General features: G+C 45.0%; 1 protein-coding gene across 1 annotated transcript; it reads right to left on the bottom strand.

Moving 5' to 3' along the window:
• Positions 1–2,605: 2,605 nt before the first annotated feature.
• Positions 2,606–113,265, bottom strand: LOC118400669 (WD repeat-containing protein 18-like). Its single transcript, XM_052475243.1, has 10 exons — positions 113,149–113,265; positions 112,429–112,539; positions 107,550–107,683; positions 100,814–100,955; positions 77,956–78,099; positions 68,825–68,889; positions 62,527–62,651; positions 15,555–15,637; positions 7,749–7,817; positions 2,606–3,816 (listed from the first exon to the last, which is right to left on the bottom strand). Exons 1-7 carry the CDS (start codon positions 113,242–113,244, stop codon positions 62,552–62,554), a joined length of 792 nt encoding a protein of 263 aa, XP_052331203.1. The 5' UTR covers positions 113,245–113,265; the 3' UTR covers positions 2,606–3,816; positions 7,749–7,817; positions 15,555–15,637; positions 62,527–62,551.
• Positions 113,266–121,896: the final 8,631 nt, after the last annotated feature.

Raw genomic sequence — 121,896 nt, 5'->3', positions numbered from 1 at the left:
AAACAACATTAGAGGCAGACATGAACTTTCAAGAAATTAACATTACATTCTCTGGCAACAACTCTGGTGTCAACATGCCAATTGTATGCTCCCTCAAAACTTGAGACGTCTGCGCATTGTGTTGTGTGACCAAACTGCACATTTTAGCGTGGCCTTTTATTGTCCCCAGCACAAGCTGCACTTGTGTAATAATTATGCTGTTTAATCAGCATATTTATCTGCCTCACCTTTCAAGTGGATGGCTTTCCACTAGTCGTTTAAGGTAATATGTACATGTAGGTACAGTTATTAAAGTGACTATGCATAGATATGACTAGGGTGGCTGGAGTATTTGATAACCCTAACAGTAGCAACAGCATGTGATTAATAAAAAAATAAAGTAAAATAATTACTCACAGTTCTACTAATAAAATACAAAAATTGAAAAACCTGGAGAAAGTATTATTCCTCCTACAAAATGAATTAATGAGGAGACAGCAAAGCAGACAATCGAGAGGGAGAAGATGGGAAATTAGACATTCGCAGGTGGGGACAGTTACAGCAGATAGATTGGAATTCCTGTCCCATGTGCAACATGAACGCAGCTGGTTCCATACACCACTGCACTAATGAAAAGGTTTGATCTTATGCCTGGCTTATTTATTGTTGTGTGCCTGCAGAATTGGAATCTTCCCAAATTAACAGTTATGGGAAAAGTGATACCAGTCAAAATCCAAGGGAAAAAAACAACAAATAATTGGAGATGGTTGTGGCAGAGTGGGCCATTCTAATGAAGTACCTAAAGTACCAGGCAAAGGAAGCTAGCTCATCAAATTCCAGTGTAGCACTAACCACTGTGATTATCACCAGCACAAGCACAAGCAGCATCCAGCTGGGAGGTCACAGCAATCAGCCTCATTTCACATCCCCAAAGCCCCTCTTTGATTCAAATGGAAGTGTCACACATAAATCACACAGAAATGGCAGCTCACACACAATGCTCATCTCCACACTCAGTGGGGGAAGTCACCCTACATGTTGCACAATTTCAACAATTGTCCCGACTTGCCTCAAGTGGTTTGACCTGTGAATTAATAATATATGCCATTTAGCTGAGACTTTTACCCAAAGTGACTTAGTCATGCATACATTTTAACATATGGGTGGCCCCAGCAGGAATCGACCACACAACCCTTGGCATTACAAGCACCATGCTCTACCAATTGAGCCGCAAAGGACGTGCACATATATAAGAAACAGTCTCATCTCTAATCTTGAGGTCATTCGTTTAGCGGTCTCACTGACTTTCTTCACGGGTGCGTTAAGGGTCCATGTTCCACTGAGTGTTATGTACGTACTCCTAACCTTCTGAAGCTCGCTGATAGAATGGGGGGGGGGGAAACTTCATTTGCAAGAGGAAGGATAAAATACTTGTTGCTTTCTTGAAATGTGGTTCTTTCTTCATTAACTTCTTATGGCTGGGGGCAGTATTGAGTAGCTTGGATGAATAAGGTGCCCAGAGTAAACTGGCTGCTACTCAGTCCCAGTTGCTAATATATGCATATTATTAGTATATTTGGATAGAAAACACTCTGAAGTTTCTAAAACTGTTTGAATGATGTCTGTGAGTATAACATAACTCATATGGCAGGCAAAAACCTGAGCAAAAATCCACCAGGAAGTGGGAAATCTGAGGTTGGTCATTTTTTGACTCATTCCCTATTGAAGATACAGTGCGATATTGGTCATGTTGCACTTTCTAAGGCTTCCACTAGATGTCAACAGTCTTTAGAACGTTGTTTGAGGCTTCTACTGTAAAGGATAGGTTCATAAGGGCTCTTTGAGTCAGTGGTCTGGCAGAATGCCACAAGCTCATGACGCTCATTCACGTGAGAGTTGGCTCGCGTTCCATTGCATTTCTGAAGACAAAGGAATTCTCCGGTTGGAACATTATTGAAGATTTATGTTAAAAACATCCTAAAGATTGATTCTATACATCGTTTGACATGTTTCTACGGACTGTAACAGAACTTTTGGACTTTTCGTCTAGACCTAGTGCTCGCGCCTCATGAAAATGGATTACTGGGCTGAACGCGCTAACAACAAGGAGGAATTTGGACATAAATTATGAACTTTATGGAACAAATCAAACATTTATTGTGGAACTGGGATTCCTGGGACTGCATTCTGATGAAGATCATCAAAGGGTAGTGAATACTTATAAATGCTATTTCTGACTAATGTTGACTCCACAACATGGTTTGGTCTCTGAGTGCCGTACTCAGATTATTGCATGGTGTGCTTTTTCCGTAAAGTTTTTTTGAAATCTGACACAGCGGTTGCAATTTTACATAAATATTCACTTAATCGAACAAAACATACATGTATTGTGTAACATGAATTCCAATGAGTGTCATCTGATGAAGATCATCAAAGGTTAGTGATTAATTTTATCTCCATTTCTGATTTTTGGCTGGAAAAATGGCTGTTTTTTTCTGTGACTTGGCTCTGACCTAACATAATCGTTTGTGGTGCTTTTGCCGTAAAGCCTATTTGAAATCGGACACTGTGGTGGGATTAACAAGAAGTGTATCTTTAAAATAGTGTGAAATACTTCTATGTTTGAGGAATTTTAATTATGGGATTTCTGATGTTTTGAATTTGGCGCCCAGCACTTTCACTGGCTGTTGTCATATCGATCCCGTTAACGGGATCTCAGCCCTCAGAAGTTAAGACAATTTCACATAAGATTTCCTATGCATGTGGACAAAAGTGTAAATATATTACATTTCGATGAAAATAAATAATATCCAATGCTTTCATTCTAGCTCAATACTATTTCAATACTTGCATTATTGTATTAAGCATCCAGGAAGTACACTTTTCTAATCTTTAACAGTGGATCAATTGCCAAAAGTGGGCCAAGAAGCAACAATGCACAGATTGAGTTTATGTTTTTATTTCCCATGTTCTCAGAAAGATACAAAAACACTTATTGTGGAGAATACACAACAACAACAACAAAACAGTACAAATCCAGTTGGTATTGTTGTCTTCATTACTGGAACACGTAATCCCCCCACTGAACACTCTTCACTGTAAACCCTTGGACTCTCCGATTAATCTGTGATCAAGGTCCTCAATAGCTCCATCTCACTGACCTGATCCCCCACTCCCAACAGTGAGTTAATAGGAGTCAACGTTGAGGTGTGTGTAAGTCATCTCTCTCCTTGGTGAACAGGGGCTGAAGTTCTAAAGCCATGGCTTTCTCTACACAGGAGGGCTGCTGTTCTTAGCAGTTCCCTCTCTACCAAAGAGGCAAATACAGGACCCCTTTTGATTTTTTATTTCATTTATTTTTTATTTTTTAGATCTCATCAAAGCAGAGAAAAAGAGGATAAAATCAACAGCTGTTTCTATGTGGCTGCCTCTAACGTAGTGCCCTCAGTGGAGAATTAGCAGTGATGAGAGGAAGGGCGATTTCAGAACTCAAACTCTTCCCTTTTTGACAGCAGTTTAATTGTGCGTTTCTTTTTGAAGGATTGTGAAAAGAAAACCATTCTGCAGTTGTACACTGCCCAGCAGCTCTACACAACCAAATCCATGTTTTCTACAGGTAGTGTAAGCTGAAAAACAAAACTCACAGAATTCTGGCTAGTGCCACAGGGTAAATCAAACACTCCACTTTTCCCTATTTAACACCACCATTTTCTTTCTATTTTAATGAGAGGTTTAAAGTTCTGCTTGAGAGATAGCGTGAAGGATACCTACCAACCATGGCGATCATACTGTACCCATTTTGTGACAGAAATGAAGATTCTCGTCGATGCTAAACACCTGGGGGCACAACAGGTAATTGTCACACAAATCCATCCAATCTATTAGCTGTAGTAGAAATTTAAGAGCACAATGAAAAACATTTCAGATATTAAAGCTAGAATCCTACATTTTTCTGGGCACACTGGTGCTCATAAATACAAATTCCAGGTCGCACAGCAACATATTTAGGCGCAGTAAAATGGTCGCACTGTAGAGCCCTAACCTTAACCTTAAGTTTGGGATTCTTACTGGGTTAGCCGGATGACAGAGGACAAAAAGTCAGAGGGCCTTAACTGGATCCTGTTATACCCGTTTTTGGCTGATGGAATTTTGGGGCAGTGGTGATGAGTGTGAAGGAACAGGGCTGTACATTGAGGTTGTCAAGGGACTGGAGCTTCTATTTAAGTCAATATAGGGCTAAGATCAATTATGCTGCTGAGTCTGGCTGCACTACACAACTTTGATTATCCTGTGGCTAACACTGAACATGTGTAGCACTAAAAAAGGTGAACATGTTTTCTTCATGTCAATTTAAATGAAATCCTTTATCCAAAATATGGTGAGGGATCATGACAAAGGCAATATGGTCCATGGTACAACTTTTGCACCCCAGGTCCTGTTGAATGTACGCTCTCCCTTACAAAACAAACTATATGAATGACACATACTAACATCTTTCCCTAGCCTACCGGTCTGTGGTGAAGGGGGCTTGCAGTGTCATCCCCCCAGTAGAGTCCCTGCTGCTCACAAACACACACTGTGGGTTTAACAGAAGACGGAGAGAAAGAAGAATAAGAGGGGAGGGAGAGAGGGAGAGTGTAAAGAGGGAAAGATCCATATGGAGGTTAAGCAACTACATATTTGTAGACACAGAACATTTCAATCTAACACCTCAGGTATCAAGTCCCAGTGGATTCTAAAACAGCAGCTCTTTGATAGACCAACTGTCTGCAAATCGACAAAAGGATGAAACCTCTCCAATATTTATGGTAATGTAGTGTGTTTGGAGTCAAAGGCTCGATTGTGTGCAAATGAGCGGGGGAATTAAGTTTCAGTGGGAGTACAATCTGGCAAAGAATAAATCCGCTCCTGACGGAAAGCCACTGCCGGTGTTGAGAGTCTGAATCCAGGGCGGTGAGTGGAAGGCTTGGGTTGAGGGATATGAAATCCCAATGGAAAAAACCTCAATAATCTCACCGAGGCAAATATTGACATTTACCATTGTGACCGATTCCGCAGTGCAGGCAGCTGTTGGATGACAGCGGTGCACATAAACTTCCCAGATTAAAGAGCAGAGGGGAGAGGAGAACTCTATTGCCTGTCTTAATTGTATTTATTTGTTGGAATGCCTTATTTGGTGAAGACGTGCCTGGCTGGGGGCTTTGGGATTGCCTGTGGGAGCGAGCGAGGGCTGCTCTCCCTTTTTGGAAGGAGTGTGACTAATCTACTTAAGGGCAATTGGGACTCGGGGAGGCCGAGTAGTGGAGTCGTAAGCGGCTTGCTGAGCCCAGGGATAAGGTGCTTCTGGTGGTGACCTCGTCTAGTTAGCTGACAAATCCCTCCACGAAAAACACCAACACACTCCTAACTGGCACACACAATTACGCACACGCATGACCGCACACTGCATCCGGGTGCTGGTCAAGAGTGAGCAAGAGACATCTCATGACAGATGTGCTGTGCCAATTCAACAATAGACTCAATAAGAGTAGTATTGATGGGTTGCAGTAATATAGCGCCTTTCAATAGGTTCCAAAGTACGTTACATTGTTCAGGGGTGAATCTCCCTATCCACTGACAAAGTGTAAAACCCATTTGTGTGATGCATGGAAAACATTTTGCGCCAGAATGCTCTCCAAACATTGGCAAAAATGACATGGCCATAATAGTGAGGGGGGAGTTTTGAATCCTATACATTTTGGGTCATCCATGTTTAAAAAATTAAAATAAAAAGCTTTACAACTGCATTGGACCTCCCAGTGTGGGATCTGGTATGGAGGCTTATGGGGTCAGAATCAATTCCAGAAGAGAAACAGGCAAGCAATCCACCATCACCAGCCACAGACCCATGAAGTGAAGGGCCGTGTTGGTGAGGGTCAGAGAGGAATGCTAGAGAGCCCAAGGTGGAGCAGGGGGTCCAGAAGGGAGCAGCTGGATAGTGCCCATGATTGGACAGGGAGAGCTGCTGCTGTCACTGTTGCCCCCAGGACAAGGATGTACTAAGATACAGTCCCAGAAAAGCAGACCCTGGCTTTAAAAGCACAATCTGTCACAATCTGCCACTCAAAAGTGCTACTCCTGCACTTAGTTGTTGATCTCCAGATATCTAAGGAGAGGATGATTTCCTAAGAAAGGATATGAGAAGGATGGACATACCAAGTCCCCAGATAGCAAAGGACAATATTACAATATTATGTTCTGACACGATAGCCGGTAGGGCAGTGACAATACCAGTATTGCAATATTTTTTTCCCACAGCAAAATTATAAACACAAAGCAGATCAAAGTCACTGGTCCTGTAAAAACCTGCTTTATGTAAAATATTGTGTTATATAGCTGGGAAAATAAATAAATGTGACTCTGGATGACAACATAATGATGTTTGTTTCCAACATTAGGGCTGTTTTCACAAAGAAGCTAAATCCGCTTTGTGTTTTGTCTCCTTGCCACGATAACAAGTATTACAATACTGGTATCGTCCTGGCCCTAATAGCCGGTAAGGCGTCTCTTCTCTTGTAGTCAGTACGTTGACGCACAGTGGTGTAAGTATATATGTGCTGGCATCGGGTCACTGTATAAGTTTAAGATTACTTTATTCATCAATTGTACACAAGGTCTAACTGAAATGTGACTTATTTTTTATCCCAACCCTTCTGAAAGACACATACAGGTAGGAGCAGAGGGCTGCCACACTGGTGGAGCAGTTGTTGTGGGGGTTTAAGTGCCTTGCTCAAGGGCACAACGGCAGACAATGGCATCTAGAATTCGATAACAGCAACCCAACGGTTGCCAGCTCACTTCCAGACAGATTTTTTTCCCACCAGACTTGGGATTCTAACTGGCAACCCCTGTCTAACCGATAGACTAATCACAGTTGTATTTTCTTCTCGTGGCCTTTGGAGAGGTCGGTGAGTAAAGAGCAAGCAATGCTGTGAGGAGTTCAAGGGTCAAAATGAAGATCCTTCAGCTGAGCCTGTGGAAAGGTGACCCTCAGAAACTTGAACAGATGCACAATTGAGAGCATTCTGTCGGGCTGTGTCACTGCCTGGTACAGCAACTGCACCACCTGCAACCGCAGGGCTCTCCAGAGGGTAGTACAGTCTGCCAAAAGCATCACCAATGGCACACTGCATGCCCTCCAGGACCCCTACAGCACCCGATGCTGCCCTATATACATAGACATGGAATTACTGGCCACTTTAATAATTCAATGCTAGTCACTTTAATAATGTTTACACACAGTATACTCATATGAGATGAGAAAAGCATTTTTTATTCTACTGTATTTAGTCAATGACACTCCGACATTGTTTGTCCTAATATTTATATATTTCTTAATTACATTCTTTTAGATTTGTGTATTGTTGTTAATTGTTAGATACTACTGCACTGTTGGAGCTAGGAACACAAGCATTTCGCTACACCCGCAATAACATCTGCTAAATATGGGTATGTGACCAAAACAATTTGATTTGAGAATGTTAACCTCCAGTGACTACGCATACGGAACATTTACACAGCAGTTATATTACATCTTTAACACCCTTAGAACATGACATGCTCTATAATCGCAAGTCACATGACCCCCTGCGGTGATGTTGACCTGCTCACTAATATTAATAGGGAACTCCTAAATATGTTGACCAATGCACAGATAACATTTTGAAATAACATCTAAGGGGCACTGTATTGTTTAATGGCGTACGTTCTGCATCCACCTGCCCACTTACCTTGTCTGTTACGGCAGTCATTAGGGAGTAGAGTTTGTCTGCTTTCTCCAAATAGGTCTCATTTAGGGCCTAAGGAGAGAGAAAACATACAGTCAAAGAAGGTGCACAGGCCATGTCCAGAAGTGGTTGAATGACAAGTCTCTCTGTGTGTGTGTGTGAGCGCATCAGTATTGATTCTGATAGTAATCTAAGCAACCCTGGGCCCATGAGTTTGCTTGCTTACACCTGCTATTTAATCCTCATCATAATACAACTAGTCTGATATTGATGATCAATATCATGATATTGAAGTATGTGCATGTGCACACCCCCAGACGGGTATATGCTTTTATGCACCTCAAGTATCCGGTTCTACAGGGTCAATGTTGATCATGGCCTGCTCATGTCTCTTCCCCTACCACATACACTGATTAGCAATGAAGCTATTATTTGGCCTATCCTGTAGAAAGTGGCGTGATCGGGCTCCCCTGATTTACAGAGAGTGCCGGAGCAGATCCCTCTGCAATTTACTGCCCCGCCCACTGACACCTCACCTAACTGTGTTCCTTTATTTTACAGCGCGGGTTGATAAAGCTGATACGGATGGACAATACAGTGAAACGGAGGAGGGAAGGGTTCAGGTGCGAAGGTGGGACGCCCACGAGTTATGCACGGTGATGTAGAGCAGTAGTTTCCAAGCGTTGCAACAGCTAACAGGGATCCTAATAAAATCATAAAAAAATATATATATATATTTCACCTTTATTTAATTATTGGGGCTAGGGGGCAGAGTTTTCACATTTGGATAAATAGCGTGACCAATTTCAACTTCCTGCTACTCATGCCAAAACTATAAGATATGCATATTATTCATAGATTTTGATAGAAAACACTCTGAAGTTTCTAAAACTGTTTGAATCATGTCTGTGAGTATAACAGAACTTATGTAGCAGGCAAAACCCAGAGGACTAACTGTTCAGATGTTTTTTCTTCTTTCCCCTCACTGTTCCCCGAGTGTCTTTGCCAAGGGATATTTCATAGGAACCTGTTTTCAGTTCCTACCGCTTCTAGTGGATGTCACCAGTCTTTGGAATTTGGTTGAGGTTATTCCTTTGTGCAATGAAGAAGTAGGCCAAATAGGAACTGGGGACACTTTTGTGAGTTGCGCAAGACGTGAAAAGCAGCGCTGGTTTGTTTTCTTTCCTGTATTGAATACAGATGGCCCCGTCTACAATTTGATCGATTATTAAAGTTTAAAAATACCTAAAGTTGTATTACAAAAGTAGTTTGAAATATTTTGGCAAACTTTGCGTTTTTTGTAAGCTGTTTTTTTTCTGGATCAAACACGCTTTATAAATGGACATTTTGGATATATATGGACAGAATTAATCGAACAAAAGGACCAATTGTGATGTTTATGGGACACATTGGAGTGCCAACAAAATAAGCTCGTCAAAGGTATTGCATGTTTTATATTTTATTTCACAGTTTTGTGTAGCGCCTGCAGGGTTGAAATATGCTAACTCCTTTGTTTACTGCTGGTGCAGATGGTGCAGGCTATCAGATAATAGCTTCTTATGCTTTCGCCGAAAATAAATTTTAAAATCTGAACTGTTGGCTGGATACACAACGAGTATAGCTTTAATTGAGTATCTTACATGCATGATTTAATGAAAGTTTGAATTTATAGTATTTTATTTGTATCTGGCGCTCTGCATTTTCCTTGGCAATTGGCCAGTTGAGACATTTGCTTCCCGCCTATCCCTAAGAGGCAGGTAGGCTAGTTGAGAAATAGTTTTCATTTACAACTGCAACCTGGCCAAGATAAAGCAAAGCAGTGTGACAAACAACAACACAGAGTTACACATGGAATAAACAAACATACAGTCAATAACACAATAGAAAAAGTCTACATACAGTGTGTACAAAAGAGGTAAGGCAGATAAGGCAATAAATAGGCCATAGTGGCGAAATAATTACAATATAGCAATTAAACACTGGAGTGATAGATGAGCAGAACATGAGTGTGCAAGTAGAGATACTGAGGTGCAAAGGAGCAAAATAAATAAAATAAATAACAGTATGGGGGTGAGGTAGTTGGGTGGGCTACTTACGGGTGGGCTATTTACAGATGGGCTATGTACAGGTGCAGTGATCTGTGAGCTGCTCAGACAGCTGGTGCTTAAAGTTAGTGAGGGAGATATGAGTCTCCAGCTTCAGTGATTTTTGCAGTTAGTTCCAGTCATTGGCAGCAGAGAACTGGAAGGAAAGGCGGCCGAAGGAGGAATTGGCTTTGGGGGTGACCAGTGAAATATACCTGCTGGAGAGTGTGCTACTGGTGGGTGCTGCTATGGTGACCAGTGAGCTGAGATAAGGTGGGGCTTGTAGATGACCTGGAGCAAGTGGGTTTGGCGACAAATATGAAGTGAGGGCCACCCAACGAGAGCATACAGGTCGCAGTGGTGGGTAGTATATGGGGCTTTGGTGGCAGAACGGATGGCCCTGTGTCACGGCTCCTCTGCAGTGCAGGGGCAGTTCCTCCTGCAGGCAGAGGAGGGTCGTTCGTGATTGGAGTCACCTGGGCTCAGGGTATATAAACTGCTTCACTAATCACTCTTGTCTCTCTCTCTCTCTCTCTCTGCTCCTCCAGGTATGATCCTGTTTTGTTTGTTTGTAGTTTTGTATAGTTTTCACTTAGTCATTCACACACACAGATTCACGCATCCATGCACTTTACATACACCTTACATTGTGATACTTTCACACCTCATTCCCTTTTCTTTGTTTAAAGTTAATTGTTTTGGTTTACAATAAAGAACCTTTTTGATTGGCCTATACCTGTTGTTCGTGTCCCCTCATTCTTGCCACAGGCTATGAGCCGGCCTGTGACACCTGTGATAGACTGCATCCACTTTGCTGAGTAGAGTGTTGGAGGCTATTTTGTAAATGACATCGCCGAAGTCAAGGATCGGTAGTCATTTTTAAGAGGGTATGTTTGGCAGCATGAGTGAAGGATGCTTTGTTGAGAAAGGAAGCCGATTCTAGATTGGAGATGCTTACTGTGAGTCTGGAAGGAGAGTTTACAGTCTAGCCAGACACCTAGGTATTTGTAGTTGTCCACATATTCTAAGTCAGAACCGTCCAGAGTAGTGATGCTGGACGGGTGGAAAGGTGGGGGCAGCGATCGGTTGAAGAGCATGCATTTAGGAGGAGAGTTGGAGAGAGTCGGAAGGAGAGTTGTATGGCATTGAAGCTCGTCTGGAGGTTGGTTAACACAGTGTCCAAAGAAGGGCCAGAAGTATACAGAATGGTGTCGTCTGCGTAGAAGTGGATCAGAGAATCACAAGCAGCAAGAGCTACATCATTGATGTATACAGCGAAAAGAGTTGGCCCGAAAATTGAACCATGTGGCACCCTCATAGAGACTGCCAGAGGTCCGGACAACAGGCCCTCTGATTTGACACACTGTATTCTGTCTGAGAAGTAGTAGGTGAACCAGGCGAGACAGTCATTAGAGAAACCAAGAATGTTGAGTCTGCCGATAAGAATGTGGTGATTGACAGAGTCGAAAGCCTTGGCCAGGTCGATGAATACGGCTGCACAGTAATGTCTCTTATCGACGGCGGTTATGATATCGTTTAGGACCTTGAGCGTGGCCGAGGTGCACCCATGGCCAGCTCAGAAACCAGATTGCATAGCGGAGAAGGTACGGTGGGATTCAAAATGATTGGTGATCAGTTTGTTAACTTGGCTTTCGAAGACCTTAGAAAGGCAGGGTAGGATTGATATAGGTCTGTAGCAGTTTGGGTCTAGAGTGTTTCCCCCTTTGAAGAGGGGGATGACCGCGGCAGCTTTCCAATCTGTGGAGATCTCAGACAATATGAAAGAAAGGTTGAACAGGCTAGTAATAGGGTTTGCAACTATTTCAGCTGATAATTTTAGAAAGAGAGGGTCCAGATTGTCTAGCCCAGCTGATTTGTAGGGGTCCAGATTTTGCATCTCTCTCAGAACATCAGCTATCTGGATTTGGGTGAAGGAGAAATGGGGGAGGCTTGGGCAAGTTGCTGTGGGGGGTGCAGAGCTGTTGATCAGGCTCGGTGTAGCCAGGTGGAAAGCATGGGCAGCCGTAGAAAAATGCTTATTGAAATTCTCAATTATCGTGGATTTATCGGTGGTGACAGTGTTTCCTAGCCTCAGTGCTGTGGGCAGCTGCGAGGAGGTGCTCTTATTCTAAATGGATTTCACAGTGTCTCGAACATTTTGGAGTTTGTGCTACAGGATGCAAATTTCTGTTTGAAAAAGCTAGTCTTTGCTTTCCTAACTGCCTGCTCCTAACTTCCCTGAAAAGTTGCATATCGCGGGGGCTATTCGATGCTAATGCAGTACGCCACAGGATGTTTTTGTGCTGGTCAAGGGCAGTCTGGTCTGGAGTGAATCAAGGGCTATATCTGTTCCTGGTTCTACATTTTTTGAATGGGGCATGCTTATTTAAGATGGTGAGGAAAGCACTTTTAAAGAATAACCAGGCATCCTCTACTGACGGAATGAGGTCAATATCCTTCCAGGGTACCAGGGCCAGGTCGATTAGAAAGGCCTGCTCGATGAAGTGTTTTAGGGAGGGTCCTAAATCCTAAGACAAAACTAGAGGGAGTGCAGGCTATCTCCAGGGGAAGTCTTCTGAGGTAGCTATCTATTTATCATAAAAAACACAGCTTCGTAAAAATCAAGGTGGGAGAATGGGGGGAAAAAACAGGCCAGAATACAACAATTAAAAACTATAATTGAAAATAATCAGGTTATTTTAAAAGAGTAACACAAACCGAAAGCTAGTCACTGAATATTCTCTGCATTAGTCTTTAAAAAGTGCTGGGGGTGTTACACAGGCCAAATGACCTTCTATTGAACTCCAATAACCCAAACAGTGATGTTGCATGAATTTAGACCAGACATACATACCCTGTCCTCCAGCTGCTATTATCTAAAGTCCTTTATGAAATGTAGAGTAACCTGTCCTGTATAAGTCCTAGAACACATGACGTGCCATAAGAGCTGGACCATGTTACAAGGGCAGGGCTGAATGCCACGGCAGCAAATCAGCCAAATGAATTGTGGTGCAGGACTGCAGTTGACATACAGAGTATTTTTAAAATGTATTTAACCTTTTTTAACTAGGCAAGTCATTGAAGAACAAATTCTTATTTACAATGACGGCCTACACAGGCCAAACCCGGGCAACGCTGGGCCAATTAGCAAACTCGGACAACGCCTCTAGCACTGAGATGCAGTGCCTTAGAACGCTGTGCCACTCGGGAGTCTCTCGGGAGTATCCCAAACATTAGGAACACCTTACTAATATTGAGGTGTCTGGACTCTACAAGGTGTTGAAAGCATTCCACAGGGATGCTGGCCCATGCTGACCACAATGCTTCCCACAGTTGTGTTAAGTTGGCTAGATGTCCTTGGGTGGTGGACCATTCTTTATACACACGGGAAACTGTTGAGTGTGAATAACCCAGCAGTGTTGCAATTCTTGACACAAACCGGTGCGCCTGGCACCTACTAACATACCCCGTTCAAAGGCACAAATATTTCATCTTGCCCATTCACCCTCAATGACACAAACACAATTGTCTCAATGCTTAAAAATCATTCTTTAACCTGTCTCCTCCCCTTCATCTACACTGATTGAAGTGGATTTAACAAGTGACCTCAATAAGGGATCATAGCTTTCACCTGGATTCACCTAGTCAGTCTATGCCATGGAAATAGCAGGTGTTCTTAATGTTTTGTATACTCAGTGTACACCACACTCCTAACACTTTCATTGAGTTCACAGAAGTATTGCCACCTTGTGACAGGATGAATTTTGGTTGGAACAATGGAAAACACACAGGATGTTAACCATTCTTGATCGATTCAAATGTATAACTTGTATAATTTAAGTGTCAAAGCAAATTAACCATATAAAATGAATAACAGAAACAGTCTCAGCCTTGAACTGAACTCATTTATACAGAATCTGGATAAATAATGAGAGATTTTCAAACATGAAATCCCATTTATATTGCCTTTTGTTTCTTCAGGTGCACTGCTCAACTGAATGAATGTTAGTTTTTTCTCTATTATTTTTAACATTTGTAATTCCAGCCTGCTTTAGATTGATTTATTAATCCAGTATTTTAAATTGTGGCCATAATTTTTTTTTGCAATGTTTAGGCGTTTCATAAAGGTTATGTAATTAATTGACATTTCAAATAGGCCATGCTTTTTAAAACTAACATTTAATATAAAACATTTAGTGATACTGAAAAACTGCCCTTGGTCCAATATACAGTAACAGGCAAACGTTTGGACACTTACTCACATGTGTTATTTAATCGTTTTGATGTCTTCACTATTATTGACGAACAGTACCAGTCAAAAGTTTGGACACACCTACTCATTCAAGGATTGTCTTTATTTTATTATTTTCTACACTATAGAATAATAGTGAAGACATCAAAACTATGTTAAACAAAATGTTCTTAAATTCTTCAAAGTAACCACCCTTTGCCTTGATGACAGCTTTGCACATTCTTGGCATTTTCTCAACCAGCTTCACCTGGAATGATTTTCAATCCATCTTGAAGGAGTTCCCACATATGCTGTGCACTTGTTGGCTGCTTTTCCTTCACTCTGCGGTCCATTTCATGCCAAACCATCTCAATTGTGTTGTGGTCGGGAGATTGTGGATACCAGGTCATTTGATGGAGCACTCCATCACTCTCCTTATTGGTCAAATAGCCCTTACACAGCCTGGAGGTGTGTTGGGTCATTGTCATGTTGAAAAACAAATGATAGTGGGACTAAGTGCAAACCAGATGGGATGGCGTATCGCTGCAGAATGCTGTGGTAGCCATGCTAGTTAAGTGTGCCTTGAATTCTAAATAAATCCCAGACACTGCCACCAGCATAGCACCCCCACACCATCACACCTCTTCCTCCATGCTTCACTGTGGGAACCACACTTGCGGAGATCATCCGTTCACCTACTCTGCATTTCACAAAGACATGGTGGTAGGAACCAAAAATCCCAAAATCTCAAATATGGACTCTTCTTATTGGTGACCTTTAGTAGTGGGTTCTTTGCAGCAATACGACCATGAAGGCCTGAATCACACGGTCTCCTCTGAACAGTTGATGATGAGATATGTCTGTTACTTGAACTCTGTGAAGCATTTATTTGGGCTGCAATTTGAGGCTGGTAACTCTAATGAACTTATCCTCTGCAGCAGAGGTAACTCTGGGATCATCCTTTCCTGTGGCGGTCCTTCTGAGAGCCAGTTTATTCATAGCGCTTGATGGTTTTTGCAACTGCACTTGAATAAACTTTCACCGTTCTTTAAATTTTCCAGATTGACTGTCCTTCATGTCTTAAAGTAATGATGGACTGTCATTTCCCTTTGCTTATTTGAGTTGTTCTTGCCATAATATGGACTTTCATTCCAGGTGACTACCTCATGAAGCTGGTTGAGAGAATGCAAAGAGTGTGGAAAGCTACCATCAAGGCAAAGGGTGGCTACTTTAAAGTATCTCAAATATAAAATATATTTAGATTCATTTAACACTTTTTTGGTTACTGCATAATTGCATATGTGTTATTTCATAATTTAGAAAATAGGAAAAATAAAGAAAAACCCTTGAATGAATAGGTGTCTCCAAACTTTTGACTGGTACTGTATATTGACTGCTTTTCATATTTTATGAGTTTCATGTCTCAAGTCGATGATGCTCAGTTGTCTTCAGCCACCTCTAACACAGAGCAGAGTTTAAGGTAGATAGTGTTACCTTTTTTGATGTCAGTGTTCCAGTGTCTTGCCATCTTCAAGCTGCCTACCCATGTAGATCAGCCTCTGTTTGTCCACAGGGACCTGAGGGGTATACTACAAGTTAGCCAGTTAACTTTGATAAATATATACAGAAATAACTGTCAATTTTCTGTTTCATTATGAAAGCTCCACCTAGATGTGTTTTTTGCTGTTGGGTCAATTCAACCATACCCATTTCAAGCTCATCTTTCAAAAAAATAACAAGTGATTTTATAATATTTAGACAAGTTAGCTGGCTAACTTCTTGATCTTGTTTTGTAGTATACCCCTGTCATGATGTTGGCCTGGGGGTAGGTTTATGACAGTCATAAATATCTCTTTCCCCCCTTTTCCTCTCTCTACCCTACTGAGGTTACATTTGCAAAACCCTTGGTTATCATAGAGATTCTGGGAACATCAGAAGGTGGGGGGAAATTAACTTTATTCTGGTAATCCGACCAATGGAACATATGCGGTGGTACTTAATGAATATGATGTCAGTTCGGTTGTCATCTGAGACATTCTCATCAATGATAAGATTACATAAACTCTACAGTGGAAAGTCTACACATCAAAAGTTATCGGATTCACCTGGAACTGTTGTTCAATTTAAATGTTTGAATATGAAATTATTTGTGATGGGATGAAATGTGATTTTAGCTTCTAAAATGTGAGATTTGGGATTTCATAAGATAGGGCTCTGCCAAAGATACGACACCCCTCTGCTCCACATGGTAGACCTCCATTTTGAACTGGGACACAGTCTCACCCAGCATCAAACTCGTAGATTATATCCTGGCTTGTTAAATTTCGAAAGAATATCTGGAATGTCAATGCTGAATGCAGGCCAAAGTAGCTCAAATGTTTCTAATTATCACTGATATCCTGCCCATTGTTACTTTTCAGCTTCTGTCTGTCTGGCAGTCGGCAAAAATACTTAACTTTTTGTTTATATTGTCAAACAAGACAAGTATGTTGTTTTTGGCTTTTCTGTTTCAAAACTAACCTTTTGGAAGGGTTTTCTTTCTCTCATTAAGGAGAAGCTGAGGTAAGCTGTCGGGGGGCGACACCCCCGATACTCAACACTGTCTGCACAGAATGAGGCTGAAGTCAGTCAATGTGTGAGGACTCGCAGGTCAATACCATGCTCGCTGACAAAACACTCCCCCCGACAGCTTACCTCAGCTTCTCCTTAATGAGAGAAAGAAAACCCTTCCTATCGCTATTTGCGTTATCTATCCATTTGCTTAATCTATCCATTTGCTTAATATTCCCTTGAACCAAGTACTGTGCCCCTACTCCAGAGGAACTGTCCAATTATCCTTACATGGAGATACCCCAACCCTACCAGTGGAGCCCAAGGGAACCACCCCAGCCCCTAGGGCTCTCCATCTCCCCTGCCTCCCCCTGACCCTTCACCCCAGACAGCCAACTCGCTAATGGGCTTTCTTTCTCTCTTCCCTGGGCCAAACCGGCCCTGGTTCATCTGAGGGCAAGCCACCGCCGCCAAACACAGTGTCTGCCAGTGGAATGACTTCTCCACTCTCTGCAGTGTAGCAGCACATTCGGCACTCACACAGACCCAGGCATGCATATTCCAGAAGAAAGAAAATAAACAAAGACAACTAAAAAGTTATCCTTCTCTGAGTCATTTGCACACAGCACAGCGCCTGATCAGAAAGAGTATTTTTGTGATGTTGGCCATGCCCCGGGGGTACGAGGGAATTATTGTTTTTTGGAATTCCTATTAATATATGTTTTGTAATCATTCTCTGTGTTTCTTTGGCTTTTGGAGCACAGAGGAAAAGCTCATTTCTCGACAGCGACAGTTATATTCCCAGCAGCTCCGAGATTAGCCATTATGGAAATAAGCGACCTCAGAGAGAGAAAGCGAGGGAAGGGGAGAGCGATAGGAGGGAAAAAAACTATGCCAGCACAGTGGTACGCGAAGGGTAGAAACTGAGTGAGCAGGTGGTAGGTAACTCTGAGACCGCTCCATTACCATTTCATTTAGCCCTGTGTAATTGATTTTGACACTGCTAGGATTACGTGCGGCACAAACAGCTGTCTCGTCACCATACTGCAGCCGTTCATTTAGAGTGGGTGGTTACGGGGAGAAGGAAAGTTACCTACAGTAAGCATATACAGATTCTTACTATACATATGCTTACAATTCTAATCCCCTTAAGGCATGGATTGATTGACACCTTGTATGTAAATAAACTGCTTATCATCATCCTGTGATATCAGTGATGGGACAGCTGCTTATTAATAACAACCAACCAACTACAGATTAGATACCTTACCTTTTCATTACTGTACCTTTCAATGCCATCTTAGTTGTTAACAGAGCAAAAGCCTATCATGATGCTAATTAGCAAACCTGAGTCAAGGACGAGCCTTGGGTGTTGTGGGGGTGTGACTAACCTGGGTTGTATACATGGGTACCTATGGGGCTGTGACTAACCTGGGTTGTATACATGGGTACCTATGGGGCTGTGACTAACCTGGGTTGTGTACATGGGTACCTACGGGGCTGTGACTAACCTGGGTTGTGTACATGGGTACCTATGGGGCTGTGACTAACCTGGGTTGTGAACATTGGTACCTATGAGGCTGTGACTAACCTGGGTTGTGTACATGGGTACCTACGGGGCTGTGACAAACCTGGGTTGTGTAGATGGGTACCTATGGGGCTGTGACTAACCTGGGTTGTGTACATGGTACCTATGGGGCTGTGACTAACCTGTGTTGTGAACATTGGTACCTATGGGGCTGTGACTAACCTGGGTGGTGAACATGGGTACCTATGGGGCTGTGACTAACCTGGGTTGTGAACATTGGTACCTATGGGGCTGTGACTAACCTGGGTTGTGTACATGGGTACCTATGGGGCTGTGACTAACCTGTGTGGTGTACATGGGTACCTATGGGGCTGTGACTAACCTGGGTTGTGTACATGGGTACCTATGGGGCTGTGACTAACCTGGGTTGTGAACATTGGTACCTATGGGGCTGTGACTAACCTGGGTTGTGTACATGGGTACCTATGGGGCTGTGACTAACCTGGGTTGTGTACATGGTACCTATGGGGCTGTGACTAACCTGTGTTGTGAACATTGGTACCTATGGGGCTGTGACTAACCTGGGTGGTGAACATGGGTACCTATGGGGCTGTGACTAACCTGGGTTGTGTACATGGGTACCTATGGGGCTGTGACTAACCTGGGTTGTGTACATGGTACCTATGGGGCTGTGACTAACCTGTGTTGTGTACATGGTACCTATGGGGCTGTGACTAACCTGGGTTGTGTACATGGGTACCTATGGGGCTGTGACTAACCTGGGTTGTGAACATTGGTACCTATGGGGCTGTGACTAACCTGTGTTGTGTACATGGTACCTATGGGGCTGTGACTAACCTGGGTGGTGAACATTGGTACCTATGGGGCTGTGACTAACCTGGGTGGTGTACATGGTACCTATGGGGCTGTGACTAACCTGGGTTGTGTACATGGTACCTATGGGGCTGTGACTAACCTGTGTTGTGAACATGGGTACCTATAGGGCTGTGACTAACCTGGGTTGTGTACATGGGTACCTATGGGGCTGTGACTAACCTGGGTTGTGTACATGGGTACCTATGGGGCTGTGACTAACCTGGGTTGTGAACATTGGTACCTATGGGGCTGTGACTAACCTGGGTTGTGTACATGGGTACCTATGGGGCTGTGACTAACCTGGGTGGTGTACATGGGTACCTATGGGGCTGTGACTAACCTGGGTTGTGTACATGGGTACCTATGGGGCTGTGACTAACCTGGGTTGTGTACATGGGTACCTATGGGGCTGTGACTAACCTGGGTTGTGTACATGGGTACCTATGGGGCTGTGACTAACCTGGGTTGTGTACATGGGTACCTATGGGGCTGTGACTAACCTGGGTTGTGTACATGGGTACCTATGGGGCTGTGACTAACCTGGGTTGTGTACATGGTACCTATGGGGCTGTGACTAACCTGTGTTGTGAACATTGGTACCTATGGGGCTGTGACTAACCTGGGTGGTGAACATTGGTACCTATGGGGCTGTGACTAACCTGTGTTGTGTACATGCTACCTATGGGGCTGTGACTAACCTGGGTTGTGTACATGGGTACCTATGGGGCTGTGACTAACCTGGGTTGTGAACATTGGTACCTATGGGGCTGTGACTAACCTGGGTGGTGTACATGGTACCTATGGGGCTGTGACTAACCTGGGTTGTGTACATGGTACCTATGGGGCTGTGACTAACCTGTGTTGTGAACATGGGTACCTATGGGGCTGTGACTAACCTGGGTTGTGTACATGGGTACCTATGGGGCTGTGACTAACCTGGGTTGTGTACATGGGTACCTATGGGGCTGTGACTAACCTGTGTTGTGTACATGGTACCTATGGGGCTGTGACTAACCTGGGTGGTGAACATTGGTACCTATGGGGCTGTGACTAACCTGGGTGGTGTACATGGTACCTATGGGGCTGTGACTAACCTGGGTTGTGTACATGGTACCTATGGGGCTGTGACTAACCTGTGTTGTGAACATGGGTACCTATGGGGCTGTGACTAACCTGGGTTGTGTACATGGGTACCTATGGGGCTGTGACTAACCTGGGTTGTGTACATGGGTACCTATGGGGCTGTGACTAACCTGGGTTGTGAACATTGGTACCTATGGGGCTGTGACTAACCTGGGTTGTGTACATGGGTACCTATGGGGCTGTGACTAACCTGGGTGGTGTACATGGGTACCTATGGGGCTGTGACTAACCTGGGTTGTGTACATGGGTACCTATGGGGCTGTGACTAACCTGGGTTGTGTACATGGGTACCTATGGGGCTGTGACTAACCTGGGTTGTGTACATGGGGCTACCTATGGGGCTGTGACTAACCTGGGTTGTGTACATGGGTACCTATGGGGCTGTGACTAACCTGGGTTGTGTACATGGGTACCTATGGGGCTGTGACTAACCTGGGTTGTGTACATGGTACCTATGGGGCTGTGACTAACCTGTGTTGTGAACATTGGTACCTATGGGGCTGTGACTAACCTGGGTGGTGAACATTGGTACCTATGGGGCTGTGACTAACCTGTGTTGTGTACATGCTACCTATGGGGCTGTGACTAACCTGGGTTGTGTACATGGGTACCTATGGGGCTGTGACTAACCTGGGTTGTGAACATTGGTACCTATGGGGCTGTGACTAACCTGGGTGGTGTACATGGTACCTATGGGGCTGTGACTAACCTGGGTTGTGTACATGGTACCTATGGGGCTGTGACTAACCTGTGTTGTGAACATGGGTACCTATGGGGCTGTGACTAACCTGGGTTGTGTACATGGTACCTATGGGGCTGTGACTAACCTGGGTTGTGAACATGGGTGTGACCTATGGGGCTGTGACTAACCTGGGGCTTGTGTACATGGGTACCTATGGGGCTGTGACTAACCTGGGTTGTGTAACATTGGTACCTATGGGGCTGTGACTAACCTGGGTTGTGTACATGGGTACCTATGGGGCTGTGACTAACCTGGGTTGTGTACATGGGTACCTATGGGGCTGTGACTAACCTGGGTTGTGTACATGGGTACCTATGGGGCTGTGACTAACCTGGGTTGTGTACATGGTTGTGTACATGGGGGGCTACCTATGGGGCTGTGACTAACCTGGGTTGTGTACATGCTGTGACTAACCTGTACATGGGTACCTATGGGGCTGTGACTAACCTGGGTTGTGTACATGGGTACCTATGGGGCTGTGACTAACCTGGGTTGTGTACATGGGTACCTATGGGGCTGTGACTAACCTGGGTTGTGTACATGGGTACCTATGGGGCTGTGACTAACCTGGGTTGTGTACATGGTACCTATGGGGCTGTGACTAACCTGTGTTGTGAACATTGGTACCTATGGGGCTGTGACTAACCTGGGTGGTGAACATTGGTACCTATGGGGCTGTGACTAACCTGTGTTGTGTACATGGTACCTATGGGGCTGTGACTAACCTGGGTTGTGTACATGGGTACCTATGGGGCTGTGACTAACCTGGGTTGTGAACATTGGTACCTATGGGGCTGTGACTAACCTGTGTTGTGTACATGGTACCTATGGGGCTGTGACTAACCTGGGTGGTGAACATTGGTACCTATGGGGCTGTGACTAACCTGGGTGGTGTACATGGTACCTATGGGGCTGTGACTAACCTGGGTGGTGTACATGGTACCTATGGGGCTGTGACTAACCTGTGTTGTGAACATGGGTACCTATGGGGCTGTGACTAACCTGGGTTGTGTACATGGGTACCTATGGGGCTGTGACTAACCTGGGTTGTGTACATGGGTACCTATGGGGCTGAGACTAACCTGGGTTGTGAACATTGGTACCTATGGGGCTGTGACTAACCTGGGTTGTGTACATGGGTACCTATGGGGCTGTGACTAACCTGGGTGGTGTACATGGGTACCTATGGGGCTGTGACTAACCTGGGTTGTGTACATGGGTACCTATGGGGCTGTGACTAACCTGGGTTGTGTACATGGGTACCCTTGGGGCTGTGACTAACCTGGGTTGTGTACATGGGTACCTATGGGGCTGTGACTAACCTGGGTTGTGTACATGGGTACCTATGGGGCTGTGACTAACCTGGGTTGTGTACATGGTACCTATGGGGCTGTGACTAACCTGTGTTGTGTACATGGTACCTATGGGGCTGTGACTAACCTGGGTTGTGTACATGGGTACCTATGGGGCTGTGACTAACCTGGGTGGTGAACATTGGTACCTATGGGGCTGTGACTAACCTGGGTTGTGAACATTGGTACCTATGGGGCTGTGACTAACCTGTGTTGTGTACATGGTACCTATGGGGCTGTGACTAACCTGGGTGGTGAACATTGGTACCTATGGGGCTGTGACTAACCTGGGTGGTGTACATGGTACCTATGGGGCTGTGACTAACCTGGGTTGTGTACATGGTACCTATGGGGCTGTGACTAACCTGTGTTGTGAACATGGGTACCTATGGGGCTGTGACTAACCTGGGTTGTGTACATGGGTACCTATGGGGCTGTGACTAACCTGGGTTGTGTACATGGGTACCTATGGGGCTGTGACTAACCTGGGTTGTGAACATTGGTACCTATGGGGCTGTGACTAACCTGGGTTGTGTACATGGGTACCTATGGGGCTGTGACTAACCTGGGTGGTGTACATGGGTACCTATGGGGCTGTGACTAACCTGGGTTGTGTACATGGGTACCTATGGGGCTGTGACTAACCTGGGTTGTGTACATGGGTACCTATGGGGCTGTGACTAACCTGGGTTGTGTACATGGGTACCTATGGGGCTGTGACTAACCTGGGTTGTGTACATGGGTACCTATGGGGCTGTGACTAACCTGGGTTGTGTACATGGTACCTATGGGGCTGTGACTAACCTGTGTTGTGAACATTGGTACCTATGGGGCTGTGACTAACCTGGGTGGTGAACATTGGTACCTATGGGGCTGTGACTAACCTGTGTTGTGTACATGGTACCTATGGGGCTGTGACTAACCTGGGTGGTGAACATTGGTACCTATGGGGCTGTGACTAACCTGGGTTGTGTACATGGGTACCTATGTGGCTGTGACTAACCTGGGTTGTGTACATGGGTACCTATGGGGCTGTGACTAACCTGGGTTGTGTACATGGTACCTATGGGGCTGTGACTAACCTGGGTGGTGTCCATGGTACCTATGGGGCTGTGACTAACCTGGGTTGTGTACATGGTACCTATGGGGCTGTGACTAACCTGTGTTGTGAACATGGGTACCTATGGGGCTGTGACTAACCTGGGTTGTGTACATGGGTACCTATGGGGCTGTGACTAACCTGGGTTGTGAACATTGGTACCTATGGGGCTGTGACTAACCTGGGTTGTGTACATGGGTACCTATGGGGCTGTGACTAACCTGGGTGGTGTACATGGGTACCTACGGGGCTGTGACTAACCTGTGTGGTGTACATGGGTACCTATGGGGCTGTGACTAACCTGGGTTGTGTACATGGGTACCTATGGGGCTGTGACTAACCTGGGTTGTGTACATGGTACCTATGGGGCTGTGACTAATCTGTGTTGTGAACATTGGTACCTATGGGGCTGTGACTAACCTGGGTTGTGTACATGGGTACCTATGGGGCTGTGACTAACCTGGGTTGTGAACATTGGTACCTATGGGGCTGTGACTAACCTGGGTGGTGAACATTGGTACCTATGGGGCTGTGACTAACCTGTGTTGTGTACATGGGTACCTATGGGGCTGTGACTAACCTGGGTGGTGAACATTGGTACCTATGGGGCTGTGACTAACCTGGGTGGTGTACATGGTACCTATGGGGCTGTGACTAACCTGGGTTGTGAACATTGGTACCTATGGGGCTGTGACTAACCTGTGTTGTGAACATGGGTACCTATGGGGCTGTGACTAACCTGGGTTGTGTACATGGGTACCTATGGGGCTGTGACTAACCTGGGTTGTGTACATGGGTACCTATGGGGCTGTGACTAACCTGGGTTGTGTACATGGGTACCTATGGGGCTGTAACTAACCTGGGTTGTGAACATTGGTACCTATGGGGCTGTGACTAACCTGGGTTGTGTACATGGGTACCTATGGGGCTGTGACTAACCTGGGTTGTGTACATGGGTACCTATGGGGCTGTGACTAACCTGGGTTGTGTACATGGGTACCTATGGGGCTGTGACTAACCTGGGTTGTGTACATGGGTACCTATGGGGCTGTGACTAACCTGGGTTGTGTACATGGGTACCTATGGGGCTGTGACTAACCTGGGTTGTGAACATTGGTACCTATGGGGCTGTGACTAACCTGTGTTGTGTACATGGGTACCTACGGGGCTGTGACAAACCTGGGTGGTGTACATGGGTACCTATGGGGCTGTGACTAACCTGGGTTGTGTACATGGGTACCTATGGGGCTGTGACTAACCTGGGTGGTGTACATGGTACCTATGGGGCTGTGACTAACCTGGGTTGTGTACATGGTACCTATGGGGCTGTGACTAACCTGTGTTGTGTACATGGGTACCTATGGGGCTGTGACTAACCTGGGTTGTGAACATTGGTACCTATGGGGCTGTGACTAACCTGGGTTGTGAACATTGGTACCTATGGGGCTGTGACTAACCTGGGTTGTGTACATGGGTACCTATGGGGCTGTGACTAACCTGGGTTGTGAACATTGGTACCTATGGGGCTGTGACTAACCTGGGTTGTGAACATTGGTACCTATGGGGCTGTGACTAACCTGTGTTGTGTACATGGGTACCTATGGGGCTGTGACTAACCTGGGTGTTGAACTGGGGCTGTGACTAACCTGGGTTGTGTACATGGGTACCTATGGGGCTGTGACTAACCTGGGTTGTGAACATGGGTACCTATGGGGCTGTGACTAACCTGGGTTGTGTACATGGGTACCTATGGGGCTGTGACTAACCTGGGTTGTGTACATGGGTACCTATGGGGCTGTGACTAACCTGGGTTGTGTACATGGTACCTATGGGGCTGTGACTAACCTGTGTTGTGTACATGGGGCTACCTATGGGGCTGTGACTAACCTGGGTTGTGAACATTGGTACCTATGGGGCTGTGACTAACCTGGGTTGTGAACATTGGTACCTATGGGGCTGTGACTAACCTGGGTTGTGTACATGGGTACCTATGGGGCTGTGACTAACCTGGGTTGTGAACATTGGTACCTATGGGGCTGTGACTAACCTGGGTTGTGAACATTGGTACCTATGGGGCTGTGACTAACCTGTGTTGTGTACATGGGTACCTATGGGGCTGTGACTAACCTGGGTGTTGAACATTGGTACCTATGGGGCTGTGGCTAACCTGGGTTGTGTACATGGGTACCTATGGGGCTGTGACTAACCTGGGTGGTGAACATTGGTACCTATGGGGCTGTGACTAACCTGGGTGGTGTACATGGTACCTATGGGGCTGTGACAAACCTGGGTTGTGTACATGGGTACCTATGGGGCTGTGACTAACCTGGGTTGTGAACATTGGTACCTATGGGGCTGTGACTAACCTGGGTTGTGTACATGGGTACCTATGGGGCTGTGACTAACCTGGGTGGTGTACATGGGTACCTATGGGGCTGTGACTAACCTGGGTTGTGTACATGGGTACCTATGGGGCTGTGACTAACCTGGGTTGTGTACATGGGTACCTATGGGGCTGTGACTAACCTGGGTTGTGTACATGGGTACCTATGGGGCTGTGACTAACCTGGGTTGTGTACATGGGTACCTATGGGGCTGTGACTAACCTGGGTTGTGTACATGGTACCTATGGGGCTGTGACTAACCTGTGTTGTGAACATTGGTACCTATGGGGCTGTGACTAACCTGGGTGGTGAACATTGGTACCTATGGGGCTGTGACTAACCTGTGTTGTGTACATGGTACCTATGGGGCTGTGACTAACCTGGGTGGTGAACATTGGTACCTATGGGGCTGTGACTAACCTGGGTTGTGTACATGGGTACCTATGGGGCTGTGACTAACCTGGGTTGTGTACATGGGTACCTATGGGGCTGTGACTAACCTGGGTTGTGTACATGGTACCTATGGGGCTGTGACTAACCTGGGTGGTGTCCATGGTACCTATGGGGCTGTGACTAACCTGGGTTGTGTACATGGTACCTATGGGGCTGTGACTAACCTGTGTTGTGAACATGGGTACCTATGGGGCTGTGACTAACCTGGGTTGTGTACATGGGTACCTATGGGGCTGTGACTAACCTGGGTTGTGAACATTGGTACCTATGGGGCTGTGACTAACCTGGGTTGTGTACATGGGTACCTATGGGGCTGTGACTAACCTGGGTGGTGTACATGGGTACCTATGGGGCTGTGACTAACCTGGGGTGTACATGGGTACCTATGGGGCTGTGACTAACCTGGGTTGTGTACATGGGTACCTATGGGGCTGTGACTAACCTGGGTTGTGTACATGGTACCTATGGGGCTGTGACTAACCTGTGTTGTGAACATTGGTACCTATGGGGCTGTGACTAACCTGGGTTGTGTACATGGGTACCTATGGGGCTGTGACTAACCTGGGTTGTGAACATTGGTACCTATGGGGCTGTGACTAACCTGGGTGGTGAACATTGGTACCTATGGGGCTGTGACTAACCTGTGTTGTGTACATGGGTACCTATGGGGCTGTGACTAACCTGGGTGGTGAACATTGGTACCTATGGGGCTGTGACTAACCTGGGTGGTGTACATGGTACCTATGGGGCTGTGACTAACCTGGGTTGTGAACATTGGGGCTACCTATGGGGCTGTGACTAACCTGTGTTGTGAACATGGGTACCTATGGGGCTGTGACTAACCTGGGTTGTGTACATGGGTACCTATGGGGCTGTGACTAACCTGGGTTGTGTACATGGGTACCTATGGGGCTGTGACTAACCTGGGTTGTGTACATGGGTACCTATGGGGCTGTGACTAACCTGGGTTGTGAACATTGGTACCTATGGGGCTGTGACTAACCTGGGTTGTGTACATGGGTACCTATGGGGCTGTGACTAACCTGGGTTGTGTACATGGGTACCTATGGGGCTGTGACTAACCTGGGTTGTGTACATGGGTACCTATGGGGCTGTGACTAACCTGGGTTGTGTACATGGAACATTGTACCTATGGGGCTGTGACTAACCTGGGTTGTGTACATGGGTACCTATGGGGCTGTGACTAACCTGGGTTGTGAACATTGGTACCTATGGGGCTGTGACTAACCTGGTTGTGTACATGGGTACCTATGGGGCTGTGACAAACCTGGGTGGTGTACATGGGTACCTATGGGGCTGTGACTAACCTGGGTTGTGTACATGGGTACCTATGGGGCTGTGACTAACCTGGGTTGTGTACATGGTACCTATGGGGCTGTGACTAACCTGGGTTGTGTACATGGGTACCTATGGGGCTGTGACTAACCTGTGTTGTGTACATGGGTACCTATGGGGCTGTGACTAACCTGGGTTGTGAACATTGGTACCTATGGGGCTGTGACTAACCTGGGTTGTGAACATTGGTACCTATGGGGCTGTGACTAACCTGGGTTGTGTACATGGGTACCTATGGGGCTGTGACTAACCTGGGTTGTGAACATTGGTACCTATGGGGCTGTGACTAACCTGGGTTGTGAACATTGGTACCTATGGGGCTGTGACTAACCTGTGTTGTGTACATGGGTACCTATGGGGCTGTGACTAACCTGGGTGTTGAACATTGGTACCTATGGGGCTGTGACTAACCTGGGTTGTGTACATGGGTACCTATGGGGCTGTGACCAACCTGGGTTGTGAACATTGGTACCTATGGGGCTGTGACTAACCTGGGTTGTGTACATGGGTACCTATGGGGCTGTGACTAACCTGGGTTGTGTACATGGGTACCTATGGGGCTGTGACTAACCTGGGTTGTGTACATGGTACCTATGGGGCTGTGACTAACCTGTGTTGTGTACATGGGTACCTATGGGGCTGTGACTAACCTGGGTTGTGAACATTGGTACCTATGGGGCTGTGACTAACCTGGGTTGTGAACATTGGTACCTATGGGGCTGTGACTAACCTGGGTTGTGTACATGGGTACCTATGGGGCTGTGACTAACCTGGGTTGTGAACATTGGTACCTATGGGGCTGTGACTAACCTGGGTTGTGAACATTGGTACCTATGGGGCTGTGACTAACCTGGGGTACCTATGGGGCTGTGACTAACCTGGGTGTTGAACATTGGTACCTATGGGGCTGTGACTAACCTGGGTTGTGTACATGGGTACCTATGGGGCTGTGACTAACCTGGGTTGTGTACATGGGTACCTATGGGGCTGTGACTAACCTGGGTTGTGAACATTGGTACCTATGGGGCTGTGACTAACCTGGGTTGTGTACATGGGTACCTATGGGGCTGTGACTAACCTGGGTTGTGTACATGGGTACCTATGGGGCTGTGACTAACCTGGGTTGTGTACATGGGTACCTATGGGGCTGTGACTAACCTGGGTTGTGTACATGGGTACCTATGGGGACTGTGACTAACCTGGGTTGTGATACATACATGGGTACCTATGGGGCTGTGACTAACCTGGGTTGTGAACATTGGTACCTATGGGGCTGTGACTAACCTGTGTTGTGTACATGGGTACCTATGGGGCTGTGACTAACCTGGGTTGTGTACATGGGTACCTATGGGGCTGTGACTAACCTGGGTTGTGTACATGGGTACCTATGGGGCTGTGACTAACCTGGGTGGTGTACATGGTACCTATGGGGCTGTGACTAACCTGGGTTGTGTACATGGTACCTATGGGGCTGTGACTAACCTGGGTTGTGTACATGGGTACCTATGGGGCTGTGACTAACCTGGGTTGTGAACATTGGTACCTATGGGGCTGTGACTAACCTGGGTTGTGAACATTGGTACCTATGGGGCTGTGACTAACCTGGGTTGTGTACATGGGTACCTATGGGGCTGTGACTAACCTGGGTTGTGAACATTGGTACCTATGGGGCTGTGACTAACCTGGGTTGTGAACATTGGTACCTATGGGGCTGTGACTAACCTGTGTTGTGTACATGGGTACCTATGGGGCTGTGACTAACCTGGGTGTTGAACATTGGTACCTATGGGGCTGTGACTAACCTGGGTTGTGTACATGGGTACCTATGGGGCTGTGACTAACCTGGGTTGTGAACATTGGTACCTATGGGGCTGTGACTAACCTGGGTTGTGTACATGGGTACCTATGGGGCTGTGACTAACCTGGGTTGTGTACATGGGTACCTATGGGGCTGTGACTAACCTGGGTTGTGTACATGGTACCTATGGGGCTGTGACTAACCTGTGTTGTGTACATGGGTACCTATGGGGCTGTGACTAACCTGGGTTGTGAACATTGGTACCTATGGGGCTGTGACTAACCTGGGTTGTGAACATTGGTACCTATGGGGCTGTGACTAACCTGGGTTGTGTACATGGGTACCTATGGGGCTGTGACTAACCTGGGTTGTGAACATTGGTACCTATGGGGCTGTGACTAACCTGGGTTGTGAACATTGGTACCTATGGGGCTGTGACTAACCTGTGTTGTGTACATGGGTACCTATGGGGCTGTGACTAACCTGGGTGTGTGAACATTGGTACCTATGGGGCTGTGACTAACCTGGGTTGTGTACATGGGTACCTATGGGGCTGTGACTAACCTGGGTTGTGGTACCTATGGGGCTGTGACCCTGGGTGGGGGTACCTGGGGCTGACTAACCTGTGTTGTGAACATTGGTACCTATGGGGCTGTGACTAACCTGGGTGGTGAACATTGGTACCTATGGGGCTGTGACTAACCTGGGTTGTGAACATTGGTACCTATGGGGCTGTGACTAACCTGTGTTGTGTACATGGTACCTATGGGGCTGTGACTAACCTGGGTGGTGAACATTGGTACCTATGGGGCTGTGACTAACCTGGGTGGTGTACATGGTACCTATGGGGCTGTGACTAACCTGGGTTGTGTACATGGTACCTATGGGGCTGTGACTAACCTGGGTTGTGAACATTGGTACCTATGGGGCTGTGACTAACCTGGGTTGTGTACATGGTACCTATGGGGCTGTGACTAACCTGGGTTGTGAACATGGGTACCTATGGGGCTGTGACTAACCTGTGTTGTGTACATGGGTACCTATGGGGCTGTGACTAACCTGTGTTGTGTACATGGGTACCTATGGGGCTGTGACTAACCTGGGTTGTGTACATGGTACCTATGGGGCTGTGACTAACCTGTGTTGTGAACATGGGTACCTATGGGGCTGTGACTAACCTGGGTTGTGTACATGGGTACCTATGGGGCTGTGACTAACCTGGGTTGTGTACATGTGTACCTATGGGGCTGTGACTAACCTGGGTTGTGTACATGGGTACCTATGGGGCTGTGACTAACCTGGGTTGTGTACATGGGTACCTATGGGGCTGTGACTAACCTGGGTTGTGTACATGGGTACCTATGGGGCTGTGACTAACCTGGGTTGTGAACATTGGTACCTATGGGGCTGTGACTAACCTGTGTTGTGTACATGGGTACCTACGGGGCTGTGACAAACCTGGGTTGTGTACATGGGTACCTATGGGGCTGTGACTAACCTGGGTTGTGAACATTGGTACCTATGGGGCTGTGACTAACCTGTGTTGTGTACATGGGTACCTATGGGGCTGTGACTAACCTGGGTTGTGTACATGGGTACCTATGGGGCTGTGACTAACCTGGGTTGTGAACATTGGTACCTATGGGGCTGTGACTAACCTGGGTTGTGAACATGGTACCTATGGGGCTGTGACTAACCTGGGTTGTGAACATGGGTACCTATGGGGCTGTGACTAACCTGTGTTGTGTACATGGGTACCTATGGGGCTGTGACTAACCTGGGTTGTGTACATGGTACCTATGGGGCTGTGACTAACCTGTGTTGTGAACATGGGTACCTATGGGGCTGTGACTAACCTGGGTTGTGTACATGGGTACCTATGGGGCTGTGACTAACCTGGGTTGTGTACATGGGTACCTATGGGGCTGTGACTAACCTGGGTTGTGTACATGGGAACCTATGGGGCTGTGACTAACCTGGGTTGTGTACATGGGTACCTATGGGGCTGTGACTAACCTGTGTTGTGTACATGGGTACCTACGGGGCTGTGACTAACCTGGGTTGTGTACATGGGTACCTATGGGGCTGTGACTAACCTGGGTTGTGTACATGGTACCTATGGGGCTGTGACTAACCTGTGTTGTGTACATGGGTACCTATGGGGCTGTGACTAACCTGGGTTGTGTACATGGGTACCTATGGGGCTGTGACTAACCTGTGTTGTGAACATTGGTACCTATGGGGCTGTGACTAACCTGGGTGGTGAACATTGGTACCTATGGGGCTGTGACTAACCTGGGTTGTGAACATTGGTACCTATGGGGCTGTGACTAACCTGTGTTGTGTACATGGTACCTATGGGGCTGTGACTAACCTGGGTGGTGAACATTGGTACCTATGGGGCTGTGACTAACCTGGGTGGTGTACATGGTACCTATGGGGCTGTGACTAACCTGGGTTGTGTACATGGTACCTATGGGGCTGTGACTAACCTGGGTTGTGAACATTGGTACCTATGGGGCTGTGACTAACCTGGGTTGTGTACATGGTACCTATGGGGCTGTGACTAACCTGGGTTGTGAACATGGGTACCTATGGGGCTGTGACTAACCTGTGTTGTGTACATGGGTACCTATGGGGCTGTGACTAACCTGTGTTGTGTACATGGGTACCTATGGGGCTGTGACTAACCTGGGTTGTGTACATGGTACCTATGGGGCTGTGACTAACCTGTGTTGTGAACATGGGTACCTATGGGGCTGTGACTAACCTGGGTTGTGTACATGGGTACCTATGGGGCTGTGACTAACCTGGGTTGTGTACATGTGTACCTATGGGGCTGTGACTAACCTGGGTTGTGTACATGGGTACCTATGGGGCTGTGACTAACCTGGGTTGTGTACATGGGTACCTATGGGGCTGTGACTAACCTGGGTTGTGTACATGGGTACCTATGGGGCTGTGACTAACCTGGGTTGTGAACATTGGTACCTATGGGGCTGTGACTAACCTGTGTTGTGTACATGGGTACCTATGGGGCTGTGACAAACCTGGGTTGTGTACATGGGTACCTATGGGGCTGTGACTAACCTGGGTTGTGAACATTGGTACCTATGGGGCTGTGACTAACCTGTGTTGTGTACATGGGTACCTATGGGGCTGTGACTAACCTGGGTTGTGTACATGGGTACCTATGGGGCTGTGACTAACCTGGGTTGTGAACATTGGTACCTATGGGGCTGTGACTAACCTGGGTTGTGTACATGGTACCTATGGGGCTGTGACTAACCTGGGTTGTGAACATGGGTACCTATGGGGCTGTGACTAACCTGTGTTGTGTACATGGGTACCTATGGGGCTGTGACTAACCTGGGTTGTGTACATGGTACCTATGGGGCTGTGACTAACCTGTGTTGTGAACATGGGTACCTATGGGGCTGTGAACCTGGGTTGGTACCTATGGGGCTGTGACTAACCTGGGTTGTGTACATGGGTACCTATGGGGCTGTGACTAACCTGGGTTGTGTACATGGGTACCTATGGGGCTGTGACTAACCTGGGTTGTGTACATGGGAACCTATGGGGCTGTGACTAACCTGGGTTGTGTACATGGTACCTATGGGGCTGTGACTAACCTGTGTTGTGTACATGGGTACCTATGGGGCTGTGACTAACCTGGGTTGTGAACATTGGTACCTATGGGGCTGTGACTAACCTGGGTGTGAACATTGGTACCTATGGGGCTGTGACTAACCTGTGTTGTGTACATGGTACCTATGGGGCTGTGACTAACCTGGGTTGTGAACATGGTACCTATGGGGCTGTGACTAACCTGGGTTGTGTACATGGTACCTATGGGGCTGTGACTAACCTGGGTTGTGTACATGGTACCTATGGGGCTGTGACTAACCTGGGTTGTGAACATTGGTACCTATGGGGCTGTGACTAACCTGGGTTGTGTACATGGTACCTATGGGGCTGTGACTAACCTGGGTTGTGAACATGGGTACCTATGGGGCTGTGACTAACCTGTGTTGTGTACATGGGTACCTATGGGGCTGTGACTAACCTGTGTTGTGTACATGGGTACCTATGGGGCTGTGACTAACCTGGGTTGTGTACATGGTACCTATGGGGCTGTGACTAACCTGTGTTGTGTACATGGGTACCTATGGGGCTGTGACTAACCTGGGTTGTGTACATGGGTACCTATGGGGCTGTGACTAACCTGGGTTGTGTACATGGGTACCTATGGGGCTGTGACTAACCTGGGTTGTGTACATGGGTACCTATGGGGCTGTGACTAACCTGGGTTGTGTACATGGGTACCTATGGGGCTGTGACTAACCTGGGTTGTGTACATGGGTACCTATGGGGCTGTGACTAACCTGGGTTGTGAACATTGGTACCTATGGGGCTGTGACTAACCTGTGTTGTGTACATGGGTACCTATGGGGCTGTGACAAACCTGGGTTGTGTACATGGGTACCTGGGTTGTGGGTTGTGAACATTGGTACCTATGGGGCTGTGACTAACCTGGGTTGTGTACATGGGTACCTATGGGGCTGTGACTAACCTGGGTGTACATGGGTACCTATGGGGCTGTGACTAACCTGGGTTGTGAACATGGGTACCTATGGGGCTGTGACTAACCTGGGTTGTGAACATTGGTACCTATGGGGCTGTGACTAACCTGGGTTGTGTACATGGTACCTATGGGGCTGTGACTAACCTGGGTTGTGAACATGGGTACCTATGGGGCTGTGACTAACCTGGGTTGTGTACATGGGTACCTATGGGGCTGTGACTAACCTGGGTTGTGTACATGGTACCTATGGGGCTGTGACTAACCTGGGTTGTGAACATGGGTACCTATGGGGCTGTGACTAACCTGGGTTGTGTACATGGGTACCTATGGGGCTGTGACTAACCTGGGTTGTGTACATGGGGCTGTGACTAACCTGGGTTGTGTACATGGGTACCTATGGGGCTGTGACTAACCTGGGTTGTGTACATGGGTACCTATGGGGCTGTGACTAACCTGGGTTGTGTACATGGGTACCTATGGGGCTGTGACTAACCTGTGTTGTGTACATGGGTACCTATGGGGCTGTGACTAACCTGGGTTGTGTACATGGGTACCTATGGGGCTGTGACTAACCTGGGTGTGTACATGGGTACCTATGGGGCTGTGACTAACCTGGGTTGTGTACATGGGTACCTATGGGGCTGTGACTAACCTGGGTTGTGTACATGGGTACCTATGGGGCTGTGACTAACCTGGGTTGTGTACATGGGTACCTATGGGGCTGTGACTAACCTGGGTTGTGAACATGGGTACCTATGGGGCTGTGACTAACCTGGGTTGTGTACATGGGTGGGTACCTATGGGGCTGTGACTAACCTGGTTGTTGTGTAACATGGGTACCTATGGGGCTGTGACTAACCTGGGTTGTGACTAACCTGGGTACATGGGTACCTATGGGGCTGTGACTAACCTGGGTTGTGTACATGGGTACCTATGGGGCTGTGACTAACCTGGGTTGTGTACATGGGTACCTACGGGGCTGTGACTAACCTGGGTTGTGTACATGGTACCTATGGGGCTGTGACTAACCTGTGTTGTGAACATTGGTACCTATGGGGCTGTGACTAACCTGGGTTGTGTACATGGGTACCTATGGGGCTGTGACTAACCTGGGTTGTGAACATTGGTACCTATGGGGCTGTGACTAACCTGGGTGGTGTACATGGTACCTATGGGGCTGTGACTAACCTGGGTTGTGAACATTGGTACCTATGGGGCTGTGACTAACCTGTGTTGTGAACATGGGTACCTATGGGGCTGTGACTAACCTGGGTTGTGTACATGGGTACCTATGGGGCTGTGACTAACCTGGGTTGTGTACATGGGTACCTATGGGGCTGTGACTAACCTGGGTTGTGTACATGGGTACCCTATGGGGCTGTAACTAACCTGGGTTGTGAACATTGGTACCTATGGGGCTGTGACTAACCTGGGTTGTGTACATGGGTACCTATGGGGCTGTGACTAACCTGGGTTGTGTACATGGGTACCTATGGGGCTGTGACTAACCTGGGTTGTGTACATGGGTACCTATGGGGCTGTGACTAACCTGGGTTGTGTACATGGGTACCTATGGGGCTGTGACTAACCTGGGTTGTGTACATGGGTACCTATGGGGCTGTGACTAACCTGGGTTGTGAACATTGGTACCTATGGGGCTGTGACTAACCTGTGTTGTGTACATGGGTACCTACGGGGCTGTGACAAACATGGGTGGTGTACATGGGTACCTATGGGGCTGTGACTAACCTGGGTTGTGTACATGGGTACCTATGGGGCTGTGACTAACCTGGGTGGTGTACATGGTACCTATGGGGCTGTGACTAACCTGGGTTGTGTACATGGTACCTATGGGGCTGTGACTAACCTGTGTTGTGTACATGGGTACCTATGGGGCTGTGACTAACCTGGGTTGTGAACATTGGTACCTATGGGGCTGTGACTAACCTGGGTTGTGAACATTGGTACCTATGGGGCTGTGACTAACCTGGGTTGTGTACATGGGTACCTATGGGGCTGTGACTAACCTGGGTTGTGAACATTGGTACCTATGGGGCTGTGACTAACCTGGGTGTTGAACATTGGTACCTATGGGGCTGTGACTAACCTGTGTTGTGTACATGGGTACCTATGGGGCTGTGACTAACCTGGGTGTTGAACATTGGTACCTATGGGGCTGTGACTAACCTGGGTTGTGTACATGGGTACCTATGGGGCTGTGACCAACCTGGGTTGTGAACATTGGTACCTATGGGGCTGTGACTAACCTGGGTTGTGTACATGGGTACCTATGGGGCTGTGACTAACCTGTGTTGTGAACATGGTACCTATGGGGCTGTGACTAACCTGGGTTGTGTACATGGTACCTATGGGGCTGTGACTAACCTGTGTTGTGTACCTGGGTTGTGTATGGGTACCTATGGGGCTGTGACTAACCTGGGTTGTGAACATTGGTACCTATGGGGCTGTGACTAACCTGGGTTGTGAACATTGGTACCTATGGGGCTGTGACTAACCTGGGTTGTGTACATGGGTACCTATGGGGCTGTGACTAACCTGGGTTGTGAACATTGGTACCTATGGGGCTGTGACTAACCTGGGTTGTGAACATTGGTACCTATGGGGCTGTGACTAACCTGTGTTGTGTACATGGGTACCTATGGGGCTGTGACTAACCTGGGTGTTGAACATTGGTACCTATGGGGCTGTGACTAACCTGGGTTGTGTACATGGGTACCTATGGGGCTGTGACCAACCTGGGTTGTGAACATTGGTACCTATGGGGCTGTGACTAACCTGGGTTGTGTACATGGGTACCTATGGGGCTGTGACTAACCTGTGTTGTGAACATTGGTACCTATGGGGCTGTGACTAACCTGGGTGGTGAACATTGGTACCTATGGGGCTGTGACTAACCTGGGTTGTGAACATTGGTACCTATGGGGCTGTGACTAACCTGTGTTGTGTACATGGTACCTATGGGGCTGTGACTAACCTGGGTGGTGAACATTGGTACCTATGGGGCTGTGACTAACCTGGGTGGTGTACATGGTACCTATGGGGCTGTGACTAACCTGGGTTGTGTACATGGTACCTATGGGGCTGTGACTAACCTGGGTTGTGAACATTGGTACCTATGGGGCTGTGACTAACCTGGGTTGTGTACATGGTACCTATGGGGCTGTGACTAACCTGGGTTGTGAACATGGGTACCTATGGGGCTGTGACTAACCTGTGTTGTGTACATGGGTACCTATGGGGCTGTGACTAACCTGTGTTGTGTACATGGGTACCTATGGGGCTGTGACTAACCTGGGTTGTGTACATGGTACCTATGGGGTGTGACTAACCTGTGTTGTGAACATGGGTACCTATGGGGCTGTGACTAACCTGGGTTGTGTACATGGGTACCTATGGGGCTGTGACTAACCTGTGTTGTGTACATGGGTACCTATGGGGCTGTGACTAACCTGGGTTGTGTACATGGGTACCTATGGGGCTGTGACTAACCTGGGTTGTGAACATTGGTACCTATGGGGCTGTGACTAACCTGTGTTTGTACATGGGTACCTATGGGGCTGTGACAATCCTGGGTTGTGAACATTGGTACCTATGGGGCTGTGACTAACCTGACATGGGTAATGGGGCTGTGACTAACCTGGGTTGTGTACATGGGTACCTATGGGGCTGTGACTAACCTGGGTTGTGAACATTGGTACCTATGGGGCTGTGACTAACCTGTGTTGTGTACATGGGTACCTATGGGGCTGTGACTAACCTGGGTTGTGTACATGGGTACCTATGGGGCTGTGACTAACCTGGGTTGTGAACATTGGTACCTATGGGGCTGTGACTAACCTGGGTTGTGTACATGGTACCTATGGGGCTGTGACTAACCTGGGTTGTGAACATGGGTACCTATGGGGCTGTGACTAACCTGTGTTGTGTACATGGGTACCTATGGGGCTGTGACTAACCTGGGTTGTGTACATGGTACCTATGGGGCTGTGACTAACCTGTGTTGTGAACATGGGTACCTATGGGGCTGTGACTAACCTGGGTTGTGTACATGGGTACCTATGGGGCTGTGACTAACCTGGGTTGTGTACATGGGTACCTATGGGGCTGTGACTAACCTGGGTTGTGTACATGGGTACCTATGGGGCTGTGACTAACCTGGGTTGTGTACATGGGTACCTATGGGGCTGTGACTAACCTGTGTTGTGTACATGGGTACCTACGGGGCTGTGACAAACCTGGGTTGTGTACATGGGTACCTATGGGGCTGTGACTAACCTGGGTTGTGAACATTGGTACCTATGGGGCTGTGACTAACCTGTGTTGTGTACATGGGTACCTATGGGGCTGTGACTAACCTGGGTTGTGTACATGGGTACCTATGGGGCTGTGACTAACCTGGGTTGTGAACATTGGTACCTATGGGGCTGTGACTAACCTGGGTTGTGAACATTGGTACCTATGGGGCTGTGACTAACCTGTGTTGTGTACATGGGTACCTATGGGGCTGTGACTAACCTGGGTGGTGTACACGGGTACCTATGGGGCTGTGACTAACCTGGGTGGTGAACATTGGTACCTATGGGGCTGTGACTAACCTGGGTGGTGAACATTGGTACCTACGGGGCTGTGACTAACCTGGGTTGTGAACATTGGTACCTACGGGGCTGTGACTAACCTGGGTTGTGAACATTGGTACCTATGGGGCTGTGACTAACCTGGGTGGTGTACATGGTACCTATGGGAGCATGGTCCGAGTTTTACAACTTTAAACAGTATCATTGAGGAGATACCTGGAAAACATGGGAGAGAACACTCCCGGTCTTCGCAACGACAAAAAACGCACCACGGTCGAGAATCACCTTGAGAACCATCTTGTTACAGGAACTGGGGTGACAGAGATTCAACATCCTGTACTTCCTTTTGATGGGTTTGTGCTGTCACACACTTTAGAAAGCAAGCTGGAGCTGTAGTTTTATTTCACGTCCATACAAACAGCAATCCAGCTACATCATGAACTATGACATGAAAGTTGAAGTCTGTCTAAGGAACCTCAGTGGCACTCCGCTGACCTGCACAACTCTCCTGCCTGAAGAGAGGAAAGACAAGTGGAGAGAGGGGAACACGGACTTGAACTAGCAATCTCTACTCGGCCTATAACCCTTTGACCGGCCTTCTTTGCTTATTAATTCATGGGCAACAAAGAGCACTGCTTTTTAAAATGGAAAGAATAACGTTCTGTCTAAGCCTACTGCTTTTTAATCTTTTTTTATGATGCCAACACTTACATGAGCTTTAGTGCTCTTCAACTCGACGGACAATCTTTTATTTACCCATTACTGTCAGTCTTCCACAAGCGGCCTTCAAATCATCCGAATTGCCCATCTGTCCGCCAGGATAAAAACATATTTCCCAGGGTATTGGCAGCTGAAAAGGGGGGTTCAGCAGGGGGCAACAAGGCATCTTCTACATGCCCCGAATCGAGCTCTATTACACAAGAAACTAATGGAGGGAATCAAAATCTGATGGAGGGTCTGACAGACTTATTCCAACTGATGGTCTTAGCTACATGGTGATGGCTTTTTCACAAGACCAAAAGAGAAAAAGGGATCAGAGATGCAGTACACCAGAATGGACCAGATGCATGATATACCTAGACTGGGTTTATTTATGACAGTCAATCATTCATTATTATCATCATAGAACACCAAGTAACCTCCCTAAAATGATTGTGCTCTCCTAAAATGCAGAAGCATCATGCACACATTAGTTTTCAGGTATACTAATCTAGGAAATATGATATGGCAGACTTGCTCTCTTGTTGTAACCTTAACAAATGTTTTATAATAGTGTAAAATACATGTGAATTTGATATTGAGGAGAACTTTAAAATCCCAGGTTGAAAAGGAAAAACAACTCTGAGTTTCGGTATATACACACACTACAGTGAGTAGTGCGGTAGGCTATATCACTCATAGCTATAGATGTGCAATCTACTTGACTGGTCCCCTTGGTTCTGGGTTGCCGAGATGAATGATTTCACCTACGCCTGTTTTCATTAAGTCATTAACATCTATTTTGAGCTTCCCCTTTCCTCACTATTTGGTTGCCATTAGTCAGCTCTGTATATCACAGTGGAGTACGCTCTACGGTGTAACCACACGTCTATTTCTCCGGTTTAGGGTAAGAGAAGACTTATCTAAACGGTCTGTCAAGATGAAGCCTAGGCGATGGTTGAACGTGAACAAGTCCTGGGGTGTTGTAGCCCAGGAGTAATCATGCTTGAATGAAAACGGCTGGAAAATTGTCAGCCATTCTAACTTTATGAAAACTTTTTGGCAGCATTAAATCCTTCCTACATCATATCATAATTTCATTCCCCGAGGTTAGAGGTGGAGAAAGAGAAGCAATGAGAGAGTCAGATATAGAAAATAAACAAATGGAATCATTCAACTGGGATGTATGAATACAGCATGTTGCATGAAACGTCAGAGCATATTGAAATGTTAATTCACTTCCTGTCTCTTAAGTCCCTAAACACGCGGCCAAAAAAATATCTATTGGAACAAATTGCCTTCCATGTGTTGGCGTAGTTGGCTGAGCTCCACTGTTAAGTTATCGCAGTCAAGTAGACAAAGCATTTATGGCCAAATAGCCTAACTCAATAAAAACTAAAGGTTCCCTCAGTGTGCCCATGCGGACTAATTAATTGGATCCCGCATAATTAGCATCATAGACTGAAAAATAAACACCAGTAGAGATGATAAATTATTTATGAGTAGAATATGGAGATTTTGTTGAGGGAGCGTGTACTGTACACAAGCTGACGCTCATAATTCTAATCTTTGGAGGGCAGATAAAACACCGTATGGAAAGCGCTCCAGGATTTATGCTATTCCTTAAGCCCTTTCATAAGTGTAGTTTCTGAATCTCAAGTTCTTCAGGCCTGTCAAAACAATGCCACAATTTATAACAACCCTGACCGGCTCCTTATGGTTGAAATGGCAATTATGAGTGTGTGTGGAGAAGCAAAGAAATATTTGAGGTCCAAACACTTACATAAATGTGCTCAAATTCAATTGAATTGGATGAAAATATGGCATTTTGAGACATATTATGTAATTAGAGCTGTTACACAATATTGATATGATAACAAAACAGTAATCATTGTAGATGTAACTGACAGTTAGACTTACAGGTTATGTCGTTGTCTTTTGTTTGAATTGTTTATGTGTCCGCTGTGCGGGGGAAATGATAATACAAGCGGAACTACGTAGCTAATACTGTTGTAACGGGGATCCTTATTGTAGCAACACACCTTTGGAGGGAAGGCAATCCTGCGCTGCGTTAGCTAAGTTTTCATGTCATCTGGTGTAGTTCATAAAGGTTGAAGAGTGTATGTTAGGATGAAGTGTGAATTCATGCCAGGAATAATAAGTGTGAAGTTTGATTTCCTCCCTTCTGTAATAAGCAGCCAATGAGGTATTTGTTCCTTTATTCATGTGTTAATCTGAACCTGTTATAACGCCGGTTAAACTGTTATGTATGTAAGCACTTCAGAGTTATACCAAGCTAATAAGTCACTCGTAAGATAAGGTTGTAAGAGTGTACGTAACTGTATTTTCATTTATTTTATAGTTCTCATGGAAGGTGATAATTCTGACTAAAACTATAGAATAAAACCGCCAGTTAAAATCAAGTAACGGTTGTGCTCGTGGTTACTGGAGGGAGCTACAGTGAGAACTCAATGCTCTTCACAAGCAAGAGAGAAAGAAGAATCTCACCCAGCTGTAAAACGTCTACAAGATTCCCAAATCCTGGTAGACCCTGTCATCTGCCAGATAAGAGTTTTGCACCTACCTGCAACCTAAGAAGAAAATCTCCACATAAGGAAGTGTGGTGAAGCAGCATGAGGTCAAAGCTAACAGGAAGGTCAGACAAGCAAGTACAAGTCAAGGTGTTTGAAGGTGATCCTATCCTTGTGAACTGCTAATAAGAGGCTAAGATTACAATTCGTAAGGACTGGAGATAGTTGTCTATTTCATAAAGACTCTGGTATTATGCATTTGCTCTTTCTATCTTAATGTATCACTGGTATGTGTATTACTGAAAAATATTATTTGATACTTACCAAAAATATATATATAGTCACAAACATTAAGGGTCAGCGTACACCTATTAATTATATATTCACCTGTAAGTTAATAGTGTAATTGTTTGGTAAGGTGTTTGTTCAAGCCTTTGTTACAAGCATTATACATGTTTATACCACATACTGAGTTTTAAATTACAGTGAATTAGAGTATAAATTACCTACTCACTTATCCAAACCTTAGCTAGAATTGATTTGACTTGATTTAGAATGTCAGAAAGAGGTAGTTTCACTAAAGGTGATAGAGATGGGGTGGGTCAAGTTGAGCAGCTGCAGCAACACCTCGCAAACTTCGAGCCTTCATCAGAACAAACAGAACAGCAGGAAGAGGCCCAGACTGGTGTGGAGTCACTTCGGCCAGTGAATGATGATACAGAGGCTGCTAATGAGATAGCACAACAAGAGCCACGAAAAGGTGAGAGGGTCCGCAGGTTAACTGAAAAGGGCAGAGAACTGCGAGACGAAAGGTGGAGACAGCTCGAACATCGTTTCAGGGTCAGCTATGAGAAGTGGAAGGCTCTGGTAAAGGAAGCAAAACTGTCACTGACAGGCTGTTGCTCTGAAGACCTACTAGAAGACCTCTTAAACAAGATTAGCCATGCCTCTACAGAGCTAAACCTTGTCTATGTAAATTTGCGTCAAATCGACATTCCCGACAACGATATACGACGCAGAGTTGATACTTGTGAAGAAGTTACAATGTCTATTATCAAGACTGTAAGGTGTCATTTAAAAGGCAGGGAAGCAACTGAGAAGATATATTACTTGAGAAAATATATTGGTGGGCCTGCCAAGAAAGCCATCGAAAGTAAGTTACTTTATGTTAGGAACAGAGTCAGCCTACTATGCTGCATGGACCATTCTTGAAGAAAGGTACGGAAACAAATTCCTCATCGCCAAGTCCTTCAGAGATAAGCTCAATGCATGGCCTAAGATAGGATCCAAGGACAGTCTTGAACTTAGAGACCTTGTAGACTTTCTTCGCAGCTGTGAGGCTGCTATGTCTCAGAATAAGGGCCTGGAGGTGCTTAATGACTGTAATGAAAACCAAAAGATCCTCGCTAAACTTCCAGATTGGCTAACTTCAAGATGGAATAGAAAGGTCATAGACATCTTAGAAGAAACTGAGATCTTTCCAAGCTTCAGTCAGTTTGTGAAGTTTCTCACGAGAGAAGCAAAGATCGCTTGCAATCCTGTGACATCCCTTCATGCTTTGAAACCAAGCGAAGATGGAAAACCTAAGACGCCAAGGATTCAAAGCCCCGGAGCAAGGGTATTAGCAACTAACTCTGATGAGAAAGATACTGTTACTAGTTGTGTCTTCTGTGAGAAGTCAGGTCACAGTCTCCACAAATGCTGGAAGTTCATGGATAAGCCCACCGCAGAGCGACAGAAGTTTGTTCAAGAGAATAAATTGTGCTTTGGCTGTTTAAGGCCTGGGCATCGCTCAAAAGATTGTGATAACAGGAACACCTGCGACACGTGTCAGAGGAGGCATCCATCCTGCCTGCACGAAGATCGTACTAAAGAAAGGTTATGGGATAGGAAGACCTCACAAGATAAGGGGACAAGAGCGTCAAGTGAGGCCATATCTAACAGAGTCGTAAGGGACATTAACAACACTCACACCTCCACAATCATTCCAGTATGGGTGTCAACCACAAGTGAGCCAGATTGTGAAGTTCTTGTGTATGCACTTCTTGACACCCAGAGCGACACCACTTTTATCCTTGAAGAGACAACAAAGGCTCTCAATACAAGGAAGGAGCCAATCCAACTGAAACTCTCTACAATGGCTTCAAGGAATACCATTGTGTCCTGCCAGAAGCTGTCTGGTTTGCAGGTTAGAGGGCTTTACTTGGAGAAGAAAATCCCTCTGCCAACGACCTACTCGAGAGAGTTTATTCCTGCAAACAGAGATCATATTCCTACTCCAGAGACTGCAAGAGCATGGTCTCATCTTGAACACATTGCAGAGGAGATTGCTCCTCAACAGAGCTGTGATGTCGGTCTCTTAATTGGCTACAACTGCTCCCAGGCTCTCCTACCAAGAGAAATTGTGTCTGGTAAGGGAAATCAGCCTTTGCTCAGAGAACAGATCTTAGCTGGAGCATAGTCGGCTATGGAAATCCATGTATCGACTATGGCGACCCTATTGGAGTGAGTCATCGGGTTATCGTTAGACAGGTGATGCCAAGCCTTCAATCTTCTTCCAACCTCACAAATCAAGTACATTATGTTTGTAGAACACGTGTAAGAGAGGTAATCACAACACTGGACATTATCAAGACGCTTGAATCTGACTTCAACGAGAGAGCTGCAGAAGAGGACCTCATATCTCAAGAGGATATCCGGTTCCTGAAGAAAATGAAAGAGGGCATCAGACGTAAGGACAATGGACATTATGAGATGCCGCTGCCGTTTAAGGAAGAAAGACCCAATCTGCCGAACAATAAAACATGTGCAGTTCACCGACTCAAGTGCCTGGAAAGGAGGCTAAGGAGAGACAAGCAGTACTATAAGGACTACACAGCATTCATGGAAGAGACTATAGCTTGTGGAGATGCTGAGAAGGTCTCTAAAGAGGAAATGAACAAGCATCCAGCATGGTACATCCCGCACCATGGGGTTTATCACCCACAAAAGCCTGGGAAGATACGAGTCGTCTTTGACTGCTCAGCTAAGTTTCGAGAGACGTCCTTGAATGATCATCTCCTTACCGGCCCAGAGTTGACAAACACATTGCTGGGCGTCCTTTGTCGTTTTCGTAAGGGGCCAGTTGCAATCATGTGTGACGTAGAGCGCATGTTCCACCAGTTTCATGTGAAAGCAGAAGACCAAGATTATCTACGGTTCCTTTGGTGGGAGAATGGAGATCTAGAGTCTCAACCCGCAGTGTATCGTATGAAGGTCCACTTGTTCGGCGCAGCTTCATCTCCTGGTTGCGCCAACTATGGTCTCAAACATCTTGCTGCCGAAGGACGAGGAAGCTTCAGCGAGAAGTCTATCCAGTTCATAGAAAGGAACTTTTATGTCGATGATGGGTTGACGAGCGTATCGTCTGAAGCTGAAGCGGCCCAGCTGGTGAAAGAAGCAAGAGAGCTTTGCAGCATCGGCAAACTTCGGTTGCACAAGTTTATCTCTAACAGCAAGGAAGTTATAGCCACAAATCCCAAGGAAGAACGTGCCAAGGGTGCCAAAGACCTGGATATGGCTCTGGGTGAACCACACATGGAGAGAGCGCTTGGTGTACTGTGGTGTGTCGCATCAGACGAGTTCCAGTTTAGAGTAGTTGTCAAGGAACGCCCACTCACAAGAAGAGGAGTGTTGTCTACAGTAGCCTCTGTATATGATCCGCTTGGGTTTGTGGCACCCTTTGTCCTGGCGGGGATGCAGATCTTGCAGCGGATGTGTCGTGACAAAATCGACTGGGATGACCCCCTTCCAGATGACCTACGTTCCCAGTGGGAATTCTGGCTCCAAGGTCTACAAAACTTGTCTGAGGTAAGGATCCAACGAAGCTACTTGCCATCAAGTTTCAAGGAGGTGCAGAGTTATGAGCTCCATCACTTCTCTGACGCTAGTACCTCAGGTTATGGAGAGTGCTCATACCTCAGAACAATCAGCACCGCAGGAGAAGTTCATTGCTCCCTAGTTATGGGGAAGTCGAGAGTCGCCCTCCAAGGTTACGACCATACCACGACTGGAACTTTCAGCAGCGGTGGTAGCTGTTCGAACAAGTGACATGCTCAAAAAGGAGCTAGAGATACAAGGTCTACAGGAATACTTCTGGACCGACTCGAAGGTAGTTCTTGGCTACATCAACAATGAAGCCAGAAGATTCCACGTCTTTGTAGCTAACCGTATTCAACGCATTAAGCAAAGCACAGATCCCGAACAATGGAGATATGTGACCTCTGAAGAGAATCCTGCGGATCATGCTTCCAGAGGTCTCAAATCAGAACAGCTCATGGCTTCCAACTGGTTCACAGGTCCAGACTTTCTTTGGCATGAAGAACTTCCCAAAGGACAAGTCAAGGGGGAAGAGTTCTCAGACAATGATCCAGAGCTGAAATCCCTGGTCCATGATACCCAAGCAAAGGAAGAAAGATCATTACTAGATCACCTTCATAAGTTCTCAGACTGGGCAAGAGTGGTAAAAGCTATTGCCAGGCTCAAACGACATGTCAAGGAAGCCATAGGCTTAAAATTGAGGTCCAGTGAAGCTACAAGCATAGAAGAAAGGAGAGAGGCAGAGCTCACCATTATAAAGATGGTTCAAGAAGCAGCTTTCTCCCATGAGATACACAACCTCAGGCACCAGAAAGACATCAAGACCAAAGATAAAGCAAGCAAGTTGCATAAATTGAGTCCATTTCTGGATGAGCAAGGTATCCTCAGGGTGGGAGGTCGCTTGGCTCATGCAACTCTTCATTCCCATGTGAAGCATCCCGCAATCCTGCCAAGAGATAGCCACTTGTCAGTGCTGCTCGTCAAGCACTATCATGAAAGAGTACGACACCAAGGACGTGGAATGACGATCAATGAGCTGCGATCCAACGGTATATGGATCCTAGGATGCAGCAATGCAGTTTCCTCTCACATCTACAAATGTGTGAAATGCAGGAAATTCAGAAGATGTACAGAAGGGCAAAGGATGGCAGATCTTCCGAAGGAACGCATGGAGACCGCGCCTCCCTTCACATACTGCGGGATGGACTGCTTTGGACCTTTCTATGCCAAGGACGGAAGAAGAGAGTTAAAGCGTTATGGGCTCCTATTCACTTGCATGGGCTCCCGAGCAGTTCACGTTGAAATGCTTGACGACTTAACCACCGACGCTTTTATCAATTCCCTGCGTTCATTCATTGCCATACGCGGTAATGTTCGTCAAATCAGATGTGATCAAGGCAGCAACTTCATTGGCGCAAGACGCGAGTTTGTGGACGCCCTGAAAGAAATGGATCAAACACGACTGAAGGAACTTGGATGCGAGTTTATCATGAACACCCCATCTTCAAGTCACATGGGTGGTGTTTGGGAAAGGCAAATCCGCACGATACGAAGTGTCTTAACATCCACTCTTGATCAGTCAGACGGAAGACTCGACACCGCTTCTCTGCGTACCTTTCTCTATGAAGTCATGGCGATTTTAAATAGTAGGCCCCTAACTACGGAATATCTGAATGATCCATTAGGTCCAGAACCTCTCACACCAAATCACATCTTAACAATGAAGTCCACAGTTATCTTACCGCCACCTGGACAGTTCATCAAGGAAGATCTTTATCTCCGCAAGAGATGGCGCAGAGTACAATTTTTAGCCAATGAATTATGGACAAGGTGGAAGAAAGAGTACCTCCTAAACCTCCAACACAGACAGAAATGGAGTAAAGACAGAAGAAACGCAAGGATTAATGACATTGTCATTTTGCAAGATGATACTGCACCACGCAACCAGTGGAAATTGGCAAAGGTTACAGAAGTGTACCCGGGACAGGATGGCCGGGTGAGAAGATTCAAGTTACTGATCAGCGACTCAACCCTAGATGAGAGAGGTAAACGCATCACCAAACCCACCTATCTGGAGAGGCCCATCCATAAGACAGTCACCCTCCTGGAAGCCGATCAAGAAACCTGCAGACCCCTTTCACAGAAATCACTGGTGATTGGTGGGAGTGTAACTGACAGTTAGACTTACAGGTTATGTCGTTGTCTTTTGTTTGAATTGTTTATGTGTCCGCTGTGCGGGGGAAATGATAATACAAGCGGAACTACGTAGCTAATACTGTTGTAACGGGGATCCTTATTGTAGCAACACACCTTTGGAGGGAAGGCAATCCTGCGCTGCGTTAGCTAAGTTTTAATGTCATCGGGTGTAGTTCATAAAGGTTGAAGAGTGTATGTTAGGATGAAGTGTGAATTCATGCCAGGAATAATAAGTGTGAAGTTTGATTTCCTCCCTTCTGTAATAAGCAGCCAATGAGGTATTTGTTCCTTTATTCATGTGTTAATCTGAACCTGTTATAACGCCGGTTAAACTGTTATGTATGTAAGCACTTCAGAGTTATACCAAGCTAATAAGTCACTCGTAAGATAAGGTTGTAAGAGTGTGCTTAACTGTATTTTTCATTTACTTTATAGTTCTCACGGAAGGTGATAATTCTGACTAAAACTACAGAATAAAGCCGCCAGTTAAAATCAAGGAACGGTTGTGCTCGTGGTTACTGAAGGGAGCTACAGTAGAGATAAGTCACTATTGTTTTATCTCTGTGGTAATCACACTTTATCTACATATCTGATGCTGAGTAGGGCACTTACTCAGCATCAGTACTAGAGGGAATCTATACCAATTAAAAAATAAGTACATGTAACATCAGGTGTGACACTTTTCAGAGGAACTGGACCAGGAGACAACGAGTCAGATGGCTGTCTGTACCATGCATTTATCAAAGTGACATCGAGGAACAACGGAAAAGAAAGAGTATATCCGGTTGATGCAGGTCAGCGTTTTTCCCTCATGAATCTAGTTCTGGAGGCAGCTCTGCAGTGGTCACTATTTGCCACAGCCACAAAGTCATAACATTTTACATTTAGATTTTAAACCTAACCATACTGCTAACCCTAATGCCTAACCCTAAACCTTAAATTAAGACCGAAAAGCACATTTTTGTCGTCATTTTTTCAATAGACAATTTTTACTTCACAGTTGGACTATCTAAGGGGAAATCGCTCCGTTCTGCCTCCAGGACAAGACTCATGGCAACAAACGTTAACCTGCTCGGTTGATTGTATTCGGCGACTGCTAGAAGGAGCATCCAACTCAGACTGTCAGTAGTGGATCAAGCCGGGGTCGTCCTCACCTTTTACATGAATTAAACTCCCCACTGATGCCTCGTCCGACTCGGAGGCTTCGATCAAGCTACTCCTCCTGTACTGATGCTTATCATGCCGCCATGGTTTTGGGCCAGACGGATATTTCAGATCACAGAGTCTCCTCAGAGAAGATGCATTTATTTCCCCTCAGCTCTTCTGCTGTTTCCTGTGTGCTAGCTCCCAACATATCTCATGACCAATATTCATCAGTCACAATCATGATCAGTTAGCTGAGGAACAGTGGGAGGAGGCCTAAAAAACAGCTTCGGGAATTCTATGTATGTGACAATAAATCTCCAGAGTCTGGGGGGGGTTACAAAGTGGGTGCGCTCCCTCCCACAGTCCCGTTTAACTGCAGTAATGTGCGCGCACACACACACGCTTATGACAATGTGAGTCAGACATTGGCACAGATCTATATTGTGCTACAGGGCTTGGCTGGTGTAAATTCCAGTATGCCCAATGCTTTCCCATTCAACAGCCATTTTTGCGATTGTGCTGCTGCCATCAATGCTTTGGGTCCCAAAGTGCGTCCCTCTCAGATCGTTAAGCATTACACCTGTTCCACATACTATACCGGAATTCCACCTCACAAAGTTTGCATTTCAATACCTTCTCAAAGTAAAGCCATACAGGACTTTGATGCTTTCGCTTGCTTTTCATGACTGTAAGTCGCTTTGGATAAAAGCGTCTGCTAAATGGCATATATTATTATTATTTTCTCTGCCATTTTCCAACTGCTAACGATGACGACATAGTGGTAGAGAGTAGACTGCTAAATAATGTATTCTTCGACTCCTTGCACGTCGACTGCCGGTGTCGACTCCAATTCCTGAGTGTCAAGATTCCGATTCTGCTAGAAATCGACTCCTAAGATTCTGTATTTTTGGAACGGAGGAAAATTATTAGTTGCCATACTTTGTAGAACACAAATACTCACGTTACATTGCAATCAACTGGGGGACAGAGAGAGGGGAGGGGCACAGTGTAGGGAAGTCGGCCACCAGGCAGACAGAATCAGAACCGTGCACTTGGCATATCTATTGGTAATCAAAGCTGTATTACGCAATGGAATATCTAACAATGTCTCAACCAGTAAAGCAGAGCCCATCATCAATGAAACAGCTAGGAGGCTAGGGGCAGCAGGTAGCCTAGCAGTTAGAGCTTTACATGCTGACAACACCACTTTAGTTACATATTAAATACACATACATGTTATTCAATCGTTTCATCCAACCTGCTCGCGCGTCTGTGTACCTAGGTGCTAAAGTAGAACTTGGTCCTATTTTTGACACTTGACGGGCTGCAAATCCTGCCTCTCCCATCTCCTCATTGGTTTTTAGGAGCATATACCCACGTGGGTGAATGAACGATGAACTGAGGTCCACACCACTCCAGTCGATGGTGGGAAGAAGAAGACGAAGAAGACACCTGCATCATTAGCGAACAGAAAGAGCAGGCGAGCCAGCACACAGAAACAAAACGTGTGGATCGGTCTTGGTAATCTATATCTCGCAATATCTTGTCTTGCAAATTCAATAGCCTAAAGTTGGCCTTCTCATCTCTGGTTTAATTTAAATGACATAACTTTGCCCAGGCCTTTATAGGCTATAGTCTAGTTGGTCTATAATACGGAAAATAATATGATTTGTGATGACTGCAATGTGATTTTCATTTTGTGGGGGGAATTTTTTCTTAACATTAATTATCCCAATTTCATTTTAACGTTCACAACCCTACGACATTGTCATAACACTGAAAACTTACAGTAGGCTGTCATTCATAGCAGTACTTATTTATTTATTATAACACTTACATTTTCCTCCACCATAAAATGTAACATGCTTACAGTAGTGAAAGCAGGCCTTGGCAACCTCTCTGTCGTCTCAGCTTATCAGGGTGGATACAGGAAGACGAAAGGTGAAAATAGTCACCAGTTTGTCAAAGCATTCATCTTTGCTCCCACTTTAAATCTTTACATCAGCATCTAAATTGACTAAGGGAGGGACGGGAGCTATAATTCCTCATCAGCGCACCCAGATTGCTGCCAGAGCCATTTCACGCCAGGGGAGGGAGGTTAAAACGAAAAAGAACATGGTGGGTGTTGATTTATCGCTCTCCTGGCGTTGGCACAGAGCGAGCACCCTTTAACCGTTAAAACGCTTGGCATACCAAATCCCCTCTCAAAGGAGAGTTTTGCTTAGGAAGTGCACAGCTATCTACACTCTGCAACTCCGCCTTGCATTTCACTCTGAAAGCGGAGACCCATAACTATTCAGTTAAATGCGTTTGTTTGACTCAGCCCGCTACCCTCGTCTTTGGCCTGTCACTTTGGGGAGCTGCATTCAGACATCTCTCCTGGGGGTCCTGAAATGTAATTCCATTGGCTAACCTCAAAGGTCAATCTCAGAGGCTGCATTACCAATTTGCTGATTGACAAACCACTTGAAGTACATAAGAATTTGCTTCTATTAATGATTGAAGAGGCATCGAGTTACTGATAGACAGCAATATTGACAAAAAGTCAATGTAATCAAAATCAGTGTCCTCATTTGCATAGTGTAGCAAAAATACATCACTGAGCATAATTAATAAGGTACTGACCTGTAAAGTCAAGGGCAAGGGATACAACATTAAAGCTGCAATATGTAACTGTTTGGGTAGAACCATCCAAATTCACATATACATTTTAGTTATAGATCAGTCATTCACATTGAAAGTAGGTCTAAGAAGTGGTAGATCTGTTCAATGTGCACTATTTCTATGCTTCCCGTGCTTAAGTTTCGTTTTTGCATCTTTTATTTTAGGCTTTGTACAGCAGCTTCAAACAGCTGAAAATACAATATTTATGGAAAATATTTTTCACAGCAGTTTAAATGCTACAATGATTGTCTACAATATACTTGCTTGTTTTATCTCAAACTGAAATTAGGTGAAATATTAGAATTTTAGCAACCAGGAAATGGCGGGGCGATTTTTACATAGTGCAATCATGACTAGGCCAAGAGAAAGCTTGGATATCCTCTTGGTAGTCTGTTTCGTTTGTTGAATAATTTATTTTGATTGAACATAAGATTGAGCGAGAGGGAGTGAGGTTAAATGGCCGGAGTCTATATCCATCATAAGGAATTGTGACATGGTTGATGCAATTCTCTTGACCGTAGCCAGAACCACATTTTCTCTGACAGACTTAATTATATTAAAATCCTTTAACACACACTTCATTAAAAAGGTAAAAAGTGAAAACACCTACATGATACAACGAGACAGGAAACAAAACTACTTTCTAAACTAAATTTCCAGTGGGTCTCCTTGTCCTGTCTTATGTGAGATTCAGCAGTCAATATTTCTGCTGGATCATTATTTACCTTGTCATCATGTTCAGCAGGAAAGAAGATTAATCTACAAGCTACGAGAGAATGAATATTGTATTACCAGAAGTCACTGGACAGGCTCAGCCTTCTGCTGTACAAGTTTTAACATTTTATGTGGTGCGCTAAATTGCCATGCTTATTGAGCATGAAATCACAGATCCAACTCAAGTATTTTTTAAACTGCGGTTCTACTTTCATGTTTGGAAGGATCACAGCTTTATGTCCCGATTTTTGTTTGTCTTTCAGCCAACAAGGGAATTGAATAATGCATTTCCATCATGGGAAATCTCAATTGGGGCAGCTGTGAGCGAGAGAGAAAGAGAGAGAGTGGAGGGAGCGAGGGAGAGAAAGATGGGGTGAGGGAGAGAAAGAGGGGGCGAGGGAGAGAAAGAGGGGGCGAGAAAGAGGGGGGTGAGTGAGACAGGAGAGAAAGAGGGGGGCGAGAGAGACAGGAGAGCAAGAAGGGCAGAGGAGAGAGAGAGAGGAAGTGAGAAAAAAAGGGGGGAGAGGAGAGAGAGGGGGTGAAGAAAAGAGGGGGAGAAGAGAGAGAGGGGTGAAGAAAAGAGGGGGAGAGGAGAGAGATGGGGTGAAGAAAAGAGGGGGAGAGGAGAGAGAGGGGGTGAAGAAAAGAGGGGAAGAGGAGAGAGAGGGGTGAAGAAAAGAGGGGAAGAGGAGAGAGAGGGGGTGAAGAAAAGAGGGGGAGAGGAGAGAGAGGGGGTGAAGAAAAGAGGGGGAGAGGAGAGAGAGGGGGGTGAGGGAAAGAGAGGGGTGAGAAAGAGGGGCAAGAGAGCTATATAGAGAGCGCGTGCGAGAGAGGCAAGGGGAGGGAGTGGGTGAGAGAGCGAGAGGGAGAAAGAAAGAGAGAGAGAGAAAGGGGGTGGAAAGAAAGAGGGGGAGAGAAAGAGGTGAATGAGAGCAAGGGGGGAGAGAGAGGGGGAGAAGGGGAGAGAGAAAAGTGAGAGGATTGAGGGCGAGAGGAGAGAGAAAAGCAAGAGAGGGGGAGAGGGACAGAGAGAGGGTGGAAGAGGGACAGAGAAAGAGGGGAGAGAGTAGGTGAGGGGGGAGAAGGGGGAGAGAAAGAGGGGAAAGAGAGAAAGGAGGAGAGCGATCGGGAGAAGGGGAGAGAATTGAGGGAGAGGGGGCGAGGGAGAGGGGGAGGGAGAGAGGAGAAAGGGGGGAGGAGAGAGAAAGGAGAGAGAGAGACGAGAGAGAGAGAGCGGGATAGAGGGGAGAGAAGGCAAGAGAGAAGGCAAGTGAAATAGGAAATAGAGGAGAGAGGAGGGGAAGAAAGAGGGGGAGAAATTAGAGAGGGGAGAAGAGAGAGGGGAAGGACAGAGAAAGAGGGGAGCGAGAATAGGTGAGGTGGGAGAGAAAAAGTGAGAGGGGGAGAGAGAAAGAGAGAGGGGAAAGAGAGCAAGAGGGAGAGAGTGAGGGGGAGAGAGTGAGAGGAGAGCAGGAGAGAGGGGAGAGAGAGAGATCAAGAGGGGGAGAGAGATCGAGAGGGGGAGAGAGATCGATAGAAATAGAGGAGCACGAGAGAGGGGAGAGGGGGAGAGTGGGATAGAGAGGGGAGAGAAAGAGGGCTAGTGAAATAGGATATTGGGGAGAGGGAAAGAGAGAGGGTAGAGATGGAAAGAAAGAGGGGGAGAAAGAGGGAGAGCGAGTGGGAGAAGGGGAGAGAAATCGAGAGAGAGGGAGGGAGAGAGAAAGAGGGGGAGAGAGAAAGTGGGGGGAGAGGAGAGAGAAAGGAGAGAAAGGGGCGCGCAAGGAGGGGAGACGAGACAGAGGGTGAGAAATAGAAAAGGGGGGGGGGAGCGGTTTGAAAAAAAGGAGGGGGAGAGGAGAGAGAGGAAAAGGGGGGAGAGGAGAGAGGGGTGAGGGAGAGAGCGAGAGAGAGGGGCGAGAGAGGAGGGAGGGAGAGACTGATGTGAGAGAAAGCGAGAGCGATCGAGGGGGAGAACGCGCGAGAGAGCGGGATAGAGTGAGATTGAGAGAGAGGGAGGGGGGGGAGAAAAGCGAGACGAGAGAGGGTGAGAAGGACAGAGAGAAAGGGGTAGAGGGGGAGAGAGAAAAAGGGGAGAGAGAGTAGGTGAGGGGGAGAGAAAGAGAGGGGAAAGAGTGAGTGGGAGAGGGGAAGAGAGATCGAGAGGGGGAGAGCAGGAGAGAGGAAGAGAGGAGTGCGAGAGAGGAGAAGGCAAGAGAGGGGAGAGGGCGAGAGAGAGCGAGAGTGAGGGGGAGAGAGCGGGATAAAGAGGGGAGAGAAAGAGAGGGCAAGAAAAATAGGAAATTGAGAGAGGGGGGAGAGGGAAAGAGAGAGGGGGAGAAAGAGGGAAGGAAGGAGAAAGGGGGAGAGTGAGCGGGTGAAGGGGAGAGAGAGGGAGGGGGAGAGAGTGAGAGGGAGAGAGAAAGGGGGAGAGAAAGGGAGAGAGAGGGGAGAGAAAAAGGGGAAAGAGAATGCAAGTGAAATAGGAAATAGAGGCGAGAGAGTAGGAGAAGAAAGAGGGGGAGAGATGACAGAAAGAGGGGGAAAGAGAGAGGGAAAGAAAGAGAGGGGAAGAGGGAACGAGAGAAGGGGAGAGGGAATGGGAAAGAGGGGAGAGAAAGTAGGCAAGGGGGAGAGAGAGTAGGTGAGAAGGGGGAGAGAAAAAGTGAGAGGGGAAAGAGCGAGGGGGAGAGGGCGAGCAGGAGAGAGATCGAGAGGGGGAGAGCAGGAGGGAGATCGAGAGGGGGAGAGAGATCAAAAGAAGGCAAGAGAAATAGAGGAGGGTGTGAGAAAGACAGCGAGGGGGAGAGAGCAGGTGGAGAGAGCGGGATAGAGGGGAGAGAAAGAGAGGGCAAGTGAAATAGGAAATTGGATAGGGAAAGAGGGGAGAGAGAGAGGGCGCAAGAGGGAGCGTGAAAGGGAGCGAGAGGGGGTGAGGGGGCGAGAGAGAGGGCAAGAGAAATAGAGGAGAGGGGGAGAGATAGAAAGAGTGCAAGATAAATAGAGGAGAGAGGGGGAGAGAGAGTGGAAAAACATACCCACCTGTACATTAATATGGGAATGGGCCAATCAAAGCAACAGGTTGTTGTTCATTTATTCATCAGCACATAAATACAATCCCCAAAGTCTAACGAACTAGATCATGAATAATGCGGATTAGTGGAGGGAGGCAAAGACTAGGGCAATATTGTGCCTGATAAGTATGGCGATAAACCTGGGTAAACAGGAAGCAGAAGTGCTCTCCTCCTGCCTTAATCCCTGTCCATCGGTATTATATGAACAGACAACCAGAGGACTATTAGTTATTTATGCACAGCCACCGCAGCACTCGCGGTATTCAGAGGATTTCAGAGCGTTCCCAATCAACGGGTTTTCAATGTAGTTCCAGGGAGATTTGTGCAAATTCGTGCAATTTGCTCTTTATGCGTGGAGAAGCCACTGCAACAATCCAAGGAGGTAGAGAGGAAAAGGAGGTGAGTTAGCATACATGCCTGTATTTCACCACATCCAAGAATTGGGCCCTGTTTAAAATGTAGTTTGTGTATGGGGTAACTGAGGAGAGTATATTTATTCCTTGTTGTAGTAATAAGGGCTGGCTAATTATCTCCCACTCAATTACAGATATCGATCCCTGGGACTTGGCTCCCACTCTTGGAATTACACTAATGGTCCGGGTCCCTCCAACATACACTCTGAAATTCTGCCAGCTGCCAAGCAGGATCACAGTAGCAAGGGTGCAGAGATGTGTGGGAGGGGAGCACTAGACAAGCTCTGCTCCAGCCCACATAATATCTATCGATGCCCTCGGTGGAAACCATACAATTAGACCCAGGCGCTTACGGAGATAATCTAAACAATTATCAAGATAACGATATGGAGATAATCTAAACAATTATCAAGATAACGATATGGAGATAATCTAAACAATTATCAAGATAACGATATGGAGATAATCTAAACAATTATCAAGATAACGATATGGAGATAATCTAAACAATTATCAAGATAACGATATGGAGATAATCTAAACAATTATCAAGATAACGATATGGAGATAATCTAAACAATTATCAAGATAACGATATGGAGATAATCTAAACAATTATCCAGATAACGATATGGAAATAATCTAAACAATTATCCAGATAACGATATGGAGATAATCTAAACAATTATCCAGATAACGATATGGAGATAATCTAAACAATTATCAAGATAACTATATGGAGATAATCTAAACAATTATCCAGATACCGATATGGAAGTTGGAGGAAGATAAATGTTGCACTTGCTCTTGGTCAAATTCCTGTGGTAGCGCCTCTGCTTGACTTTTTCTCACGTTGAGAGGACTATGAAATGTGATGCGGGTTGAAAGATTAGTGCTGTTTGAATTGTGTATGAGTAGAGTATATATGAAATTAACGTCCAACACATTGATATTAGAAATACAACATTTTGGCCATACACTAACTACATACAACAGAGAAAATCCTGATGGGATGATTTTAATCAACCAATTTCTCCTGCAACTTTGCTTGTTGTTTGCAGTAACTTCTTTGTTTTTGTAATATCCCACACAGACGTGGCTGTTTCGTCAACTAAGGATATCTAGATTTAAAAAGGAGACATCTTGTGTTTCCAGATACAAACCAAAATTCCTTTCATAAATATGCAAACTTGTGTAAATTAACTTTTTGATGAGTTCTCATTGTAATGCCATGCCAGTATCTAATGGTGGTGAAGCAAGTGCTCACTAAGCAGTAATGGTATAGGGCAGGCTACTGCCACACAATGACTTTGACACAAGGCTCTTGTCCTCTTCTAAGTGGGAGGTCCCACTGAGGTGCCAGCCTCAATCACTCTTTAAGCGGCATATAACAAGGGCTGAGAAGGAAAGTGCAGCAGTTTATGCCAAAGCAGTTTGTGGCAAAGTGGCAAGGGGATGTGAGAGGACTACAACACTGATGTGCTGCTCTACCGACCAGTCCTGAATGACCGTGTTAATGCACACTAACAGTCACTCTAGTTTTCTACCCTAGGGCCCATGCTGGAACGTTGAATCAGACATCAATTTCTTTGGCATCTGATCTGCAGAGATTATAGATTATTATAATAATACAAATAATATAGATTATTATAATAATAATAATAATAATAATAATAATAAAGATAATAATAGACTGTAATAATGTGGATAATAATAATAATCTATATTATAATAATAATAATCTATATTATAATAATAATAATAAAGATTATAATAATAATAGATGAAAATAATAAATATAATAATATAGATCATAATATAGATAAAAATACATATAAAAATATAGATAAAAAATACTATAGATAAAATTAATAATAATATAGATATGATAATAATAGATAATAATAATATAGATCATAATAATATACATAATAATAATCAAGAAGTAGGATATAGTTTGAGGCCTCTGTTTTGTCCTCCGACCACTCACACCAATGGTACCATCATAAACTCAGCAAAAAAAGAAAATGTCCGTTTTTCAGGACCCTGTCTTTCAAAGATAATTTGTAAAAATCCAAATAACTTCACAGATCTTCATTGTAAAGGGTTTAAACACTGTTTCCCATGCTTGTTCAATGAACCATAAACAATGAATGAACATGCACAAGTGGAACGGTCGTTAAGACACTAACAGCTTACAGACGGTAGGCAATTAAGGTCACAGTTATGAAAACTCTGAAAAACACCAAAATAAAGATGCCCAGGGTCCCTGCTTATCTGCGTTAATGTGCCTTAGGCATGCTGCAAAGAGGCACGAGGACTGCAGATGTGTATAGGGCAATAAATTGCAATGTCCGTACTGTGAGACGCCTAACATGGAACCCGAACCGGCTGCGCGCGTGTGCCATCGTGCATACATTTATTTTGTTCCCTACACCAAAACGCCACCACGACACGCAGGTTAAAATATAAAAAACTCTGATCCAATTACATTAATTTGGGGACAGGTCGAAAAGCATTAAACATGAATTCAAATTTAGCTAGCTTGCTGTTGCTGGCTAATTTGTCCTGGGATGTAAACATTGAGTTGGTATTTTACCTGAAACGCACAAGGTCCTCTACTCCGACAGTTAATCCACAGATAAAACAGTCAACCGAATCGTTTCTAGTCATCTCTCCTCCTTCTAGGCTTTTTCTTCTCTTGACTCTGTATTGCGATTGGCAACTTTCATAAATTAGGTGTATTACCGCCACTGACCTTGTTCGTCTTTCAGTCACCCATGTGGGTATAACCAATGAGGAGATGGCACGTGGGTACCCGCTTCTATAAACCAATGAGGAGATGGGGGAGGAAGGACTTGCAGCGTGATCTGCGTCAAAAATAGAACAGACTACTATTTTAGCCCCTGGCAACGCAGACGCTCATTGCTCGCACACACAATAATAGAATAATATAGATTTCTAAATGTATTTTGCAACGCTCACACACATGAAGCGAGCAGTGTAGTCAGCCTGTAAGACAGCACTACAGGGAGATAGGACAGACAGCTGATCGTCCTTGCAGTTGCAGACCACGTGTAACACTGGATCGGTACAGCCGAACATCACACCTGCAGGACAGGTACAGGATGGCAACAACAACAACTGCCCGAGTTACACCAGGAACGCACAATCTCTCCATCAGTGCTCAGACTGTCCGCATTAGGCTGAGAGAGGCTGGACTGAGGCTTGTAGGCCTGTTGTAAGTAGGTCCTTACCAGACATCACCGGCAACAGCATCGCCTATGAGCACAAACTCACCGTCGCTAGACCAGACAGGACTGTAAGTGCTCTACACTGACGAGTCATGGTTTTGTCTCACCAGGGGTGATCGTCGGATTCACGTTTATCGTCGAAGGAATGAGCATTACACGAGACCTGTACTCTGGAGCGGGATCAATTTGGAGGTGGAGGATCTGTCATGGTCGGGGGCAGTGTGTCACAGCATCATCGGACTGAGCTTGTCATCATTGCAGGCAATCTCAATGCTGTGCGTTACAGGGAAGACATCCTCCTCCCTCATGTGGTACCCTTACTGCAGGCTCATCCTGACATGACCCTCCATCATGACAATGCCACCAGCCATACTGCTCGTTCTGTGTGGGATTTCCTGCAAGACAGGAATGGGGCGGCAGGGTAGCCTAGTGGTTAGAGCGTTGGACTAGTAACCGCAAGATTGCAAGTTCAAATCCCTGAGCTGACAAGGTACAAATCTGTCGTTCTGCCCCTGAACAGGCAGTTAACCCACTGTTCCTAGGCAGTCATTGAAAATAAGATTTTTTTTCTTAACTGACTTGCCTAGTTAAAGATAAACAAATTAAAAATGTCCAGTGTTCTGCCATAGCCAGCGAGGAGCCCAGATCTCAATCCCATTGAGCACGTCTGGGACCTCTTGGATCGGAGGGTGAGGGCTAGGGACATTCCCCCCGAAATGTCCTGGAACATGCAGGTGCCTTGGTGGAAGAGTGGGTAAAATAAAATGGATTTTGACCCCCCCTTTGTTCAGGGACACATTATTCCATTTCTGTTTTTTTTTGTGCTGAGTTTAATAGACAATAATAGAGTTTAATAGACAAAAATGTTTATGGGGGACTGGTATGATCTGTTAAATAAGACAAATGCTAAATAATTTGAATTGAAGTTAGTTTAAAACACATTGACTGTACACCTCATTTCTTCAACAGCCTTGTTTCAAAGCCACCATTCCATAAACTTCCAGTCGCTTGTCAGTGGCTCTGATTTTCTACCACTGCTCTTCCCATTTGTGCCGGTCGAGCCGCAGAGCTTAGAGCAAAAGGGCTGTGAAGGTTTTTTTATTGCCTCCATGATCAGGCAGGCCTTCAGAGGGCCAATAACTGCATTTGCTCTCCCAGAACAGAGCTGGGAAAACTGGGCTAGAGCTTGGGAGGGGTGCCCGGGACCTTTTGACGACTCAATTACAGGCTGAACTGGCCCTCTTCACTGATCCTTGAGGAAGACAAGGTGGGGGCTGGGAAGACATCTGGAGAGAGGTTGAGCGCCTCTGACACAGAATGCAGCCCATGGAGCATAGACACCCTCAGGGGAGACAGAGTTGACATCCATCTATACATTTGGGTGTGGTGGTTGTGTTCAGTTGTTCATAGTTGACTGGTGCAAGTGTTACGGGCTGTTTATTTACTGTATGAAAATAGGCCGCAGTCTGGTTCTCTCTTGTTTTGCTACTGGGGTTGTTGAATAGTCCAAATCTGATGATGTCATTAAAGATTATTTTCAATTCAATTTAAATTGTAATATTTAAATAATGGAGTTGAAAAACGGAGAAAAAAACGCATAGCAAATGACAAAATAAATAGGTTGTTGATGTTGAACTTTATCATCTAGCCTAATTATAAGCCTGGTTGCCAGTCTCTGTTTAGTGTTAACATTCCAGTCCTTGTACTCCGTATCATGTGCCAAAAATGTTTAGTATGACAGGAGTGGAATGCACATAAGCAGTGGATTATAGCTTAACAAATAAATTCCTGTCTTCTTTAGTGAGGCCTGCATTGAACACCCTCACAACATTGGCATGCTAAAACCCAAATCATTAGATTCAGTCTCACATTTCAATACTAGCCCGCTGCTTCTTGACTTGATATACTGTTAGATTATTTTCAAGGAAGAATTTATTACCTGAAAAGAGCTCTCTGGGGTAGTGGTGTTTTCTGACAGCCCAATAATTTCAGTTGCAGAGCAGTGTTGATCAGCTCTGAGGCATTGCATATGGTGGTCAGCAGTGGGGAGTGTGCCTTTCCAGCTGTGTGAGTGAAAATGTGTGTTTTTGTGTGTTTAATAAATAAACTCTGTAAATTAAACTGCTGATCAACACCCAGCATGACCCTCTCAGCCTTCTCTTTAGAAAGTCAGATGACTAGTCGCCTTACAATGACGCAAACCTACAAACTCGACAGGGGTAAATAACACCAAGCTCCAACTCTAAAAAAAACAAGAGATTTCACTGCCAAAAAAGATCTGGCAAGGCCATGGTTCCGTTTAGTTATCCCCGAAGACAGTTCAATAAAAGTGCTGTTGAACGTCGTTACTTATTCCATCCGGCAAAACTGATAGACAGCCAACCAGTCACAGTGGCTGAATAAACAGAAACATCCTATTAAAACAAAATGAGTTCGCAACCTGCCCAGTGATGCAACCAAATCCCAGTTCTCTAAAAGCACTTAATGAACAGAAAGGGACTCCGCCGTCGCACTGAGTGAGTGCTGTGGCCCATAGAAAGACCAGACGCCTCAATGTGATGGTAACTCCACAGAGAAAAAAACAACTCTACTTTGACAGCTCAGCTCCCTTATAGTCATTAACTGTATATTTGAACAAATTATCTTCATTCTTCTAACAATTAGCTTAGTAGATCTGCTTCCAACAGACTTCCAACATGGCACGGTTGTCAGGTGATTTGTGACGCCACTGCAAGCCCTCTATATCTGCTTCACAAAGTAACATTAAGAGCAAACATAAATAAACACATCAGCGTACCACTACACAACAGCCCAAGCTGAACCCAAAGCATAGAGCAAGAAGGTTTGGCGTCTGCTGTTGGCGCCCAGTAAGAGAGACGGAGAGCACGAGCAGGCAAAGCCGGCACCTGGAGCATAGTACAGGCCAAAGGGCATGCATGTCAAACCGTACACTCCGTAACCTCAAGGAAGGGCAACAGTGGAAAGGTTTTCTAACACGGGCCGGGGGGCAGGGTGATGTATAATCTTGGTCAACCCAGAAGTAAAATCTTGCGTCATTTGGTCAGATGTGTGCTTAACTTCTGGGTCTATCTATACATGTTAGAAATTGAGAGCAGTTTACAAAGTCTCCACCCTCGCAAAAGGAAACTAAGCCAAATCCCCCTCCCCTTCCGATCCGTGTGGGCAAATGCACAAAGTACTCGAAGCGAAGACGTTTAAGCACAGCTTTCGCCCAATCCTGAAAAGTCTATATAACGAGTGACGAAAACCCAAAGACTGGAACTACTGCAGCTCGTTATCTCATGCATCCCATTCAGTCTCGGGAGATTAGGTGATGTATGATTCAGGGTGTTGGGGGAGAAATCAATGTCTCAATGGCTGAAATGAAGAGATGGGTTTGGACCACTGAGGTGACACAAGGGTTTGTTGAGACGAGGGGTCATTCAAGCTCACCTTTGTGGTTGATGCTGCGGATGCTCTACTTGCTTTGGATGTCCCACAGTCGTATGGTGTCGTCGTGGGACCCCGAGAGGAGGAGAGTGCCGTCCATAGACACAGACAGACAGGTCACTAGCTGCCTGTGGAGGGTTGAGTGGAAAGGGAGATCACCACTTAATAAAATAGGTTTCTCAAACATCATGTTTGGGGATCAACATTTGTCTAAGCTTATCCATTATTAACCAAGTAAATAATGGATGTAATCTAGAGTCACACAAAATCTCAATTTCAGCAAGTGCGTTATATCAGATATTTTCTTTCTCCAGTTCTGATCGGATACTTTCTCATGATTTATTAAATGCTATTGTTAGTTTCCTTACAAATGAAATGCGTCTCTAGGCTTTAGTCCAGTTACATCACAAGGGAGGACAAAAGCCATTGCTGGAATAAAAATACCTAGCACTTTCCTCCCTAAACTGGTTTTCTTACAGCAGAGTTTCAGCATTGTTATCTTGCTTCTGTTTACACATTACAGACAACCTAATTACCATGTATGCACATTCCAGGTACGGTACCAAAACAGGGACATACTTTTGTATATATAGTGTATGTGGACACCCCTTCAAATGAGTGGATTCGGCTATATCAGCCACACCCGTTGCTGATGTGTATGAAACCGAGCAAACAGCCATGCAATCTCCATAGACAAACATTGGCAGTGGAATGGTATTACTGAAAAGCTCAGTACCTTTCAATGTGGCACCGTCATAGGATGCCAGCCACCTTTCCAACAAGTCAGTTTGTCAAATGTCTGCCCTGCTAGAGCTGTCCCGGTCAACTGTAAGTGTTGTTATTGTGAAATGGCAACATCTAGGAGAAACAACGGCTCAGCCGCGAAGTGGTAGGCCACACAAGCTCCCAAAATGGGACCGACAAGTGCTGAAGCCAGTAGCGCATAAAAATATGTCCTCGGTTGCAACACTCACTACTGAGTTCCAAACTACCTCTGGACGTAACGTCAGCACAAGAACTGTTGGGAACTGTCGGAGCTTGAAGAAATTTCCATGTCCGAGCAGCCGCACACAAGCCTAAGACCACCATGCGCAATGCCAAGTGTCGGCTTGCATGGTGTAAAGATCGCAGTCATTGGACTCTGGAGTGATGAATCATGCTTCACCATCTGGCAGTTCGACGGCTGAAGCTGGGTTTGGTAGATGGCAGGAGAAAGCCATCTACCAATGTGAAGTTTGGTGGAGGAGGAATAATGGTCTGGGGCTGTTTTTCATGGTTTGGGCTAGGCCCCTTAGTCCCAGTGAAGGGAAAACTTCATGCTACAGCAAACAATGGCATTCCAGACGATTCTGTACTTCCAACTTTGTGGATGGCCATTTCCTGTTTTGGCATGACAATGCACCCATGCACAAAATGAGGTCCATACACAAATGGTTTGTTGAGATTGGTGTGGAAGAATTTGACTGGCCTGCACAGAGCCCTGACCTCAACCCCATCGAACACCTTTGGGATGAATTGGAACTCCGACTGCGAGCCAGGCCTAATTGACCCAACATCAGTGCCCAACCTCACAAATGCTCTTGTGGCTGAATGGAAGCAAGTCCCCGCAGCAATGTTCCAACCTCTAGTGGAAAGCCTTCCCAGAAGAGTGGAGGCTGTTATAGCAGCAAAGGTGAGACCAACTCCATATTAATGCCCATGACTTTGGAATGAGATGTTCAACGAGCAGATGTCCACATACTTTTGGTCATGTAGTGTATTAAGCACCAAACAAGTCAAGTGGCAAAATTAAATTTAGCAGATGCTCTGACTTACAGTAACAATTAGGGTTAAAGCCCCATGAAACAGTCACTGCCAGTCACTTGAATAAGGCTGTAACGATATTGCAATAACTTTTTCCATGGCAAAAATTAAAACATGAAGCACTGACAAAGCCACTTGGATTTTCTGCATTTATATATATATATATATATTTAATACAGATCCTATTTCGACTCACAAAACCATTCAAACAAATTCTAACTAATCAAACGATGGGTGAAAAAACCCATAGTTTTCCCAAAATATTTGCATAACGTCACAAACCTTGCTGTGCTCGTTCGATGGCAGTCGCATTGACATGTTCTTCAAAGAGAGGATGCCGTAATGAGAGAAATAAGGTAGCCTAAGCTACTGAAATCAGGTCTTCTTTTTACAACATTTTAAATCATGCCAGTAGCGTTATTAAAGAGATTGGGTCCAGACAGGCTAATTTAGGAAACTTTCTGAATGTACATATAGGCCTATAGACAGAATCGGTGACCTCACATACACATCCCTGTATAAGCACCCGTCAATTCAAAGCCACCAGTGTATGTCAGACACAAGAGCAAATATGAACCCTTTCCTTAAAACGTATAAAAGACCTAGGCTACCTTTCCTGAAAGTAGGCTATAAGATAATGAATTAATTGACAGGTTAAGTATGAAGGGGCGAGAGACAGCTATGAAGATGAAATTGCCAATCATCAAAATATAAAACACACATGTCCACAGCCTATTTATCAATGACGCTGATTATCGAGGGGGAGAGTGTTGGACAGATATTTCAAAATACTGTGAGGAACTATTAGAATTTGAATAGGATGTTAAAGAAAACTGACATCGTTGACTTACTGTGTGAGGTGAATAAAACAACTAAATGAGAAGCCCAGCGGGGAACTTTCCTACATTTGACATTTGCGAGAAGCAGGCCAGGTAGGTTTACTTCTGTGTGCTCAGGCGCGTGTGCTCTGTCAACATTAACAGGACAGAGAAATCAGACACATGCTCATTGCTCACACAGAGCACGTAAATGATGGTATAGAATAAACCAAAAGCTGTTTCTCACAAGTGTAAGAGGTTGTGAACAATGTTTCCATTCTGAGAATGGTAAATTACTGTAATGAATACATGCATTAACAGAAATGTTTGCAACCAAATGACAGGGATTAAGAGTAAATTGTCTGTTTTACAAACGGTAGGCTACCACATGGGCATTCATAAAAGTGCATTGTGGCCGACACTGTAGGCTATAGCCTAGGCTACTAATTCTGCAGGGATAGAAGGGCAGCATTTTTGTTTTGCCTCGCCTAGGGCAGCATATGGGCCAGGACTGGGCCTCATCAACGTTGATTAGTCTAAAGATTAAGAAAAGAGTCTGTGTCAAATTAGCAAGCAATGAAAATGGGCATTGTATCAAATAAATTCCAGATGTTAAACAATTCCTTTACTGAAGTGCCATAGCCTAAAGTGCTCCACACCCCCGCACATCTAGTGGATTCGCTGCTCCAGCATCAAAGGACAGTTGGAAAGAGGAGATGTAGAATGTTTAATAGAGAGATTAAGTTAGCAAAACAATTGCTTATAATCATGAGTAAACACTCCCACTAAAAGTTAAAGTTCATCTATATGAAAACAAAAGTAAATAAATATTTGTTTCCTTAAATGGTTGTAGTATAGGCCTATTTAAAACGGGTTTGACGGTTACAGTATATTCAGAAAGTATTTAGACCCTTTAATATTTTGTTACATTACAGCCTTATTCTAACATGTTTTACAAGCAATCATCAATCAGAAGACACACCTCCTCCTGTTTCCTACCCAATCACAGTTCCTTTCCCTTGGTTTAAAACCCCTGTCAGTTGTTTGCTTTAGAGGTTAATCGCTCTGTAAATGCCATGTCTGTAGGTCTCTCGGTTTCACTCTCTTTATGTATTGACCTCTCCTTTTTTTTGAGCACCTCCATATCACTTTGTCCTCATATTGTTTTTGGTTATGGTGTTTGTTTGCTGGTGGGAAAAGACAAGTCGCCCATGGGCATACACTACCCGTAGGTAAATTTTGTTAAATACACTAGTTAGAACTGGGCGGGCCACCCACTGTATCTTTTTGGTTAGTTAGTTAGCTGTTGTTGAAATAGGCTAGTCTAGCTTAGGGGTGTTTTTGAATACTTATTGTTTCTTTCCTTGGGTCCAGCTCAGCCCCTTTTCCTGCTCCCCCCATTACCGTGTGTTTTCCAATAAACCCTGAGTTTGACGGTAGATTTCAGTTGTCGTGGTTATTTAGTTCACACTTTTACTTTGTCACTATTATAAATTGCATGAGTTATGTTACAGGTCTCATTACCATCCCCCCTAGACTGTCGGGCCAAAAGGGATTCGTAACAATTATCTTTTTGTCCTTCCTGTGACATCGGGTGCTGTAGGTGTCTTGGAGGGCAGGTAGTTTGCTCTCTATTGTGCATCTGTAAAATTTCTTCAGCCTCCTGAGGTTGAAGAGGCGCTGTTGCGCCTTCTTTACCACACTGTCTGTGTGGGTGGACCATTTCAGTTTGTCTGTGATGTGTATGCCGAGGAACTTAAATTTTCCACCTTCTCCACTGCTGTCCCGTCGACGCGGAGAGGGGGGTGCTCCCTCTGCTGTTTCCTGAAGTCCATGATCATCTCCTTTTGATTTGTCGAAGTTCAGTGAGAGGTTGTTTTCTTGATACCACACTCCGAGTGCCCTCACCTCCTCCCTATTGGCTGTCTAGTCGTTGTTGGTGATCAAGACTACTACTTTTGTGTCGTCTGCAAACTTGATGATCAAGTTGGAGGCGTGCATGGGCATGCAGTCATGGTTAGCCAACCTTTGACAGCTTTAACTTCTCTGCTGATTCTCTAAAGATCTGTCAGGTTGGATGGGGAGCATCGCTGCACATCTATTTTCAGATCTCTCCAGATGTTCGATCGGGTTCAAGTCCAGACTCTGGCTGGGCCATTTAAGGACATTCAGAGACTTGTCCTGAAACCACTTCTGCGTTGTATTGGCTGTGTGCTTAGGGTCGTTGTCCTGCTGGAAGGTGAACCTTCGCCACAGTCTGAGGTCCTGAGCACTCTGGAGTAGGGTTTCATCAAGAATCTCTCTGTAGTTTGCTCAGGTTCATCTTTCCCCTCGATCCTAACAAGTCTCCCAGTCCTTGCCGGTGGAAAAAAATCCCCACAGCATGATGCTGCCACCACCATTCTTCACTGTAGGGATGGTGCCAGGTTTCCTCCAGACATGACACTTGGCTTTCAGGCAAAAGAGTTCAATCAGACCAGAGAATCTTGTTTCTCATGGTCTGAGAGTCCTTTAGGTGCCTTTTGGAAAACTCCAAGTGTGCTGTCATGTGCCTTTTTACTGAGGTGTGGCTTCTGTCTGGCCTCTCTACCATAAAGGGCTGATTGGTGGAGTGCTGCAGAGACAGTTGTCCTTCTGTCCTCCCATCCCCACAGAGGAACTCCGGAGCTCTGTCAGAGTAACCATCGGGTTCTTGGTCCCTTCCCTAAGCAAGGAACCTCTCCCCCGTTTGCTTAGATTGGCCGGGCGGCTAGATCGAGGAAGAGTCTTGGTGGTTCAAAACCTCTTCCATTTAAGAATGATGGAGGCCACTGTGTTCTTGGGGACCTTCAATGCTGCAGACATTTTTGGTACCCTTCCCCAGATCTGTACCTCGACACAATCCTGTCTCGGCGCTCTACGGACAATACCTTCAACCTTATGGCTTGGTTTTTGCTCTGACATGCACTGTCAACTGTGGGGCCTTATATAGACAGGTGTATGCCTTTCCAAATTATGTCCAATCAATTGAATTTACCACAGGTGGAATCCAATCAAGTTGTAGAAAAATCCCAAGGATGATCAATGGAAACAGGAAGCACCTGAGCTCAATTTCGAGTCTCATAGCAAAGGGTCGGAATACTTATATAAATAAGGTATCAGATTATTTTTAATACATTTGAAAAATTCTAAAAACGTATTTTCACTTCATCGTTATGGGGTAGATTGACGAGGAAAAATAATTATTTAATCTATTTTAGAATAAGACTAATGTAACAAAATATGGAAAAGGTCCAGGGGTCTGAATACTTTCCGAATGCACTGTATATGCCAAGAATTATGGTTTGTAACTTAAGCTTCATGCTTTGTATGTGAATCCATTCATTGTACAATGTTAATGAGATATACAATTCTCAGACCAATTCTTGCTAGTCAACGTCAACTCATTGCCTAATCCTTGCTTGTACATTTTTATTATCTTTATGGAGTCATATAAAATGCTTGTCTTATTACGAATCACATGTGATGTGTGTGTGTATATATACACATATCAAATATGACTACACTGCAATGCCAGGATAGTGCCTTCGATTCCCAGGACCACCCATATGTAAAATGTATGCCGCATGACTAAGGTCGCTTTGGAAAAAACTGTCTGCTAAGTGGCATATTACATAGAAGAGCTCTTGAAGGCAGCCCACCTGTGTCCTTTGAAAACCTGGTTACCCTCGTTGTCCGACTGGAATGTCTTATCCCGACTTAGGCTCTGCAGACCAGAAGAAAGAAGTCAACAGAAGTTCATCAGAGTAAGCAAACCTCAGACTTCTGATAGTTGTTTTTCATTCCCATAGCTAATTAGCTTGTGTCTCAGGTACACTCACTAACATGTTCCCCCCTCTCCTCTATTAAGTTGGCAGGGAATTTGTGGCCCTGTCCAGCCTCTTAATGGTTTGATCGATTGACTTAATTGCTTTAATTAGGGATGCGGTTGTGTCAGACATGCAGTAAGAAAGGGAGGACTGGACACCGCTGGACTTGACTATGACCAACTCTAATCATTACATCACTTCTATACTGCCTATTTTGAGGGCACTCAATTAAACATGACAAGTGGACTTGAAAGGGATTTGGTTAAAAGTGAATAATTTTGTCTGTTTGTGTAGAAGCCTGGCCTGGGCTTGATACTCTGGCCAGAAGACTGAAATTCAAATCATTAAGGGAAGGTTTGAGTGGGAAGGAAGCATCGTGTATCATTTCACACCACTCCATTAACTAAAATGTTGGAAGTGGAATGAAAAATACAGTAATTAGTCTAATCCACCACCGATGAAGGATGAAATAAATACAAATTGTGACATTAGCCTGTTAAACTGTTAAAATCAAGTGCTTAAATCCGTGAGGGATGTCCGGAACCATTTAGCAAGAAAATTATGTATTTCCTATGGCAAAAAAGTCTTGGCAGGATTACATTTCAAAACCTTCACACTGCAGGAAAAGGAAACAGCTAGTTGCTGCTGGCTCGCAGTGGGGAAGAGAATTCTCAGCCTGTCTGTCTGTCACTAGGCCTATTTATCCAAATGTGACAATTCTGGGCTCACTGTCTCATCTCCTGCTGAACAATTTTGACAACAAGGGGGGGAACTAAACCTCAACGAGCGCAGCTCTCACTCAGAATGAATAAGAACTTCTGCCCAGCTAGGGTATGAAATCCCCTTCATTAAACAATGATCCAAAGGCACATTCACAGTTAAGCTCTCTAGGAAATGAATAACCCTCTCCAAATCGGGTAAACAGCACAATTAGGGGAGCAGGAAAAGACGTGCTGGTGAAGAGTTAATGCCTTTTGGATGCTGACTGTAGAGGTGGCAGTTTCAAAATTATATTCAGAAATGTTTTAAGCTGTATCAGGAGATGTGGTTGTTGTTAAGGAAATGATGGTTAATTTCTGGGGTTGGTGCAGTGTCCAAATACAGTATACAGGTAGTTTTAATACAAAGTGATCCCACTCTTTGTTAAAAAATAAACCACAATATGTTCAGATTTGCAACAACCCTATTGGATTCAGACAAATTATGTAAAAATTAATACCTAAAAAAATGAAAAATATCAACCATTTGTGATGGAATCCAGTTGGCCCAAAGTAATAACACTAACTTTCGAGACAAGCAGTCATGAAGAGTGTCAAGCAATGTTAACCAGATAGAGGGAAGAGATGTCTTTATCAAAGATGTACAAACTCATAAATTGAGAGGATTAAACTGGAAAAATGCAAACACCACAATATCCATTCTCAATCAAAACACGGAAAGAATGAGATACAGATGATCTGCAATTTCTTTAGAATGAATGACAAAGAATGCGGCATAATGAAGTAGACCATTCTAATTTAAGAGCCAGGGGGAAGCCAGAGGGAAGAGGAAATGGTGGAGCAGTAAAAAGCTGTGATTTCACTCACCAGCATCTATAGACTTAACTTGAACCATAGAAAACAACAATGCAGAGATAATGTAATTGATTTAATGCAGAGCAGGGCTATAAAAGCTTTCTTCTCTCTCCAATTATCTTAATTATCCAATTGATCTTTAAGATGCAGCATTCCTAAATAATTAAGCTTCTAAAGACTGGTTGGAAGTCCAAGGCGTGCGAGTCAATGGGTTAGCGGCTTGGCTTTCAAAATCTTTAAAAGGCCCAATGCAGACGTTTTTATATCAATATCAAATCATTTTCCGGTAACAATTAAGTACCCTACTGTGATAGTTTCCATTAAAATGGACAAAAATAGCTTTTTAGTTTCTCAAGGAAGAATTTTGCTAAGACTGTCTGGGAGTCTATTGACATCACCATGCAGTAAATTGTTTACCAGGCAAGCCGAAACTCTTGCCCATGCAAACAGGCTGATTAGAAGGTCCTGTGTACATTGTATTTTCAACCAGCAACTATCAGGAAATAACACTGATACATTTTTTTTAAACTTTCAGTGTTATTTTTCATTATCTGTCGTACAATATGATACAAAACACAGTGAAAATGTAATTTTGGCTGCACTGGGCCTTTAAAGGCAAGCAATAAAGATCTGAGGAACGTTCACACACTAATAAGATATGATTAGAGATACAGGACCAAAGTGAAGTGGTCGGTAGGCAATAAGATAAGTCGAGCAACTCGTGTATCCAAACAGGGTCTTGACCAGGGGAATTATCTATCTCAATAATTACAGCTTGCAACAGGTATTTTAAGCATACATAAAACATACTTCAATATGAATAAATTAAATTATATGCCGTCTCAGAAATCTTGTCATATCAATGACTATTTATTGACTTTAAGCCATTCTTCCTGAGGTCAAGTCATTCCACTACAACATTAAAAGCAATTATTGCTATACTTTGTTTTTTTACACAACATAAGCGATGGAGTCCCCTGACCAATAGCAGAATATTAGACGAAGTAATCTGCACCGTAGATAAAAAATTCGAACAAAAACCAAAGGAGCAGTCTAGATCTACATGACCGTTTCTGTGAATATTGTCATACTCCCTGTCAACCTGACTGACTAACATGAACTTGTTGGTTGTATTAATAACCTGTGAGAGGACTGGAACAATAACCATGAGTCAGTGAAAGGGTGTGTGTGTGTGTGTGTGTGTGTGTGTGTGTGTGTGTGTGTGTGTGTGTGTGTGTGTGTGTGTGTGTGTGTGTGTGTGTGTGTGTGTGTGTGTGTGTGTGTGTGTGTGTGTGTGTGTGTGTGTGTGTGTGTGTGTGTGTGTGTGTGTGTGTGTATCAGAAGAGGGCTTTTCTCCACTCAAACCTGATGCCTCTGGGATATTGTTTGTTTGGCCATACATCCAAGTGCCACCCACAACATTTCCAGCGTCGCGGATTTGGGGGGGGAGGTGTACACAATTACAAAGTAAATGAGATGACGAGTAAAGAGGTTGAAAAACTGAAATGTGCGAGTTTTAATTATCAATACATGAAGAATAAATGGGGCAGTGAGACTTGGTCATTGAAGCACAGATTTGGAGGCACTCGGTCTGAGCTTCCTGCAGGACTATGAGAGGAAGAGAAAGGAGACAGGAAGTGTCTATAATGGGGGGTGATGCCTACGGGCAACCTGCCTGCAAAGGGAGTGACTCACACCCAGTTTCATATGACTGCAAGAGCCAGAATGAGGGAAAATCAGGTTTTAAATAGAAATGGGGTATTCTAATGAGGGGAGGGGATCCTTTCTTCTGCAAAAATGTTCCCATTAATTTCTGTCATGTTTAATTGAGTCTTTTCTGCAAGTTTCTTTACCTGACATGAAACTCATGACAAGTAGAAAGGAGAAGAGAGGACAAAGCTTGAACCTCAAACTAAACAACATCCATTGACATCTTCTTTGATCCAGTTGGTTGTGTCGGTTACATACTCAATTTGGATTCATTCGGTGCAGCTTGACAAACACAAATTGTTATGCACGGAAATGTGACTTTCTGGGGCACAAAAGAAGCCCATCCTGCAAATAAACCATAAATAATGCCTAATACAAAAGTCCATCTTGTGTTAAATGATCTGTCAAAGCTGAGGAACAAAGATCCTGGTTAGCATGTTGCAGTAAGTCTAGATGCACTAAACTGGGGGACTGTGACTCTGAACCATGACAGGTCTCCTTTCTCCTTGACGAGAAGCTGTCAGAAAGGATCCCACTTGACCAGTGACAGCGCCGTTCAAGATTAGGGGGGACCATTTTTTTTTAAACGAGCATCGCATTATTTATTCTATATTCCATTAACTCGTCGCAATGTAACACACAGGTTTAGGCTACTGCATGATACTAGACTTTGCCCCATATCCATCACGAGGTAGCTACAACCTAGCCTGCAAATGAATGTTTATTACATAGATGCACAGGTCGAGAGACAAATTGGCGTAATCAAGGTAACAGACAGTAACACATTCAATACCGCCGTGAACACCTTTGCCTGCATCTAGCTGATCTGGGATGTAATCGCACAAAACAAATAGAGTTTCTATTGGACCAATTCAGGTAGGTCCTTCCCGGTTTCATTTCGTCTGCTTTTGTTTAAGAAATGTTTTGCAACAGAATTGTCAGAAAGAATCACCCGCACACACAGTTTACTTTCATAGCAGCCACATGCAGCATCATCACTTTGCTCGTTGTATAATTCCTTCTCGCATTTACGTGCTCACCTTTTCCCTTCGCTTGTGGACTTCAGTGCACAACACAACAGCGGTCTGTGACAAGGTACAAAAACCTCCAAGCCAAACCTTCATACCATAACCACTAACCGCTACACAGCCTACATCGTTGCCACCATATTAACGTTATAGTCAACAAACTAGAACTTACGCATTAATAAACCGTCAATTTTTGAGCCTCCACTACACTTGACTACTCTTATGGGAATGTACAGCAACCAGGAGCCACACAGGGAGGAAGTCCCTCAAGAGGCATGGGATCAGACAACAGTCCCTGTGAAAGACCCCAGATTATTTACAACCCAAACACACTGGTCATGCCAGTGATCCCCCCTTTCTCGTTTTCTACAACCTCTCCACCTTTCAGGCCAACAGTGGAGATTCACCCATACAAGGATGGTGCATTGCTTAGAAAGTTAATGGAAAATCAACAGTTGAGTGATTTTAGAGAATCCCCCACTACATGTGCAGAATTACAAATAGTGGTAGATTAACGGTTTATTTATATTTTCCCTTTCAACTGAAGAAGTCTTTCTCAGTGGATTTCTGTAAATTGGAAAACACAGGGTGAGCCCAAGCAAAGATACTAAAGGGATGCTGCAGAGTAGTGTTCTGGAACTGCCCTACCGATCTCCCACCAGCTTTGTGCAAGCATAACCTGCCTTGTGCACCAGAGAGATGTGGACCGGTCCAAACATCACTCCCATTCCCCTCTTCACTAACAAACTTTAGCAGCTCTGTTCCATGCCAGCACTGAGGAGACACATCAAGGCGCTGCCAGCTGATCAGAGGGACACCTCTTACGAAGTTTACTGTATTTTCGTGTGTCACTAGAAATGTACAAATGTACTAACTCACAGGGAATTGAGTCAAATGTATTTTCTTATTTTATAAATTATTTTCATGTGCTGGAAATAAATGTGCTTATTTGACTCTATTCATCTGCAGTCTTCAAAGATACTAGCTGTGAACTGTCCTGTGCTGTATACCATATTTTTGTCTCATGAGGATAAATTGGTGGTTGAAGATATCCCTCTAGTGGTGTGGGTGCTGTGCTTTGGCAAAGTGGGTGGGGTTATATCCTTCCTGTTTGGCCCTGTCCGGGAGTGTCCTCGGATGGGGCCACAGTGTCTCCTGACCCCTCCTGTCTCAGCCTCCAGTATTTATGCTGCAGTAGTTTATGTGTCGGGGGGCTAGGGTCAGTTTGTTATATCTGGAGTACTTCTCCTGTCCTATTCGGTGTCCTGTGTGAATCTAAGTGTGCTCTCTCTAATTCTCTCTTTCTCTCTTTCTTTCTCTCTCTCGGAGGACCTGAGCCCTAGGACCATGCCTCAGGACTACCTGACATGATGACTCCTTGCTGTCCCCAGTCCACCTGGCTGTGCTGCTGCTCCAGTTTCAACTGTTCTGCCTTATTATTATTGGACCATGCTGGTCATTTATGAACATTTGAACATCTTGGCCATGTTCTGTTATAATCTCCACCCGGCACAGCCAGAAGAGGACTGGCCACCCCACATAGCCTGGTTCCTCTCTATGTTTCTTCCTAGGTTTTGGCCTTTCTAGGGAGTTTTTCCTAGCCACCGTGCTTCTACACCTGCATTGCTTGCTGTTTGGGGTTTTAGGCTGGGTTTCTGTACAGCACTTTGAGATATCAGCTGATGTACGAAGGGCTATATAAATACATTTGATTTGATTTGATGATAGGCCGGAACTGATGCATGGACCGGTTTGGGTTTTTACTTCACCTTCTATTTGAATGTTTGGTTTGTTAAATGTGATACGCAGTTTGTAACGTCCATTTTTATAGTTTACTTCCCTTCTTGAGTTTCTCTTTCTGCATGCCGATTTAGCCCTGCCCCGTCACTCAAGGAGCGCATTTGTTGTTCCTTCGACCACGAGACACTTGTGTTCAGTCTGCAACAATGTTGATGACAACGGCGGTTTTCACTTTGCTTCTTAATATAAATCCACTAGCGTTCTATAACTACACTATTGGTTTGTGTTTCTTACATCTGCAAACAGCTAGTTTGTCCTTTATTAGCAAGTTGGGCCTAAATCTTGTTAGCCGCTAATGCTAATCGCTAGCCAGATAATAAATGTACTGAGTCAGAGCAAACTCAATTAGCTATACAGCCTGATAATACCAGTGATGGTGTAGACCTAAATCTGCATGTATTTTATGCAACAGTATCTTCTAAATCAAAGAGGAATAGGCACAGCAAGAATATGTTAGCTACATGAAGTTGCTAAGAGAAAGCATTCAATGTAGCCAAAGATTATAGGGTCCCTTAGGAAACACAAACACTATGGATCCTAGATGGTCACAATAACTCCTCCCTGGCGTTTTCATGTCTAACACTGTATTCAAAGTGCCCACTATTATATTCTAACTATATAATTAGAATAATCATTCTATTTCCATGATTCCAACAGTTCACTCAAGTGTTTTTCTCAAAATCTCAAGTCAAATCGCAATTGTAATATTTGGTTAAAAATAAGGCCTAGATTGTTTGCCCATTTTGTGCAGCCCTACGTGGCAGTGTGGAAATGATCTCAAATCAGCGCAGAAATTGCATACATTTATGAAAATGCAGAAAAATATTTTTGTTGTTTTGAACAGTATAAAACAATCCATGGATGAATACCCATTGCAATCATTTAAAATGTGCAAATTAATTAAAAAACAGAAATACCTTATTTACATAAGTATTCAGACCCTTTGCTATGAGACTTGAAATTGCACTCAGGTGCATCCTGTTTCCATTGATGATCCTGAGGTAAATTAATTGGTTGGATATGATTTGGAAAGGCACACACCTTTATAAGGTCCCACAGTTGACAGTGAATGTCCGAGCACAAAACAAGCCATGAGGTCGACCGAATTGTCCATAGAGCTCAGAGACAGGATTGTGTCGTGGCACAGATCTGGGGAAGGGTACCAAAAAATGTCTGCAGCATTGAAGGTCCCCAAGAACACAGTGGCCTCCATCACTCTTCAATGGAAGAAGTTTTGAACTACCAATACTCTTCTTAGAGCTGGCTGCCCGGCCAAACTGAGCAATAAACCCAATTGTCACACTGACAAAGCTCCAGAGTTCCTATGTGGAGATGGGAGAACCTTCCAGAAGGACAACCATCTCTGTAGCACTCCACCAATCAGGGCTTTATGGTAGAATGGCCAGACAGAAGCCACTCCTCAGTGAAAGGCACATGACAGCCCGCTTGGAGTTTGACAAAAGGCACCTAAAGGACTCTCAGACCATCAGAAACAAGATTATCTGGTCTGATGAAACCAAGACTGAACACTTTGGCATTTACATCTTGAGGAAGCATGGCACCATGATGGTGAAAGCATCATACGGTGGGGATGTTTTTCAGAGGCAGGGACTGGCAGACTAGTCAGGATCGAGGGAAAGATGAACAGAGCAAAGTACAGAAAGCTCCTGGATGAAAACCTGCTCCAGAATGCTCAGGACCTCAGACTGGGGTGAAGGTTCACCTTCCCAACAGGACAACAACCCTAAGCACACAGCCAAGACAACACAGGAGTGGCTTCAGGAACAAGTATCTATGTCTTTGAGTGGCCGAGCCATAGCCCGGACTTGAACACGGGTCTTTCATCTCTGGAGAGACCTGAAAATAGCTGTGCAGTGACACTCCCCATCCAACCTGACAGAGTTTGAGAGGATCTGGAGAGAAGAATGGGAGAAACTCCCCAAACACAGGTAGCGTCATACCCAAGAAGACTGGAGGCTGTAATCACTGCAAAAGGTGCTTCAACAAAGTACTGAGTAAAGGGTCTGAATACTTGAGTAAATGTGATATTTCATTTTTTTAAAATAAATGTACATATTTTTTTTTTTGCTTTGTCATTATGGGGTATTGTGTGTAGATTAATGAGGAGAAAAAACTATTTAATCCATTTTAGAATAAGTCAAAACTCAAAAAGACAAAAAGTCAAGGGCTCTGAATACTTTCCCGAATGCACTGTATGTGTTGCCACCCTGGGCCACGCACTACTCATAAAGCAAACTTTTATTATTAAAAAATATAAAATACCGTCAAACCATCCAATTTTTTTAATTTTAAATACCGTGATATAATATATTTTGGCCATATCGCTTAGCCCTAGTTGTGATGTCAGACTGAAATAAAAAATATCAGCGCACAATACGTACTGAATACACCAGGAGATAAAGTTATGACATGCAAAATCCATTTTAGAGATGGATATGCCAGTTCAAAGTATCTTAGTTACGTCACTTTCTCTTGGTGCGTCGCCAGACTGTGGCCTAATGTACCCGCTGTATATCTGTTTTCCAATTTGCTGTCACCCGTCTGAGCTCGTCCCTGTCCAGACACTTCTCTCCGTGGGCACTATCCACAACGGGTTGGTTATTTATGGTAGGGCAACCTGTTTATAATGTACAGGAAGGCCACTGATGAAACCCTGACGTTATGAAACAAAAAACCCATGTTCGAGTGGGCAAGGTTGCGCTTGATGGATGCTCGATTAAGGTAGACCCACAGTTTGTGAATTAAAGCCGTTGAGACGTTAACCCTAGGAAAGCTCAAGGGTAAACTGTGAAAGGCTAAGGTGGTGAAGACAAAAAAAAATATAGCTTACCTGGCTGCAGAGGGACACTTGGACTATACCGCCGTCGCTACCGCCACAGAAGAGGCAGTACTCGCAGGGGTCAAGGGTCACTGACATGATGCCCACGTCAAAGAGAACAGACAGGAGCATCTCACCTGAGGATAGCTCCCATAGCTATAGAGAGGTTGAGAGAAGAAAGGAGATAGAGGGATGCATAGATAAATTGAGCTGAGTTGTGGACATTGGTTAATTTCAGATTTAGGAAATACATTTTGAGGGCTGCTAACATAATACACTGCTAAAATTTTAAGGGCTCACATTAGGCTTCGGCGATACACCTTTTACCGGTGTATTTTGACGGTATAACTTTCAATACCGGAAAAAATGTATTAAAATGTGTATGTAAACTCTTAACATATTTACACTTAACATGTGTAAATATGTTAAGAACATAAGATTCAACAATTGAGACACAAAATGAACAAGTTCCACAGACATGTGACTAACAGAAATGGAATAATGTTCCCCTGAACAAAGGGGGGAGAGGTCAAAAATCAAAAGTAAAAGTCAATGCAGCTGGTGGCCACGCCAGATACTAAGTACTGCAGTGCATCTCCTCCTCGTGGACTGCACCAGATTTGACAGTTCTTGCTGTGAGATGTTACCCCAATCTTCCACCAAGGCACCTGCAAGTTCCCGTCACATTTCTGGGGGGGAAATGTGCCCTCACTCTCCGATCCAACAGGTCCCAGACGTGCTTAATGGGATTGAGATCCAGGCTCTTCGCTGGCCATGGCAGAACACTGACATTCCTGTCTTGCAGGAAATCATGCACAGAATGAGCAGTATGGCTGGTGGCATTGGCATGCTGGAGGGTCATGTCAGGATGAGCCTGCAGGAAAGGTACCACATGAGGGAGGAGGATGTCTTCCCTGTAACGCACAGCGTTGAGATTGCCTGCAATGACGACAAGCTCAGTCCGATGATGCTGTGACACACTGCCCCCGACCATGACAGATCCTCCACCTCCAAATTGATCCCGCTCCAGAGTACAGGTCTTGTGTAATGCTCATTCCTTCGACGATAAACGTGAATCCGACAATCACCCCTGAATCAAACCATGACTCGTCAGTGATGAGCACTTTTTTACAGTCCTGTCTGGTCCAGTGACGGTGGGTTTGTGCCCATAGGCGATGCTGTTGCTGGTGATGTCTGGTGAGGACCTGCCTTACAACAGGCCTACAAGCCCTCAGTCCAGCCTCTCTCAGCCTTTTGCGGACAGTCTGAGCACTGATGGAGGGATTCTGCGTTCCTGTTGTAACTCGGGCAGTTGTTGTTGCCATCCTGTACCTGTCCCGCAGGTGTGATGTTTGGATTTACCACTCCTGTGCAGGTGTTGTTACACGTGGTCTGCCACTGCGAGGATGATCAGCTGTCCATCCTGTCTCCCTGTAGCGCTGTCTTTGGCGTCTCACAATACGGACATTGGAATTTATTGCCCTGGCCACATCTGCAGTTCTCATGCCTCCTTGCAGCATGCCTAAGGCATGTTCACGCAGATGAGCAGGGACCCTGGGTATCTTTCTTTTGGTGTTTTTCAGAGTCAGTAGAAAGGTCTCTTTAGTGTCCTAAGTTTTCATAACTGTGACCTTAATTGCCTACTGTCTGTAAGCTGTTAGTGTCTTAACGACCGTTCCACATGTGCATGTTTATTAATTGTTTATGGTTCATTGAACAAGCATGGAAACAATGTTTAAAGCCTTTACAATGACGATCTGTGAAGTTATTTGGATTTTTATTAATTATCTTTAAAGACAGGCCCCGTGAAAAAGGGATGTTTCTTTTTTTGCTGAGTTCATGTATATATGGGGCACTCCCACCTTGCAAGGACAGTGGGGCTATGTGCTACGCCACTTCTTATAACTATAAGTTAAGTATAACTATAAGAAATCTAAGATGTGTCAAATAAATTATATCCAGCTCAGGACCCCAATCAAACAAATGTATTTATAAAGCCCTTTTTACATCAGCTGATGTCACAAAATGCTGTACAGAAACCCAGCCTAAAACCCCAAACAGCAAGCAATGCAGATGTAGAAGCACGGTGGCTTGGAAAAACTCCCTAGAAAGACAGGAACATAGGAAGAAAGCTAGAGAGGAGCCAGGCTCTGAGGGGTAACCCGTCGTCTTCTGGCTGTACTGGGTTGAGATAACAGAACGTGGCCAAGATGTTCAAAAGTTCATAGATGACCAGCAGGGTCAAATAATGGTTGTAGAAGGTGTAGAAGGTGCAACAGGTCAGCACCTCAGGAGTAAATGTCATTTGGCTTTTCATAGCTGATCCTTCAGAGTTAGAGACAGCAGGTGCGGGCGGTAGAAAGAGTCGAAAACAGCAGGTCCGGGACAAGATTGCACATCCGGTGAACAGGTCCGTGTTTCATAGCTGCAGGCAGAACAGTTGAAACTGGAGCAGCAGCACAACCAGGTGGACTGGGGACAGCAAGGAACCATCAGCTATGATTTGGTTTCATAAGTTGCTAGCTAAGTGGCTAGATGTCAAGATCAAGCTTATTGGTTACAGCAGAGAAATTCAATCCCCTCCTGGATTAAGATCCCTGGTGCCTAAATTGTTTTGCGCAACAACAACAAGTATATATTTTTAAATAGCGACACTTCTGTGCATATTCGGAAATACCATATACCCCAAATATGGTAGAGAAACTGTTTGAAAATCTGGATACTGCCCAACACTAGCTCACACTTTCTATGACAAAAAGAGTGAGGGAGACCAAGAAATAGAGCGCAAGAACAAAGAAAATGTTGTGTGAGCTCACACTGCAGGGCTGTTCCCCTGAATCTGTCTGTCTGAGAGGAGTGGGCCATTTTAGCGTGCTGGGCATTAAAATACATCTTAGTCTGCAGAAAGTCTGCACATTTCTGTTCCAACCTCAACTTAATGACTTGGATAGATCAAATCATTTAGTGGCTATGACACTTAACGTCTTTTGCCAAGATCTTGAAGGCAATTCATTGAGTAAGGAGAAGAAAAGAAACTGCTGAGGAACAAATTTTGGAAGTGGAAAGTATGTTACGTAAAAGGGGTGTAGGTTTTGTGACTTGTGATCAGCTACGTTATATTGCACTAATTACTTCTGTAATAGGATGGCCCAAAGGGGTGTCTTCACCCCCTTCATCCCTGTTTAGGCATAATACCTCGATATTTATCCCGTGTTGGACACAGCTGGTGCTATATAACCATGCCAACCAACCAGCAGTTAAAAGAAAAATGTTGAATGAGTTCTCATGGTGGAAGTGGGCTACATAAGCTCGACAGGTTCTGTATAAGATGGACGACTATACATGTGTGGCCATTTGGCTTATGTGACTTGAACATCCTTCAGATAGCAGTGAAACTGGCCTGATGGACAGCTTCAGCATTACCTCTGCATTGTCCCCTTCCTAGTTAAATCCCACTTGATTGATGTTTCTTTAGGATATAAAACAAGCTGAATGTAAAATAGCGTTGGGAATTCTGCCCATAATTTAACTCGATCAATGCCCACAACCCTATCATAAAACAAAAATGCTGAAGTCAAGGGATATGGAAATAGTCTACAATTGGCTTTATGGAAGCATACTAGCTATATGTGCTGTATAATGTTCCAGGCTCTTGAGTACATTACTCCCCACCTGATCCTTTTATTCAGGTGTAAACACTAAGACCTTGTGCATTCTTGAACAACCGTTTAGATAACATTATTGTTTATATTTATTTCCTTTGTCTGTTCCAGTGTACAAATACAGTTTATTTATGACAGAATGTTCCTTTCGGCAACTGTACTTAAAACAGTTTGATTTGAAAATTGAGAACCGTGAGATCATGGACTGCAACTGTTGCAAGGGAAGTCAGAAACTCGTGGAAAACATCTCAGAAACCTGATGAAAAGCGTGAGACAATAACAGCGTTTGAGTTTTTGAACATCAGTGTCACGCCTTGGTCATTGTATTTTGTGTTTTCGTTATATTATTTGGTCAGGCCAGGGTGTGACATGGGTTTATGTTATATTGTATTTTCGTATTGGGGTTTGTAGTATTTGGGATCGCGGCTGATTAGGGGTGTTGTATGGGCTTGGCTGTCAGAGTCAGGTGATTCTCGTTGTCTCTGATTGGGAACCGTATTTAGGTAGCCTGGTTTCGCTTTGTATTTCGTGGGTGATTGTTTCTGTCTCTGTGTAGTTTCACCAGATAGGCTGTAATTAGGTTTCACGTTCCGTTTGTTGTTTTGTATTTTGTATAGTTATTTCATGTGTCACTTTTTCTATTAAAGTCATGAGTAACCACTACACTGCATTTCGGTCCGACTCTCTTTTGACAAACGAAGAACGCCAGGCAGTGACAGCTGGAGCAGCAAAAGGAGGATGAATTATTCGGAGAATGGACATGGGAAGACGTGTTGGATGGTAAAGGTTGTTACACTTGGGAGGAGATACTGGCCGGAAGAGATCGCCTCCCATGGGAACAGGTGGAGGCACTAAGGAGAGCAGAGGCAGCCGGAGATAGGAGCCGACGATACGAGGGAACACGGTTGGCAAGGAAGCCCGAAAAGCAGCCCCAAATAATATTGGGGGGGGGGGCTTAAAGAGAGTATGGCTATGCCAGGTAGGAGACCTGCACAAACTCCCTGTGCTTACCGGGGGGCTAGAGAGACCGGGCAGGCACCGTGTTATGCTATGGAGCGCACGGTGTTTCCAGTGCGGGTGCATAGCCCGGTGCGGCACATACCAGCCCTTCGTATTGGCCGGGCTAAAGTGGGCATCGAGCCAGGTAAGGTTGGGCAGGCTCGGTGCTCAAGAGCTCCAGTGCGCCTGCACGGTCCGGTCTATCCAGAGCCAACTCTCCTTGTTTATCGTGAGGAGCCAAGGAGGAGACCAGAACCAGAGCCGGTGTTAGAGGTGAGCGAAGCAGAGACTGTGAAGGAGTTAATGGGGAAAGTGGAGGAGAGAGTAATGAGGGAGTTGCTAGCATGGTGCTATAGGTACGATATTCGTCCGACGGAGCGTGTCGGGGATTTAATGGCACCTGGGTCAGCGCTCCATACTCGTCCTGAGGTGCGTGTTAGTCGGCTGGTGAAAAATGTGCCAGCCTCACACACCAGGCCTCCTGTGTACCTACCTAGCCTTGCACGTCCTGTGCCAGTCCTGCTCTCAGGCTCTCCAGTACACCTTCACGGTCCAGTCCATCCAGAGCCAACTCCACACACCAGTCCTCCGGTAGCAGCTCCCCGCACCAGGCTTCCAGTGCGTGTCCTCGATCCTGTAGCACCCGTTCCAGCACCACGCACCAGGCCTTCTGTGCGCCTTGCCTGTTCAGCACAGCCAGAGCCTTCCTTCCCTCCTGCGCTGTAGGAGTCTCCCGCCTGTTCAGCGCTATCAGAGCCTTCCTTCCCTCCTGCGCTGTCGGAGTCTCCCGCCTGTTCAGCGCTATCAGAGCCTTCCTCCTCTACAGCGATGCCGGAGCCTCCTGCCTGTTCGGAGTAGCCTGAGCTGCCAGTCTGCAGGGAGCTGTCAGTCTGCAAGGTACTGTCAGTCTGCATGAAGCAGCCAGAGCTGTCAGTCTGCAAAGAGCTGCCAGTCTGCAGGGTGCTGTCAGCCTGCATGGAGCAGTCAGAGCTGTCAGTCTGCATGACGCAGTCAGAGCTGTCAGTCTGCAAAGAGCTGCCAGTCTGCAGGGTGCTGTCAGCCTGCATGGAGCAGCCAGAGCTGTCAGTCTGTATGAAGCAGTCAGAGCTGTCAGCCTGCATGGAGCTGCCAGAGCTGTCAGTCTGCAAGGAGCGGTCAGTCTACATACAGCAGCTAGATCCGCCAGTCAGCCATGATCTTCTAGATCTGCCAGTCAACCAGATTCTTCCAGATCTGCCAGTCAACCAGTCTCTTCCAGATCTGCCAGTCAACCAGTCTCTTCCAGATCTGCCAGTCAACCAGTCTCTTCCAGATCTGCCAGTCAACCAGTCTCTTCCAGATCTGCCAGTCAACCAGTCTCTTCCAGATCTGCCAGTCAACCAGTCTCTTCCAGATCTGCCAGTCAACCAGTCTCTTCCAGATCTGCTAGTCAACCAGAATCTTCCAGATCCGCCAGCCAGCCAGGATCTACCGGAGCCTACTACCTGCCTGAGCTTCATCTCAGTACTGGGCTTCCTCTCAGTACTGGGCTTCCTCTCAGTACTGGGCTTTCTCTCAGTACTGGGCTGACCCTCAGTTCCAGGCTGACCCTCAGTTCCGGGCTGACCCTCAGTTCCGGGCTGACCCTCAGTTCCGGGCTGCCCCTCAGTTCTGGGCTGCCCCTCAGTCTCGAGCTGCCCCTCAGTCCCGAGCTGCCCCTCAGTCCCGAGCTGTCCCTCAGTCCCGAGCTGTCCCTCAGTCCCGAGCTGTCCCTCAGTCCCGAGATGCCCCTCAGTCACGAGCTGCTCCTCAGTTCTGTGGGTTCTGGGTGAGGACTATTGGGTCATGGTCAGCGGCGAGGGTGGATTATCCCAGGACGCGAAGGGGAGGAACTAGGACATTAATGGAGTGGGGTCCACGTCCCGAGCCGGAACTGCCACTATGGACAGACGCCCACCCGGACCCTCCCTATGGTTTTGAGGTGCGTCCGGGAGTCCGCACCTTAGGGGGGGGGGTGGTTCTGTCACGCCTTGGTCATTGTATTTTGTGTTTTCGTTATATTATTTGGTCAGGCCAGGGTGTGACATGGGTTTATGTTATTGTATTTTCGTATTGGGGTTTGTAGTATTTGGGATCGCAGCTGATTAGGGGTGTTGTATGGGCTTGGCTGCTTGAGGCAGTTCTCAATCAGAGTCAGGTGATTCTCGTTGTCTCTGATTGGGAACCGTATTTAGGTAGCCTGGTTTCGCTTTGTATTTCGTGGGTGATTGGTCCTGTCTCTGTGTAGTTTCACCAGATAGGCTGTAATTAGGTTTCACGTTCCGTTTGTTGTTTTGTATTTTGTATAGTTATTTCATGTGTCACTTTTCCTATTAAAGTCATGAGTAACCACTACGCTGCATTTCGGTCCGACTCTCTTTTGACAAACGAAGAACGCCGTTACAATCAGGGTCACAGCACTGAAACATTATCGCAATGGGATCCTGCAAAAAATGTCTGGTGATGGTGAATGGTAATTTAAACAGATAAGAAAAATCTAAATAAAGTCATCTTTATCATAAATTACCAATGTTTGAATCACAAGTGTTTACTAAGTGTTATTGTACATCACAGAAAAATAGAATTTAGTTCTGATGTTGAAGGATGCATGATTACAACATATGTGACCAACTCTAGCAGACTCAATTAAAGCCCAGTAAAACAACAAAGTGATGAAAAAGCCAGATTAATGAATGACATGAAAAATATATGCGCTCACTTTGGTAAAACTCAAATCAAATTGATTATCTTTGCACCGTTTATCAAAATAAAACATTGTTAAAAGCTTGAAGCAAAACCCTGGTGGTTCTTGGGCGAGAAAAACAACTTGAGAGCCAGAAGGTCTGAACAATGCCAACTACACAACCCAGCCATGGAATTACAAAAATATGACTACACCAAACATAAAAACACTAAATGCTAAGAGTGAAACTATCAAGGTAAAACATTTCTGGGGTTTTGGATTATGCAAAGTTTACTGATATGAAATAATTCCGAACACCCCCTCCCATCCGTCCAACTCTGCTCCAAGACACTACACTGGTGTGTCTGAGTGTTTATTAGAGGGAATGGAGGGGCTCATATATTTAAAGTCTGCCATAGTGGTGGGAGGCTACTGAAAGTTTACTATAGCCCAACCTGCCTCGTGCCATCAACCGCTGGGCCCCTATCTACAAAGCATCTCAGAAAATATCCTAGGAATCCTGTTAAAACCTTAAGACAAAAAAATAACTCAAAGTACAGAGTAGGTTTTAGGGTGATGTTAGGACACTGCTCAGACAAACTCTGAGCCAGGAGTAAAAATCAACTCATAAAAGTTTCTCAGCTGGTAATCACAACAGTTTGAGGTACCGCAAACGAAAGATGGTGATAACGCTCTGACATTGTTGTAAATTATGGGGAATAACCAATCGTGTTGAGGCATCTCCAGCTGCTTCAGACAACTATGGTGAATGTGACTGTGCATAAACTGTTGCAATGGTAAAAAGTGACGTAATTTTTGCCGGACATTTTCTTAAGAAATTCTGATCTTTTGAATAATGTGATAGGCATACCGGTAATGAAAGAGCTGCAAAACCTGGACCCGTACAAATCAGCTGGGCTTGACAATCTGGACCCTCTATTTCTGAAACTATCCGCCGCCATTGTCGCAACCCCTATTACCAGCCTGTTCAACCTCTCTTTCATATCGTCTGAGATCCCCAAGGATTGGAAAGCTGCCGCAGTCATCCCCCTCTTCAAAGGGGGAGACACCCTGGACCCATACTGTTACAGACCCATGTCCATCCTGCCCTGCCTATCTAAGGTCTTCGATAGCCAAGTCAACAAACAGGTCACTGACCAACTCGAATCCCACCGTACCTTCTCCGCTGTGCAATCTGGTTTCCGAGCCGGTCACGGGTACACCTCAGCCAAGGTACTAAACGATTTCATAACCGCCATCGATAAAAGACAGTACTGTGCAGCCGTCTTCATCGACCTTGCCAAGGCTTTCGACTCTGTCAATCACCATATTCTTATCGGCAGACTCAGTAGCCTCGGTTTTTCGGATGACTGCCTTGCCTGGTTCACCAACTACTTTGCAGACAGAGTTCAGTGTGTCAAATCGGAGGGCATGCTGTCCGGTCCTCTGGCAGTCTCTATGGGGGTGCCACAGGGTTCAATCCTTGGGCCGACTCTTTTCTCTGTATATATCAATGATGTTGCTCTTGCTGCGGGCGGTTCCCTGATCCACCTCTACGCAGACGACACCATTCTATTTACTTCCGTCCCGTCCTTGGACACTGTGCTATCTAACCTCCAAACGAGCTTCAATGCCATACAACACTCCTTCCGTGGCCTCCAACTGCTCTTAAAACGCTAGTAAAACCAAATGCATGCTTTTCAACCGCTCGCTGCCTGCACCCTGATTAGCATCATCACTCTGGATGGTTCCGACCTTGAATATGTGGACATCTATAAGTACCTAGGTGTCTGGCTAGACTGTAAACTCTCCTTCCAGACTCATATCAAACATCTCCAATCGAAAATCAAATCTAGAGTCGGCTTTCTATTCTGCAACAAAGCCTCCTGCACTCACGCCGCCAAACTTACCCTAGTAAAACTGACTATCCTACCAATCCTCGATTTCGGCGATGTCATCTACAAAATTGCCTCCAACACTCTACTCAGCAAACTGGATGCAGTTTATCACAGTGCCATTCGTTTTGTCACTAAAGCACCTTATACCAACCACCACTGCGACCTGTATGCTCTAGTCGTCTGGCCCTCGCTACATATTCGTCGCCAGACCCACTGGCTCCAGGTCATCTACAAGTCCATGCTAGGTAAAGCTCCGCCTTATCTCAGTTCACTGGTCACGATGGCAACACCCATCCGTAGCACGTGCTCCAGCAGGTGTATCTCACTGATCATCCCTAAAGCCAACACCTCATTTGGCCGCCTTTCGTTCCAGTTCTCTGCTGCCTGTGACTGGAACGAATTGCAAAAATCGCTGAAGTTGGAGACTTTTATCTCCCTCACCAACTTCAAACATCTGCTATCTGAGCAGCTAACCGATCGCTGCAGCTGATCCCTACCTCATCCCCATACTGTTTTTATTTATTTACTTTTCTGCTCTTTTGCACACCAATACCTCTACATGTACATGACCATCTGATCATTTATCACTCCAGTGTTAATCTGAAAAATTGTAATTATTCACCTACCTCCTCATGACTTTTGCACACAATGTATATAGACTCCCTTTTTTTCTACTGTGTTATTGACTTGTTAATTGTTTACTCCATGTGTAACTCTGTGTTGTTGTCTGTTCACACTGCTATGCTTTATATTGGCCAGGTCGCAGTTGCAAATGAGAACTTGTTCTCAACTAGCCTACCTGGTTAAATAAAGGTGAAATCAAAAAATAAAAAATAAAAACTGAATAATACTGTATAATGGTTGTTAAAAGCGATTTTAAAATAATATTACTGTTATACACTTCACTTCTGTTCAACAACTCTAAATAGCTTTTGACACAGTAGGCATGAAGTTACTTGCCAATAACGTTTCATTAAACGTCTGAAATGTAATTAATCACTGAACACATAGGCCCTTGATGCTGTCAATTGCCCAGCGTATAGGCAAGCCAAATTTTGCCAGATTTTTTAACACTGTAATGTTGCGCTCCAAAAGGAATAACATGATGTAGGTTACTGAAATAATCTAAACAACATTTTATTAGGGCCCCCAAAAGGCCGGCTCTGACTGCATGTGTGGGTATGGATGTGGGTATGCAGACCCATCAGGAGTTCAGATTTATTGTGGAGCCCACCCCCATCAAATTTGCCAATCACTGATCTCAATTATTTATGTGTTGATCATATAGAAATATTTAAACATTATTTTAACTCCATAACAATTGCCTGTCTATGGCGCAGGAACCACTGACAGGCTGCCCTTTTCTATTATGAAGAAACCTGCTGGTAACTTAGGACAGCTTATGGAGGTCTCCTTAATATCTATCGACTAGGTAGAACTCTTTTGACTAAAGAGGCTTCTTGCATAGGACTGTTACGGTGACTATATTACTGCCACAGCGGCAGTCACGAATCAGGACCGCAGTCAAATTCCAAGTATGCTATCCTATTGAGCTGTTGTTGGAGCAGCTTGACCGTATGGTACATTTGCTTCACGGAAACATGGCTCACTGGAGAGACGCTATCCGGGGCGGTGCAGCCAACGGGTTTCTCCACGCATCGTGCCAACAGAAACAAACATCTTTCTGGTAAGAAGAGTGGCGGGGGCGTGTGCCTCATGACTAACGAGACATGGTGTGATGAAAGGAACATACAGGAACTCAAATCCTTCTGTTCACCTGATTTAGAATTCCTCACAATCAAATGTAGACCGCATTATCTACCAAGAGAATTCTCTTCGATTATAATCACAGCCGTATATATCCCCCCCCAAGCAGACACATCGATGGCTCTGAACGAACTTTATTTAACTCTTTGCAAACTGGAAACCATTTATCCAGAGGCTGCATTCATTGTAGCTGGGGATTTTAACAAAGCTAATCTGAAAACAAGACTCCCTAAATTTTATCAGCATATCGATTGCGCAACCAGGGGTGGTAAAACCTTGGATCACTGTTACTCTAACTTCCGCGACGCATATAAGGCCCTGCCCCGCCCCCCTTTCGGAAAAGCTGACCACGACTCCATTTTGTTGATCCCTGCCTACAGACAGAAACTTAAACAAGAGGCTCCCACGCTGAGGTCTGTCCAACGCTGGTCCGACCAAGCTGACTCCACACTCCAAGACTGCTTCCATCACGTGTACTGGGACATGTTTCATATTGCGTCAGATAACAATATTGACGAATACGCTGATTCGGTGTGCGAGTTCATAAGAACGTGCGTTGAAGATGTCGATCCCATAGCAACGATTAAAACATTCCCTAACCAGAAACCGTGGATTGATGGCAGCATTTGCGTGGAACTGAAAGCGCGAACCACTGCTTTTAATCAGGGCAAGGTGTCTGGTAACATGACCGAATACAAACAGTGCAGCTATTCCCTTCGCAAGGCTATCAAACAAGCTAAGCATCAGTACAGAGACAAAGTAGAATCTCAATTCAACGGCTCAGACACAAGAGGCATGTGGCAGGGTCTACAGTCAATCACGGACTACAAGAAGAAACCCAGCCCAGTCACGGACCAGGACGTCTTGCTCCCAGGCAGACTAAATAACTTTTTTGCCCGCTTTGAGGACAATACAGTGCCACTGACACGGCCTGCAACGAAAACATGCGGTCTCTCCTTCACTGCAGCCGAGGTGAGTAAGACATTTAAACGTGTTAACTCTCGCAAGGCTGCAGGCCCAGACGGCATCCCCAGCCGCGCCCTCAGAGCATGCGCAGACCAGCTGGCCGGTGTGTTTACGGACATATTCAATCAATCCCTATACCAGTCTGCTGTTCCCACATGCTTCAAGAGGGCCACCACTGTTCCTGTTCCCAAGAAAGCTAAGGTAACTGAGCTAAACGACTACCGCCCCGTAGCACTCACTTCCGTCATCATGAAGTGCTTTGAGAGACTAGTCAAGGACCATATCACCTCCACCCTACCTGACACCCTAGACCCACTCCAATTTGCTTACCGCCCAAATAGGTCCACAGATGATGCAATCTCAACCACACTGCACACTGCCCTAACCCATCTGGACAAGAGGAATACCTATGTGAGAATGCTATTCATCGACTACAGCTCGGCATTCAACACCATAGTACCCTCCAAGCTCGTCATCAAGCTCGAGACCCTGGGTCTCGACCCCGCCCTGTGCAACTGGGTACTGGACTTCCTGACGGGCCGCCCCCAGGTGGTGAGGGTAGGCAACAACATCTCCTCCCCGCTGATCCTCAACACGGGGGCCCCACAAGGGTGCGTTCTGAGCCCTCTCCTGTACTCCCTGTTCACCCACGACTGCGTGGCCACGCACGCCTCCAACTCAATCATCAAGTTTGCGGACGACACAACAGTGGTAGGCTTGATTACCAACAACGACGAGACGGCCTACAGGGAGGAGGTGAGGGCCCTCGGAGTGTGGTGTCAGGAAAATAACCTCACACTCAACGTCAACAAAACTAAGGAGATGATTGTGGACTTCAGGAAACAACAGAGGGAACACCCCCCTATCCACATCGATGGAACAGTAGTGGAGAGGGTAGCAAGTTTTAAGTTCCTCGGCATACACATCACAGACAAACTGAATTGGTCCACGCAGCAGCGCCTCTTCAACCTCAGGAGGCTGAAGAAATTCGGTTTGTTACCAAAAGCACTCACAAACTTCTACAGATGCACAATCGAGAGCATCCTGGCGGGCTGTATCACCGCCTGGTACGGCAACTGCTCCGCCCTCAACCGTAAGGCTCTCCAGAGGGTAGTGAGGTCTGCACAACGCATCACCGGGGGCAAACTACCTGCCCTCCAGGACACCTACACCACCCAATGTTACAGGAAGGCCATAAAGATCATCAAGGACATCAACCACCCGAGCCACTGCCTGTTCACCCCGCTATCATCCAGAAGGCGAGGTCAGTACAGGTGCATCAAAGCTGGGACCGAGGGACTGAAATACAGCTTCTATCTCAAGGCCATCAGACTGTTAAACAGCCACCACTAACATTGAGTGGCTGCTGCCAACACACTGACATTGATTAAACTCCAGCCACTTCAATAATGGGAATTGATGGGAAATGATGTAAATATATCACTAGCCACTTTAAACAATGCTACCTTATATAATGTTACTTACCCTACATTATTCATCTCATATGCATACGTATATACTGTACTCTATATCATCGACTGCATCCTTATGTAATACATGTATCACTAGCCACTTTAACTATGCCACTTTGTTTACATACTCATCTCATATGTATATACTGTACTCGATACCATCTACTGTATCTTGCCTATGCTGCCCTGTACCATCACTCATTCATATATCCTTATGTACATATTCTTTATCCCCTTACACTGTGTATAAGACAGTAGTTTTGGAATTGTTAGTTAGATTACTTGTTGGTTATTACTGCATTGTCGGAACGAGAAGCACAAGCATTTCGCTACACTCGCATTAACATCTGCTAACCATGTGTATGTGACAAATAAAATTTGATTTGATTTGATTTGAAGAGCTCATCAAGCCAATCCAACTTGTGGGAGGTGCATCAGGAAGCATGGGGTGTAAAACTCTTCAGATTACCTCAACAAATTGACAACTAGAATGCCAAAGGTCTGCAAAGCTGTAATTACCGAAAATGCAAGATTCTTTGATGTAAGAAAAGTTTGAAGGACATGATTAGTATTTCAATTATAAATCATTATTTCTAACCTTGTGATCTCAAACTTTTTAAAGGTAGTGTATAGGAGGCCCTGTTTCAAATGATCACTTTGTTAACCGCTCACTCCCTCAGAAATCGTTTTTTAGAAAATTATCCTTTCTATTTTATTCAGCTGTTCAATTGTATTCTAATATAAATAACTAGTGTAGCCCACAGCCATATGGCATAGATAGCTGCTCTATAGACGACTCACAATATATTATTCTGCTATTCTGTGGATCCAAAATAGTTTCTTTAGACTTGCCTAAAATAAATATTTTCATTTATTGCGATGGTGTAGGCTATATTAAATGGATTTATTAGACTTTTAAAATGTAGATGTTCCAAAAGGTCCGCTTCAGTGGCTTGTAGGCTATGTGTGGAAGCCAGGAGATGCTAACATGTTCATTAACGGTCAATTACCGTGAGCCCGGCAGTTATTTGCATGGCAGTTACTGGCTGACAAAATGTCATGATCACCACAGCCCAATTCATGCTTTTATTTTTACCCATAAGAATAGGAGTAAAATGTCTCTATTCTCAGCACATACGAAGAATATTCTACTCTGAGACGCTTTGTGGACGCGGGCCATGTTCTCTGGCATGACCTCCTCTTCTCCTTCAGCCAACACCATCACTTCCAGTTATCGGACAAGGGGTAATTATTTATCAGAGGAAACTGACAGCCTGGAATCTATAGAGCAGCTGATGATATTGAACATGACGCTATGAGCCGCTGACAAATTTGTTATGGAGGAAAGACGAAATAGAATTTAGCAAAAGAGAGAGAGGCATGGCATCCTGCACAGTAAGAGCCAATATGTGAGGTATACTTTTGGATAGCACCCCGTGTGTGCAGATCTTTTAATTAAACATGCGTATGACGGATATTCTCATCTGTAGTGAAGCTTAAAACCTTGAGTCTTTGAAGTTGTTTCTTGTGCTAAATGAATTTACTGCAAATGGTGATGATGTTATGAAAAGTAGTCCATCATTGGAATTAAATAACCCAATGGATGGTGTAGGAATAGCTGTAAAGCTGAGCACATGAGAAAGTAGAGAAAAGTTGAAAGTCCTTAATATGTTCTGCGTTTACAGTTTACTTTTGCATATGTTTTAATGGAAATAGTTTGCCAGCTATTCATTATAATAGGCATGCTATTTATTGGGCCAAAATATGCTACAACAAAAAGTTAGAGAATAATAGAGGATGGTAGAGATGTTTGGTGAACAGAAATGTAAAAATTAAAAAAATCAGCCAAAAATGTTAGCATACATCTTAAAAATGTTTTGAAGTTGGTGGGCTGCTCTTCCTGCCACAGTGGAGATGAGATTTTCAAGATGAGAGGCAGAGAGAGAAAGAGTGAAAAGACAACCCGCACCGGTCAATTCAATTACAAACCACTGGGGGAAAGGGTGAGTCAGAATTATCAGAGTTCCACTCTGCAATAATATCCAACTATGGTAATATCTATACAATGGCTGAATCACTTCACACCAATTCCTTTCCAACTATGGAATATAATGGATTGATCATAATGTTAAAAAAAGAAGAAAAAGAAGAATTGGAGAAGGTAATTAATTTGAATGATAATACATTATTTGCCTAGTCAGCAGTCCGCTATACGCACATATTTTGTAACATTTTTAGACAGTTGCAATTTGTCCACGTAAAAGAATGTCTGAAGGAGGTAGTGTTTCCTTTTTCTTTTTTTCCTGGTGTGGCTATTAGACATGAGCCACAAGCATTTACTTATATTATATGTGACCGAACTGCTGAATTAAATACATCCTGTAAAACTACTCCATACACAATTGATGGACAGGGGCATTGTTCAAAAATAATTTCCAACTCAGAGCAGGTGCCCAATGTTGTTCACAGATCATTTGTAATATCTTGGAGATACACTGAACAAAAATATATACGCAACAGGTAAAATGTTGGTCCCATGTTTCATGAACTGAAATAAAGATCCCAGAAACTTTCCATATGCACAAAAAGCTTATTTCTCTCAAAATGTTTTAAACAAATTTGTTTACATCCCTGTTTGTGAGCATTTATCCTTTGCCAAGATAATCCATCGACCTGACAGGTACGGCATATCAAGAAGCTGATGAAACAGCATGATCATTACACAGGTGCATCTTGTGATGGCCGCTGTAACAAACTTCAGTGGGCAAATGCTCAACTTCGAAGGCCACTGTCACGCTGGAGAAGTGTGCTCTTCACGGATGAATCCCAGATTCAACTGTACCGGGCAGATGGCAGACTGCATGTATGGCATCGTGTTGGTGAGCGGTTTGCTGATGTCAACATAGTGAACAGAGTGCCCCATGGTGGTGGTGGGGTTATGGTATGGGCAGGCATAAGCTACGGACAACAAACAGAATTGCATTTTATCGATGTCAATTTGAATGCACAGAGAGACCGTGATGAGATCCTGAGGCTCATTGTTGCACCATTCATCCGCTGCCATAATCTCATGCTTCAGCATGACAATGCACGTCCCCATGTCACTAGGATCTGTACACAATTACTGGATGATGAAACATTTCCCAATACGTTCATGGCCTGCATACTCAGACATGTCACCCATTGAGCATGTGTGGGATGCTCTGGATCAACATATACGTGTTCCAGTTTCTTCCATGAACTTCGCACAGCCATTTAAGGAGTGGAACATCATTCCACAAATCGACAGCCTGATCAACTCTATGTAATGTGAAGGAGATGTGTCGCACTGCATGAGGCAAATGGTGGTCACCCCAGACACTGAATGGTTTTCTGATCCACACCCCTACCCCTCTTTAAGGTATCTGGGACGAACACCATCAATATTCACATACCTTTGATGATCTTCATCAGAAGGCACTCCCAGGAATCCCAGTTCGACAATAAAGGACTGGTTTGTTCCATAAAGTTCCATCATGTATGTCCAAATAGCCACTTGTTGTTAGCGTGTTCAGCCCAGTAATCCATCTTCATGAGGCGCGAGCATTTCATCCAGACAAAAACTCGAAAAGATCTGTTACAGTCCTTTACAAACATGTCAAACGATGTATGGAATCAATCGTTAAAAACATCCTATAATGTTCCAACCGGAGAATTCCTTTGTCTTCAGAAAGGCACTGGCACGAGAGGTAACTCTGTCGGGAGCGAGCGTCATGAGACCGGGGCACTATGCCAGACCACTGACTCAAACAGGTCTCATGAGCCCCTCCTTTATAGTAGAATCCTCATTGGACTTTAAAAAGGCGGTTGACATCTAGTGTAAGTGCTAGGAAGTGCAATCTCATCCATATCTCAATGTGTACTCGGTAGCCAAACCTCAGATGTCCCACTTCCTGGTTGGATTTTTCTCAGGTTTTTGCCTGCCATATGAGTTCTGTTATACTCACAGCCATCATTCAAACAGTTTTAAAAACTTCAGTGTTTTCTATCCAATACTAATAATAATAATATGGATATATTAGCATCTGGGACAGAGTAGGAGGCAGTTCACTCTGGGAAAGCTATTCATCCAAAAGTGAAAATGCTGCCCCCCATCTCAAAAAGTTTTTAACAGCTTGATTTCAGCTGCAGCTATATTGTCCTCAATGGCACACCCATTTTAACATCAGAAGCCTCAAGAAGTGTTGACTTTATTTACAGTACAGCTTCAATGCAATATATTGTCTAGACTCAATCTATTTGACCTCTACAAACATGTTTTTCTATTTTTGCTGAGAAATGTCATCTCGGAGCAAGATGACATGCCGTTACAAATCAACTAGGAACACTGGCTGGCAAAATAAAAGCCTTGGAGTGAACCTCTTAGCCGCTAGTTGTTCTAAGTCAGTCACTCAGCACAGCAGTCAAAAAGCGTTGAGGACACACACACGCTCCAGTATCTCATCCAAACGCTAGGTCTGAAGGGAGAGGGACAGACATCAAACACATGAAGCACCAGGGCCTGGGCTGCCCCTTTCCCTTCACACAGGTTCTCTCAACTCACTAGACAAAATATATTAATACACATTTCTATGGAAAGAAACAATAGGAATAATTGTTTGCACAGAAGAGATTTTTTGTGGTTACTAGTCCAACGCTCTAACCACTAGGCTACCCTGCCACCCCAAATGACAGACTACAAAGGAGAAACGTGACAACAGTCTACCCAGTCACAATGAGACCTGTACTTTACTGGTCACAGGTCATCAATCAACCAAAGCCAAACAAAACAGATGATACATTAGACTCTACATGGGGTTCAATACAGTTAATAACAATATGGATTAGCATGAAGGCATGCATTACTGTGAGGAGTTAGGATTTGTGACAATATAATGGCAGGATTCCTCAACAGGACCAATGTGATGTAATAAAGAGAACATTATGTGATGCATACTTTGTCTGCTCTCCCCTTTTATAAAGCAACAACTCTAAACCAGGGCTGTTCAATGCCGGTCCTGGTTTTTGTTTCTACCTGGTAGTTAATTGCACTCACCTGGTATCCCAGGTCTGAATTAGTCCCTTATTAGGAGAGGAGGAAAACCAGAAGTGTTTTGTCACTCCAGGACCGACATTGAACAGCCCTGCTCCAAACTAAATTACCACTAAACTTTTGACCCTTCAAAAAACATCCCCAAACTAATTGTGCAAAACTTGAGGATTCCAGTGTGTTGGACAAGGACAACAAGGTTGGCATCCCCTTTGGTCATGTCATGTCATGCCCTTGAAATGACTGCACTCAACTCAGCAGTAAAGCCCCGTCAGGCTTTCCTCCCCCAACCAGCACTATCTAATATGCCAGCTGAGGAGCCCCAGGGGGGTTGGGCCTCCAGGGGCCACAGAGGTTGAGGAGTCCAAGCAGAGTGACATTGAGCTCACGTGGTCCGTCACGTCATGGACCTTCAGTCCGCCACACCTACAGCTCCCTTGTTTGATTGGCTTGTCACACGTCAGCTCATCCAATCCCATCCCCTAGGAGCTTGCCAGCATGACAGATCCAAGGGCTTGTGGTGTTTGTTTGCCTCCGTTCTCATTTGACACGGGGTGATTATTTTAAACAAATCCTGCCAGTGCAAAGTCAATGACAAAGAGCATGCAGTCCAACGCACTTTGGTATGTGGCATTGAAGTGTTGCTCCTATCTTTCCACTGGCTTACCCCTAAAAACACATGTTAGAATCGTGTTGTTCAAAAAGTTACATGTTCAGTGTGTAACCATGACTGGCAGAATTGTTCAGAGGAAATGAAGCAATGGCAGGAGCATCAATGACTGATATGGGGGTGTATTGATGTTGAATCCAGTCAGGTGTTATTCATCTTTGGATAATCCCCCTTGTCGTTTCTCATTCTGACTATGATCCTCTTTGCGCAACAGTGCAGTGGCCTCCAAACACAGCTAAACACTTAACCTGTCAGGACGGAATTGATTTTGTTCTTCAGATGAATGGAATAAAAAAGGAAGATATGTAGGCTAATGCTACAACCTCACGGCAGGTTCCCTTCTGGTAATATGTAATTATTATTATTATTATTATTATTATTATATACTGAACAACAAATATAAACGCAACATGTAAAGTACTGGTCCCATGTTTTATGAGCCGAAATAAAAAGATCCCAGAAATGTTCTATATACACAAAAAGCTTCTCAAATGTTGTGAATACATTTGTTTACATCCCTGTTAGTGAGCATTTTATCCTTTGCCAAGATAGACCTGACAGGTGTGGCATATCAAAAAGCTGATTAAACAGCATGATTGTTACACAGGTGCACCTTGTGCAGGGGACAATAAAAGGCCACTAAAATGTGCAGATTCGTCACAGGCCACATATGTCTCAATTTGAGGGAGTGTGTAATTGGCATGCTGACTGCAGGAATGTTCAACAGAGCTGTTGCCAGAAGAATTGAATGTACATTTCTCTACCATAAGCCCCCAATGATGTTTTAGAGAATTTGGTAGTACGCCCAACCGGCCTCACAACCGCAGACCACATGTAACCACACCAGGCCAGGACCTCCACATCCAGCTTCTTCACCTGCCGTATCGTCTGAGCCCAGCCACCAGGACAGGTGATGAAGTTGAGGAGCATTTGTCTGTAATAAAGCCCTTTTGTGGGTGGGCCTATGCCTTCCCAGGCCCATACATGGCTGCACCCCTGCCCAGTCATGTAAAATCCACTCAGGCACCCCTTCCAGCATTGGTTAACATCTCTATACATTTTGCCATGTATAATGTTTATTCATGTGATATGAGTGACACAAACAATAAAACAAAATATATGGGCCAAAAAAAAACTTTTAAAAATGTTGTTAGCTGTCATAGGCTAGTTGATCTGGACATTTCTGAAAAGTTCTGAATAGCTCTCGACGGTTTGTATTGACCGATATGACAAGAGCGAAACTGATGATGCACTACCCAATTTAGAAATTGCACCTTGTGCATTCTACCCCCCACCCACCTGACAGTTTGGGAAACACTGGTGTAGATTCTGTGATGTGGACCTACCTGTATAGCCAGCATTATGGGTGGCCTACCACAAGTCTGAAATTGTGTATATGTACATCAAGAGACTGAACTAAATGCCATAGTGAAAACAATATTTCAACCACCATTCATCATTTATTTTCTCTAGTCTCACAGGGGAGAGGGCCACAACAGGAGCCACACCACCGACAGATGATCAAGATCACTCACCCCACTGACTGGATATTGATCCGAGAACTACTCCTCTCAATCAATTCAAAGTGGCCTGAATACTCACCAGGAGAAACAGCTGCTCTACTTTGCATAACCACATGGACTGATTATTTGAATTCCAATTTCAGGTGGGAGGGATAGACTGAGCCAGGGTCACCTTCGATTACACTCCAAAGTAGATTGTACTGTACCTACGGATTCCATTTGGAGACTCCATGCCTGGGTTTCTGTACAGCACTTTGAGATATCAGCTGATGTACGAAGGGCTAGGGGCGGCAGCGTAGCCTAGTGGTTAGAGCGTTGGACTAGTAACCAAAAGGTTGCGAGTTCAAACCCCCGAGCTGACAAGTTACAAATCTGTCGTTCTGCCCCTGAACAGGCAGTTAACCCACTGTTCCCAGGCTGTCATTGAAAATAAGAATGTGTTAACTGACTTGCCTGGTTAAATAAAGGTCAAATGTTTTTGAATTTTTTTTTTATTTGATGCCTCGTTTCATCATTTTAAATATGATCATTGTCTGTCTGTTCAATGGTTTCAACAGGGGCCTGAGAAGATACTTGACATAAATGAAAAAAAATATATGTATATATATATTTGAGGCCCAAATACAAGATCAAGCTTTGTTTTAAATTATTAGACAAAACCATCCATGTGAAAGTGCAACAGTAATTATCTTCAACTAATACCAACAGGATAGAGTGATTTACAGCTGGCAAAGCTTCTGCATGTCAAAAACTGCAGATCTTGTTTTGTGTATTTTCATGCGATTAGAGAGAAATCTGTTTTCCTATTCTGGGACTTGAGCCACAAAACATTAAGGCTTGTTAGAATGTATAATGAGTAACAAATAAAATTAAGACCCAAAGTCTTCACGTCTCCTTTCATTAATATTAATGTGTTTTTCAAACATTGCATGTGTGGACTAACACACCTTTGCGTCAATATTCTGACTGGTTGATATTTCTGCATGCAAACTGGGCTACCTCCTCCCACAGGTTCCAGTAAACACAAATTTAGGAAATAAAATTATATTACAAGATAGTAATGCTATGCTTTGAGGCAACAGCCTAATATTATTCATTGAATGGAAACAATGTATTAAAGACATAAAACGCAACATGCAACAATTTAAATATTTTCTGAGTTACAGTTCATAGAAGGAAATCAGTCAATTTAATAAATTCATTAGGCCCTAATCTAATCTATGGATTACACATGACTGGGAAGGGACGCAGCCAGGCCCCCCTCCTCAGACAATCCCGCAGGTGAAGAAACCGGATGTGAAGGTCCTGGGCTGGTGTGGTTACATGTGGTCTGCGGTTGTGAGGCCGGTTAGACATACTGCCAAATTCTCTAAAAATACTTTGGAGGTGGCAAACATTCTCTGGCAACAGCTCTGTTGGACATTGCTGCAGTCTGCATGCCAATTGCACACTCCCTCAAAACTTGAGACATCTGTAGCATTGTGTTGTGTGACAAAAATGCACATTTTAGAGTGACCTTTTATTGTAACCAGCACAAGGTGCACCTGTGTAAAAAATAAAGGAAAAAAGAGCAATGTTCACTAACAGGGATGTAAACAAAATTTGAGAGCAATAAGCTTTTTGTGCATATGGAAAATGACTGGGATCTTTTATTTCAGCTCATGAAACATGGGCCCACCACCTTACATTTTTGTGTTTATATTTTTGTTCAGTATAATTCAGGATTTTAATTAACATTGCACTGGTATAAAATATGTCCTCATGAAGAACCTAATAAAAAATACATTGGTAGGCCCGTAGGTATCGTTTCAGAATACAGATGTATCAGGAAGCTAGAGCACATGCCAGAACTCTGTTCCATTAGATGTCTATCAATGAGAATGTTGTGAATAATAAAACGACAGTTGGAAGACAACATAGATATGCATTTGTAAGCTCAAAATCACTGTAAAATTCAGATTGTAGTGTCCTCTTCCAACTACAAACAACAGCTTGAGGCATGGAAAGACTTTTAATTTAATTCTCGTTGGAAAGGAATGTCCCATTAAGCGAGTCAAAAATCTTTGCTCTACATACGACAGACAAGTCCAAATTTCATAAGAGGCAGTTCACACCAAATTCCCTTAAGATAGGAGAAAGCTCACCTTGACAGTCTGATCCAAGGATGCAGTAGCTACTCGAGATTGGGGTCCCATCAGGCCACAGTGGATGTCAGTGATGGGGAGAGAGTGACGGCACAGGACATGGCGAGGCTCGGGGGTGAGTGATGGGTCCAGCTGAACTACACTGCAACACAGAGGGAGCGTGTGGTCATTTATTTACATATGCATAAAAAATGCTGGGATTTCACAATAAGTAGTAAAGGTGACTAGCACTGATTACACACTAACCTCTGAACACCAATAAAATTCCATTACAATCATTTTAATCTTTCTACCTCACATGTAAAAGTAAACCAAAAACGTATTTCCTTCGTACTTCGACCATTAAAAAAGGAGAATATCACTATTATTTTAGCAATAATTAGTAGTGAAAAAATATATTATTTTCCTGTATTCTTATAGTCAGAGCATTTGGGCCAAAAATGCAATTACAGCTTCCTGAGCACATAGAGCTCTGAGCTTCACTGGTTCTGGCTCAGTAGAGACAACATCTTGCCAGAGCAGGACAGGAGAAAAGAAGAGTGAGGCATATAGGTGGATGAGCAGAGACAGAGGGAAAGATATGGGGATAGAAAGCCTGCTGATTAAATGAGCAGGACCCAGGCCCCATTCTGTCAGCTCAGCAGTGAGAGGCACTCCCTGGCAGGATCTCAGGGACAACCTGTCTGCATCAACATCTGTGACAAACATCACCCGTAACAGGAACACACCGCAGCATGGGCTTCTGCTCTGGCGTGTGCTCATGAAAAGGGAGGAGAAAAGAAGAAGCCTGGGGCGTCCTGAGGAAAAATCTAACTCCTAAACCCCAGGTGCAATACTCCCTTCTGGAGCCAATTTCGGCTCAAAGTTGCTCAGGGTGTATTGCAGAGATATTACTGTGGACACGTCCGATCATTACGTCCCACTGAGAAGGGGTCGATGCAAACCACTTAATGTCGGTGCGTGGGCCCGACCGAGGCATTTCTTCACAGGTAAAAGATGCATTTCCCGATGCAGCCCGTGGCCATTTAAAATTCCTCTCGGACCCGTAGCACTGCCTCTTTATGTTACATTGAATTTCACATTGCCCCTTCAAAAAGGGGAAGGTCAGAGAAAGTAGCAAACACTGGACTTCAAACTTTAATTGGGAATTAAAGTCAAGACAAAGAGAGTGGATGTATTTGTGATACTGTAAAGATATGGGGATAGGAAGCCTGAGTGTACAAAACATTGCACCCCCTTTTGTCCGTACGTCAGGGTATGGACTACAAGGTGTCGAAAGCGTTCCACAGGATGCTGGCCCATGATGACTCCAATGTCTCCCACATTTGTGTCAAGTTGGCTGGATGTCCTTTGGGTGGTGGACCGTTCTTGAGTGTGAAAAACCCAGCAGCATTGCAGTTCTTGACACACTCAAACCAGTGCGCCTGGAACCTACCTATATATATATAACCTATATTCCGTTGAAAGGCACTTAAATATTTTGTCTTGCCCATTCACCCTCTGAATTGGGCACACATACACAATCCATGTCTCAATGCTTAAAAATCGTCTCCTCCCCTTCATTTACACTGATTGAAGTGGATTCAACAAGCGTTCATAGATTTCACCTGGTCAGTCTATACCATGGAAAGAACAAGTGTTGATAATGTTTTCTACACCCAGTGTATAATTATGTATGTTGTATTGGATAGGTGCAGTGCAATGTGTTGTTTTACAGGGTCAGCCATAGTAGTACAGCACCCCAGGAGCAAACTAGGGTTAAGTATCTTCAACAGATTCTCTCACCGTGTTGTCCTGGGTACTCGAACCAGCGATCTTTCAGTTACTGGCCCAACGTTCTAACCGCTAGGCTACCTGCCACCTTATACAGTGGGCTCCAAAATTACTGCCACCCCTGACTGGCAATGCACAAACAATACTTTAAAAAATATCAACAATATAATTATAGAGAAACTCCATAACATTAATAAAGTACAGTATTTCTCACGTTGGTATTTTGAGTTTCTCTCTATAATTATATTGTTTTATTTGTTTAAGCATTGTTTGTGCATTGCCAGTAAGGGGTGCCAGTAATTTTGGAGCCCACTGTATATAGTCGTAGCTTCAGTCATGTCAATAAAATCCTCCTCTCCGCCCTCTCAGGGATGGGCATATCAGGCTCTCCACACTCCTGGATTAGATCCTACCTGGCAGACCGCTCCTACCAGGTGACGTAGAGATGATCTGTGTCTGCACTAGGGCTGTTGCGGTGACTGTATTACCGCCACACCGGCGGTCACGAGTCATGAAGGCAGTCAAATTCCACGTGACCGTTTAGTCACAATTAGGGAGTTGGGGGGCTCACATCTGAGCTTGGAGAAGGTGATGAAATTGTCAGGGAGTTGGGGGGGCGGGATGAAATTGTCAGGGAGTTGGGGGTGGGGGGTGATGAAATTGTCAGGGAGTTGGGGGGTGGAAATTGCAGGGAGTGAAAATTGTCAGGGAGTTGGGGGGTGATGAAATTGTCAGGGAGTTGGGGGTGATGAAATTGTCAGGGAGTTGGGGGGTGATGAAATTGTCAGGGAGTTGGGGGGTGATGAAATTGTCAGGGAGTTGGGGGGTGATGAAATTGTCAGGGAGTTGGGGGTGATGAAATTGTCAGGGAGTTGGGGGTGATGACATTGTCAGGGAGTTGGGGGGTGATGAAATTGTCAGGGAGTTGGGGGGTGATGAAATTGTCAGGGAGTTGGGGGGGGTGATGAAATTGTCAGGGAGTTGGGGGTGATGAAATTGTCAGGGAGTTGGGGGGTGATGAAATTGTCAGGGAGTTGGGGGTGATGAAATTGTCAGGGAGTTGGGGGGTGATGAAATTGTCAGGGAGTTGGGGGGTGATGAAATTGTCAGGGAGTTGGGGGGTGATGAAATTGTCAGGGAGTTGGGGGGTGATGAAATTGTCAGGGAGTTGGGGGTGATGAAATTGTCAGGGAGTTGGGGGGGGTGATGAAATTGTCAGGGAGTTGGGGGTGATGAAATTGTCAGGGAGTTGGGGGGTGATGAAATTGTCAGGAGTTGGGGGGTGATGACATTGTCAGGGAGTTGGGGGGGGGATGAAATTGTCAGGGAGTTGGGGGGTGATGAAATTGTCAGGGTTGGGGGGTGAGTTGGGGGGGGGTGATGAAATTGTCAGGGAGTTGGGGGGTGATGAAATTGTCAGGGAGTGGGGGGTGATGAAATTGTCAGGGAGTTGGGGGGTGATGAAATGGGGAGTTGGGGGTGATGAAATGTCAGGGAGTTGGGGGGTGATGAAATTGTCAGGGAGTTGGGGGGGGTGATGAAATTGTCAGGGAGTTGGGGGGTGATGAAATTGTCAGGGAGTTGGGGGGTGATGAAAGTTGTCAGGGAGTTGGGGGGTGATGAAATTGTCAGGGAGTTGGGGGGGTGATGAAATTGTCAGGGAGTTGGGGGGTGATGAAATTGTCAGGGAGTTGGGGGGGTGATGAAATTGTCAGGGAGTTGGGGGGGGTGATGAAATTGTCAGGAGTTGGGGGGTGATGAAATTGTCAGGGAGTTGGGGGTGATGAAATTGTCAGGGAGTTGGGGGGGGGTGATGAAATTGTCAGGGAGTTGGGGGGGGTGATGAAATTGTCAGGGAGTTGGGGGGGGTGATGAAATTGTCAGGGAGTTGGGGGTGATGAAATTGTCAGGGAGTTGGGGGGTGATGAAATTGTCAGGGAGTTGGGGGTGATGAAATTGTCAGGGAGTTGGGGGGTGATGAAATTGTCAGGGAGTTGGGGGGTGATGAAATTGTCAGGGAGTTGGGGGGTGATGAAATTGTCAGGGAGTTGGGTGATGAAATTGTCAGGGAATTGGGGGGGGTGATGAAATTGTCAGGGAGTTGGGGGGATGATGAAATTGTCAGGGAGTTGGGGGGTGATGAAATTGTCAGGGAGTTGGGGGGTGGGGGGGATGATGAAATTGTCAGGGAGTTGGGGGGTGATGAAATTGTCAGGGAGTTGGGGGGGATGATGAAATTGTCAGGGAGTTGGGGGGTGATGAAATTGTCAGGGAGTTGGGGGGTGATGAAATTGTCAGGGAGTTGGGGGGTGATGAAATTGTCAGGGAGTTGGGGGTGATGAAATTGTCAGGGAGTTGGGGGGTGATGAAATTGTCAGGGAGTTGGGGGGTGATGAAATTGTCAGGGAGTTGGGGGGGTGATGAAATTGTCAGGGAGTTGGGGGGTGATGCAATTGTCAGGGAGTTGGGGGGGGTGATGCAATTGTCAGGGAGTTGGGGGGGTGATGAAATTGTCAGGGAGTTGGGGGTGATGAAATTGTCAGGGAGTTGGGGGGGGGTGATGAAATTGTCAGGGAGTTGGGGGCGTGATGAAATTGTCAGGGAGTTGGGGGGGGTGATAAAATTGTCAGGGAGTTGGGATGGCAGAATTGCATGGCTGAAAGGCTGTGGGGGAAGAGTAAAAGATGGTCCACCTTCAAAGTGCCATTGAATTGGAGCGATGATGCATTATTCATCTCCAGGCAGTATTATGTACTTTCCAGCTTTTCCCCCATGTATTATTACTCAAGCACTGTCCTTTATGAGAGGTGTTTGTCTCATCGCAGGACATCAGACAAACGAGGGGCTACAAACTTGTTTAACATTCAGCTCAATTTCACACCTGAAAATATTGCTGTCAGTCTCTCCTCGGCCTTTAGCAAAGCGCACTCCTTTGTCGACAAAAGACCAGTGCCTTGGTGCACTTAAAGATATTTCAAAGCACAAGATAGGATAAATATTTATTTTCAGATAAGAATAAGATTTTGCCTGACTGACACAGATGAAGCTCTGACAAAAAAAAAAAAACAGGTGGCCAGATTAAATCTCTGACCACCTGGATACAGAAGATGATATTGTGTTTGTGAGATAACATTGGTATTGCTGAGAATTTGACAAGCATTTTCCATTTTAAAGTATGGTGGTGTAAGCCTCTGCTTTGAGGGTGAAATGGTTGCTACAAAGATAGTGCATTGTAGGCAGGAGGACCTGTCAAGAACTTTGATACATCAAAAGCTAAATTGGAGTTGAGAGATGTCTCGCTCTCCCCCTGATGTTGACTGCTGATAAAGGCATAGGGAAGTTACTGGGCCATACGGTTGACACCATTTCTTTAGTAGTATTTGACTTCCTTGCTGCCTCCCTTCAGGATATTGAGCATCTTTTGCTGAATCTTATCCTCATTTCATCATCTAAGTCAAGGCCTGGCAGACATGGAGCATGTAGCAGAAAGCCTTGCTGATGGTAGTACCGTGACAGGTTCATTGACAACATAACATGCTCTACAAGAAAAAGAGAATAATTTATTATTTTGGAAAGTAGCCAGTCGTATACATTCATAGTCAATCCAAAGCCTCAACATATCATTTTCACTGGCAGGTAGAAGGACTGAGGAAGACTGACTAACAGTCGAAATCAATTCCATTTCAATTAGCTAACCTCATTTCTGAGGCAAATGAGAAAATATGAGAACAGGTTTACATTTGTTAAACTATCCTGCTTACCACAATCTGTACATTTCCATTCCCCTTCAGTGCTGACAACCACTAGGAATGGAAGTCACACATTGCCACCTATTGGAGAAGAGTTTCACTATCATTCAGCCCAGAGGAAATCGAATCACAATGAGTCACTGAGTAGGCAAAACGGACTGATCAACAAATCATAATGAGTTGTAATCAATTGAATAATCAATTGAAAGAGGCCAACCATCAGTCGTATTTCTTGCACAATTCAACTCACATCCAATCTGTTGAATTTGTTATCAGAATAGTTGAGAAGCCTTGTATTGCTCCGATGATGACAATCCACTCAACAAAAATCTGACTCAGAGGAGTAGATGTCAGTGTTTCATAGCTCTACATGTCGTCTTGATTAAATACTCAAACTCAGTAAACCAGTTCATTACTCTCCCTACCAATGATCAAAGTAGTAATCACATTTTTTCCTGAGATTAACAGATCTGAAACTCCTTAGAAATATTCAGATCCTAAGGGCTTGTGATCAAAATCACAATTGGGTTTCGGTCCCCTTTTTGAAAAGGTTTCAGAGAATGCAGTGGAACCCATTTCTCGATTTCTCAAGTTGACAAGCACAAAATTAAATAATGTCACAGCGGATAACATGGCACAAAATGCATCAGTCTAACAGAGTCACTGTTACAAGCCCAGTCTAATCAAACGTTACCTGTCACTTCAAAGCTAGGTGCGTCCAACCATGAGTCAGTGTAATGTGGTAATGTAGTAATGCAATTACTACATTGAGAGAACAATTCCATTTGCCCACAGTAACTTGATGACAGGTGTTAAAGACACTAATTCTGGCAGAGGTTTGAAAGTATTTCTGGCAGCTGATTTTAAACCTTCCTGCAAAAGTCTCTCTCCTAGTACAAGAAAACTCTAATAATCCTGATGAAGTCTAAATGAAACTTAATGTAGCATATTTGCATTAACATCTAACTGAAATTATGATAACTAAGGACAATATTCTGTAGCACTTTAGTTGAACTTTCCATCTTAAGGCTTACATAAACTAGCTAGTTTGTATTAATTAGGGGACCTAAATGGCTTGTCAACTCAGTTATCATAAGCTGACATCAGCTGCCATGACATTTGTTATGTAGATCCTATCACCGCAGGTTCAAGTACAATGTTAGCAAATACTCTGTGTTACAGTGAGCAGAATCCAGTGTAAAAGCGGTTTGTACCTGGCCAGACTCCAGACCAGTGCCAGGTTGTCTTTGCCTCCTGAGATAAAATGGCTGCTGTCGTCAGTGAAGCGAAGGCAGGTCAGGTCTTGGTAATGGCGATTCAAGATGGCTAGCAAATTCCCAGTGGAGACCTGGAATGACAATAATTACATAAACATCAAATACTGCCACTTAATCTAGAGTAGATGACAAGCTCATTATATCACTGTATGACCATATATTTCACTGACTAAAGGAATATCGCCTTAAAGTCATGCTCTTACAATAGAATTTTTGAAGAAGAGAATCCCCACTTTCACTTAGGAAAAAAAAGGAAAGTACTTAGCTAAACATAACTTGTGTTTGTTTATCGATGCATAAAACAGAGATGGCGAGGAAATCAAACAGAAAATTAAGTATTTACAGTCATTAAATATGTGAATAAAATTGCATTTCATGAGAGTAGTAATCTCACGTCTCACCATTAAAAAAAAAACACAAAAAAACTGGCCATAATGAGGGCATAAACAGCCGCTTGGAACTGGTGAGGCAAAGATGGCCTGATTGCCGATATGCTGCCTAACAGCATCAACAGCAGCTACTAAAAGGCAATTCCACGATAACAGAATGATGCCGAGACTGATTTTTCACTTTAAAATGTATGCCAAACAAAAACCAATGATTAAAATGTATGTCAATTATGTGAAATTGATCAAATGTTAGGTCCGACTGTACCTTCCTGACAACTCAAGTCAGCACCATTCATTCTATCCTCAAAGTAGTACTGAGGCATTTAGAAGAAGATTATGCATTAGGGATGTAACATTTACCAATACACTCATAATTGAAACATTTGATGGTATCATCTGTGGGACACCAAACCGATCTAAATGTAGCATGCATCGGTCAGAAATTAGATTCAAATGTTACGAATCACTGGCTCACTAAAATGTTTTGCTCAAATGACTTTCTACATTCTAAAGATACCTCATCTTTTGAGATCACTGCGTCCTCTACTTCAGTGTCGAACTAAGCATGTAATTGTGTTGACAGTCATTGATCTACAAGTCAATTTGCATGTCGAACAACCCCAGTCAATATCAGTAGCCTAGTCAAACTGCGAGCACTGCACAGACCAACAAGGTAGGCCTATTCCTGATCTGCGCATCACCGTCAACGTTATAATATTTGTAAAATGGCTTGTGCAATATTAGTTGAGTGACAACAAATGTAATTTGCTAGATATATTTTTGTTGAAAAGGGTGTTTTAACAGAATAAAAGTAGCCTAAACTACAGCAGGAGACAACTCTAATCCAGGGTGGGAAATTTACTTGGCTGGTGGATGCCCAATATTTACCAGCCAAAAGAACACAGAACATGAGACAAACAGACAGAAGTAGATACCAGAGATACCCAGGTGGTGAGGGTAGGCAACAACATTTCCACCCCGCTGATCTTCAACACTGGGGCCCCACAAGGGTGCGTTCTGAGCCCTCTACTGTACTCCCTGTTCACCCACGACTGCGTGGCCACGCACGCCTCCAACTCAATCATCAAGTTTGCGGACGACACAACAGTGGTAGGCTTGATTACCAACAACAACGAGACGGCCTACAGGGAGGAGGTGAGGGCCCTCGGAGTGTGGTGTCAGAAAAATACACTCAACGTCAACAAAAACTAAGGAGATGATTGTGGACTTCAGGAAACAGCAGAGGGAACACCCCCCTATCCACATTGATGGAACAGTAGTGGAGAGGGTAGTAAGTTTTAAGTTACTCGGCGTACACATCACAGACAAACTGAATTGGTCCACCCACACAGACAGCATCGTGAAGGCGCAGCAGCGCCTCTTCAACCTCAGGAGGCTGAAGAAATTCAGCTTGTCACCAAAAGCACTCACAAACTTCTACAGATGCACAATCGAGAGCATCCTGTCGGGCTGTATCACCGGCAAATACTTGGCCCACAACCGTAAGGCTCTCCAGAGGGTAGTGAGGTCTGCACAATGCATCACCGGGGGCAAACTACCTGCCCTCCAGGACACCTACACCACCTGATGTCACAGGATGGCCATAAAGATGATCAAGGACAACAACCACCCGAGCCACTGCCTGTTCACCCCGCTATCATCCAGAAGGCGAGGTCAGTACAGGTGCATCATTTAGATGCACTATTGTAAAGTGGCTGTTCCACTGGATGTCATAAGGTGAATGCACCAATTTGTAAGTCGCTCTGGATAAGAGCGTCTGCTAAATGACTTAAATGTAAATGCATCAAAGCTGGGACCGAGAGACTGAAAAACAGCTTCTATCTCAAGGCCATCAGACTGTTAAACAGCCACCACTAACATTGAGTGGCTGCTGCCAACACACTGACTCAACTCCAGCCACTTTAATAATGGGAATTGATGGGAAATGATGTAAAATATATCACTAGCCACTTTAAACAATGCTACCTAATATAATGTTTATATACCCTACATTATTCATCTCATATGTATATGTATATACTGTACTCTATATCATCTACTGCATCTTTATGTAATACATGTATCACTAGCCACTTTAACTATGCCACTTTGTTTACATACTCATGTGTATATACTGCACTCAATACCATCTACTGTATCTTGCCTATGCCGCTCTGTACCATCACTCACTCATATATATTTATGTACATATTCTTTATCCCCTTACACTTGTGTCTATAAGGTAGTAGTTTTGGAATTGTTAGCTAGATTACTTGTTGGTTATTACTGCATTGTCGGAACTAGAAGCACAAGCATTTTGCTACACTCGCATTAACATCTGCTAACCATGTGTATGTGACAAATAAAATTTGATTTCATTTAGAGCTGTTCCAGTGGTCTCCATCTTTCTCTCCATTGTTTGAACCAAATATAAAACCTATGCTGTACCCCACCCTGCTTTCACCACTGTAGCATTGAGATTATCTCCTACATAGCTGACGCACAGAAATATATATATCATTCTTTAACTGTGGGCTTTGGATTGGGGGGTGGGGCGGGGAACTGTTCCCAAATGCTCTGTGTGACCACCCGCAAAAAGTGGCTGGTAAGAATAGACATTCTAAGAAAAAATACATTCTACCAGCCAATGCAGATCAGGGCTTACGTTAGAAAATGCAGATCAGGGCTTACGTTATAAAATGCAGATCAGGGCTTACATTATAAAATGCAGATCAGGGCTTACATTATAAAATGCAGATCAGGGCCTACATTAGACTTTATTTTGATTGTTCGGGTTTCACCATCAGCAATAGTTTTAGTAGTTTTGCTTGAAACAATCAGTATACAGTGCATTCAGAAAGTCAGACCCCTTGACTTTTTCTACATTGTTACATTACAGGCTTATTCTAAAATTGATTAAATTAATAATTTTCCTCATCAATCTACACACAATAACATTCCAGATTAAAAGTGTGTTCGGGGGAGGGGGGACAAAAAAAGCTAACTGACAGTGGGGTGGTAGTTTCCCTTATGGCTCAGTTCAGGTGCTTACATACACCATAGACATATACATAGTTCACACACACACACACACACACACACACACACACACACACACACACACACACACACACACACACACACACACACACACACACACACACACACCTCAGAGGCCCAGCTCATGAGTTCCATCAGCTGAAGATTTTAATTTAGAATTGAATGTGTAAATGCATCGAATCGTATTGCATCGAACCAAAACGCACCGATTAGTTTCTCTAAATAAACCAAATCATTGACAAATGAAAATTCTCTTAACTTTTAAACTGCAATTTTATCATTTAAACATCCATTTTCTTTATCATAAAATGAAGTGAATTCACAATTCAGATGTGATTCTCTGTATGACCGCTGGGGGGCAATGCAGTTCAATCTACTGCAGCCCATCACAAGTTATCACAGTCACAAAGTCAAAGCCCTCCTATTTCTACAACTTCTCTTTTTAAAATGTAATTTTAAACCTTATGCTTAACTCTAACCTTAAATTAATAATATTTCTTTACATACATTTTTACGATATAGATAATTTTGACTTTGTGGCTGTAGTAACTAGTGGAAACCCTACCCGACGGCAGCACACCTTACTGCTGTCCCCCACCCACTCAGCAACGATAGTATTAATGCCGTTTTAGGTTCTGGGTTGTGTGCCTCTCTTCCAGGTTGTCAATACATACCACATGTCCCACTTTTCATCAATGTGATGGCTAGTTGCAATGATGCATGACAATCTGTTAACTCCACGAATGGTGTTTGAGAGCTCACACTGTGTACATGCAGAGCAATCGTCGCACAATTTCTCCATCAGGGCTGTCACGGTTTTTCAAATCAAATCAAACATGGCATCTGGTTCTAGTTATGCCCTTAAGGTACTGAGGCCGACATACTCCACCAGACAATGGCTGCATATCCACTACAATCATTTCTGTAATCATCGCTTTGATTTTTCACTGTAGCTCAATTCCACCTCACAAAATTAGCATTTCATCACCTCACTTTAACTTCTCAAAGTAGCCTATTGCCATACAGGCCTTTGCTGCTTTTTCTTCCCGGTCTCACTCTGGCCTTTTCCAACTGTTAGTGAAGATGACGTGCGGAGCGCCTATAACGGTGGCAAATCATTTGAAAGACGCATATCGCCTCCTGCTAATGTTACATTGTTGCATAAGGTATTTGTTTATTTTATTTAATTTTTTCCTTTAAAAATGTTCACACACCTAAATTGGAGCCCATGTATCTAGATACGCATCTAATCGTCTTGAAAGGGAAAGAAACACATCCCTATTATGCATGTCAGCTAGAGAACGATGGCCTGCAGTCATCTCATACGCACAGTCGTCCCTTCTGCTGACGTTAAATATCGGTCTCACCTCCCAGAAGTAGATGGCCTCAGCAATGCCTGCCAGCAAGTACAGGCCATTGGGGGAAGCAATAAGGCATGCCACAATCCCAGGACACACGATTTTCTGCTGCAGTTGATCCTGAAAAAAATATATGAATATGGTTGATTCCTGCTGTCCTGATTCATAATAGGATATCTAGTTATATTGGCTTTATATAGCTAATATTAGCTTCTAATTCTATAGACAGGCAAACTTTGACCCTTGCCAGAAAAACAACTTTGCTTTATTCTACAGATAAAAGGCATTTGAATATGACCCCCACATCTTGTTCCCCCACTGGAACATAGTGTTATTTTAATGTGAAATGTTTATACAGTTGAAGTCATAAGTTTAAATAAACTTGTTTTAATGACTCAAACCTAAGTGTTTCAACCACTATACAAATGTCTTGTTAACAAACTATAGTTTTGGCAAGTCGGTTAGGACATCTACTTTGTGTATGACAAAAGTAATTTTTACAACAATAGTTCACAGACAAGAACTCAGAAAGAATTTGTAGACCTCCACCAGTCTACAAACACCTGAATGTACCACGTTCATCTGTACAAATAGTAGTACGCAAGTATAAAACACCATGGGACCATGGAGCCGTCATACCGCTCAGGAAGGAGACTCGTTCTGTCTCCTAGAGATTAATGTACTTTTGTGCGAAATGTGCAAATCAATCCCAGAACAACAGCAAAGGACCTTGTGAAGATGCTGGAGGAAACAGGTACAAAAGTATATATATCCACAGTAAAACGAGTCTCTGAGGTCTTGGCTGATTTCTTTTGGTTTTCCCATGTCAAGCAAAGAGGCACTGAGTTTGAAGGTAGGCCTTGAAATACATCCACAGGTACACTTCCAATTGACTCAAATTATGTCAATTAGCCTATCAGAAACTTCTAAAGCCATGACAACATTTCTGGAAATGTCCAAGCTGTTTAAAGGCACAGTCAACTTAGTGTATGTGAACTTCTGACCCACTGGAAATGTGACAGTGAAATAATCTGTCTGTAAACAATTGTTGGAAAAATTACTTGTGTCATGCACAAAGTAGATGTCCTAACCAACTTGCCAACAAGAAATTTGTTAACAAGAAATTTGTGGAGTGGTTGAAAAACTTTGAACGACTTCAACCTTAAGTGTATGTAAACTTCTGACTTCAACTGTACATACCATTTTACCCACTTCATATGTATGTACTATATTCAGTGGTGTAAAGTACTTAAGTAGTACTTTGAAGTATTTTTACATAGGTAGTTCATTTTTTTTGTATCTGAACTTTACTCTTTATATTTTTTTACAACTTTTACTTCGCTATATTCCAAAATAAAATAATGTACTTTTTACTCCATAGATTTTCCATGACACCCAAAAGTACTAGTTACATTTTGACTGCTTAGCAGGACAGGAAAAGCGTCCAATTCACATGCTTATCAAGAGAGCATCCCTGGTCATTCCTACTACCCCTGATCGGGCGGGCTCACTAAATACAAATGCTTTGTTTGTAAAGTATGTCTGAGTGTTGGGAGTGTGGCTCTGGCTTCCCGTAAAAAACATTTTTTTAAAGCATTTAAAAATGGTGCCATCTGGTTTGCTTATAAGGAATTTTAATTGATTTGTACTTTTACTTTTGATACTTCAGTATATTTTAGCAACTACATTTACTTTTGATACTTCATTATATTTAAAACCACACTTTCTCAAGTACCATTTTACTGGGTGACTTACATCTTTACTTGAGTCATTTCTATTAAAGGCATCTTTACATTTACTCAAGTATGACAATTGGGTACTTTTTCCACCACTGACTGTATTCTAGCCAAGGCTCATCCTATAAAACTAAATGCTGCACACAACTTTTCTATTCATATACTGTCCATAATGTCTACACACACATATTCCCGGAATCTGACATTGCTGTATCACAACCAGCTGTGATTGGGAGTCCCATAGGGCTGCGCAAAATTGGCCTAGTGTCGTCCGGGTTTGGCCGGTGTAGGCCATCATTGTAAATAAGAATTTGTTCTTAACGGACTTGCCTAGTTAAATGAATAAAAAATATATTAAAAGAATTGCTCGTTCCAGTTAATATTTCATAATTCCTTTCTTTCCATTTTTAGGATTAGCGTGTATTGTTAGTTATTTCTGCACTGTTGGAGCTAGGAACACAAGCATTTCGCTACACCTGCAACATCATCTGCAAAAAGTGTACATGACCAATAATATTTGATTTGAGTCTCTGCATGTGTATCTTTCATCAAACCCATATATTAAGGCATTCCTCCCCCATGTAAGTTACAATCCATCTTCTATCCAGTATCCAACTAACGTCATTTACACATAGAAACCACATTGCTAAACTAGAGCTGTGTTCGAATACTCATACTTTTATGTTTGCATTTTATTTAACCAGGCAAGTCAGTTAAGAACACATTCTTATTTACAATGACTACTCGGACGACGCTGGGCCAATTGTGCGCCGCTCTATGTGACTCCCAATCACGGTCGGATGTAGTGACACCTCTTACACTGAGATGCAGTGCCTTAGACCACATCATGTTGTTTCCAATGGGAGGCAACTGAACCGAGTAGGTGGGATCAAGTGTCGAGATGGGTTTTTCAAAGTTGCGTTTATTGGTCTATCAGATGTCAGTCAGATGACTTAATGACGTCGATAAAATTAATCGTCATCATATTATGCTATTTTTAAAGGTGTGCAGTGCATCAACTCTTCTTTTAACGGATTACAATCGGACAGCAGCCAATCAATCTGTGCCAGCTGAGAAAAAGTTGTGCGTGGCAGTGCAAAGGAATGTCGGCGGGTGAATTCAGATGGAGCCCTTGGAAAGTTGATAGCCAAAATTATTATTTTTGGATATAAAGACGATATAAAATGGATTGCAACTTGCAAAACATGCTGGAAGAATATTACAGATGGAGGCCCAACCCTTTCAAACTTTGTTTGACATTTGAAGCTCGTCGTGGCTAATATAGCAGACAGCTATATATTTCATTACTTTACTAGTGTATCATGTTGTTATGCACGTGAGTGAGGACCCAAAAGCGGTTTAACAGATACAGAGTCTTTTAATGTCAAATCACAGGGAAGACATAGATCCTCTTCAGATAAAATAAAAAAAAATGAAAAAATAAAAATGGCAAAATAGACAACCCGCAGAGAGGGCGACAAAAGAATAATAAAGTCCCTCTGAATATGACAGAAGAGTCTCCTTCTTGCAGCAGAGGACGGTAGCTGGGTTAGAGTCCCCTTCTAGCAGCCGAGGATAATAGCTGGGTGAGCGGCGACAGACTGCTGGTCTCTCTGGGTAGGCGCGGGTCGTAGAGGACAGAGGTACCTGATCACATGTAGCATCAGAAGAACAGGTAGATTCCGACAGGACGGGACAAGGGTGAAGCAAACAAGACGATAGTTTGGTTCTGGCATGAGAAACTCAAACGAGAATCTGACAAAGACAGAAGCAGGAACAGAGAGAGAAATAGGGACCTAATCAGAGGGAAAAAGGGAACAGGTGGGAAAAGGGTGAACGATGTAGTTAGAGAAGATGAGGGACAGCTGGGGGAAGGAAAGGAAGAAAAGGTAACCTAATACGACCAGCAGAGGGAGACTGAGTGAAGAGAAAGAACAGGAACAAGACATAATATGACAATACATGACAGTACCCCCCCACTCACCGAGCGCCTCCTGGCGCACTCGAGGAGGAAACCTGGCGGCCACGGAGGAAATCATCGATCAGCGAACGGTCCAGCACGTCCCGAGAGGGAACCCAACTACTTTCCTCAGGACCGTACCCCTCCCAATCCACTAAGTACTGATGACCACGGCCCTGAGAACGCATGTCCAAAATCTTATGGACCCTGTAGATAGGTGCGTCCTCGACAAGGATGGGGGAGACGAGCGGGGGCGCAAAGAACGGGCTTAACACAGGAGACATGGAAGACCGGGTGGACACGACGAAGATATCGCGGGAGAAGAAGTCGCACTGCGACAGGATTAATGATCTGAGAAATACGGAACGGACCAATGAAACGCGGGGTCAACTTGCGAGAAGCTGTCTTAAGGGGAAGGTTTTGAGTGGAGAGCCATACTCTCTGACCGCGACAATATCTAGGACTCTTAGTTCTACGCTTATTAGCGGCTCTCACAGTCTGCGCCCTATAACGGCAAAGTGCAGACCTGACCCTCTTCCAGGTGCGCTCACAACATTGGACAAAAGCCTGAGCGGAGGGGACGCTGGACTCGGCGAGCTGAGACGAGAACAGCGGAGGCTGGTACCCGAGGCTACTCTGAAAAGGAGATAGCCCGGTCGCAGATGAAGGAAGCGAGTTGTGGGCGTATTCTGCCCAGGGGAGCTGTTCTGCCCAAGACGCAGGGTTACGAAAAGAAAGACTGCGTAAGATGCGACCAATAGTCTGATTGGCCCGTTCTGCTTGACCGTTAGACTGGGGGTGAAAACCGGAAGAGAGACTGACGGAAGCCCCAATCAAACGGCAAAACTCCCTCCAAAATTGAGACGTGAATTGCGGACCTCTGTCCGAAACGACGTCTGATGGAAGGCCATGAATTCTGAAAACATTCTCGATGATGATTTGTGCCATTTCTTTAGCAGAAGGAAGCTTAGCGAGGGGAATAAAATGAGCCGCCTTAGAGAACCTATCGACAACCGTAAGAATAACAGTCTTCCCCGCTGATGAAGGCAGTCCGGTGATAAAATCTAAAGCGATGTGAGACCACGGTCGAGAGGGAATGGGAAGCGGTCTGAGACGGCCGGCAGGAGGGGAGTTACCGGACTTAGTCTGCGCGCAGACCGAACAAGCAGCCACGAAACGACGCGTGTCACGATCCCGAGTGGGCCACCAAAAACGCTGGCGAATGGAAGCAAGCGTACCCCGAACGCCGGGGTGGCCGGCTAACTTGGCAGAGTGAGCCCACTGAAGAACGGCCGGACAAGTAGGAACGGGAACGAAAAGAAGGTTCCTAGGACAAGCGCGCGGTGACGGAGTGTGAGTGAGTGCTTGCTTTACCTGTCTCTCAATTCCCCAGACGGTCAACCCGACAACACGGCCCTCAGGGAGAATCCCCTCGGGGTCGGTGGAGACTACTGACGAACTGAAGAGACGAGATAAAGCATCAGGCTTGGTGTTCTTAGAGCCCGGACGATAAGAAATAACGAACTCGAAACGAGCGAAAAACAGCGTCCAACGAGCCTGACGCGCATTAAGTCATTTGGCAGAACGGATGTATTCAAGGTTCCTATGGTCAGTCCAAACGACAAAAAAAGGAACGGTCGCCCCCTGCAACCACTGTCGTCATTCGCCTAGGGCTAATCGGATGGCGAGCAGTTCGCGGTTTCCCACATCATAGTTACGTTCCGACGGCGAAAGGCGATGAGAAAAATACGCGCAAGGATGGACCTTGTCGTCAGAGAGGGAGCGCTGAGAGAGAATGGCTCCCACGCCCACCTCTGACGCGTCAACCTCGACAACGAACTGTCTAGAGACGTCAGGTGTAACAAGGATAGGTGCGGATGTAAAACGATTCTTGAGAAGATCAAAAGCTCCCTGGGCGGAAACGGACCACTTAAAGCACGTCTTGACAGAAGTAAGGGCTGTGAGAGGAGCTGCCACCTGACCGAAATTACGGATGAAACGACGATAGAAATTCGCGAAGCCGAGAAAGCGCTGCAGCTCGACACGTGACTTAGGAACGGGCCAATCAATGACAGCTTGAACCTTAGCGGGATCCATCTTAATGCCTTCAGCGGAAATAACGGAACCAAGAAAAGTGACGGAGGAGGCATGAAAAGAGCACTTCTCAGCCTTCACATAAAGACAATTCTCTAAAAGGCGCTGGAGGACACGTCGAACGTGCTGAACATGACGGTGAAAAAATAAGGATATCGTCAAGGTAAACGAAAACAAAGATGTTCAGCATGTCTCTCAGGACGTCATTGACTAATGCCTGAAAGACAGCTGGAGCGTTAGCGAGGCCGAAAGGAAGAACCCGGTATTCAAAGTGCCCTAACGGAGTGTTAAACGCCGTTTTCCACTCGTCCCCCTCCCTGATGCGCACGAGATGGTAAGCGTTATGAAGGCTTCCGGGTTGGAGCGAGCGGTCGCATCCGCACTTCGCTCCGCAGGTAGTATAACTTTTCATTACATTTCATTATAGTACAACGGTTTGATTTGTCTAATCTTAGCAATTTCTTCTTAGCTAGCTACATAGCCGTCTTTGTATCAAAGATAATTGCGTAATTATCGTATTTCGTCGTCCTAACGTAGTCTACACTGCTATCTGCCCAGCAGCTAGCCAGCTAGCAAACGTCCACCGTCTACCGAATAGCAGCACTGTAGAAACTATTACACTCAACTGAACGACTTGATTAGTGTAGTGTTAGCTAGCTACATAGTTGTCTTTGCTGTCTTCGTATCCAAGATAATTGTGTAGTTTAGAGTGTGTAGTCTTAGAGTGACTATCTTAATTTACCGAGGTTAGCTAGCTATTTGTCGTCCTTAACGTAGGAGACACTGCTAGCTAGCCAATAGCTAGCCAACGTCTACCGAATAGAACTTCCGCACTCAACAACCCGGTCGCATTCCGCTTCGCTCCACAGGTAGTATCACATTTTCATTTCATTTCATTACAGCACAACGGTTTGATTTGTTTGATCGTAGCTAGCTACATAGCAGTCTTTGTATCAAAGATAATTGTGTAGTCTAGAGCGATTTTCTAGGTTAGCTAGCCAGCTATTGTCGTTCTTTTAACGCAACGTAACGTAATCAACACTGCTAGCTAGCCAGCTAGCCCCCGAATAGCAGCACTGTAGAAACTATTACACTCAACGGAACGACTTGATTAGTGTAGTGTCAACAACGCAGCCACTGCCAGCTAGCCTACAAAGTCAACAACGCAGCCACTGCCAGCTAGCCTACTTCAGCAGTACTGTATCATTTGAATCATTTTAGTCAATAAGATTCTTGCTACGTAAGCTTAACTTTCTGAACATTCGAGACGTGTAGTCCACTTGTCATTCCAATCTCCTTGCATTAGCGTAGCCTCTTCTGTAGCCTGTCAACTATGTGTCTGTCTATCCCTGTTCTCTCCTCTCTGCACAGACCATACAAACGCTCCACACCGCGTGGCCGCGGCCACCTAATCTGGTGGTCCCAGCGCGCACGACCCACGTGGAGTTCCAGGTCTCCGGTAGCCTCTGGAACTGCCGATCTGCGGCCAACAAGGCAGAGTTCATCTCAGCCTATGCCTCCCTCCAGTCCCTCGACTTCTTGGCACTGACGGAAACATGGATCACCACAGATAACACTGCTACTCCTACTGCTCTCTCTTCGTCCGCCCACGTGTTCTCGCACACCCCGAGAGCTTCTGGTCAGCGGGGTGGTGGCACCCGGATCCTCATCTCTCCCAAGTGGTCATTCTCTCTTTCTCCCATTACCCATCTGTCTATCGCCTCCTTTGAATTCCATGCTGTCACAGTTACCAGCCCTTTCAAGCTTAACATCCTTATCATTTATCGCCCTCCAGGTCCCCTCGGAGAGTTCATCAATGAGCTTGATGCCTTGATAAGCTCCTTTCCTGAGGACGGCTCACCTCTCACAGTTCTGGGCGACTTTAACCTCCCCACGTCTACCTTTGACTCATTCCTCTCTGCCTCCTTCTTTCCACTCCTCTCCTCTTTTGACCTCACCCTCTCACCTTCCCCCCCTACTCACAAGGCAGGCAATACGCTCGACCTCATCTTTACTAGATGCTGTTCTTCCACTAACCTCATTGCAACTCCCCTCCAAGTCTCCGACCACTACCTTGTATCCTTTTCCCTCTCGCTCTCATCCAACACTTCCCACACTACTACGGTACCGGCGTCGAGAGCTACAGACAAATAATCTTCGAGAGCCTTACGTTCGGGAGCCGACAGAGAGTATAGTCTACCCCGGGGGGGAGTGGTTCCCGGAAGGAGATCAATACTACAATCATACGACCGGTGCGGGGGAAGAGAGGTGGCCCTGGACCGACTGAACACCGTGCGCAGATCGTGATATTCCTCCTGCACCCCCGTCAAATCACCAGGCTCCTCCTGTGAAGAAGAGACAGAGGAAACAGGAGGGATAGCAGACATTTTTCACATGACAAGAGACGTTCCAGGAGAGGATAGAATTACTAGACCAATTAATAGAAGGATTATGACAAACTAGCCAGGGATGGCCCAAAACAACAGGTGTAAAAGGTGAACGAAAAATTAGAAAAGAAATGGTCTCGCTATGATTACCAGAGACAGTGAGGGTTAAAGGTAGCGTTTCACGCTGAATCCTGGGGAGAGAACTACCATCCAAAGCGAACAAGGCCCTGGGCTCCCTTAACTGTCTGAGAGGAATGTCATGTTCCCGAGCCCAGGTCTCGTCCATAAAACAGCCCTCCGCCCCAGAGTCTATCAAGGCACTGCAGGAAGCAGACGAACCGGTCCAGCGTCGATGGACCGTCAAGGTAGTGCAGGATCTTGAAGGAGAGACCAGAGTAGTAGCGCTCACCAGTAGCCCTCCGCTTACTGATGAGCTCTGGCTTTTACTGGACATGAAGTGACAAAATGACCAGCGGAACCGCAATAGAGACAGAGGCGGTTGGTGATTCTCCGTTCCCTCTCCTTAGCCGAGATGCGGATACCCCCCAGCTGCAGCTTCTCCAGCTGCATAGGCTCAGCACCCGAGCCGGCGGAGGAAGATGGTAGTGATGCGGAGAGGGGGGCAACGGAAAATGCAAGCTCCTTTCCACGAGCTCGGCGACGAAGATCTACCCGTCGCTCTATGCGAATAGCGAGTGCAATCAAGGAATCCACGCTGGAAGGAACCTCCCGGGAGAGAATCTCATCCTTTACCTCTGCGCGGAGACCCTCCAGAAAACGAGCGAGCAAAGCCGGCTCGTTCCAATCACTGGAGGCGGCAAGAGTGCGAAACTCAATAGAGTAATCTGTTATGGACCGATTACCTTGACATAGGGAAGACAGGACCCTGGAAGCTTCCTCCCCAAAAACAGAACGATCAAAAACCCGTATCATCTCCTCCTTAAAGTCCTGATACTGGTTAGTACACTCAGCCCTCGCCTCCCAGATTGCCGTGCCCCACTCACGAGCCCGTCCAGTAAGGAGAGATATGACGTAGGCGATACGAGCTGTGCTCCTGGAGTACGTGTTGGGCTGGAGAGAAAACACAATATCACACTGGGTGATGAACGAGCGGCATTCAGTGGGCTCCCCAGAGTAACACGGCGGGCTATTGATTCTGGGCTCCGGAGATTCGGAAGCTCTGGAAGTGGCCGGTGGATCGAGGCGGAGATGGTGAATCTGTTTAGTGAGGTCGGAGACTTGGGCGGCCAGGGACTCAACGGCATGTCGAGCAACAGACAATTCCTGCTCGTGTCTGCCT

Source organism: Oncorhynchus keta, chromosome 22 (genome assembly GCF_023373465.1).
Source record: "Oncorhynchus keta strain PuntledgeMale-10-30-2019 chromosome 22, Oket_V2, whole genome shotgun sequence".
NCBI classification, from domain to species: domain Eukaryota; kingdom Metazoa; phylum Chordata; class Actinopteri; order Salmoniformes; family Salmonidae; genus Oncorhynchus; species Oncorhynchus keta.
Note: the sequence above shows the minus strand (reverse complement) of the source record. Positions and strands in the feature narration are given on the sequence as shown.

What these genes read in the sequence shown, in the direction of transcription:
- LOC118400669 (XM_052475243.1), bottom strand. Translation starts at nt 113,244, where the DNA reads ATGGGAAAACCAAAAGAAATCAGCCAAGACCTCAGAGACTCGTTTTAC. An exon ending in AGGCCATCTACTTCTGGGAG is followed by an intron (nt 107,684 to 112,428) that starts GTGAGACCGATA and finishes TTGTCATTCCAG; the next exon opens with GTCTCCACTGGGAATTTGCT. An exon ending in AAGTGTCCCTCTGCAGCCAG is followed by an intron (nt 68,890 to 77,955) that starts GTAAGCTATATT and finishes TCTGGTCTGCAG; the next exon opens with AGCCTAAGTCGGGATAAGAC.